This window comes from Pleurodeles waltl, chromosome 1_1 (assembly GCF_031143425.1).
Source record: "Pleurodeles waltl isolate 20211129_DDA chromosome 1_1, aPleWal1.hap1.20221129, whole genome shotgun sequence".
Taxonomy (NCBI): Eukaryota; Metazoa; Chordata; class Amphibia; order Caudata; family Salamandridae; genus Pleurodeles; species Pleurodeles waltl.
The window spans coordinates 59,896,927-60,021,608 of record NC_090436.1 but is presented as its reverse complement, the minus strand read 5'-3'; the positions used below and the strand labels follow the sequence as shown (position 1 = coordinate 60,021,608).

The following is a 124,682-nucleotide window of genomic DNA, read 5'->3' as shown; positions in this document are numbered from 1 at the left end:
AGTCACTGCAATATATACTATACCACAACAAAAAAGACCTGAAAATGACAATAAAAGCGTGAGTCCTATCAGCCATCCTTTACTGAACCTAGAATTTAATATTTTCAAGACAGATGCCATCAAACAACCAACTATAATGTAACTTTCTACTTCATATCACAGTTCCTGTAGCAGGCGTTGCCTTTCCAGACTAAATCACCGAGTCATTGCAAAACGGGAGCACAATACCCCTTTGCCTGTCACTCAATAACGGTATCCATCCACATGACCAAGGATCATCTTGAGTTGAGGATCTTCCCTTCCTAAAAATGTTGCATTAGTATCTATGCTTGTTTGCCTACCTAGCTGTACTGTTTGTTCCTCAACATCAGTTGGGACATAGAAGTCCCTTGTATGGTGACAGATGAGTACCCCAGCTGCAACGATATCTGCATCTCTCGTGCTCATTTTTGTTGTCATGGATGAACATGGATCATGTGTGTGCGCTATGACTTCGGCAGTGCTTATTTTCTAAATAAAAACGTGCCAGTGCCCAAAGCTCTCCTCTGAAACTCGCGGCTGCTGCAATTAAATGTGCGAGGCCAGAACACGGAAGCAGCGTAATCCTGAAGCCATCTCGGGCCTCTTTAATTCACTTACAGCTGCTCCCTGCCCCTTCAGCTCATTCTTGCAGCTTTTTCGTTTATCTCTTCCTCCGTCTTTCCCATGTGTCCTTTGCTTGCAGGAAATGCTTGAGGCAGAAGAATAAGTGCTGGTGCCCTGCACTGTAAACCACCGGCTCAAATTAAGCACTGGACTTAGGCCTGTCTCACGAACTGCGGTTTTGTTGGACTGGGAGAGGCACCCAAAGCGCTCCCCTCTTAGTGGTGAAAGGCTTCTCCTTTTCCAGGAGGTAAGGAGCACGAGCTCGGTGGTGGTGGCAGCAGTAGAAGTGACCAGGACCTTTTTACCTGTGTCACTGGGGTGAGGCCTCCTGTCTCACTCATGTAAAGCTTCGTTACTGTGTGCTTAACTCACCCTCGGCCTACATCAAGTTAGAATGTAGTGCTGTGCAGAGCCTGTGTGTTATATGCATGTGTGCCTGTGAATGATACAATACATAGAAGACGCTGTGCTGTGAGTTATATACATTTGCCTGGTGAATGGTACAATACCTGGAAGATTCTGGGCTCCATTCCGGGGAGACCCAGGGCTGACAGGAGGAGCAGGAAGACAGAGAGGAATCAGCCAGTCAGATCTGTGGCTCACTGCATTCCTGAGTGCTGGGTGAGACTCACTCTGGAGGAAGGAGAGCCAGGCGTTCCATTACACTTCAAAGGATGCTCTTTGATTCAGGGAGAGGTCACTCGAAAGTGGCATGGGTACATCTCAGAAGGTAGACGGGGCTGATATTAGAATTATAGAGTAGGGCTGAGGCCCTGGGGTAACCTTACTTTTTGATATGCATATCAGTGTGCCTGATATCCAGGTATGCCCCTATGGTCACTCCCATGGCCAGATTTGGAGTTGCTCCTACTGAAACAGACTGCTTTCTGGAGGAACGAAAGGGTAGAGGATGGGCACTTCAAAAGGAAGTAGACCCCCAACACAAACTTCAAAGACTCATACCCTAAATAGCAATTTGGCATGTGGAAATGTATAAGAAGGGGAGATTTTGAGGCCCTCAAAATAGACAACTGTCAAGCAGTCATTTGGGCTGTGCAAGGTAGAGAAGCTGTCAGAGACTTCTGCCTGTGACCAGGGCTGGAGGCTAAGGCCTGCCAGTCTCTCAGCTGGGTGAGGGTACATCACCCAAGCAAAATCCAAGACCATCTGCCCCTGGAGCTCCAGCACCTGCCTTCTTGCCAAGACCAGTGTGCCCTGTCTGGAATAAGAGATTGCTTGGTGTAGCAAGGTCCAGTGGGGGAATCTCTGTTGAGAGGTGTGAGGAGCCAATCAGGCCAGCGCTCGTCAGTGCTATGTGAGTTGGCGGCCCCTTATGCCAGAGGAAGCTGCCATGAAGTTAACCATGCTGAACAGGACGTCAGCGGTGCTTGTGTTTTCAGTGAGTTTAGGCCCAATTGGGTTGTTACCGAGGCCACTCAAGCTTCTGCCGTAGAGACTGGAGTCCAGCCGGAGAAGCATCAGTAACTGTGTCAGTGTCAGGGTGATGCAGCCTCTGGGCCAGCAGTGTCGTGGAGCTTGTTAAGCACTGGAGGGAGGTCAGGAAGCTTGTTAAAGAAGGAGGAAGAGACCAAACACCCATATGCCAGAGGGAGCCGCCATGAAGTTAGCTATGCGATAGGGCGGTTGTCCTGTGCGGTGGAGAGTCAGCAACCCTGTATGCCAGAAGGGGTCGCCCTGAAGAAGACCTGCTAATCAGGCCATTGATGGAGTGAATAGCAGGAGTGGTGATCCTGCATGACACGGGGGGCACCAGAAAGAACAAGGATCGTAGCCTGGTTGATACTGTCATTGAAAGGAGAGGCCGCCATGGCAACCCATGCACGCCTGAGCCCTGACTGAGGAGCAGAACCAGAAGCTGTGCAATCGCCACCTGTGAGGATGATCAAAGGTGACTTACCATTGCATCGAAGGAGTGCCGAAGACACCCAACCGCAGCCCCTGCAGAGGTACATGTGTTTCTTATGAAGGCAGCCGCTCCATCCTCCTCGCCCGCTAGTGAGACGCTCTCGGAGACTCTGATCATGCAATTCCTGCTAGTGTGAACAAGACTGATTGAAGGGCCAGAATGCTCATGGGGAACTTGTTCGACAGATTGCGCTGCAGCACTGGAAAACCTTTGACTTTTCTGAGACTCGGAGTGCTAGTGGGGCCTAACCTGAATGTGATCTATTATGAAAGGAGAGTAACCAGCACAACTAATTAGAGGGAGGTGTGACTCAGGGACCTGTCTGTTAAGCACTACAGCCCTGACCTCAGGGAGGCTGTATGTATTGTTTTTCATGCTGCATTTAACTTTGTGTTCATATATAAACACTACTTTTGTCATAAAATACATTATTTGACTTGACAATCATTTATTGCTGCTATTGAAGGTACTTTGAATTGCAAGCTTGTGTTCACCCCCGTGTATCTACCTCCCCCACGAGAAGCCTGCGACTCTTCAAACCACGCCACCAGTGAGAGTCATTTATTAAAGGGCTATTTGGCCCAGTTGCTCAGGACCCATAATAGGTCAGGCCCCAGGACATCAAGAATACAAGGCGTCAACCACCACAGTTGGGCTGAGTAGCTCCTGTTTGCCCCATGGCCCTCTGAAAGTTGTGCTGACGACGTCCATCACCTTACACCAGAGAACCCCCCCCAAATATTTTGTGACCTATGAGCAATTTTCATGTGTAAGTGCAGATGGTAAGAAACATCTAAACTGCAACAGAACATATCACCTCTGATGTGCTATAAAATAATTGAAATATTAATCTATACGGTAACGCATATTACATGTAAATATTGCACTTACTATTTAATGGCAGATTGTACATTTAAAGCATAATATTGTCTAGTGATAGTGACCAAAACTATATTGGAACTAAAGACCAATTTACCCAAAATATGGATTCTTCTCAATAAATATTTGGAAAGTATTGTCGAATTCTGAATTTTAAAAACATTGTGCCAAGAAATCTGATACTAGAATGATTTACAAAGATACAAAATGTTTGGCAAAGACTGAATCTTGTACCCACATAACCTAAGGTCCTTCCTTCCACTTATTGTTGCACCCCATTTGCCTCTCAAACTAGCCAGAGTAAGATGCAAAACCAGTACTCTAATACATTTATGTTGGAAAGCTTTGGACATTGCTGTGTACTAATGATGCAGTTACTCTCGATAGCTATTAAATGCTGATTAGAACCTCCCCTCTCACTGAACCGAAAGTACCAGTAGGAAGCAGTCCTTTGCACCTGCCTCCCATTAATTTTTTTTTCTTCTTTTTGGACTTCCAACATCAGAACACCACCAAGTTTGTTTCTGCCAAATGAACCTAAAAATAGTTTTTGCTATTTGACTTCTCACAGCAGTTTTAGAGCTCTACGGTCCCACACTTAGCAGGTTATCGCGCGATGAATGAGGCGCACATCATTTGAGAGACCTCAGCAACCGTGGACGGTATCCAAGCAGAGTGGAGAATCCTAGAGATGGGGAACCTGAGAGGCGTAAGGGATGTTGCTCCAGGCCGACTGGCTGACCGCCTTGCTAAATCAGCCTGAGAGGTGGCTTAAATCCCCGCGGTTCAAGTCACAGAAGCCATTATGTACGTGGGACCCCGCAGTTGCATGCGCGTACTTTTCCCCTAAGCTGCCAACCCACACATTTCCTCTGTTGTTTGAGCCTGGCTGTCTTTACCTCCTACATAGACTTCCATTTCTTCCTCCTCTCTTCCCGTACACTCCTCCCTTCCCCATTTTATCCCCTGCTTTCCGTCCTTCCACTGATTCACCCAAGCCCCCCATCCCTCACCAAGATAGGGACCCCCCCTAGGGTCTTCTACTCTCTTTCTGTCCTTTCTCAACCACCCACTTTGTTGCCCCCTGGAATCCCCCCTGCACTCTACAGGTATCATTCTGATCTGTGGGACACTCCTGCCCCCCCTCCCGTCCCATGATGGTGTACATGCTCATTCCTTCTTGAGGGGAGGATGGAGTTTGTCTGGCCTAATAGCAGACGTCAGAGGTTTGTTGGTCAACTGTTGGACTCAATAATAGGATTACATTGATGAGAAGGATTAAGACCTGATTCTATTCGAGCCAGTCTTGATGGATAATGGTATTCATATTGTTCTGTGGTTTGAAACCTAAACGAAACAGAACAAAGTAATAACACACATTTAGAGGTCAGAATCCAGATGACTTTCTTACACACACTATACTAAAGGGTTCAATTTGTTTCTGGAAACAAAATACTTAGGGAATCTTGTTTCCTTAAATGTTTCCAAATGAACAGAATTCCATCCAAAGAAGTTGAATCCAACCTGGTGGATGCCCTTTGTGTCTCTCGCATAGGTCACTTGGTTGAACACAGCCCAGTTTAGTACCCATTTAATTCAAAGTTCTCAAAATTATTTTAAAAGGGGAATACATGTTGTTTGGTCAGCAACTACTCATGTTCTTTCGCTTTACCCAACTTTAGTGGCCCCTCTCGCAGAACGGAATGGTCAAAAATGTCTATTGGCAGTGCCACCTACTGGGTCATCCAGCTTCCCTTGTGCCAACAGCGAAATGGACTTTAGTTTTATGGTCTACACAGGAGTTGAAAACGGCAGCATTAGCAACCAAGGAGCTGGTTCAAACCGCTTTAAAATAACCAGCGGTAGCGTAGGGGACCCAGCCCGACACAGGCTGGGACGAGCATGGCTCCTCACAGCTGAAGCTAGATAGCTTCTCTGCAGCCCTATAACTGAAGCAGTACATTGATTTAAGTCTTTATGGAATGCTCAGTTGAGATGCCCTCCATGCAGTTTCATCTCTCAGCTTGGATTGCTGAGGAACATCTTTTCATTTTGCCTTTGTTTCAGCAGAATCTTGCTGCAGTTTATTAACAGGCCAAAGAAGTAATTTCCCAAAGAAGGCCTGTTTTGGGACTAGGCTTGTGCAGGCAAAGAGGAAACATGGTTCCTTCAAGACAGTAAGCCACATGAGCAAGCGAAGGAGGGGTCCCTACTTAGTTTCACCAAACATGGAATCAAATTACAAAAAAAAGGGACAGATGAATGAACCCTGTTCCTCCTCTAATTTTGAAGTTAAGTTTTCTTCCTTTAGATGAGACATGACCTGGAAGGTTGGGTTGGACTGTTCCTACAGTAGCATGCCCAAGGACTGGAAAGTGACACAGCGTAATTACTAGAGGCATAGATTCATTCAAGTATTCCATTCTCACTCTTTGGATTTTAGGAGTGAGATGCCCAGGTGACATGGGTATGCCAAGGCATGAGGAGTCTCCTGCTCACTGTGCTAGAGGTCTCAAGATTTGCCTCACTCATGAGGCCTAGAAAGGCTGAGACCAGTTTGTGACGCGTATATTCCTGGTCAGAGGGGACATGCCATGGCAGTTTTAATTGACCTGTTCCTACAAGAGCAAGACCAAAGTTGACTTGCATTAGGTTGGGGTGCCAGAGTGGGCCACAAAAAACAATAGTTTAAGATGTGTCCCGGAGTAATTACCGGTGGATGAGGTTAATTTCAAGCATTTCACCCATCTTTGTTTTTGGTTTTCTAATTTTGGGGGTACCCAAATCGTCACATCCACCATGGACAAAGGGATGGCTTGCACCCACCATATTGTGCTGCACAAACATATTCCAAACTAGAATAGGCAGGGAACGAAAAAAGCCAGGACGCAGGCTCCTTTGTGGGAAAGGCAGCGAAGCACATTGAGGAGTCTTCTGGGGAAAACACAGAGCACCTGAGAAAATGATGGACACAAGAGAGTGACGCAGCTTTGGATAGCCATGCATATGGACGTCTATCACAATGTACACAGTTGACAGTGTTATTGATGTCACCGACCTGGACCAAATGGGAGCCCAAAAAATAGCACTGACTTGGCTGAGATTCTTGCTAGTTGAGGGAATCCCATTGCGCAATTACTCCGCTTGTGACTAAGGTCACACTTTTAGTGGGTTGGTCAACTTTACTTTGTTTGTAGACAGGCAATGTCTTGATGATGCTACTGGCGACTGCACCTCCACCCCCTCGAAGCTTAGAGCCAGCCTTCGTGTCTTCAGTGCTTTGATGTGTTCAAAGTGGCTGCATTTAAAGTCTAAAAAAAAGTCTAGGTCCTGCTCGTTGGTGGGACTACAGATCTTTGAGCACCCACTGGCGCCCCTGCAAGACTTGGGATTTTTGTCATTTATCCTCCATGTTGAGTTACTCCTGGGTGCCGAAATCAATGCCACTTTTTTTCAAGCTAATGTTTTGCCTAAGGTACTGCTTTCCATTGCCTCGTTGAAGAAATCAACATCATTCTGTGCATAGGCCATTGCTATAGATCAGTGGTTCCCAACCTATGGTCCGGGTACCCCTGGCGGTCCGCGAAGCATCCTCAGGGGGCCGCGACTGCTTCTAAAATTAAATAATATTAGCAGATTAGGTCCCCAGCTTTTAGTAATGGCTCAGTGACGGGGACACCACCGATACCAATAATGATTCAGCGGGGGTCCCCAGGTTCCAATAATGATAAAGTGGGGGTCCACAGAAGTCAAACGGTTGGGAACCGCTGCTATAGATAGTCCAAAACATAGACACAGAATTTATTTTGGAAGCATCCCTTCAACATTTGCTGCACATTCAGAAATGAACCATTCAAATAGCCTCAGAAGTTCATGGTCGGACTGAAACACCTTCACTGGTTGCCACTGCAGAACCAAACACATTTCGAGGTATTATGCATCTCTCTTTGCAGAAGCTGTACGTACCACACATTTCTAAACTAAAGAGTTTCAATTCCACCTTCTATCCTTCAGTAATTGTGCCATTGTCTTAATTGAGGTGGTGCTAATATTCAAGAAAACAAGTACGCAACAAAACACGTTTTCCTGTACCTGCTGTCGGCTTGAGGTATTCTCTGTCTATAGACATTCATCTAACTTTGGTCAATTTGAGCTTAAGAAAAAGTCTCAAAACATTCATTATCCAAATTCTCTTCTTCTTTTCTCTGTCACTTCAGTTGCCCATAGTAAGATTCCCACAGCTTCTACGGTTGAGAAGTCCGTGTGGAATATCCTCGTAATAAACATATTAGATAAAACAAAAACAAAGGGAACAGTATATTTCTCATAATACATGGCCTATATACTTGAAATAGAAGGTTTACAGCACAGAGGAATAGACATTTCTGAGCTCTTGAGACTTACTGGCAATAAAAAAAAGGCTCTCTTTTTTTGGCAAATGTTTATCTGCGTGGTGGCTCACTAACTTGCCCACCTGCTATACACATGCTTATTCTGCCTGGAATCTTGACTTTTTGATAGATGATAAACTCAACTTCATTAAAGCTAGGAAAGTCTACATTTTATTACAAGACCAGAGGCTCCTGTTATACTCCTTTAAAGCATGGATACAACAAAATTTGTGCACTAGAAACAGGGTTAAAATAAAGGGTTAGAGACCATGGCTCATCTAGTAGAATGAGATCCAAAATAACTGGTTTCAATTCCAGCAAGGTTCATGACGAGCCAAAGAAGAAAATGAAGCAAGCTTATGTGGTTCCCTACAAGAAATCTGAAGTTGTATTAAAGGAGACAGCTCTAAATCCCTAGTCTTATCAATATGCATCTTCAAACAGCTACCCATGCAAAGTTAAGGTTGGAGAGGAATATTTGAGTATTGTACTGACATAAAGTTTGTATTGGTCCCTTTATTCACATTGAAACATACTCCAATGGTTGATATAGAACTGAAGAAACATCTAAGGCTTTAACGTCAGAAAGGCGTTTAAAGACATCAAACACTGCAAAACAGTACGCTTAGCAAACATTTATATGATAAAGTTATTATCCAGCCAAAAAATAAATGCAGTTAAAACCAAATTAACATTCCACAGCATATTGTATTTAGGTTTTGGATGATTAGAAAATCGTCCTCGCTCAAAAGACAACAAGCAAGGGGATGGTCTCCCAACACTCTTTCTTCCCCTCGGATATGGTCTGCAGAGGGGACTGATCTATAGGTATTAAGGGTTTTGTATGTTTTTCTTGGGAGGTTAAAAAATCAATAATTACAACTACTGTCAGGTACCAGATATCACATACTGGTAAAGCTGAATTATATTCTTTTAGTGGTAACTGGGCCCAGGATTGGCATACGTGATCAGAAGCTTCTACAGAAATACCATCGGGTTCTCAAGATGGAATTCAAATCCTCCATGTGACCAACATTAGGGACTAACTGTGAATCATTTTGTGATATTGACCCTGAGGGCTGAGCAGACTATGGGAAAGCAACAAAACCATTACCGGCCAAGCGATGAACAGTGCCAAGACAGAAGGGAACTAAGGTAGAGGTTGCCAGAAGGGAGTCAGAAGGACAAAATGTGGCTTTCTAATGGTGAACCTGAGCCAGGAGATGAGCAATCATAGTGAAAGGAGAACATGCATAACCCATGTGTATTGACCAGTTCTGAAGAAGAACTGGGGGTGTGTCTATAGCTTGAAAAGTTAGTCTCTAGCTACAAAACAAAGGGAGTTAGGTGGTCAAGTGTGATGCAACTAGATCTATTGAGAAAGGGCCCCATTTGGAACAAAGATTTTTGAAGGTGATGGAATGCAGCCTCCAGTCACTGGAATCCCAGATGTCTGGAACCCTAATCGCCAATCGTGTTCTGTTTGCTTGGTAGGGATTCATCTTGAACCAAATGTTTTCTTTGAAGACAGCTCTCCTAGCCAATTCTGCCAAAAATATGGATGTTTTTCATCCTAAATGACTGATATATCTGGCTGCCGTCAAATTGTACATACAAAAGAAGATAGAACAACTTATCTCGTCTTTTGCGAAGCTCTGGTTCGCAAAGGAGTATGCAAGAATCTCTAAGCAATTTATGTGCATATCTGACTCCCATTCTGATTATCTATCAGCAGCCGAGAACAGGCCATACCTTGCTCCCTAACCTGCGAGACGTGCATTGGATCTAAGGCGAAGGCTAGATCTGGGGAGGAAGGAAAAATTGCCTTTCCGTTCCTAGCACCTTGATGGTCTAGTCATCATCGATCAAATGAGATTCTTGATCTAAATTTATAGCATGTGAATAAGAGAGACCTTCCTGAAGATAGTGAATTGTCAGACTCTGAAGGGCCCGATAACGAAAAGGACTTGAACAAATATCTAATATGAAGATGCCAACAGACTTACCAGATGAGCAATCACTGTGAGGGAAAAGGAAGATATGTTCAGAAGCTCAAGCATTTCTTCCTCTAATACATCCACCTAGGTATGGTGAAAATGCAAAAATGACTTGTATGAATCTATAAAAAAAAAAAATCAAAATTCTGTTTGCTTTGAGGGTATTACTGAAGATTGTTCATGATTAATCAAGAAGCACACGTTCTGTAATAAACTGATCCACATCCCTAGACAATGTACGTTTCTGTCCTGAGCTAAAAGAAGAAAATCATCTAGATGGATAATCAACATTATTCCCTGAGACATTAAGTGAGAAACCACATGCCTCAAGAACTTTGTAAACACCATGGGGCTGAAAAACCTAAACTCTGAACGGTAGTCATATGAAACAGAAAAACATCTTTCCCATTGAAACTGCAGACATTTCCTAAAATATTTATGGACAGAAATGGGAAGATATGCTTCACGGCGAACCAGTCCTCTGAAAGGGAATCCCTCAGATGAATAATTGTCTCCATCTTGAAAGGATTGTAGACAACAAACCTGTTGAACTATTTCAAGTTTATCACTGGATGAAAGGTTTTGTTTTTCTTCTGTACAGGAAATATTGTGCTTAAGAAGCCGTAAGTCTTGAAAGGGGTTTATTCTTTTTTACCCGAGGGATTCCATCGCTTGTGATGCCAACGTCTTTTGATCCTCCGAAAAATGTAGAGGAAGAGCAATATTGACTGAAAAGGCTCTTTTTAGGGTTTGCTGGAATATCCATGAATGGTTTGCCAAAGCCAGGGGTGTGCTGTAATGTCCACAAAGCGCAAGGGAAATGCACTAGACAACCTCCTACAGGAAATAGACCAGAACTGAAAAGGTTTAGCTGCGGCTTGGCCTCCTCTGTTAGGATGACTTTGATTCCTGAAACCTCAGCCTCGTTGTGGAATCTTTATATTGGTAGCTCTCTACTCAGGAGTAACAGCCGACAAAGCATCCCCTGCCTTTGTTAGCCCTGCCAAAAACACCAGGTCCAAATGATTTTCACAGCAAAAACTGCACCTCAACAATAAAGTTGAAAGTGGACACATATTTGCTCATTTCCTTGATAAAGGAGTCCCGAACAAAAGACATTAGCCTGCGGTCCATCTTCTTTAGCAGCTAAGTTTCCTAATTTCAGATCTATATTTAATAAAATGCCTTTCCTTGTTTCTCAAGTCATAGCCACACTGGCATTTCCAAAAAGTCAAACTACCCAGTTCAAGAAAGCGGTTGGATCAATCGGTTTACCCTTCATCTTTACCTCTTCTGCTAAATCCATAATCCCTTTGAGAGGACCAGCTAGATTCAACAAACTGTTTTAGCAATATGTCCAAGCTCAGTCCACACCCTTCACTGGGTCTTTTCCAAACACAGTGAAGAAAAGCAACACATTTGGATCAGTAGAGAGAGTCAATGTAATGTTATTTTGTAAAGATCGACAATCTTATCAAAGTCTATTACAGGTAATTTTATCAAGCCTCTGTCATAATCTAGCAGAAATTATCTGATGGGACCCACTCTGTAGAATTAGGGTGTAATATGAAGGAAGGGTCAAACATAAGTTCACGCATTAAGTCTAAAACTGTAATATATTCTTTTTTTTGTGAAGACCCACACATTTGTTAAGAGATGGAGAAGTTTTCTACCTCTTCTCTCAAGGCCTACACCAGATGGGAGGGAGCTGTGGCCTAATAGCCAGAGCTGCCGACCTTGGAAATGAGGAACCAAGTTTGTGTCCCGGCACTGACTGAACATCCTGGGCAAATCACTTAATCTCCCCATGCCTAGAAACAAAACTCTTGAGCTGTGTTTGTGCTATATAACACAGCAAAAATACAAATAAATGCGATCATCTGATTCCCGATCAATCTCTTTACCATCAATGGCATAGCGCTCCACGTCAACATCTGTAAGGTTTGATTGAACAGCCAAATTAGAATCCTCTTGAACTTGTGGGACTGCATTGTTTTGGACTAGTACCTCTAAATTCACAGAAATATCTGACAAAGACCTAGTTGCATCATGCTGAACTGGGATTTTAATAAAAGTGTTTAGATCATCCCAAAACACTTACTCCTCATCCTGTTCCAAAAACAGGACCTCTACTAGACACAATGTCACAATTTAAAACTACTAGTGTAGAGAAAAAACAGAATACCAAAGGCTGCACATAGAGACACTGGAGACAGGCTGAAGGACTGAAAGTTTGCTCCTAAATCATTATTTTAATTTATTTTCAATTATAATTGCAGTTGCAACTTAAAAACTTTGGGAAAAACTGTTACTGACAGCACTCTTGAACATTGCTTGGCTGAGCGATCTCAAGAAAACATGGCCACTGAAGGTGGGAAGTTTAGAGGTGAGTAGATTATCTCATGCAAGAAACAACCCTCAAGCGGAGTCTCAAACCTGACACTTAGGCATCACAATAGGAGTAGAACCAGTGACCATGGCCCCTCAGAGCTCTTCCAAATCAGCACAGAAATCGAGTGGTTTAACAGGCAAGACTTTACATGCATACCTAGATAAGAATCAGAAGGAGTAACGTCCCTGAATCACAAAAGGAAACAAACATTTATTTAAACACCCAAGGAAGCATAAACAATTGCTATAATAAAATATATGAACTCTAATCAAAGAATTTAAAAGATACTTATCTTGACTGCAAGTCGCAAGAAAAGAGTGCTTCTTATTTGCAGTCAAGAATCATCATTGATGTCATTGGTTACTGATCTTTATGACTTCATTTATAGTTTTGTGTTAAAGGTTCATCGGCTAAGTAGTTTTGTCTTGGATGGTGAGAAATTAAAGCAATAAGAGAATGCACAATAGGAGCTTCTGGTCTTCCTCTCACAAATCTGTGGTCCAGGTATTTTTAGTTTCTCTCCTGGATTATACTAATTCTTTGTATTTGGGTGATCCACAAAATCTTGTTTATTGTATCCAAATTGTTCAAAATGCAGACGTAAACGTAACCTCTCACATCACACCTGTTTCCGCACGTTTCAAAGAGCTCTACTGGCTCCCAATACAGAGACATATCTTATTGAAAACCATTTGCTAAACCTATAACCTATTATTTGCTGAGAATGAAGTTCGCTATTTACCATCCTCCCTTTCTGCTCAAGTCTTCTGCCTCCAAGAAAATGATTCTTCCTAAGATCAAATGCAGCAGAAAGGGAGGTTGTCTTTTCTCATTTTTTAGAAGTGACGAATTGCAATATTCTCCCTGTAGACATGGTCCTGGCTACTACACTATACTCCTTTCACTAAAGACCATAAAAACGTGGCTAGTCCACATGTATTCCTTTTCAGTCTGTGCTGTAGCACCAAGAAATCATTGGTATCAGTGCACTGAGTAAAAGGTATCATAGGGCAATTAGATGTACATGTACATAAAGTAGGTGTAGTGATCTGCACACAAGTAAAGAGATTTGTTCCCCATAATCCGCTACAGAATGGAGTAGTTGTGGTTGCTCTTTGGCCCCCCCTGACCCACTAGGGCTCAGGTGTGACTCCCATCGAGCACTGGTGATTTGAGGGGGGGATTGGGAATCAACTTCAACTGTGATTTGTGTGTTGCTTTGTAGGAGGCTGGCCTGGCTTATAGTGGTTACCTGATGGTACTTACACCTTGTGCCAGGTCCAGTTATCCCTTATTAGTAGATTAGTAGTGTTCTAGCAGCTTAGGCTGATAGGGGTAGCTATAGCGGAGCAGCTTAGCTTGAACTAGGAGACATGCAAAGCTCCTACTATACCACTTATATAGCACTATATCATAAGAAACACAATACTCAGAGTTACTAAAAATAAAGGTACTTTATTTTAGTGACCATGTGTCAGAAATATCTCAGAGGATATTCTCCCTTAGGAGGCAAGTAAAATACACAAAATATACACACAAACCAAAATCAGGTAAGTAAACAGTTAGAAAAGTAGTGCAAACACTGTAGAATACAATAGGATGCAATAGGCCTAGGGGCAACACAAACCATACACTCTAAAAGTGGAATGCGAATCACGAATGGACCCCAGGCCTAGTGTAGTGTGTCGCTGGGAGTGTAAGAAAACACTAAGGGTGTCCAAGATACCCCACCCCAAGACCCTGAAAAGTAGAAGTAAAGTTACCCTACTTCCCCAGAAACACACTAAAGTCGTGATAGGAGATTCTGCAAAGACAACTGACTACAAAGCACTGAAGAAGGATTCCTGGACACGAGGACCTGTAAAGGAAGGGGACCAAGTCCAAGAGTTATGCAAGTGTCCAGGGGGGCAGGAGCCCACTAAACCCCGGATGAAGGTGCAAAAGGGCTGCCTCCGGGTGGAAGAATCTGAAGATTCTGCAACAACGGAAGATGCCAGGAACTTCTCCTTTGAACAGACAATGTCCCACGGCATGCTGGAGGATGCAGAGTTGTTTCCACGCAGAAAGACCACAAACAAGCCTTGCTAGCTGCAAGAGTCGCGGCTGAAGAAAATGGGTGCTGCCCGGGCCCAGGAAGGACCAGGAGGTTGCCCATTGGAGGAGGAGACAGAGGGGGCGCTCAGCAGTACAGAGAGCCCACGCAGAAGCAGGCAGCACCCGCAGAAGTACTTGAACAGGCATTCAAGAAATCTGAGCACACCGGTCGTCTCAACACTACAAAAGAGGGTCCCACGAAGCCGGTTGAGCAATGCAGGACAGAGTGCTGGGGACCTGGGCTGTGCTGTGCACGAAGGATTCCTTGCAAAAATGCATAAAGCCATATCAGCTGCAGTTCACGCAGTACACAGGATTACTGTCTGGCGCGGGGAGGCAAGGACTTACCTCCACCAAATTTGGATAGAAGGACCTCTGGACTGTCGGGGTCACCTGGATCCAGCTCCTGTGTTCCAGGGACCACACTCGTCAAGATGAGAGGGGACCCAGAGGACCGGTGATGCAGAAGTTTGGTGCCTGCGTTAGCAGGGGGAAGATTATGTCGACCCACAAGAGATTTCTTCTTGGCTTCCAGTGCAGGGTGAAGGCAGACAGCTCTCAGAGCATGCACCACCAGGAAACAGTCGAGAAAGCTGGCAGGATTAGGCGCTACAATGTTGCTGGTAGTCTTCTTGCTACTTTGTTGCGGTTTTGCAGGCGTCCTGGAGCAGTCAGCGGTTGATCCTTGGCAGAAGTCAAAGAGAGAGATGCAGAGGAACTCTGGTGAGCTCTTGCATTCGTTCTCTGAAGAGAAACCCACAGGAGAGACCCTAAATAGCCCTCAGAGGAGGATTGGCCACCTAACCAGGTAAACATCTATCAGGAGGGGTCTCTGACATCACATGCTGGCACTGGCCACTCAGAGGCCTCCACTGTGCCCTCACACCTCTGCATTCAAGATGGCAGAGGTCTGGGACACACTGGAGGAGCTCTGGGCGCTACCACTAGGGTGGTGATGGACAGGGGGGTGGTCACTCCCCTTTCCTTTGTCCAGTTTCGCGCCAGAGCAGGGGCTGGGGAATCCCTGAACCGGTGTAGACTGGCTTATGCAAGGAGGGCACCATCTGTGTCCTTCAAAGCATTTCCAGAGGCTGGGGGAGGGTACTCCTCCCCAGCCCTTAACACCTATTTCCAAAGGGAGAGGGTGTAACACCCTCTCTCAGAAGAAATCCTGTGTTCTGCCTTCCTGGGACTGGGCTACCCAGACCCCAGGAGGGCAGAAGCCTGTCTGTGGGTTGGCAGCAGCGGTAGCTGCAGTGAAAACCCCGGAGAGCTAGTTTGGCAGTACCCGGGGTCCATGCTGGAGCCCCGGGGATGCATGGAATTGGCACCCCAATACCAGATTTGACATGGGGGACAATTCCCTGATCTTAGACATGTTACATGGCCATATTCGGAGTTACCATTGTGAAGCTACATACAGGTATTGATCTATATGTAGTGCACGCGTGTAATGGTGTCCCCGCACTCACAAAGTCAAGGGAAATTGCCCTAAACAATGTGGGGGCTCCTTGGCTAGTGCCAGGGTGCCCTCACACTTAGTAACTTTACACCTAACCTTCACTAAGTAACGGTTAGACATATACGTGACTTATAAGTTACTTAAGTGCAGTGTAAAATGGCTGTGAAATAACGTGGACATTATTTCACTCAGGCTGCAGTGGCAGTCCTGTGTAAGAAGTGTCTGAGCTCCCTATGGGTGGCAAAAGAAATGCTGCAGCCCACAGGGATCTCCTGGAACCCCAAATACCCTGGGTACCTAGGTACCATATACTAGGGAATTATAAGGGTGTTCCAGTGTGCCAATCAGAATTGGTAAAAATGGTCACTAGCCTGCAGTGACAATTTTAAAAGCAGTGAGAGCAGAAGGACTGAGATTCCGGTTAGCAGCGTCTCAGTGACACAGCTAGGCACCACACAGGGAACACATTTAGGCCACAAACTATGAGCACTGGGGTCCTGACTAGCAGGATCCCAGTGACACAGACAAAAACAAACTGACACACAAGTAAAAATGGGGGTAACATGCCAGGCAAGATGGTACTTTCCTACATGCTTACAGACGAATACGCAGGTTAATGTATAAAAACATCATAAAAGTGTAATTTGTAAGTGCTACATTGTTGTGTAGCCATTCTTTGTTGTAAGCTTCATGCACGTTATTTTAGCATACTAGGCCCGCTGCTGCATGCTTTCACCTAGATAGGTTTTATTCAGCTTTGTTTATTATTGTTATAATAGTCACTTTTACAGTCTTGTTTTATTTTCTTCTATCTGACTGTTTTTGCCTAGGCCAGCACTCTGTTCTCAAACAAGACATTCTTGCTCACTCTGTGCTTCTTCCAAGGTTATAGAATGATAGGTTGCCGGTGAACGTGGTATGAGTTTAGTCTCTGACATTCATAGAAAACACACATCCTTACGTAGGGACAGTTTCTTAAAACATCAGCTGTTTTATTATAAAAACACTTCCCTGTCCTTTACACGTTAGAGGGAGATTCCAGCCAGAGAACCACGACTGCATGCAGATTGCTGAATGCTTCACTACAGATGCTAAAGAAGAATTCAGGCCTTTGCTCCGGTATGGGGGATGATGTCTTCCCAGGGGAATCTGAAGGGCAGAACTAGATCTTAACACGCTGTGCTCTATTATAGTCTAGGTAGGAATTAGTCTATTGACTCTAGTGACAATATGGTAGTGTTATTTTTATGCTTTACTCTCTTCGTCACAATTTTAATCTTGTTATGTTGTGTCGTCCTGGTTATTGCAGCTCATGATTTACTAAATAAGATGCAGTTGCTTCATTCAAATCTTATTGAAATATATACTGCCTCTGTTTGTCATTATGTACAGGAGACTAATGTAACTGAGAGAAACGGATGTGACCTGAGTGACCACGGCTTCCCTGAGAAACCATTTATGTCATGCGCCTGGCTGCCCAATCACCCCTGCCCTTGGGTAGAGATGAGGCACTGCTGGTGAGCCAGAGCAAAACCCAGATTAGAGCGACAGGTGCCACCTGTAGCGGGTCAGACTCAGTCTCCCACACCGCGGATGATTCTACTGCTCGAAACCCAGTAGTCTCATTAGAGCAATGAGAGCCTACGTGACAACATAACTATTGCTTCTTTCTTTGTAAGTGAGATGTGGTACGATCTATTACGTATTTAGAATGGCCATGTTGGAGTGCTGAGCCATGATGTGGCAAACAATGGTGTTTCAGGATGTTAGGTGCAGACTATGACATGGTTAACCTTTCAGCTGTTTTAACATTGTCCTGTCACTGTGATGAAACATCCAGCTTTGCAGCTCAGGTGAAGTGTGATGCCACAACTTGGTCTTGTACATGCTTACCTTAACCTGGGGCCCTAGTTGGAGCCATAGTGCAGAGTGTGGGTCTTTATGTTGCCCTGTTGCAAGGCAGTATTACAACAGGCTATGATTATCTTGCGTACTGCTTCTAAGCAGTGCAACAGCCCCTCCATCTGAATGGTCAAGGCAACTGAAGAGATATTCACCAGAATGTCATGTTCCAGATGGACATGCAGTGGCAGTGTGAGTTAGCTTTGCTTAACTAGCATGTCAAATTAATACCCAACAATCAAATGATGTGGAATCTTCAACTGGTGGAAGAGGAAGTTATGTGTTGAACCATGAAAGGCAGTGTGCACGGGTGAAACAGCCTGCACATTGATGGACTGCCAGTGGTGTTAGTTGTGATATTGATGTATCAAGGTGGCTGAAGCACCACACCTGTGCAGCCCATGACTTTCAAGACCCTTGGGGAAATCGGCAGCAGCATAGAAATGATGAGTCATTTGCTGCCTGCCCTGCAGTGACTGTTGGATGGTTATTTACTGCTGTACTCATCTAGTGCCTACTGCAGACACTGGGACTGGCTGACTTGTAAGATGGCAGCCGTGGTCCTAGTCACAAGTGGTAAGAAGTGGAGTGCAGAAAATACAGTGACTTGGGCAATGATGGCTTGTGAGTGGGATGTATGGTCTGTTATTCCCTTTAAGTTTTTTCCATTTGCAGTGCTAATATTATTCTTTAAGGCTATTGATCTGTGTGTGAGTCCATTTCTGTTCCTCTCTGTGGCCTAGTGTGCTGTGTTACTTCAAGGTTGGGTTGGAGTACATTACAGCTTGCTTTTATTACAAGATGGCGACTCATATCATGAAGTCTCTTTTCATACTGTTAATTTTCACAGCTATTTAAAAAACTAAATATCCCACACTCCTGTTCTTCTAAACAGGAAATGCAAAATAAAACAGCGATTAAATTCAGACTATCAGTAGGGCAGCCTCCATGAAAATCATCTCTTTTGTTGATGCTCTCCTACTGTTCAAAATCCCTGTGTGATTTGTTTGCTGTTTGAAAGCGACACAGCCGCGTGTGTCGTGGTATTGTTTAGCAACACAGCGGCCGTCCAGCTTTCTGTGTCGACTGCAATTTGTGTTGGGGAGTGGCGTAACGTTACAGATACATTGTTGCCAGCGAGATGTACAGGAAAGGCAGTGTGATCCTGCAGGCTTTTGTTTATTTGTTGTTTAAGCACTGTATCATTTCTTGGGGTTTGAGCCATTTGTGGCCTACAGGTTGAGCCTTAACTTGAACCCTAGAGACTGGGGGTTTAAATCCTGTCAGTTAGAGTTTTGTGTCTAAATTGCCATAAGCAACACATTATTTGGAATATTGGTGCCTGGTCTAAAAGGTTAAAACATTTAAACAGTTTTCTTAAATGGGGGTGTGTAGGTTTTATGTTTTGGGAGCAACACATAGATATATTTAAAAAAATAACGATGTTTAGATATCTTGTAGCATTTAAATCAATGAAACTGTGCTGATTCATTTTCAACTAAAGACAAGAGAATTTGATCCTCACATAGTTGTGGACACTAATAATTAACCCATTTGTGGGGTTCAATTCAACAAAAAGTATAACAAAAATTAGTAACCAAGGGGATGTAGAGCACCATAGAGGCTGATGAATCATAGGAGAACATTTTTAAAAGGAGCCTCTGAGAGTTCTTAATTCAATTGCTAAAGGAGTGTCAACCTCCTTTAGGGTATGGTGTCAGATACGAGCAATTCTGCAGTATCCGTTATATCTAGTTGTTTAACTCCACCTGCAAAAACATTGTCTAAAACCAACTACATGGTCATGCAACATAACATGCAGGACCTGGGAAATGGTAGTGGTTTAATGGTTATAAATTCCTTATGGTACGATTCTTAAATTAATCCGGGGGAGGTCAGATTGAAAGACCTTTTTGAAGTCGCAAATGATTTGGGTATGGATGGCTTATGATGATATGCAGTAGGATGATGTGGTTAATGTGGCTACAAAAGTGAAGGTAGATAAGCCATAAGAGGTCATTCTGAATGCAGAGAGTAACCCAATGCTCGACCCTGGGTTGATTCAACATCCTAACTCTGGTGTGGTTTCCACCAGCTTTTTAAAACTAATTACATTAAGCCCAGGATAAGATCCCCTATGGATAGGGCAATGATGTCCAAAATGTGGGAACAATGCCCTAGGCCAACACTTTCTGGGACAGCAGCAGTAACACCAGTGCTCAAAAATCTATAATCTGTTTGAGCAGGTGTGGGCGAAGGGTGAAGACCTCAGGAATGGAATGGGCAAGGCCTGTTCCTGTCATGATAAAATGCTGGATAGCTGGGGGCCTCAACTAAAATTATCTGTCCCGCCAAGCAAGAAAAAAGCTCAGGGAAAACACTGGACCCTGTCCAGATTTATAAATGGGCCCTTAAGGGCCATTTGTTTTTTGGGGAATATGCCAGTGTGAGGCTATTGTTTGAGAAAAGGAAAGGCCTTCTTATGAGGATTGACCCTGAGTTAGGGACTTCAGCAAGATCAGAGATTGGCTTATCTACTCAGGATTTCCTGTTTGGGGACTTTTTTATAAAGGAGATTATGAAGTATGTGCAGGCTTTTCCTTTCTTCGGCAGTGCACATTCTGCATTAATGAGAGTATTCAGTGAGGTTTCCCAGAGGGCTGGCAGATACAAGGGTTATTTTGCTGGCCTATCGGACTTGTTCAGACCCTAATTCTACAACTTTCAGTTTAGTTTCCCCAGGCCTATGCTCTTCCTGAAAAGAAGGAGGGCGGGGATTTCAGATATATTTTTATGCTGTTCCCTTTCAATACAGACTTCCTGTTCCAATGGAGTTTTCCCAGGACGGAATGGAATTGAGTTATATAGAAGTTCAGAGGCTGCTGTTAATAGGGTCAATAGAAAGGTGTAACAGGCATACCTTACGGCTTAGTACGCAATGTATTTTTGTGGCAAAATAAGAAGAAAAAGTTCATGCCTGCGATAACCTAGAAGGATTTAAGTCAGTTTGATCTTTACAAATATTTCAAAACGGAAACAATAATTTATCTGAGGGATATGCTTCTCCCAGGGGATTGGATGTATTTGAAGGGTGCATATTTGACAGTGCTTGTTTTTGCAAGGCACAGGAAATATCTCAAGTTCAGGTGGCAGGGTCAAGTGTGCAGCTTCAAGTCCTTATCTTTTGGTCTTGTAACCTGCCTTGTGGTGATTCACCAAACTACTAAAGCCTGTGGCAGCAATTCTCAGGCCCCGGAGCTTGAGAATAGTGCTTTATCAGGACAATGTGATTTTCGGGTGTTAAAAAGACGTTCTAGTAAAACAGGTTCAAGAAGCAGTAGTCTTAATTTAGCAACCGGGCTTCATAGTGAATATAGAGAAATCATACCTTGTTCCATCAAAAAAGACAGATTTCTTCAGGGGTTAAGAGATACATTGATTCAGCCCTACACTTCCCTCAGACATCACACAAAAGTGGTAGGTCTCCTATCCTCTTCAATCCAGGCCTCTCCATTACAGAGCACTGCAATTGTTGAAAATAAAAACATTTGCAGAGAGGTCTCCCTTATCCTCTCTATGCTTCTTTTGGCTAGGGAAGCAAAATGTGAAATATTATAGTGGTTAAGCCATACAGAGGCTTGGAATTAGACTTAAGACGTAAATCTCTGGTAATGGGGTACTAGATGTGGCACCGACTGGACAGGAGGAAGTTGGTCCATGAAGAAGTTGTTAATGTTTTTAGAATTTCTTGCAGCCTCCTTTGCAATCCAAAGTTTGTCAAAAGACAAAATAAAATTTGCAGTATGCCCCCCCCCCTTCCCATGGACAATCTGACTGCAGTAAGGTAAATCAGAAAACTGGGGAGAGGGGAGAACACAGATATTCGGTGAGTTAGCTAAGACTCTGAGAGTTTTGTTCTCAACAAGGAATTTCTTTAAATGCAAAGTATCTCCCAGGGCACTCCAACGTAGCAGCCAATTGGTCTTTATGAAAACAGAGAGTGGAGCTTAGATGTGCACAGTTTCAGCGAACTGCATAATCTCTGGAGGCAGACAATACAGAACTCTTTGTGTCCCGATTAACAACGCAGTTGGAAAAACTTTTTCAACTGGAGACCAGATCTAGATGTCACGTCCCATTCCTCCTGTGCCATCTGCCAAACACTTCTGAGTCCCTTCAGGCACCTGCAAGCCCCCTCCTCCAAGCCCTTGAAAGTTGTATGCCTCTACCCATCTAGATTGACACCATCCCTTAGCCTCCCCTTTACTGGTCTATAGTAACCCCAATGGCCCTGGGTTAATTGGACATTTTCAGTCCCTTTAGCAGTTTTTGCAAATAGCCTTCTTCCTGTCCCTTTCTTGCTTTTCTTACCATATTGTTCAAGATCTCGCTACTCTCCTGAGCTCGGAAGCTATCTTGGATTGGGCACATCCTATAGATACTGCACCCATTCTGCCAGACTCTGCCTGGCTTTCAGAAATATCCTGAGAATCTCTGTGTTTCCCACATCAAGCCTATGTTTTACCTTTCCTTTGCTGCTCCTGTCCTCAGCGTTGGCACTCTCCCAGCTCTGCAGCGACAATTGGCTCCAGCCCATGCAATATACTGCACCCTCTTCACCATTCCTGGGACAGTTTCTTTCTTCGGTGGCAGTGTCTACCTCCCTGACTGGCAGCTCCCCTGCAGTCTCTGGCTCCTGCGGAACTGCCAGAGTCTTGGTTTCCACTCCCGTAAAGAAACAAAGAATACAACTGATTTGGCTCCGAACTTTGAACACACATTAGAAAGGTCAGTGCATTGAATCCTCCGATTCCAATGGGGAATCCTTGAAATGATTAGACTTCCATTTTGACTTTTTCCATTGCAAGTTGCCTCTAGCCTGAGTCATTCTTGTCCAGACCTTGTGAGCTTCAGACTTGTAAATACCAGCCTAATTCAAGGAAACAGACAAGTTCAACACAATCCAGAATTGTTGCTTTTATCATGAGTCCAAAATATTTATTCCAACCTAGAAAGTGAGAGATGAACGAGTTACTTACCTTCGGTAACGACTTTTCTGGTGGATACATTAGCTACCTGTGGATTCCTCACCTCATGAATACTCCCATGGCGCCAGCATTCGACGGAAATCTTCTTACTAGTCTCTGCACGTCGACGAGGACGTCACTGTCTCGCACGCGACGCCGTCTGACGTCATACAGGCAATAAGAGGTCCTCGACGACGTGCGGACGTCAGTACCAATCATTTTTTACGTGCATGAGAACAACCAGGCAATGCAATGAAAGAACAAAGCAACATCCATTATATTGTAAAAATACACCACATTGTATGAATAACTGTAAATCTTTTTTATGTACATATATATATATATATATATATAAAACTCTTTCTTTTAAAAATATATACACACACCAAGTATATACATAAAGATATATACACATATACCCATATATATATAAATATATTATATATATACATCTATTGCACCCTCAAAGATCAAGAGGAGCGCACTCAAGGATTACTTGGCAAGACCATAAAGGCAACGGGGAGGCGGGTGGGACCGTGAGGAATCCACAGGTAGCTAATGTATCCACCAGAAAAGTCGTTACCGAAGGTAAGTAACTCGTTCTTCTGATGGATACAACTACCTGTGGATTCCTCACCTCATGAATAGAGTCCCAAAGCAGTACCACGCCCGGCGGTGGGTGCCTAAATGGTCAAACCAAGAAATCCTGCAGCACTGACCGTGCAAAATGGCCGTCCCTTCTAACCTCAGAATCTAAACAGTAATGTTTTGCAAAAGTGTGAAGGGACGACCAAGTTGCGGCCTTGCAGATGTCGACCACAGGAACACCTCTGGCTAAGGCCGAAGTGGCCGACTTAGCTCTGGTGGAATGAGCTCTAATGCCCTCAGGAGGATCCTTCTTTGCCAAAGAGTAACATATTTTAATGCAAAGAACAACCCACCTGGATAGTGTTCTCTTGTGGACTGCCTTTCCTCTCCTCTTGCCCACGTATCCAATAAACAGCTGATCCTCCAGCCTGAAATCCTTTGTTCTATCGATAAAGAAGCTCAACGCTCTCTTTGGATCCAGACGGTGCAGTCTTTCTTCCTCTTTGGAAGGATGAGGCGGAGGATAGAACGTGGACAAAGTAATTGCCTGAGCCAAATGGAAGGGTGAAACAACCTTCGGGAGGAAAGCAGCCTTGGTCCTCAACACCACCTTATCCCCATAAAAAGTTGTATAAGGGGGTTTTACTGATAAGGCCTGCAACTCACTCACTCTCCTTGCTGATGTTATAGCTATCAGGAAGACTGTTTTTAAAAACAAATACCTCAAGGGGCAAGAATGCATAGGTTCAAAAGGGGACCCCATAAGGAAAGTCAGGACTAAGGACAAATCCCATTGCGGCATAACGAATGGCTTTGGAGGATATTGATTTAGAAGACCTTTCAAGAATCTGATAACAATAGGGGATTTAAATAAAGATGGTTGGTCTGGAAGACATATGAAGGCTGACAAGGCCGATAAATAACCTTTAATGGTAGCCACTGCACAACCTTTCTGCGCCAGAGATAGAGCAAAAGACAAAACGTCCGATAGATGAGCTTGTAAAGGATCAATCTGCCTCTCTCCACACCACGCAACAAATTTAGACCACCTATTAGCGTAGATAGATTTAGTGGAGTGTCGCCTGGCCGCTAATATAACATCCACTACCTCAGGCGGGAGAGAGAAGGAACTCAATCTCCAGGCATGTAGGTGCAGACTCTGGAGGTTGGGGTGTAGAACCTGCCCCTGCGACTGCGAGAGGAGGTCTGCCCTGAAAGGGAGACGGAGCGGCGGGCACGTTGAGAGTTGGAGAAGGTCGGAGTACCACACCCTCCTTGGCCAATCCGGAGCTATTACGATTACTAGAGCCCGGTCTTGGCGAATCTTCCTCAATACTCGAGGAATCAAGGGTATGGGAGGAAACGCGTAAAGCAACTGGCCGCACCAGGTCATTTGAAACGCGTCCCCCAACGCTTCCTGCATCGGATACTGAAGGCTGCAGAACAACGGACAATGCGCGTTCTCGAGTGGCGAACAGATCTACCCGAGGAAACCCCCACTTCTGGAAGATTAAACGGACTTGATCTGGATGGAGACGCCACTCGTGGTCTGCCGAGAAGTGGCGACTGAGACTGTCCGCACGCACGTTCAAGACTCCGGCCAGATGGTTTGCTATCAAGCAAATCCGATGGTCCTTTGCCCAGGACCATAGTCGAAGAGCTTCTCTGCAGAGAAGGTACGACCCCACTCCTCCCTGCTTGTTTATGTACCACATCGTGGTAGTATTGTCCGTTAGGACCTGTACCGACTGACCACGAAGGGAAGGGAGGAAGGCCTTGAGAGCCAGACGTACAGCCCGTAACTCTAACAGATTGATGTGAAAAATCTGTTCCTCTGGAGACCAAAGACCTTTGATCTCCAGATCCCCCAGATGAGCTCCCCACCCTAGAGTGGAAGCATCCGTTATGACTGTGGCCACTGGTGGCGACTGCTGGAACGGTTTTCCTTGTGAAAGATTGTTGCTTGCAATCCACCACTTCAAATCCACAGCAGCATCTCTGGAGATCTTGACAGTACCCTCTAGATCCCCTCTGTGTTGAGACCACTGCCTTCGGAGGCACCACTGAAGAGCCCTCATGTGCCAGCGAGCATGCGTGACCAACAGAATGCAGGAGGCAAAAAGACCGAGCAGACGAAGGACCTTGAGGACTGGAACTACCGCTCCATTTCGAAACATTGGAACCAAATCCTGAATATCTTGAATCCGCTGAGGCGGAGGAAAGGCCCGACCCAATGTCGTATCCAGTACTGCCCCTATGAACAGGAGGCGCTGAGAGGGCTCCAGGTGAGATTTGGGCTCGTTCACCGAAAAGCCCAGGTCGAACAACAACTGGGTTGTTGACTGCAGATGACGCAACACAAGCTCCGGGGACTTGGCTTTGATCAACCAATCGTCCAAGTAAGGGAATACTGCTATCCCCTTCCTTCTGAGCTCTGCCGCAACCACCGACATCACCTTCGTGAAGACTCGAGGTGCTGAAGTAAGACCAAACGGAACGACCGCAAACTGGTAGTGTTGCGATTCCACCACAAACCGGAGATACTTCCTGTGTGACTTGAGTATCGGGATATGAAAGTAAGCATCCTGCAAGTCGACAGACACCATCCAGTCTTCCATGTTCAACGCCAAAAGCACCTGTGCTAGGGTCAGCATCTTGAACTTTTCCTGCTTGAGGAACCAATTCAAGATCCTCAGGTCCAGAATTGGTCTCAAACGACCATCCTTCTTGGGAATCAGGAAATACCTTGAGTAAACTCCTTGACCCCTTTCCTGCTCCGGGACCAACTCCACCGCGCCCTTTAAAAGGAGGACTTCTACCTCCTGTTCTAGCAACAGGAGGTGTTCTTGTGAACAATACGAAGGGCGGGGCGGGATGAGGGGCGGAAACTCCCGAAAGGGAAGGGTGTAGCCTTTTCCCACAACACTGAGAACCCAAGTGTCCGACGTAACAGTCTCCCATTTGGTGAGAAAATGCTGTAATCTTCCCCCTACAGGAGAGGAGTGAGTGGGAAATGGTGGAAGCCTAAGGCTGCTTCCCCTGCTGCACCCCGCCAGAGGATGAGGAAGAGGCAGAGTGCTGCTGAGAGGCTCCCCTGGTGCGGACCCTACCCCTCCCCCTAAAAGATCTATAGGGATGGGAAGAGGCAGGTTGCTGATATCTTCCCCGAAAGGAAGAGGAGGAAGAGCCACGCCCAAATCCACGAAACCTCCTGAAGAATCTGGAAGAGGCCGTGGAAGAAGGAGCTTGGAGTCCCAACGACTTAGCCGTGGCCCTGCTCTCCTTAAAACGTTCCAAGGCCGAATCAGCCTTAGCCCCAAACAGTTTGTCCCCATCAAACGGGAGATCCAACAATGTGGACTGTACATCTGCCGAAAAGCCCGAGTTACGTAGCCAGGCCTGTCTCCTTTCCACCACAGTTGTGCCCATTGCTCTGGCTACCGAGTCGGTGGTATCCAGTCCCGTCTGGATAATTTGGGTCGCAGCAGCCTGGGCATCAGAAACAAGATCCAAAAGACCCTGGGGAAGCTCTGTAAACGAAGAGGAGATGTCATCCATCAGAGCATGAATATACCTCCCAGGATACAGGTCGCATTAGTGGCTTTTAACGCCAGACTGCAGGACGAAAAAATCTTCTTCGACTGCGCCTCTAGCTTTTTTGAGTCTCTGTCCCCAGGCACCGTCGGGAAAGAACCAGGCGCTGATTTGGACGAACAGGAGGCCTGCACAACCAAGCTCTCCGGCGTAGGGTGCCTAGATAGGAAACCAGGATCAGTTGGAGTCGTCCGATACCTCCTGGCCACGGCTCTGTGAACTGCTGGGGAAGATGCCGGCTTCTTCCACACCTCTAAAACCGGATCCAGCAGAGCGTCATTAAAAGGTAATAGAGGCTCCGCCGCGGCTGAGGCCGGATGCAACACCTCTGTCAAAAGGTTTTGTTTCGCCTCCACCACCGGCAAAGGCAGGTCCAAAAAACTAGCTGCCTTCCGTACCACTGTATGAAAGGAAGCAGCTTCCTCGGTATATTCCCCCGGGGACGAAAGGTCCCACTCAGGGGAAGTGTCCAGCCCACTGGCCGACTCCAGTCCACGCAGCCCATCACCCGAGTCCTCTAGCTCTCCTTCCTCTAGGGCTCGTTGGTACTCCTGCTCCTCTAGTACCAGGAGAGCACGCCTCCTTGAATGCAGTCGTTGCTCAATCCGCGGAGTCGACAACACCTCCGCCGAAGTCGGAGATCGGCGCCGATCTTCCGAAGCCACCGACGCCGCATCCGGCGCCACAGGTAACTTCGGCGCCGACTGAAGAGCAGATGAAAGGATGGACCCACCGGAGTCACAGGCCGAAATCTCGACGTCGACGGGATGGAAATCCCTGGGGCCAATCCCTCCGAAGCCATCGGAGCGGCCACCGGCGCCGACACTGGCGCCGAGCCCACGTTCCCAAACGGGAGAAAGGGCATAAAGGGTGCCGGCCGAAGAGGCGCAGGATCACCCAAAGAAAAGGCCAAAGGCCCAGCCGGAGCACCCCCTGGAGCCATCTGTTGGAAGATGGCATACATCGCATTCAAGAATGCGGAACTATCGGCTCCAGGGGTGGGAAAAGCCGGATACTGGGGTGCCTGACTCGGAGGCGACCCCGACGCCGGCCTCGGCGTCTGCGCCGGAGAAAACACCTGAGGCTCCAATACCTCAATCACCGACGCCTGTCCAGGCGAAGTTGGAGACGTCGGAGAGAGCAACGGCGTCGAAGGATGCGGCGTCACCGTGGGGCTGACCTCCCATGTCCTCCGGCGCCGATCCGGAGACCTGGAACGAGCCTCCCTTGAATGACGCCGAGATTCTCTACGGCGCCGGGAGTCTCGATGACGCCGATGTCTTGGAGAAGACTTTTTCTTGTGATGCTTCTCCTTTGACTTGGCCATAAACAGCTTCGCCTCGCGTTCTTTAATGGCCTTCGGATTCATGTGCTGACACGAATCACAAGTCGAGACGTCGTGGTCGGAGCTCAAACACCAAAGGCAATCGGAATGAGGATCCGTCACCGACATCTTGCCTCCACACTCACGACAAGGCTTAAATCCAGACTTTCTCTGCGACATTATTTCCACAGAGAAAGAGTACGCAGCAAGATATACACTGTAACCGCAAGAGTAACAGTTGCTCCCTCGAAGATAACCGTTTCGAATGCACGGAAAAAAGGGAACTGACGTCCGCACGTCGTCGAGGACCTCTTATTGCCTGTATGACGTCAGACGGCGTCGCGTGCGAGACAGTGACGTCCTCGTCGACGTGCAGAGACTAGTAAGAAGATTTCCGTCGAATGCTGGCGCCATGGGAGTATTCATGAGGTGAGGAATCCACAGGTAGTTGTATCCATCAGAAAAGGCATTGCACTGGTGTCATTTCTCATCCCTAGTAGGGCATCAAGGGATACATAAGACAAGGGAACTTTGTGCCTGATGGTTCTGGTGGAATACCCTGTCCCGAGATGTGCAGGCCTTTGTACAAGCATGCTCCACATGCGCACAATATAAAACCCAACATACGCCCCCTACCGGCCGAACGCTACCCTTACCCATACCACCTGTGACTTGGGAGTAGATTAGCAGGAATTTTGTCATCGATCTCCCTCCCACCAAGGGTTACACAACTATAATGGTAGTGGTTGACCAATTCTCAAAGATGGCCCATTTCATTCCACTGTGAAAACTTCTGAATTCAAAAGAGTTTGTGGAAATCTTCACCAAAAATATAATTCAGCTCCATGGGTTACCCTCCACTACTGTTTCAGACCTAGGACCCCAGTTTGTAACAAGATTCTGGCAAGCTGTCTGCACGGCTATCCATATTAATCACCGTTTGTCATTGGCCTACAATCCACAGATCAATGGACAACCGGAGAGAACCAACCACACAATGGAGCAATATCTGCGCTGTCATTGTCAATAATCACTAGTAAATGGGTTATGGCCCTCTACTAACAGCCTGCCCATAATAACTATGTGCATTCAGTCACAGCCATGACAACTTTTCTCTGCATCTATGGATGCCATCCAAGTAGTATCCCCGACTTGCTATCTCCCAAGACTTATCCCATCCCAGCTGTCGAGGAACACCATCATGTCATGCAACAAATATGGACAAAGGCACAGATGCATCTCCTAATTGCCAAAGAGCGAATGCAAGTTCAGGCTGATCTCCACAGACGTCCAGCACCTAAACTAGGTCTAGGCGAGTTGATTAATCCACACATCAACCATATTAAGCATTCAAGCAATAGGAGAGTCTGGTACATAGATGTACTACTGTACTTTGTGAGATACCATCTAGGATTCTGTTAAGTAATATTACAGAAGTACTATTGTGTGTGGTTGTACATTGCTTTGTGAAGTAGGTTTCTAATGCCTCTATCCACAGGTATGGATGAATGCTTCCCTCAATCTTGTGCAGCTTACTTTTTAGTACTTATAGTTCTGCAAAACTTTCTACAGGGCTCAGAAGAGGTACTTATCCGTAACTACATTGACTTGTTCTTTCATTATTGCATGTTACTTGAATGGGCCCTGTATGTACTTCACATAAAATAATTTTGCAACGGTAGACATTCCAGTATTTCGAGCCAACTTTTCAACAGCCAATCACCAGATGGGCAATTTGCCCTTTCTTCGGTGTTTCATCTCGTTCCACCAAGAAATTACAGTTTCTTTTGCCACTTAAGACTCGGAAAATGGTGATCCATGCGTTAATAATATCTAAATTAGACTATGCCATAGTCTACCTGGCCACCTGATTAAGCAGCTACAAGGTGTCGAGAATGCAGCTGCATGTTTGATTTTAAAGATCCATTGATGTAGTGAGATTTCAGCCTACTTGATTAACCATTATTGGCTAACAATTAAGGAGAGGATTCTGTTTAAATCGTTGTATTGGTTCACCAAGCCTTTTATGGCTTTGGTCCAAGGTACTTATCCAGTAGTGTTTTGCACTACGGTCCCTCGGGTGCTCTTCGCTCTGCTGAGGCAGGGTTGGCATACATCCTGAAAATCAAGCGTATGAAGATGGAAGGCTCTTCCTTTTCCTTCCTAGAAGCCCAAGTTTGGAACCATCTTGCACTACAGCTCCGCAAGACTGGCAATGAACTTCAGTTCCAAAAGCTTCTGAAAAACTGGCTTTTTGTAGCAGCTTACTGAATGGGGGTCTAACTGGTGTCCATTTCTTAGCGCTGGGACACTCCCAGGACTAGCCATGCGCTTTAGAAATAGCTTCACTCATTCTGAATGAAAACGTAGGCTCTCTGTCCCAGCACACTTGTCGCTTTAACAATGCAAGCATCCACTTTGATTGACTTGAGGGTGTCATCAACTGGTTTGCCTAGTACATTGTTGTAACTGAGCTCATCATCCAAACCCTTTGTTGGGTTAATCTAGAAATGTAAGGAAATCGCGTATTTATTTGCTGTGGGGGGCAGATGGCGTCCAGTGCTCCAGCCTTGGCACCAAGGAGCTGGTTTTTAATTTGGCCTCGGGCACTTTGGAAAATCGTGCAACTCTGGGCAAATACCTTACTATCCCTGTACCTTACAAATGCCAATTGTAAATATGTTAAACATAATGTAAAAGTGTAACTAAGATATGTTAATCCTCACATTCATGTAACAATCTTATCTTCCCCAACAACCCCATAATGAATAGTACTCGGCTACTACACAGCTTGGTTTGTCCTAAACTAACACCCCACAAATGAGCAGCTTATGAAAGTGAGTTGAGAAGCTGGAGGAGTTTCCACTCAATAAAAGTAAAGATTTATGACAGTGCTATGTACATTCCACTTCAAACGTAGCAAAAGAATATAGTCTAATGTATTCAATGAGCCCTAGTGTGGGACAAAGGAGTTGATTTTGTTTATTTACTTTATTGTCTTTAGTGGAGTGTGCTGCTTCTGTGAACTGTCTCTTTTCATACAGTGATGAAAACAAGTTATAGAAACCGAGAAATTAACGAAAATGATCCCCGCTTTAAAATATCCCAGAGGGCTTGTTCCTTCTCATCTTTCTAAAGTCCTGAATAAAACTGCCTCTTCCTTCAGGCAGCAAGCTTATAAGGCAGATATGCAAACACTGCACTGAAGTAACTGAAACATAAAAAGAAACACTCCTGATAAACTGACAAAAATATGTTTAATCAAGCTTAAATTTGAAAACTAGGTAGTCTTACAAATGGGCAGTGTAGGAGCCCTTGACAGAACAAGACTTACAGATGTGTGGAACGATGGAGCACTGACACAAAAGATGAACAATAGGGAGGTTTGGCAGAGACTTGGTAGAAGATACAATGAAGCAAGAGTAGGAAAATGTAAGGATAGAGATCTCAGATAAGAGAGGGCTACTAATGTCAAAATACCCAATCAATAGTAGAAAGAAGATCTTGGGAGGGACGTCAGGTAAAAGGCCGAAAGATGCAGTGGGCAAAGAGTGAAGCCAGTCAGAGTAGCATTAGATATCAGTCCACATTAGTAGTAAGAGATGTGAGAAAGAGGAAAACAGACATGGGTAGAATGCTAAGGAAGGTGGCCAGACAGAGAAGGTACAGACAAGAATGAGATATCAGTAAGTGAATGTAGTTAGCTGGGGAGACAAGATTATAGAATTGCGGCCAGGCGAGGAAGAAAGTGGATGGGGAAGAAATAAATCCAGGCAGCAGAGGAAGATACTTGGACGGATAAGGAACAGAGCTAGACTAGGGATGGAAAATCTGGACTGGGTAAAGTGAGGTCTGGCAGCTGATAAGGAGAGACTGAGGAGGGAAGAGTGACGCTATGAAGGAGAGGGATTGACTGACTGGATAGAGAAGACTTGGAGGAGGGGATGGAGATGGGAGGAAAGGAAGGAAGAGACCTGGAGGTGGATAGTGTGGACAGAGCAATGCCAGACAGGGTAAAGTGAGATCTGAATGAAAATGAATTGAGGCATGGCAGTGGAGGGAGGCACGTAGGTCGGGGATGGAGTCTGTTCAGGTAGGCAGCGGGGAGGAGTGAGGCAAGAGATGTACGAGAGAGATCGGAATAAGGAAGAGAAAGCGAGTGGATAGTAGGATGCAACACAGGTGGGGGGATCCCAGGAACTGCAGGAATGAACATCATTAAGATAGAAGAGGGTTGTGAGACATGAGAGGGGAAGGAGTACACAGAGGCCAGGAAGAGGACAAGATCAACAAAACAATACATTGAGAGACCCAGCAATGGAAAGTAGTAAGGGAATATGCTTGGCAGGAGCGGGGTCGTCTAGAGGTAAAGAACTAAGCCAACAAAAACTGAGATGGAGGAAACACTGTGGCTGGAGGAAGAAACTGATAAGAATAACTAATGGAAGACTTCAGACAGTGGAAATAAAGAGACCACCAAAGATGGACAACGGAGAGAGGTGAATTAGGTCAGAAAGAGTGATGAAACTGTATGGGTTAAAGAGATGCCTAATAAAGGTGAAATGGACACACATGGTGAGTCAAGGGAGGATGCCAAGGTGGGAAGGGAGAGAAATGAATGTAGTGGGGCTGAGAAGCAATGGGCCTGAGAGGGAAACATAGATATGGTTATAGCTATAATAAATGGGAACATAAATGTAAAATGTAAAACAATGTAAGTGATGGGTAAAAAAACAAATCCTAAAGTCACATTTGTCTCATGCATAGAAAATTCTGTGCGGCCCACTAATAACTATTGTGGGATTCTGTTCCGAGACCTGTTCTCTCAACTGGATCCACATCTCACATGTAGATGGCTTGTTTCAGGTAAACAGCAAGCAGCATACACTTTTGTTTTAACATTAGTAACAGCAAACCTTATTTACGAACCTAAGACAGACAGTTTTTTCAAATGCATAGTACCTCATTCCAAATCCACAGGTGAAGGGGGGGGGGGGGGGAAGGGGTCCAATCAGTCTGTTACCAAAGATCTTTAAAGTGAGTGACTTCAGGACTTGACATATCGTTGGTCAGCTACTTACTTCTGTGCCTTTGTTTCGAATTCAAAGACGGAGGCAATAGGGAGTGCATGTGCTCTTCTTCACAAGGGATAAATGTTTCAATTCCAAATTTCCAAAAGCTAGAAAAGCACAATGTGCTAAGTTCTGCGCAGTGTGGAGAGGACAAAATGTAAGCTAAAAGCCCTGATCTTTAAAAGGAAAACTCTAAAAACACTGCAATTGGGTGATGGTAATGTGTAGCTTTTGTAACCATCTTCCGAATGCCTTCTTTCCCGCTGATCACCCACAGTGGAGCAGAGAAATATTGAACAGCAGATCCTGTTATGTTGATAAACCGTAGAGCGGTTGGATTTCACTCTCAAAAATATAAATTATCCCGATACTAAATACAACACTGATTACAATAATAATGTTGGTACAATCTCTCCCATCGGTTCGCTTTAGCCTTTCACCATCTTCCCAAGAGAGCACAATCAAGAACACAAGTAGTGATCAATTGACTCTGAAGGTTCCCAACTAGTGCATCAAGAGGTATCATGTCTTGCCACATGGCCAAGTGGTCACATGACAATTTGTCTTCTCTGGGACGGTCACTGGCACAGAGGGAGCACTGCACTGAAGGCCCGGCCTTGCCATTCTCGTTGCAGACAAGCAATGGCTCTGTTGATGCAGTCCGCTCCAGCGCCATCTCCTTCAGGTTGCCAGTTTTGTGGAGTTCATGATGCTATCTGGATCTTGAAAGAATGAGCTTTTGGAACCAGGAACTGACAGCACAGTCGACGTGCATCACCAGTGCAATTCCGATAAGAAGGGAAACACTGCTCACCACAAATCCCAGAGCCTCGAAAAGGAATCTGCAATCACCAACAAAAAGACAGTGAGTGCTTACATCTAGAACATCACAGCAAAAAACATCTTTCAAGGGTTCTTCAGAAATATTCCATAAGGCATCCTTCCAGTCACCAGGAGGATCCACCACTGTATTTATGCACCTGTTTAGGAAGAGGCACTTGGTCAGTAGTCAAAATTCTTCCTGGGATTTCCAGCCCACAGTGGAATTAATGTATCCCATAAAAAAAGTGTACGTGATCAGTGGTCACCCACCTTGGGTCACTAACATGCTAAAGGGGAGAGAGAGAGTTGGTAGCCTACTACCATTGCAATGGCAAGCTTTCACGGTGCTAATTACAATAACAATGTTAATGATCTGCTGCAGTAAAACCACTATTATCTTTGATGGATACTACGTCAGAGATTTATTTTTTAGGCAGGACATCTGCTACATACAGACAACGAAAATTGTCAGCTAAGTTGCTAAGGCACAAATGGAGAATCTGCCATTTCTCCAGCATTGGATCTTTCATATTGACAACAAAGTGCGGTGACACTGGACATTGCGGATCAATTACAAGAAAAAACAGCAGCAGCCGTTGGAAAGACCCTGTAAGTCAAGTACGTTACGGCATTGGAACACTGCAGCAGTGTTCACCAATTCAGTGGTTTAATCTACAACAGTTCTATTATAGGACATCATCAACAGTATTGTCCAGGGGTGCACACATTCCATTTACCCCATACTTTATTCCATTTATTTGGGCACCCCCTTCCTGCATACACCACGCTCTCAGTCAGCTTGAACCAGTCCATGTCTTTTTATTCAGTCCTCTAAACTCGGGCTCAATTTGGATCTCCACATACAGGCTATATTTCGTTTGGCCACCATCAGTCCCAAGGTGAACCAGAGGTGGTCTATCAGATTAAGGTCTGTCTCCACCCATATATCAAGAAGGCCTCACTTGGCCGAAAAATCCAGATCACTTCCCACCACTTCATTCAGGCAGTTCAGCACTCCCCTCCAGTAACTCTGAAGCACAGAGTAGCTCCATAGCATATGGAAGAACAAGCCTTCCTGACCACATGCCCTATATTCTTGGTCTTGGAGGGGGCCAACTGGTACTCTTCCCGTAGCTGTGTGAAAGAAAGCACATCACTGTGGCTCCACAAATTGCCCACCATGGAAAGACCTATGAAGCCCCATTTGTTAAACTCTTTGTGAGTGGCCAGGATGCTTAACTGCGCTGTATCTCAAAGGGGGTGGCCATTGTTATCTTGTTCCTCCACCCCATGTCGTGCTATGCGATCAGCCAGAGAGCCACAGTATGGGCGGTGGGGTTAAGTGTTGGCGTGGCCTTGGTATCTCCATATATAGCTCTAAGATGCCCACTGGGCCTCATATTGTCTGTGTCCAGCCTGTATGCTGTTTACCCCTCTGGGAGATGGACCAAGTGGTTAATCACCATCAGTTACGTCGCCCTATAGTACTTTTTTTTATATTGAGAAGGGATATACCACCCTCAAACCAACTGCGGGTCAATTTTCTCAAAGCAATCCGCAGGGATCCCTGTCCCAGAGAAGGGTGCGGACCTCACGGTCTGTGGTATAGAAATAAGTGGCCGGGACTGAATATGGTGTGTTATGGAGCGCAAATAAAAATCAGGGCAGGGCCATCATCTTGAAGAGGGCTGCCCTTCCCAAAAGAGACAGAGACAGGGCCAGGGCCCTCCAGTGTCAGACACCCACTTTCAACTTGTCCAATGGTAGCTCTAGATTACCAGTGTAAAAAACCCTCGGATCAGACGTGACAAAAATCCCCAAGTATCTGAAAGCCCCTGTTACAATTTGGGCCTCGTAGCCAGTTGGCAAAACTAGAGTCTCGCTGCTAAACACAAATATTAATGACTTATGCCAATTTCTAGTGTAGCACAAATATTTTTGATATAGTGCAAACGTGCATGAGTCTCTGAAAGGAGTTGGTGGGATCCGCAACATACAGGAGATTATCGTGCCCTTAGAGGGATGCTCTGTCTTCCCACTCTGCGGTCCATCTCAGCCTTCTAATTAGGGCGTCAGATCTCACCAGGCCGCCAGAGGTTCCAGCATCAGGGCAAAGATTAGGGGGGAAGAGGACAGCCCTGCCTCATGCCTTGTCACAGCGAAAACAGGACGGACATGCCCCCATTTACTGTCACTTGGGCAAGTGGATCAGAGTAAACGAGTCAGATCCAGGACAAGAAGCGGGGGCCAAATCCAAGTTTTTCCAGCACTGCGTAAATAAAGGGCCATTCCACCATGTCTAAAGCTGTACACGCGTCCAGGGACAGTATGACTGCATCCTCCATGATCGGCCTAAGACACCATGCAAACGATACAGGTTCAGTGCTGTGTTTCTGCTTGGCATGAAGCAGGACTGACCTGGATGGACCAGAGGTTTAAGTCTCTGTCGTCTCGCGAAGAACCTTACGGATACTAAGTACTTCAAGGTACCATGAGTTCAGTACCACCCTTCGATTACCGCCACCTTCTGGTAGTCCATAGGCTGCCCAGACTGGGGAGTGATTCGAGATACCTCTGGCTAGGTGTGAGACCTTTTTACAACACGAGAGCTGGTAAGCCAAGTTGATTAGGAGTATGTAGTCAATGCATGAAAAACTCCCATGTGCCCCTGAGTGGAATGTGTATTGTCGTGCGGTCGAGTTAAAGGCCAGCCACGTGTCAACTAGCCCATGTGCCCGTTAAATTCCACCAACGTCTTGCGTTGCAGTGTCGACTGGCGAGAGGGCCAGCAGTCTGTCGCCTTGGCATGGATGGCATTGAGATCTCCTCCCAAGAGGAACCCACCCCCAGACAGGGTGGGAGGGAGGTATGTAAAGTGATGCAATGTTAAGTGTGGAGCCCTGCCACTGTCCTGTCACTGCCACAAACCTCCTATGTGGGTTAGGCCATGTCTTTTGTATAGTCAGCGGAAGGGTTATGCGCACTAGGATGCCAACTCCCCTTGACCCTGCACGGTCCATCATCCTGTAGCCCCCACTGTGTAATGCGTGGTAGGTATTACCCTGCAAATGAGTCTCCTGGGGTAGAACTATGTCAGGAAGATGCCTCCTAAGGTACTGCAGCACTACACCCCATTTCATTTTGAGCCTCAGTCCGTTGACATTGCAAGAAAGGATCTTAAATGTCAGTGACGTCACTCTATCCAAAAGGTGCCAACGGCACTAGAGGGCAATTTTCCTCCCGCTGTACATATGGACTCAGCTCTGCCGGGAGGTTCCAAGGAACACACCTGGTTGTGGCTACTACAATAGGCAGCAATGGCACATAGGAACATACATAGGGTCTAGCTCATCACTGCAGATAAGGAAGGATGTCACCAAAGTAGGAGTAAAACAACATAGCAAGAAAGAACATCAATAGTAAAATAAAAATTCCTTATTCTGAGCCAGTGGGACACTCCATCTGCCAACTGTCACCATGACCGATAGGGAAAATGAAAATCTCTATTCAAATCCTGTTCTACCTGTGGTCAGAAGAACATTTATTCTGATGACCCACATAAATACATGAGCAATGTATTTATTGCCTTTATCCAGTGCACAAGCCTTCCTTTACAAATCCTAAAGGACAAAGAAAGGAAGTTGGCCCTCTATGAACTGGAAAAGAGAAAATACCTTCTTTCTATAAGGGATGTCCCCGCCTCTGGGGATGAATATGTGAAGAGAGCTTTTCTAAGCAGTTCCACAAAGGTGGTGCAAAAAAGAAAAGCTAGACTTCCATCCAAAAGTGCCTGCAGCCACCTCCACACATAAAATGACTGCAGCGTTCTCTGAAAAAACACTCCAGACATGATGGACAACAGCCTGTGCACAAATCTGCCTGAGAAGCCCCCCAAACATCCTGACGGAATTGAAGTTCCGACTGGTGACTTCATCATCGCCCATGTAGAGGCACAATACACCATCTTCAACAACACATATAGAACAGGAGTCAACGCCGTCCAAGAAATGACTGTTGCGGAAGACCAGATGCTCACAGACACTGATATTGACAACAACAAGACCCGAGCAATCAATAGTGACTCCTTTGACGTCGAGACAACCATTGACGACCAGACCTTTGTCGATGACTACATCACCTTTGACGAAGAGACCACAGTTGACGATGAACACCAAGAACATCCTTGCTACTGACGATGACACCATTGGCTACAGTTTTCTTCATTCAAGTAATTTTTTTACCTATTCAAGTGACAGCAAGCCTTCCCACGCAAATTCTCAAATCTGAGTTGGGGAGTAAATGCAGCGACCAGGGTGTAGAGGTGACTGATTATAGTCTTAACAGTTAGATTTCCGCTAAGCTGATGGCGAGGCCATGGAGTATGAGGACACGCATGAGGATTATGACTAACAGCCAAAGACTTTTATAACTGATCATCTTCATCAACCCTATAGCGCTCTTTGTGGTTATGCAGAACCTGTGGCATTTCTTGACAACATTGCAACAGAGGATTAAAAGCTTGCAAAGACCAATACATCAGCAGACTGTCGAGCAGCCACCTCCAACAAAACCTCTGCCACCAGCACCCCCTTTGCCTCTGGCAGACCAAATACACCAACGTTGCCTCACCAACTCCAAAGGATATAGGAGACGAGGACTCTTCGGATTCAATGTACATGAATATGGAGGAGGGCGAATGACTAAATGATGAAGCTGTGGCAGAGTGGGATTATTACATCATGTCTAAGAAAGGTGACAAGTCGCCCATCCAACCAAATTCACCTCTGAATGACAGAGCACATTTCCATGCACTAATGGACATAGCAGCTAAAAAAACACTTTCCCAATAACTTTGTGGAGCAACAGTGCTCCCTATATGAATTTAACCACATAAAGTGATTAAGTCCAGGCTTATACAAGATTTTGTTTGGTCCGATGATTTAAAGTTGATGAGAATAACAGTATCAACAATGGTGCCGTTTTGGAGAAAAAAGACCAGAGCACCAGACACAACATTGGCCTGCCTTAAAGCATCCAAAGCCAGACTCTATCATAACGTCTGCAGATGAGCGCAATCAGATAACCAAATCACGCCTTCCACTGCATCCCCCGACAGACGGAAAGTGCATTAATAATTTGGCCCATAGAGTTGATTCCATGACAGCTACATTAATCAATGCCTCAAACTCCTTTATCAATTCTTAGCACTTATGATCGCCAGATGTGGCATGACATCTCGTTACTTATTGAACTCATAGCTAAGGATAAGACAGACATGGCTAGATGTAAGGAAATGCCTCCTTGGCATGGTTGCCCCCTGAAGTTTTGCCTTTGCTGATGCTATGTTTTGAATTTAAAGTGTGCTGAGGCCTGCTAACCAGGCCCCAGCACCAGTGTTCTTTCCCTAACCTGTACTTTTGTATCCACAATTGGCACACCCTGGCACCCAGATAAGTCCCTTGTAACTGGTACCCCTGGTACCAAGGGCCCGGATGCCAGGGAAGGTCTCTAAGGGCTGCAGCATGTCTTATGCCACCCTGGAGACCCCTCACTCAGCACAGACACACTGCTTACCAGCTTGTGTGTGCTAGTGAGAACAAAATGAGTAAGTCGACATGGCACTCCCCTCAGGGTGCCATGCCAGCCTCTTACTGCCTATGCAAGTATAGGTAGGAATGTAGGAAGTTGGCTCTGTATGTGCTATTTCAAAGTAAGGAATAGCATGCACAGAGTCCAAGGGTTCCCCTTAGAGGTAAAATAGTGGTAAAAAGAGATAATACTAATGCTCTATTTTGTGGTAGTGTGGTCGAGCAGTAGGCTTATCCAAGGAGTAGTGTTAAGCATTTGTTGTACATACACATAGACAATAAATGAGGTACACACACTCAGAGACAAATCCAGCCAATAGGTTTTGTTATAGAAAAATATCTTTTCTTAGTTTATTTTAAGAACCACAGGTTCAAATTTAACATGAAATATCTTGTTTGGAAGGTATTGCAGGTAAGTACATTAGGAACTTTGAATCATTTCAATTGCATGTATACTTTTCAAGTTATTCACAAATAGCTATTTTAAAAGTGGACACAGTGCAATTTTCACAGTTCCTGGGGGAGGTAAGTTTTTGTTAGTTTTACCAGGTAAGTAAGACACTTACAGGGTTCAGTTCTTGGTCCAAGGTAGCCCACCGTTGGGGGTTCAGAGCAACCCCAAAGTTACCACACCAGCAGCTCAGGGCCGGTCAGGTGCAGAGTTCAAAGTGGTGCCCAAAACGCATAGGCTTCAATGGAGAGAAGGGGGTGCCCCGGTTCCAGTCTGCCAGCAGGTAAGTACCCGCATCTTCGGGGGGCAGACCAGGGGGGTTTTGTAGGGCACCGGGGGACACACAAGCCCACACAGAAATTTCACCCTCAGCGGTGCGGGGGCGGCCGGGTGCAGTGTTAGAACAAGTGTCGGGTTCGCAATGGAAGTCAATGAGAGATCAAGGGATCTCTTCAGCGCTGCAGGCAGGCAAGGGGGGGCTTCCTCGGGGAAACCTCCACTTGGGCAAGGGAGAGGGACTCCTGGGGGTCACTTCTGCAGTGAAAGTCCGGTCCTTCAGGTCCTGGGGGCTGCGGGTGCAGGGTCTTTTCCAGGCGTCGGGACTTAGGTTTCAGAGAGTCACGGTCAGGGGAAGCCTCGGGATTCCCTCTGCAGGCGGCGCTGTGGGGGCTCAGGGGGGACAGGTTTTGGTACTCACAGTCGTAGAGTAGTCCGGGGGTCCTCCCTGAGGTGTTGGTTCTCCACCAGCCGAGTCGGGGTCGCCGGGTGCAATGTTGCAAGTCTCACGCTTCTTGCGGGGAGATTGCAGGGTTCTTTAAAGCTGCTCCTTTGGATAAAGTTGCAGTCTTTTTGGAGCAGGTCCGCTGTCCTCGGGAGTTTCTGGTCGTCGTCGAAGCAGGGCAGTCCTCAGAGGATGCAGAGGTCGCTGGTCCCTTTGGAAGGCGTCGCTGGAGCAGAGTTCTTTGGAAGGCAGGAGACAGGCCGGTGAGTTTCTGGAGCCAAGGCAGTTGTTGTCTTCTGGTCTTCCTCTGCAGGGGTTTTCAGCTAGGCAGTCTTTCTTGTTGTTGCAGGAATCTAAATTCTTAGGTTCAGGGAAGCCCTTAAATACTAAATTTAAGGGCGTGTTTAGGTCTGGGGGGTTAGTAGCCAATGGCTACTAGCCCTGAGGGTGAGTACACCCTCTTTGTGCCTCCTCCCAAGGGGAGGGGGTCACATCCCTAATCCTATTGGGGGAATCCTCCATCTGCAAGATGGAGGATTTCTAAAAGTTAGAGTCACCTCAGCTCAGGACACCTTAGGGGCTGTCCTGACTGGCCAGTGACTCCTCCTTGTTGCTTTCTTTGTTCCCTCCAGCCTTGCCGCCAAAAGTGGGGGCCGTGGCCGGAGGGGGCGGGCAACTCCACTAAGCTGGAGTGCCCTGCTGGGCTGTGACAAAGGGGTGAGCCTTTGAGGCTCACCGCCAGGTGTTACAGCTCCTGCCTGGGGGAGGTGTTAGCATCTCCACCCAGTGCAGGCTTTGTTACTGGCCTCAGAGTGACAAAGGCACTCTCCCCATGGGGCCAGCAACATGTCTCTAGTGTGGCAGGCTGCTGGAACTAGTCAGCCTACACAGACAGTCGGTTAAGTTTCAGGGGGCACCTCTAAGGTGCCCTCTGGGGTGTATTTTGCAATAAAATGTACACTGGCATCAGTGTGCATTTATTGTGCTGAGAAGTTTGATACCAAACTTCCCAGTTTTCAGTGTAGCCATTATGGTGCTGTGGAGTTCGTGTTTGACAGACTCCCAGACCATATACTCTTATGGCTACCCTGCACTTACAATGTCTAAGGTTTTGCTTAGACACTGTAGGGGTACCATGCTCATGCACTGGTACCCTCACCTATGGTATAGTGCACCCTGCCTTAGGGCTGTAAGGCCTGCTAGAGGGGTGACTGACCTATACTTGCATAGGCAGTGAGAGGCTGGCATGGCACCCTGAGGGGAGTGTCATGTCGACTTACTCGTTTTGTTCTCACTAGCACACACAAGCTGGCAAGCAGTGTCTGTGCTGAGTGAGAGGTCTCCAGGGTGGCATAAGACATGCTGCAGCCCTTAGAGACCTTCCTTGGCATCAGGGCCCTTGGTACTAGAAGTACCAGTTACAAGGGACTTATCTGGATGCCAGGGTCTGCCAATTGTGGATACAAAAGTACAGGTTAGGGAAAGAACACTGGTGCTGGGGCCTGGTTAGCAGGCCTCAGCACACTTTCAATTGTAAACATAGCATCAGCAAAGGCAAAAAGTCAGGGGGCAACCATGCCAAGGAGGCATTTCCTTACACAACCCCCCCCCCCCCAAACGAAAGAGGATGAGACTAACCTTTCCCAAGAGAGTCTTCATTTTCTAAGTGGAAGAACCTGGAAAGGCCATCTGCATTGGCATGGGCAGTCCCAGGTCTGTGTTCCACTATAAAGTCCATTCCCTGTAGGGAGATGGACCACCTCAACAGTTTTGGATTTTCACCTTTCATTTGCATCAGCCATTTGAGAGGTCTGTGGTCAGTTTGAACTAGGAAGTGAGTCCCAAAGAGGTATGGTCGCAGCTTCTTCAGGGACCAAACCACAGCATAGGCCTCCCTCTCAATGGCACTCCAACGCTGCTCCCTGGGGAGTAACCTCCTGCTAATGAAAGCAACAGGCTGGTCAAGGCCATCATCATTTGTTTGGGACAAAACTGCCCCTATCCCATGTTCAGAGGCATCTGTCTGCACAATGAACTGCTTAGAATAATCTGGAGCTTTTAGAACTGGTGCTGAGCACATTGCTTGTTTCAGGGTGTCAAAGGCCTGTTGGCATTCTACAGTCCAGTTCACTTTCTTGGGCATTTTCTTGGAGGTGAGTTCAGTGAGGGCTGTCACAATGGACCCATATCCCTTCACAAACCTCCTGTAATACCCAGTCAAGCCAAGGAATGCCCTGACTTGAGTCTGGGTTTTTGGAGCTACCCAGTCCAGAATAGTCTGGATCTTGGGTTGGAGTGGCTGAACTTGGCCTCCACCTACAAGGTCTCCCAAGTAAACCACAGTTCCCTGCCCTATCTGGCATTTGGATGCCTTGATAGAGAGGCCTGCAGATTGCAGAGCCTTCAAAACCTTCTTCAGGTGGACCAGGTGATCCTGCCAGGTGGAGCTAAAGACAGCAATATCATCAAGATAAGCTGTGCTAAAGGACTCCAAACCAGCAAAGACTTGATTCACCAACCTTTGGAAGGTGGCAGGGGCATTCTTTAAACCAAAGGGCATAACAGTAAACTGATAATGCCCATCAGGTGTGGAGAATGCTGTTTTCTCTTTTGCTCCAGGTGCCATTTTTATTTGCCAGTACCCTGCTGTCAAGTCAAAGGTACTTAAGAATTTGGCAGCACCTAATTTGTCTATGAGCTCATCAGCTCTAGGAATTGGATGGGCGTCTGTCTTGGTGACAGAGTTGAGCCCTCTGTAGTCCACACAAAACCTCATCTCTTTCTTTCCATCTTTGGTGTGAGGTTTGGGGACTAAGACCACTGGGCTAGCCCAGGGGCTGTCAGAGCGCTCAATTACTCCCAATTCCAGCATCTTGTGGACTTCCACCTTGATGCTTTCCTTAACATGGTCAGACTGTCTAAAAATTTTGTTTTTGACAGGCATGCTGTCTCCTGTGTCCACATCATGGGTACACAGGTGTGTCTGACCAGGGGTTAGGGAGAAGAGTTCAGGAAACTGTTGTAGGACTCTCCTACAATCAGCTTGCTGTTGGCCAGAGAGGGTGTCTGAGTAGATCACTCCATCTACTGAGCCATCTTTTGGGTCTGATGACAGAAGATCAGGGAGAGGTTCACTCTCTGCCTCCTGATCCTCATCTGTTACCATCAACAGATTTACATCAGCCCTGTCTTGGAAGAGCTTAAGGCGGTTCACATGGATCACCCTCTTGGGGCTCCTGCTTGTGCCCAGGTCCACCAGGTAGGTGACCTGACTCTTCCTTTCTAGCACTGGGTAAGGGCCACTCCATTTGTCCTGAAGTGCCCTGGGAGCCACAGGCTCCAGAACCCAGACTTTCTGCCCTGGTTGGAACTCAACCATTGCAGCCTTTTGGTCATACCAAAACTTCTGGAGCTGTTGGCTGGCCTCAAGGTTTTTGCTTGCCTTTTCCATGTACTCTGCCATCCTAGAGCGAAGGCCAAGTACATAGTCCACTATGTCCTGTTTAGGCTCATGAAGAGGTCTCTCCCAGCCTTCTTTAACAAGAGCAAGTGGTCCCCTTACAGGGTGACCAAACAGAAGTTCAAAGGGTGAGAATCCTACTCCCTTCTGTGGCACCTCTCTGTAAGCGAAAAGCAGACATGGCAAGAGGACATCCCATCTCCTTTTGAGCTTTTCTGGGAGCCCCATGATCATGCCTTTTAATGTCTTGTTGAATCTCTCAACTAAGCCATTAGTTTGTGGATGGTATGGTGTAGTGAATTTGTAAGTCACTCCACACTCATTCCACATGTGTTTTAGGTATGCTGACATGAAGTTGGTACCTCTGTCAGACACCACCTCCTTAGGGAAACCCACTCTGGTAAAGATACCAATGAGGGCCTTGGCTACTGCAGGGGCAGTAGTCGACCTAAGGGGAATAGCTTCAGGATACCTAGTAGCATGATCCACTACTACTAGGATATACATATTTCCTGAGGCTGTGGGAGGTTCTAGTGGACCAACTATGTCCACACCCACTCTTTCAAAGGGGACCCCCACCACTGGAAGTGGAATGAGGGGGGCCTTTGGATGCCCACCTGTCTTACCACTGGCTTGACAGGTGGGGCAGGAGAGGCAAAACTCCTTAACCTTGTGGGACATATTGGGCCAGTAGAAGTGGTTGACTAACCTCTCCCACGTCTTGGTTTGTCCCAAATGCCCAGCAAGGGGAATATCATGGGCTAAGGTCAGAATAAACTCTCTGAACGACTGAGGCACTACCACTCTCCTAGTGGCACCAGGTTTGGGGTCTCTGGCCTCAGTGTACAGGAGTCCATCTTCCCAATAGACCCTATGTGTTCCATTTTTCTTGCCCTTGGACTCTTCAGCAGCTTGCTGCCTAAGGCCTTCAAGAGAGGGACAGGTTTCTTGTCCCTTACACAGCTCCTCCCTTGAGGGTCCCCCTGGGCCTAAGAGCTCAACCTGATAAGGTTCAAGCTCCAAAGGCTCAGTTTCCTCAGAGGGCAGAACTTCTTCCTGAGAAGAGAGGTTCTCTTTTTCTGACTGTGTTGCAGTTGGTTTCCCAACTGACTTTCCTTTTCTCTTGGTAGGCTGGGCCTTTCTTCCAGACTCCAGCTCTACTTTTTCACCCTGTGCCTTGCATTGTGCTCTTGTTTTTACACACACCAGTTCAGGGATACCCAGCATGGCTGCATGGGTTTTTAGTTCTACCTCAGCCCATGCTGAGGACTCCAGGTCATTTCCAAGCAGACAGTCTACTGGGATGTTTGAGGAGACCACCACCTGTTTCAGGCCATTGACCCCTCCCCATTCTAAAGTTACCATTGCCATGGGATGTGCTTTAGTCTGATTGTCAGCGTTGGTGACTGTATAGGTTTTTCCAGTCAGGTATTGGCCAGGGGAAACCAGTTTCTCTGTCACCATGGTGACACTGGCACCTGTATCCCTCAGGCCCTCTACACTTGTCCCATTAATAAAGAGCTGCTGCCTGTATTTTTGCATGTTAGGCGGCCAGGCAGCTAGTGTGGCTAAATCCACCCCACCCTCAGAGACTAGAGTAGCTTCAGTGTGGACCCTGATTTGCTCTGGGCACACTGTTGATCCCACTTGGAGACTAGCCATTCCAGTGTTACCTGGATTGGAGTTTGGAGTGGAACCTTTCTTGGGACAGGCCTTGTCTCCAGTTTGGTGTCCAGGCTGATTACAGCTACGACACCAGGCCTTTTTGGGATCAAAGTTTTTACCCTTGTACCCAGGATTGTTTTGTGAAGAGGCTCTGGGCCCACCCTCCTGTGCAGGTTTTTGGGGGCCTGTAGAAGACTCTTTACTATTTTTATTTTTGGCTGTCTCACCACCCTTCCCCTGGGGAGGTTTTGTGACCCCTTTCTTTTGGTCACCCCCTGTGGAAGTTTTGGACACCCTAGTCTTGACCCAATGGTCCGCCTTCTTTCCCAATTCTTGGGGAGAAATTGGTCCTAGGTCTACCAGATGCTGATGCAGTTTATCATTGAAACAATTACTTAACAGGTGTTCTTTCACAAATAAATTGTACAGCCCATCATAATTACTTACACCACTGCCTTGAATCCAACCATCTAGTGTTTGTACTGAGTAGTCTACAAAGTCAACCCAGGTCTGGCTCGAGGATTTTTGAGCCCCCCTGAATCTAATCCTATACTCCTCAGTGGAGAATCCAAAGCCCTCAATCAGGGTACCCTTCATGAGGTCATAAGATTCTGCATCTTTTCCAGAGAGTGTGAGGAGTCTATCCCTACACTTTCCTGTGAACATTTCCCAAAGGAGAGCACCCCAGTGAGATCTGTTCACTTTTCTGGTTACACAAGCCCTCTCAAAAGCTGTGAACCATTTGGTGATGTCATTTAGTTACAATCCCTTTAGGGATTTTCAACATGTCAGGAGAATCTCTGACCCTATTTATGTTGCTGCCACCATTGATGGGTCCTAGGCCCATCTCTTGCCTTTCCCTTTCTATGGCTAGGATCTGTCTTTCCAAAGCCAATCTTTTGGCCATCCTGGCTAGCTGGATGTCCTCTTCACTGGAGTTATCCTCAGTGATTTCAGAGTTGTTGGCCCCTCCTGTGAGGGGACCAGCATCTCTGACTATTATTTGTGGAGTCAGGGCTTGAGAGGCCCTGTTCTCCCTAAATAGGACTGGTAGGGGGGAATTTTCCTCCAAGTCACTATCTTCATCCTCTGTGTTGCCATCCTCAGAGGGGTTGGCCTTTTCAAACTCTGCCAACAGCTCCTGGAGCTGTAGTTTGGAAGGTCTGGGGCCCATTACTATTTTCTTTATTTTACAGAGTGACCTTAGCTCCCTCATCTTAAGATGGAGGTAAGGTGTGGTGTCGAGTTCCACCACATTCATCTCTGCACTAGACATTATGCTTCTAAAAATTGGAATACTTTTTAAGAAACTAAAACTGGTTCTAGAATCTAATTCAAACTTTTAACAAACTTTTAAACTCTAAAAGAAATGCTAACAGGGACTAACACAAGGCCCTAGCAGGACTTTTAAGAATTTAGAAAACTTTTCAAATTGCAAAAATCAATTTCTAATGACAATTTTGGAATTTGTCGTGTGATCAGGTATTGGCTGAGTAGTCCAGCAAATGCAAAGTCTTGTACCCCACCGCTGATCCACCAATGTAGGAAGTTGGCTCTGTATGTGCTATTTCAAAGTAAGGAATAGCATGCACAGAGTCCAAGGGTTCCCCTTAGAGGTAAAATAGTGGTAAAAAGAGATAATACTAATGCTCTATTTTGTGGTAGTGTGGTCGAGCAGTAGGCTTATCCAAGGAGTAGTGTTAAGCATTTGTTGTACATACACATAGACAATAAATGAGGTACACACACTCAGAGACAAATCCAACCAATAGGTTTTGTTATAGAAAAATATCTTTTCTTAGTTTATTTTAAGAACCACAGGTTCAAATTTAACATGTAATATCTTGTTTGAAAGGTATTGCAGGTAAGTACATTAGGAACTTTGAATCATTTCAATTGCATGTATACTTTTCAAGTTATTCACAAATAGCTATTTTAAAAGTGGACACAGTGCAATTTTCACAGTTCCTGGGGGAGGTAAGTTTTTGTTAGTTTTACCAGGTAAGTAAGACACTTACAGGGTTCAGTTCTTGGTCCAAGGTAGCCCACCGTTGGGGGTTCAGAGCAACCCCAAAGTTACCACACCAGCAGCTCAGGGCCGGTCAGGTGCAGAGTTCAAAGTGGTGCCCAAAACGCATAGGCTTCAATGGAGAGAAGGGGGTGCCCCGGTTCCAGTCTGCCAGCAGGTAAGTACCCGCGTCTTCGGGGGGCAGGCCAGGGGGGTTTTGTAGGGCACCGGGGGGGACACAAGCCCACACAGAAATTTCACCCTCAGCGGCGCGGGGGCGGCCGGGTGCAGTGTTAGAACAAGTGTCGGGTTCGCAATGGAAGTCAATGAGAGATCAAGGGATCTCTTCAGCGCTGCAGGCAGGCAAGGGGGGGCTTCCTCGGGGAAACCTCCACTTGGGCAAGGGAGAGGGACTCCTGGGGGTCACTTCTGCAGTGAAAGTCCGGTCCTTCAGGTCCTGGGGGCTGCGGGTGCAGGGTCTTTTCCAGGCGTCGGGACTTAGGTTTCAGAGAGTCGCGGTCAGGGGAAGCCTCGGGATTCCCTCTGCAGGCGGGGCTGTGGGGGCTCAGGGGGGACAGGTTTTGGTACTCACAGTCGTAGAGTAGTCCGGGGGTCCTCCCTGAGGTGTTGGTTCTCCACCAGCCGAGTCGGGGTCGCCGGGTGCAGTGTTGCAAGTCTCACGCTTCTTGCGGGGAGATTGCAGGGTTCTTTAAAGCTGCTCCTTTGGATAAAGTTGCAGTCTTTTTGGAGCAGGTCCGCTGTCCTCGGGAGTTTCTGGTCGTCGTCGAAGCAGGGCAGTCCTCAGAGGATGCAGAGGTCGCTGGTCCCTTTGGAAGGCGTCGCTGGAGCAGAGTTCTTTGGAAGGCAGGAGACAGGCCGGTGAGTTTCTGGAGCCAAGGCAGTTGTTGTCTTCTGGTCTTCCTCTGCAGGGGTTTTCAGCTAGGCAGTCCTTCTTGTTGTTGTTGCAGGAATCTAAATTCTTAGGTTCAGGGAAGCCCTTAAATACTAAATTTAAGGGCGTGTTTAGGTCTGGGGGGTTAGTAGCCAATGGCTACTAGCCCTGAGGGTGAGTACACCCTCTTTGTGCCTCCTCCCAAGGGGAGGGGGTCACATCCCTAATCCTATTGGGGGAATCCTCCATCTGCAAGATGGAGGATTTCTAAAAGTTAGAGTCACCTCAGCTCAGGACACCTTAGGGGCTGTCCTGACTGGCCAGTGACTCCTCCTTGTTGCTTTCTTTGTTCCCTCCAGCCTTGCCGCCAAAAGTGGGGGCCGTGGCCGGAGGGGGCGGGCAACTCCACTAAGCTGGAGTGCCCTGCTGGGCTGTGACAAAGGGGTGAGCCTTTGAGGCTCACCGCCAGGTGTTACAGCTCCTGCCTGGGGGAGGTGTTAGCATCTCCACCCAGTGCAGGCTTTGTTACTGGCCTCAGAGTGACAAAGGCACTCTCCCCATGGGGCCAGCAACATGTCTCTAGTGTGGCAGGCTGCTGGAACTAGTCAGCCTACACAGACAGTCGGTTAAGTTTCAGGGGGCACCTCTAAGACAATGTCTAAGGTTTGGCTTAGACACTGTAGGGGCACAGTGCTCATGCACTGGTGCCCTCACCTATGGTATAGTGCACCCTGCCTTAGGGCTGTAAGGCCTGCTAGAGGGGTGACTTACCTATACTTGCATAGGCAGTAAGAGGCTGGCATGGCACCCTGAGGGGAGTGCCATGTCGACTGTAAGGAAATGCATCCTTGGCATGGTTGCCCCCTGACTTTTTGCCTTTGCTGATGCTATGTTTACAATTGAAAGTGTGCTGAGGCCTGCTAACCAGGCCCCAGCACCAGTGTTCTTTCCCTAACCTGTACTTTTGTATCCACAATTGGCAGACCCTGGCATCCAGATAAGTCCCTTGTAACTGGTACTTCTAGTACCAAGGGCCCTGATGCCAAGGAAGGTCTCTAAGGGCTGCAGCATGTCTTATGCCACCCTGGAGACCTCTCACTCAGCACAGACACTGCTTGCCAGCTTGTGTGTGCTAGTGAGAACAAAACGAGTAAGTCGACATGACACTCCCCTCAGGGTGCCATGCCAGCCTCTCACTGCCTATGCAAGTATAGGTCAGTCACCCCTCTAGCAGGCCTTACAGCCCTAAGGCAGGGTGCACTATACCATAGGTGAGGGTACCAGTGCATGAGCATGGTACCCCTACAGTGTCTAAGCAAAACCTTAGACATTGTAAGTGCAGGGTAGCCATAAGAGTATATGGTCTGGGAGTCTGTCAAACACGAACTCCACAGCACCATAATGGCTACACTGAAAACTGGGAAGTTTGGTATCAAACTTCTCAGCACAATAAATGCACACTGATGCCAGTGTACATTTTATTGTAAAACACACCCCAGAGGGCACCTTAGAGGTGCCCCCTGAAACTGTATCCAACTATCTGTGTAGGCTGACTGGTTCCAGCAGCCTGCCACACTAGAGACATGTTGCTGGCCCCATGGGGAGAGTGCCTTTGTCACTCTGAGGCCAGTAACAAAGCCTGCACTGGGTGGAGATGCTAACACCTCCCCCAGGCAGGAGCTGTAACACCTGGCGGTGAGCCTCAAAGGCTCACCCCTTTGTTCCAGCAACGCAGGACACTCCAGCTAGTGGAGTTGCCCGCCCCCTCCGGCCACGGCCCCCACTTTTGGCGGCAAGGCCGGAGGAAATAATGAGAACAACAAGGAGGAGTCACTGGCCAGTCAGGACAGCCCCTAAGGTGTCCTGAGCTGAAGTGACTAACTTTTAGAAATCCTCCATCTTGCAGATGGAGGATTCCCCCATCTTGCAGATGGAGGATTCCCCCAATAGGGATAGGATTGTGACCCCCTCCCCTTGGGAGGAGGCACAAAGAGGGTGTACCCACCCTCAGGGCTAGTAGCCATTGGCTACTAACCCCCCAGACCTAAACACGCCCTTAAATTTAGTATTTAAGGGCTCCCCTGAACCTAAGAAATTAGATTCCTGCAACTACAAGAAGAGGACTGCTGAGCTGAAAAACCCCTGCAGAAGAAGAAAAGAAGACACCAACTGCTTTGGCCCCAGTCCTACCGGCCTGTCTCCTGCCTTCCAAAGAAACCTGCTCCAGCGACGCTTTCCAAAGGACCAGCGACCTCTGAATCCTCAGAGGACTGCCCTGCCTCAAGAAAGACAAGAAACTCCCGAGGACAGCGGCCCTGCTCCAAAAAGACTGCAACTTTGTTTCAAAGGAGCAGATTCAAAGACCCCTGCAACTCCCCGCAAGAAGCGTGAGACTTGCAACACTGCACCCGGCGACCCCGGCTCGACTGGTGGAGAACCAACACCTCAGGGAGGACCCTCCGGCGACTCCAAGACCGTGAGTAACCAAAGTTGTCCCCCCTGAGCCCCCACAGCGACGCCTGCAGAGGGAATCCGAGACTGCCTGACTCTAATTTCCCGACGGCTGGAAAAGACCCTGCACCCGCAGCCCCCAGCACCTGAAGGATCGGAACTCCAGTGTAGGAGTGACCCCCAGGAGGCCCTCTCCCTTGCCCAGGTGGTGGCTACCCCGAGGACCCCCCCCTTGCCTGCCTGCATCTCATAGGAAACTATTGAAAACCCGACGCGTGTTTACACACTGCACCCGGCTGCCCCCCGCGCTGCTGAGGGTGTACTTTTTGTGCTGACTCATGTCCACCCCGGTACCCTACAAAACCCCCCTGGTCTGCCCTCCGAAGACGCGGGTACTTACCTTCTGGCAGACTGGAACCGGGGCACCCCCTTACCTCCATTGAAGCCTATGTGTTTTGGGCACCTCTTTGACCTTTGCACCTGACTGGCCCTGAGCTGCTGGTGTGATAACTTTGGGGTTGCTCTGAACCCCCAACGGTGGGCTACCATGGACCCAAATCTCAAACCTGTAGGTGATTTACTTACCTGCTAAAACTAACATTACTTTACCTCCCCCAGGAACTGTGAAAATTGCAGTGTCCACTTTTAAAACAGCTAAATGTGTTTTATGTGAAAAGTATATATGGTACTGTAATTATTCAAAGTTCCTAAAGTACTTACCTGCAATACCTTTCAAATGAGATATTACATGTAGAATTTGAACCTGTGGTTCTTAAAATAAACTAAGAAAAGATATTTTTCTATAACAAAACCTATTGGCTGGATTTGTCTCTGAGTGTGTGTTCCTCATTTATTGCCTGTGTGTATGTACAACAAATGCTTAACACTACTCCTTTGATAAGCCTACTGCTCGACCACACTACCACAAAATAGAGCATTAGTATTATCTCTTTTTGCCACTATCTTACCTCTAAGGGGAACCCTTAGACTCTGTGCATGCTATTCCTTACTTTGAAATAGCACATACAGAGCCAACTTCCTACACTAGAACTCTCTTCAAAGAGGGAGCAAAGTCGTCATTGGCAATCACTATTGTGGCAACAGATGTTTTCAACACCGATTTCTGCCAATTGGCAGAAGCGGAAGGATTAAGAAGGCAAGGCATGCTGCATTCAACAGCCTTCCACCCTAGTACCACTACAATTTCATGTGGTACTCGTTCTGAAAAACAAGATGTGAAAAATAGACTGTTGATCAATGTGAATGAGAGTGGTTTCAAAAGTGGAGTGATATACATATTCTTACTAAGGGGAATTCCTTGATTTTACTGTTTGAACTGTACCCTGTCCCCTTGGTGTGTGGGGTCCCTCTCGGTTTAGGCCCTAATTGCCTTATTTGTTTCTGACATTACATCAACGTAAAACCCAAATAGGTGCTCAATTGGTGGACCTAGGAAATGCTGCTAAACCTCTGATCAGAATCCCGAGGTCCGAAGTCAAGTGTGATAATGGAGGAGGATGCTTGTGTTGATCTGTCTGTAGGCCATGTCTGCATCATCCAAGGTTCATCTAGCATTTGAGGTGATCCTTCCCTCCTGCACAATCTCTTTTTCACACTTCTTGTGCATCTGAGGGAGAGGTTGTAAGAGTTCAAGGTCTTCCAAATGGTGCCAACAGGGCAACAAAACTGGCAATTCTCCACTGAGGTACCACATCCAGCACTACTTGCTTTCCTGCGATGTCAATAATTTTACTTTCTTTGCCGGGGGTGGCAGGTCCTCTGTGCCTTGCATGAGAGCACTTTTCAGGGCTATGAGGCCCACTAGGGAGTCTGAGGCCATGTAGCCTCAACTGAACAAGGAGTTTTGAGGCGGAGGTTTACATTTTTCTCCACTCATGGAGTAAAGATCCTTGAGGTTCTCCCCCAAGCACTTGAGCATGGTATTTACTACATAGTTCACCCACCTTCTGTCTCATCAGTATGATATACTGTTTTGTAATGGAAGGTGTTGGCCAACAAATAGGCGCTTTTCTCGTCAAATCTCAGTAGACAGAAGTTACAGACCTGGTGCTGGTCCAACCAGGGAAACCTGCTATTGCAAGTGGGGCTAAATCTATTTTTAAGCAGAGTATTTTTTATACCCTCCCCCCAAATTAATCATTCTCATACAACCTCATTCCAGGCTCTTAAGCACGATCCCCAAGCAGGTAGTGATGAAGAGTAATGCTGGAAAGTTTTCCTCTATGCGCAGCTGTAACGGAGCACTTTAAACATGGCCAAACCAGATGGCAGGGAAAAAAACAATGTGAGGTGGAGTCTGTGTCTTGGGCGTTTTGAGTTTCAGGGATGGTATCACAAATCAACTCAAAAAGCTATCTGCAAGGAAAAACAACTTGTAACATTCCGAGCCCACTGCTAGAGGCCACCCTGACAGCAGAAGTGTGCACAGCATGGGATCTAAGGCAGCACATTCTGTAAACATGCATATTCGGTACCTGTAAGTTAATAGTTAAGAAGAATGAAGAGAAGGGATTGTTGGGTCAGTGGACTAAAAGTATCCACTGCAAGAATCTGAGTTTGACCTCATGGTCACAGGTTCAAATTCTTTTGGGTCCACTCTGCCTTTCATTCTAGCGAGATTGATAAAATGAGTACCATTGACATGGGTAACTATAAACATCTGTTATTTCAACGACAATAACTTTTCAGGGTGAATGCTGTGCTTTACAAATACATTCTATATAATGACTAGGAGGCACATGTCTAGCTATTTCAGGAATATAACTTAAGTCTGAGATCTTTTGAGTGCTCAAAAGATGAAGAATCCCTAACTAGTCGAGTGTTTTTGGTCCCCATTTGTGTGGTCAATAGTGGAGAAAGAAAAGTAATGTTATTTTTGTGAGGACGTGTGATTCTTTCACTACTCTTACATAGGATCACAGGAATTATGTGGCAGGGGAGGGCCACATTATTCGACAGGACTGACTATATTATGCAGCAAGAAACAACAAATGTTGAAGTTTAATGTGGCACATTTTGTGATAGCATTACTTTATTATTTTGGCATTTTTACACATGCCAGAACACTCTCTGAGCAAAGCTTTTGCGTATTTAGTACGACTTTAAAACTCACATACATCAAGAAACAACAGAAAGGGGACCAATCAATGTTTGCCAAGAGACTTGCACTTTGCAGCAAAAGGTATTTGCTGCGTTTTGAGAAACTTTTGATCCGTTTCAGCTTGAATTTTTTTTGTTAAAATTTGTAGATTAAGCAGTAGCTGAAGGATTATTGGGAAAATCGATAATTATGTGAAAAATGATGCAGCTGCAAAAACGGTATCATTCCAGTGGCCCTGCTCTTTAGAGACATGATGAATGGGAGGGAAATTAGACACCAAAGCCAAATCAAAAAAAGGTCAAAAATAGGTTAAAAAAAAAGTAGCTTACTAAAAGTCACCAATGTGCTCAGGTTGTAGTATGACCTAAATTATAATGCTTCTCTTTAAATCTTTAAACGTGAGGGAAGCCATTTAAAAAACAATGCTATTACATAAAATGATTTACTACAACCAATGTTATCAAAGGAATAAAACACTATTTAAAGAGATGTTATTTCCTCTGCAGATTATTTATTTTTCAAAATAATTGCACGAAAGACCCAACAAGCAACTGCAAGGTAGTCCTCTCTTAAAAGCATAAGGGCCCGCAGCCAATAGGGAATTCAATGATCACACTAGGTGTAGTCTTGTTGGCTACACTGAGGCATGCACTTATGCAAATCAAAAACCAGTGAGATATATTTTATGTGTTAAAGTATCACATTTTGAAAAAAACAAGAGGTGAAAAAAACTGCCTGCCCATATATTATTCTGATCTGTAAGTATAATAACTGAGAACTCTGTTAGAATCCAATAATTGAATTTCATTTGATCAAATGTTTGCCTCAATAATATGGTCCTACAAATACAAGCACACGTTTATACAAACTGGGCATATAAAACAGAAGTGAAACTACAAGAATAAACGTCTACAACTAATACTTTAAAGCCTTATGTTATCTACACTCCATCGTACAAAAGTAAAATCTATGGGGCAGTTCAGAACTCATTGACAAAGGTAAACGAAGTAACTCATATTAAAGGATTCAGAACCAAAACATAGTCTGGCAAGACCAGATCGAAAAAAAGGGTATGGTCAGTTTCCATCAGAAATCAATATACCCCCCCCCCCCACATATATACTGGGCACTGCAACAGGACAAGAAATAGCATTCCCTCTTCCCTGTAACCATAAAACAGTCTGATTAGTCATTTAATTGACAACAACAGGCTGAAGGCTTCTACAAATATGTAAGCCTCTGGAGTTAAGCGTATTCATATAGTGCTCATAATTACTTTAGAGCATGCAATATTTGCATACTTTATACAGAAAAAATGTAGACTGACTCCATTGCTTGGGAGTATATATTTCACCCTCTGTACGCAATCTACACAACAATGAGTGGTTCCAACAGACACAAGGGACAGCGATGGGTTCAAAATTTGCCCCATCATATGTCTGTTTGTTCATGGGCTGGTATGAGAAAATACATGCCTGGGGCAAACATGCCTCGCCCTGGACTGGTTTTATGGTCTTTTGGGGGAGATACATTGATGATATTATCATTCTATGGAATGGGACTATTGATCAACTGATTATGTATCATGCCTTCCTTAACAATAACCCTTATAACGTGCAACTCAGTTTACATTAAAGTAGAGATTCTATTGATTTTTTGGATATCAGACTTTTTATAGAACAGAACAACATACAGAGTGTCCTGTATAGGAAATCCACAGCATGTAACAGTCTTCTTCACGCTACTAGTGCCCACCCTGCTTCAGTTATTCAAAATATTCCATTTGGGGAAATGGTACGTGTCAGACGTAACTGTAGCATGAATGACAGATTTTGTACTCAGATTCAACTTAACAAACAAATATTCACCAACAGGGGCTACAAGGCTAAGATCTCATCACAGGCTGCTCAACGTATTATGAATACCCCCAGAAAAGATACCTTGACTGTCAAAGTACATGGAGACAAAAAGAACCAAAAAGACTTTGTCCTTTGTGACTCACTACACGGCCCACAGGCAGGATATTTTCAGAATATTAAAACTTCATTGGCCTTTACTGACTGAAGTCCCGGGCCTCAAAGGACTTATATCGAATAAACCCAAGATCACTTATCGTAGAGGATTAACTCTAAGAGATTACCTATGTCCTAGTTACATTTCTGCTCCTAGTCCCACCACATGGCTTTCCACGGGGATTTTACACATGCCATGATTGCAAATTTTTTATTTTTGGTTGTGATAAAACTAAAGATTTTTGTTACAATAACACGAGAACATTCACCATCAATCATAACATTAATTGTAAAACTAAATTTGTTGTTTATGTTTTGGGATGTGTATGTAATAAAATCTATGTGGGCAGCACGAAACGCTCTCTGAAACTTAGAATACAGAAACATTTACGAGCTATTAGAAAACATGACCTTGACTATCCATTAGCAACACACATAGTATTGGTTCATCCTAACGATTCACTGATTTGGTTTCATGGTATTGACCATGTTCCCATTCATCCTAGAGGGGAAACAGGGAAATGACAGTACGCCAAAAGAAGGCAGCCTGGATCTACCGCCTTCGAGCGGTGGAACTGGGCCATAATACTGATCATGAATTTCACTACTTTCTATAGTGCAACAATATGGCTTGTAATGTGAGTTTTTCCAGACTATGATCACAAATGTGCAGTTGGGGGTGGCATTTACCTTGTTATCCGATTGCACTACTACTAATTTCTACTATTTTGGCTCATGTGGTACTATGCTTCATTGACTGTGGTCTTTTAAATATTTACCTTTAATATGTATATATTGTTTTGCTCAAATTTTGTGTGATTATGTTTTCTTTCTCCATATGACCAGACTGTACTATGTTTTGATCAATATTACATTTTGATTCGCCAATTTCTTTAATGTTTACTTTTTTCACCAAGTTCTGTGCTTGCCAAACATTTTGGAATTTCGGGCATATCACCCCTTCTGGGCTTACTTGCTCTTCTTGTGTCCACTCTCTCACTTTTCTCTGTAATCACCCACATCTGTTTGGCATACTCACTTCTCATGGTGGTATTCAGTCAGTCTTGCTTATATCATCTTATTTCGGATGTTTGTTTCCACTAGTTTCCTTTCTCTTTGTGACATTTTCTTGCAACCTAATAAGGAAACATTTTTTCTATATCTTTTTTTTCAATACATTCCTTGGCTTAAACTACAATTAATATGTTCCTTGTGCTCTAATACACATTTCTCGTTTAAATACTTCTGCGTTTTCTCAGCACCGCAATTGGTGTTTTAATTAACTTCGGTGGTTGAGTTTTGGAATTTCACACCAGCCCCAAGATGGCTGCTGTTATAGTCTTTCTTTTATTTTTGTTAATCTCTTTTACCTGGACTTCCGGGTTCCGGGTGTTATTTCTATGGCACCTGGAATGGGGGCGTCCTTCCGGTTTCACCTGTCGGGACCAGCATTATAATCTTGCCGGCTTCATGTTAACTTCAACGGTCGCTCTGACCGTATTATCCTAAACCATGGACGGGATTCTTATGGGCCACCGTTCTATTTGGTAAGAAAGTTCTTGCCCCGTTTTTACTTTATTTTAGTTATTACGTGGATTTGCGCTTCTTAGGTTGGAGCGTGCATTAGGAACGTCAAATTGATTTATTTAGCCCGCCTTATGATTACTTGCTGACGCTTCACCATTAACACGGTGTCGGGCTTTTTACTTATTTCTCCCATACTATTGACACTGGATATTGGATTTTGTATTAATTTATCCTCGATTACTTTTTTCTTTACGGTCATGTTATGGTTAGACTGGGACTTTGGTTGTTTCCTGCCGCTTACCTTATGTGTTTTATTTTTATCGCCTATACTAGTTACGCATATACAATTTTTGTCTTTTCTCTATCTATATTGACCATTGGGCACCCGAGGAGCCCCCCCCACCTTTTTGAACTTATATGGTGCGTTTTTCACCTTTATAAGGATATCTCTTCCTTTTGAAGTTTGGCCTTTTTATTCCTTTTGACTTATGCTTTACTTTTCTTCTTTATTTTCTGTTAGGTACCATTTGTATTGCTATACTTTTTGATAATTACGACTGACTGGACACCACTTTGGTATGCTTATTTCTATGTTTACCATCTTTCATACCTTTCACCTTGACGCCTTTTTGAGGTTTACATGCACCAGATATATACTAATAACTTGCACCTTCTTGTTCTTAGATTCAATATAAATATAAATAAAAGCATGAATAATAATAAAAATAAATATAAAAATATTCCACTTGGTGGCTTCTTACACATCCCTTTAAAGTTTTTTGCATGATATGGGTCACGTTATTCTTGATGCTTGCACACTTGGATACACTTACGACCTTTATGCACTTACTTTCGGGTGTACCGCGTTCTTTATTGTGTTGGTACGTAGTATTTCCTTTATTTACTTTCGCAATCTGAACCTCATATGTTTCTTTGTAATTGCGTTGTTGGAATTGATTGCATACTGTATACATTTGTCTAATGTTATATTACAGCCCTGAAGAAGTCCCTTAAGTGGGCGAAACGCGTTGGCTGTTCATTCATAGCACCATTTGCTTTGCTTACGGAACTGTACAAATACAAGCTGTTTATTCATTGTTCAAATTCGCCTTATCTACGGAACTGTGTGAACATAACACACTGGACTTGCAAGGAATCATTAAAAGAAGTATCGCTCATCTGCACTGCTGGAGCACTGGACTCTTTATACAACATGTGTGCTTGCGTGGCGGTGCACCGCCTTTTGAGTTTCTCTTAGTGGGGCTAGTTCAGCCCTTGAGGCTCTATATGCAGCTTGAGCTGTGGTGAAGTTGCACGCCCATGGAGATTTAATATCAGTATCGGTGTTTACTTGGTCTTGTGAATCATTAGGCACTCACTGGGATGGTGCGTTGTCTATGAGCTTGCTGCAACAGTTTTTTCTGTTAGCTCTCTGTACGCAATCTGTTTAGTCTACCATGGAGATCATCCTGCAATAGTATGTGGTTCAACTTCTCTGTAGATGTATCTGACAACCCATGTAGTGTACAGCGTCGTTCATAAACAGTTGAGTCTATAAAAGACAGGCTGCACAATACATCAACCATGTCAAGTTGATAGACTGCATCTGAAAGATCACCATACTCTTAAAAACAAAATACATAGTGCCATGCTCTCACAGCCCAACAGGATAGTCATTATGTTAAACAAAACATATTTTAGCTTCTTCAGCTTCAACCACTGAATGCTCAGTGTCTAAAGAAGGCTCAGAATGTACCCTGTCATTTCAGGGTTACACGTTCCCCTAGTTTCTGGGCTGAAAGGAAAAATTGACAAAATGTTAGCAGTGTGGAATTGGTAAAGAGCTTTAAGGCCAAGATGGTCCACTCCTCTATTTAATGACCCAAAAGCATTTCTAAAAGTGACAGATGTTTTAACCGGAGAGAAAGTCCTGTATTTGAGAACAGTGTGTCCTTCAATACAAGTTGAGCAACGTCTCCTATGCCTGCGCAAACAAACAAAACTGGAATTTCCTCCCACTTCTGTCAAAAACCTTATCAACATTGTTGCACCATAATGTTCAATACTGATATTGAGGTTTGTTGCAGCATAGCATGTGACAACACCAGATGCAAACTGTATCTCTGGGTGGAAATCCAAGACGGTACAATAAAAGGTGCTGATGGTGGTAGCTGGAGTAAAATGGTCTATAATGTATGTTCTATGGGTAAGATAGTATTTTACACCCATGTTCAAATTAATAAACCTCAATTAACGTCCAAATCACCAAACTTGTCTAGAGTTTTCTTCAATAAAAAAAAACAAAATCTGCAGCACAGTCAATGAAGCAGGTACACAAGCACTGCTTCGGTTCCAGGTAGGTTTTTTAATTAAATGTAAGGTGTTTGATTTCTGTAGAAAATCCAAGGTCACAACATCTGCAACTGAGTTATCAAAGTAGTTAAAGGAACCGCACAAACAACTTTCAAAACCATAGCACTTACTTTGGTGCAAAAACTTTCCAGACCATGAGGTGTCTCCTCAGAATCATGGCAGCGCAGACGCAGGCGAGAAGCTAGAAGAGAGATGAAGAAAACAATCTCAGATGCAAGTGTGTCAAGGTCACTGTCATCCGTTGTCAGGCTTTTGTCAGTGCTTACTTCACTGAAAGATGGGGCTCATTTCCCCCCGAATCAACCCTATTTAGTCTGCAGATTGTTTCCCATTCTCGCTTAATTAGTGTCTGCTCCCTCCACCTTCGTTTATGCCTTAAAAATCAAATCTGTACTCACTTTTTATACAGTTACACAATTGCTAATGTTCTAAACAAGTTATGCCAAATCTGCTCCTGTGGTTTTGTTTGCCCTGTCCAGAGTGGCACAGCTTATTTTTTAAAATATCTAACTTTTACAACTAGTGGTACTCGGGTGTAGTGACGACAAAATTCATCAGCGGTCCACTGGCATTGAGAATAGTGCTAAGGCGCTGAAAACCATGAAATACAATGAAGTGTGGGCAGGAGCCCACATGTACATACTGATTTATAGCACACAACTGTGAAACATCATGGCTACAGCCACTAATGGAGGTTAGTATGGTATGCTCAAGAGGATGAAAATCACAAGAAACGTATTATAAACTCTCAGAATTCGTAACTGTCCATGTTGCTTTCTTTTATACATCCCTAAGTACCAATTTATCAGCCGAGGCCACTTTACAGCAGCAAACCAACAGCTGAGCTAGGGACCCAGGTTTGTCGCTTCTGAATGTCCAGCACTAGGTCTTTGGCAGGCTGTGGGCATGCAGGGTCTCGAAACCGAATAGCGGTGCCCTCGTTCTTTCTGAAGAAGGTTAAACGTGGGAGGGGTCCAACTAAATCCAGCTGTAAATAGTATGCCTGCTTGCACAAAGTCATGTTAAATGCCCTTTTGAAAGCTGACGGGTTGGGCAGGGCCCTTTAGTCAGCAGCCAAGGCGTACCAGTGGTGTGCACCCTGGACTCCGATAAACTTACATTCACCTTTCTTTATCTTCAATTTGGAGTCACTGACATGAGGCTTTGGCATGGTACACAGTGTGCAGCAGGGATGCTTAGTGCATAATGATCCGGTGGTTGGTACTTTTCATGACTGTTGTGCAGGCTGAACAATGAATGGCACTTTATCAGGACCATACAGTAGAAACAACCTCCTACCATGGAACACCCACACACTCAATGTAACACCATTTGAGAATGATATATATGTATTAAGTGTTTGAAATTCAACAGCCTTAATATCTTGCTAATCCATACATCAAGCAATTATCATTTTAACAGTTGTTCTTACCAAATGTCCACTCTGTAATTAATGATGTGTTGGTATGAATTCATTAACTGTTCTCACAAGCACATAGGGCCAGATGTAGCAAAGGGTTTTACCCATTCTGTGTCTATGGGAAAATGTGTTCGTACATATGGCCCTTAGTATCAAGACAGTCACTCCCAACAGAATAAATGGCCTATTGGACATCGGACAGAGGTAGGATTGCTTTGTGGCTTGCTTAGAACTGTCATGGTGTTTCATACCATGGCTCAAGAGATCAAGGGATGGGCCTGGAAATTGTCTCCAAATCTGCAGTGCACAGTGGTCTAGATGTTTCTTCTGTGTCAGTGGGTAGTACGTCCAATCACGACTGCCGAACTCCTGCAATCACGAGTGCTATGGGATCATACATGTCACCTTTAACCTATAATATTTATGTGGTCCCCATGCAGAACTGCCACACCAGTATGTACACAATTTTAACTAAAGACCCTGTAAGGTGGCCCTTTGAGTTGAACATCTACTGTCAAAACCTACGTGGGACTTTCAGAGCACATCTTGAATCCCGACAAAGACAGCTCAGTCTTTCACTGTTCTGAGGCTGTTACATTGTGTACCATGGGCAACAGCAACTTTTATGTGCAGCACTTAGAAATGTTAAGACAAACTGTGGTATAAAGCATATATGAAAAAAGCTATAATTAAATGTTATGAGTATTTCACTGGCATTTCTCTTGGGATGGAGCTGTGGGGGCCTCGCTACTTCATAGACCTTAACACAGCTAATAAGAATGGCCTTTTGATTTCCTCCCTTGTGATGCTCAAGTCCTTCTAGGATACCTCTTTGGATTCAAATATGAAACGGAGGTAAGCCGCATGAGCCAAGCATAGCACTTATCTTTCAGATTTCCCACTCCCAACTGCAAACCGCAGCTAGAACAAAAACCTATGAGGTCAACAGTTCGGACGGCTTAACTTGCTTACCATTAAAAAGTCCGCTGCAGATAGGAATATTTAAAAACTGCATGGATTGTACACAATGTGATTTTTTTTTTTTTACCAGAGCACTCTGTGTGCGATTTTGGCCATAATGTAATCCCCTTCAATACAATTTGAAAATGGTGTAAACTTAATATTGTGGCCAATAATTAAGGAACAAAATGTTAAATAATAGTTCTGAATTCCCAAGTGGCATAGTCCCTCATTTTGCTTTAATCCAGGGAAAAATATAAAATACATTATTCAGTATGTCCTGGTAAGACAATGAGAATATTTAGTTTCCAAAGTTAAATATGATGATTCTTTAATAGAGATACACATTCAGTGTATATTTTATTGGAAAGGATTTTCACCACAAAATGTTGCTGTATATTAAAAGTAGTCATAGCCATCTGAAAATGTTGCCCACAAAAAAAAAGTAGTGTACCTCAATTTGACACTATTTATGTACTCATTTTAAAGGTCAAAAAGCAGACGTTAAGAGTACGATAAACACAAACACAGCTACAGGATGAAAGAAAATTAGTGAATTACAGTATACATGAGAGGAACCAGAAACAACAGAGCAAACGTGGAGGGAATTAAAACGGACCAGGGTGAGGGGCAATGCAGAGTAGCAGAGCAAGATGATGAAATAAAGGAAAACTGTAGGTGACAAAGAGAATGGGAGAGAAAGGAAAAATGGAAAGCAAAGAATGAGAAGGTACAGAGGGGAGAGTAAGCTAACTTCACCTGAGACAGGATTTCAAGACAGATGTATCATGGATGACGCATGGCACATCACCAACCAGACATAACAAGAGTGCTGTGGCTCTAGAAACAAGTGCAGGTAAGGCCTGCTTTTAGATTAGTTCCAGGAAATGTGGTTAGAATGCTGGGGGAGAAAATCCTAGCCTATCTAGTATTCTGCTGTTTTCCAACAGCTGGTGAATTATGCTTTAGATTCTAAACATACCAACTCACACATCTGCTTCTCTTGCACTTTCATTTAATAAGGAATACCTGGGGAAGAATTTAAGCTAATCTCTGAATACCAATGCTTTGTGTTAGGATTCACATAATAACACAGGTTGGATCACTTCTATTTACTAAGCCAAAATGTAAATCTTTATACAGTTCAAAACGATTTTTCCAAGAGTCCCCTTAGTTGCTCAGCTGTAAGCATTTTTGGAGAAAAAAAACAACTCAACTTCAGAGATTATGAGTTCTCATGCAAGCAATGTGAACAAAGAAGGAATGGGGGCTTACAGTTTGCATTTATGGTTAAATCACACCCCCATTACCTGCATCCCAAGGACGAAGAGGTACTTCATGCCCAACTGCAGAAGGGCAGCTGAGAACTTCTCTGGGGATTCCCTCAGCCTCATCTCCATCAAGGGAGCCTCCTGGTCTTCCTCTGCCTTTCCAGAGTGCATCCCTTTCTTCAGCCGCTGCTTCTGTGGCCTAGAGGCCTCACCCAGAAAGGGCCAGAACAGCAGCAGAGGGCAGCCGACTACCTCGAGGGCAAAAATGGACAAAGTTACTATGAGGACAGCAGAGGCCAATGTAACACACAAGCACCCAGACAAAGTGAGAACAAGAATGCTCAGCAACTAAATGCAACTCCATCTACAAAGCCATAGATAAATAAGAAAAAATTGCACAAATGCGGGCGTTTTGTATTTGTCAGTTTGTTATCACGTACTGTAATACTAGAATTAGAATATTGTATTATATCCTTTTCTCTTGCATATTCAACACACCCAGTTTGCACCTGTTACAATGGGTTTGTACAGAGCAGAATCAGAGAGCAACACAAGATTAAGTACAGGAAAAAGAGGGGCAGGTGTTCATAAGGAAAGAGCATATGGCTGGCATTTGAGAGCCAGCTTTTAATCTTTCTTAGATGAACAATGGGAGATATCAGGTTTGAAGTGTTAAGGTGCCAATGGAGGTTCAGGTGGTAGCAATTTATGTCTCAACTTGGACCATTGCTTCAGTGTGAAGGTTACTACCTTCACACAATACTACTGTATCTAAACTCTTGGTGTCATGAAAAAGGATGCACTATTTTTCATGTTGGAAATGGATGGGCATGCCTGTACCAGTAGGTGGCATTAAAGAATCCTCTGTGTTGATGTACGATAAAATTATTCCCATATGATACCAGAACACTTTTGAAACACTGAATAACTCAAACTGAGGGTTTGTCAACTTAGCACCAAGAATCTCCAGGGGATGTTCACTCTACAGGTAAAGGCCATAGACTTATAACTATGTAGACCTGCTGGAAAAGGTGGTGGCTGGTTTAGACTTCGCTGTTAACATGTACAGAGTGATAACAACCAACTCTAGTCAGTGGTGTTATATGAGGACAATGGTCACTGTCTACGTGCCTGCCTTGGTTCAGAAAAGGACTGGATGGTTCGTCAGCTTTTGAAGCTAAATCTTTCAAAATTGCATTTGCTTCTGACACACAATTCCCCATGTTCAAATATGGCTAAGCACTCTTTCTGTACCGGATACTACATCAAAACTAGAGCTTACGCAAAGTCTCTAAATTTTATTTCCAACCAACAACTGATTCACACCACACTCAAAAAGATCTCAAAATCATGTTACTACCGATTGTATTAGCTGAGAAAAATCAAATCCTTCCTACCCCCCTCTGAGTTAGGAATGTAGATATCCTGTTTCATTGTCTGTATTCTGCTTCAATGGGCTTCGAAATGTTGCTTTTTAAACTAGCCTTATATCCTTTTCACTACTGTCTACTGACTGATCCAGTCTCCAGTTTTGTTAGATGTGGGCTTCAGAACAGTCTACCAAAATTAGGCCTCTCCCTGGCCTCCTGTTCGTCAGGAAATTTATTAAATTCATAGTAATATATTGTCACTCAAGTAGAGAAACAGCATGAGTCTTCTCTCTTACTCTCAATTAAACCTAAAATCCACTCAGTCCTTAACATGTATTTTAAGCATAAGAAGAAATTACATTCTTAGAGTTTGTGTTTACTCAGATACCAAAAATATCCGATGAGCACTTTACAACCTTCAATGTTGTAGGCAAAATAATATTCTGACTTACCTGCAAAGAGGATGTGTGAGGAGAAAGTATTGGCCCCGACAAGGAGCGCCGGTATCAGGTTGCTGCTGTGGCCCTCATAAAACCCCACAAAGGCAGCATTCCAATGGATTGCTGGGAAAATTGGCTGGTGGCCTGTGGAGTAAAAGAACTGTGTGGCTGCAAATATCCAGGCGGTGACTGTATACCATGGAACTGAGAAGAGCTCTGCAGGAAAGAAACAAAACAGACAGGCAAACATTATCATTGACAAATGAGTTAAAGGCATTCTAAGCCTGAAATAGAAAAGGTGAAACAGCTACGTACAGCCTACATAACTGAAATAGCAGTCAAGGGAAAACAAAAGAAAGCAGACAGGCTTTATAGGGGATAGTTGGAAGACTAAAAACAAAAGAAGGGATAAGAAATCAAAGTGCACATGTTAAACCTGGCATCCTTGGCGTGGTCTCCACTGTCTTTTTTGCTTTTGCTTCCCATGTTCTGACTGTGTGCTGGACTCTGTTTTTACTGTTTTTGGTACTCTGGCCACTTTACCACTGCTGGCCAGTGCTAAGGTGCAAGTGCTCCCTCTGTAAATTGTATGTGTGATTGGCTTTTCCAGGATTGACATATTTGATTTACTTGTAAGTCCCTAGTAAGTGCACAAGAGGTGCGTAGGGCCTGTAAATCAAATGCTACTAGTGGGCCTGTAGCACTGATTGTACCACCCACGAGTAGCCCTGTAAACATGGCTCAGAGCTGCCACTGCAGTGTCTGTGTGTGCAGTTTTTATACATGTAAGGCACCCCTAAGGTAGGCCCTAGGTAGCCCCATGGTCAGGGTACAGTGTATGTTAAAGGTGGGACATGTAGTGATGTGTTTTACATGTCCTAACAGTGAAATACTGCCAAATTCAGTTTTCACTGTTGCAAGGCTTATCTTTCTCATAGGTTAACATGGGGGCTGCCTTTAAGTATACTTAAAGTGCAGTTTCCCTTTGAGAGCAGATGGAGATCTGGAGTTTGAGATCTCTGAACTCACAATTTAAAAATACATTTTTAGTGAAGGTGTTTTTTAGATTGTTAGTTTGAAAATTCCACTTTTAGAAAGTAGGCATTTTCTTGCTGAAACTATTCTGTGACTCTTCCGTTTGTGTTTTCTCTGTCTGGGTCAGACTGACAGTTGGACTGTTTGTGCATCCCCTCTTGACAGTAACACAAAGAGAGCTGGGGTGTAGCCTGCATATCCTGATGAGCCATCTGAGCTAGAGTGCAGGGAGGAGTGGTCACTTACACCTGAATGGGCTGTGCCTGCCCTCACACAATGCAGTCTCCAACCCCCTGGTGTGTGGCTGGGGCCAGGCCTGGGCAAGGCAGGATCTTGTGAACAAAAGAGACTTTTCTTTGAAGTTGGGCAACTTCAAAGGCAGAAAGGGGTATAAGAAGAAGACCCAAAACCCCAGAATTTTAGATCACTTCTGGAACCAAGAGGAACCTCTGCGAAGGAGAAGAGCTGATGAGAAGTGCTGCACCTGCCTATGACTGCTTTCATGGACTATCCTGTAGTTGCTGCTTCTGCCTCTAAACGGGGACAAAGACTGGACTCTGTGGTGTATTCCTTCTTGAGAAGAATCTCCAAGGGCTTGGATTGAGGTTGCCTCCTGTTTTGAAGTCTCAGCGCCATCAAAGACTTCCTCTGCCAGCACCTGGACTCTGCTGAGACTCCTGCCCTGCCAAGTGGTGCCCTATCCAGTCCCTGGGTCCTTGAAAGGTGAAGCTGGTAGGAAATCCACACACGGGAAGGCGTGCAGGAAATCTTTTGAGGCACCACCTGCAACGCGGCTAAAAAATGACGAGCCACCCGCTTTGCGGCTGAAATCGACCAGATTTCTCACATATAGGCGCTGAGCGTCAAAGTCATCGTGAACCTGTGTGGATCTGAGCTGCCCTGTCTGGAAATCGATGCATCGCTCTCTTGCGGGAGAAAAAACGATGTGTGGCCTACCCGACCGAAAAAGAAATGAAGCACGTCCTCGCTTGCAAATAAGGAATCGACGCATCACTGACTTTGTTGACGCACGCTCGCCCCACTTTATTTTTGACGCAAACCAGGTACTTTGTGTAACAACAACGTTTCAATTGTTTTCTATGGAGTAAGACTCTTTATTTAAAAAATTCATAACTTGACTCGTGGATGTTAGATTTTTGTCGTTTGGGTCCTGTTTGTTTTAGATAAATATCACCTATTTTTCTAAACTGGTGTGGTGTCCATTTTGTAGTGTTTTTACTGTACTACTGTGTGTTGGTACAAATACTTTACAGATTGCCTTTAAGATAAGCCTGACTTCTTGTGCCAAGCTACCAAGGGGGTGAGCAGGGGTTATCTTAGGAGTGTACCTCCCTTACCCTGACTAGAGTGAGTTCCTGCTTGGACAGAGTGCAAACTGACTGCCAACTAGAGACCCCATTTTTAACAGTAGGTTTGTGAACAAATGTGAGTAAAGATGCCAAAACAAGTCTGCTGGCTTGTCAAGGCATAATAAAAGCAGTGGCATATGTCGGTCCAACTGCAGCTCCCTGTTTTTCCACATGATTCTCCCAAACAGAACACTTGAAATCTAAGGTTATACTGAAAATCTCAGTGTTTACTTAAATGACTGTGGATTAATATTAGCAGTTTGGCAACTGAGTAAAAAGAAATGCACAAGACGCATCTCAAACTATTAAATACATGCCCTTGGCTAAAGCAGATTAAACACACATTGAGGTGAGAAGCAGTTTAAAATAGTCCACCAATGTGACAATCACTATAGCTAACAATATTATTCTTACTTATGTCAGTCCCCCATTTACAATACTACATAATGGCCAAGACATCGGGTTAGAATGGGCATAAATATGGCCTCCTATGGTTAGTAAAATGAGACATCTTCAAAAGTCCAATATTGTTATAATGAATAAACTGGTCCCCTTGCCTTGACATTGCCCAATAAACCACATTTAGTACTGATAAATGCATTAGCCTCTGGCACTCACCGGATCCTTCAGTCGATGTGGAGAGATTTGCAGTAGAGCTGTGAATCTGAAGAAGGGTGAAGGCTTCCAGAAGCAGGAGGAGGAATGAAAAGCACATTCTTTCACTGTGCAGGATGAGAAAGAAGAATCCTAGAAGAGTCAGCACCACAACTAGGACTGCTGAAAAGACACTCCCCAGCCCGTAGGCCACCACTGTTTCCTTGTCCCCTCGCCCATCCAAGTGGCTTTTTAATGTTTCCTGCATTCTCCTGTATATCTGTGGAATGACATGCTGTAGTTCAGCTTCAGAACTGGGCAATCCTTGGTAGCCAGTCACAATTTTACCCTCCGAGGCTCTGCGGTCCTTCATGTAGACCATCAAAGGGTTCCAGATTATGATGAAAAGGCCCAGTGTGATCAAAATGAAGACAGCACGTGGGCACACCACAAGGGCAATTTGGATAATCTCCTGCAGCTTGGCAAGACTGTCTTCTGTGCCAGAGTTAATAGCCCAGTAACAGGCAATCCAGATTATTAGCAGAGGGAAACCCAAACGCACAAAGAAAACAAGAGGGTTAGAGCTGTTCAGGTTCCCATAGTGCCTAAGCCATCGTTTCACCAGGTATATCATGATAACCAGGCATCCCACACATAATCCATAGGACATGTTTTTCATCTGGGAATTCTGCACATCGGATAGTGGAGTCAAAAAAGGAGTAGGCTCACAGTTTAGGACCTCATCACGGCAATTATAAAAGAGGCGTGAAAGATAGACAAAAGCCAGAAAAGAGGCTACAAGGCCTAATAAGGGCATGCTTTCTTTCCGGTATCCAACTATGGAGGTCTGCTTGTTCGTATCTGGTGGGAAGCAGTTAGGTATTAAGGGTGGGACTATCAGGTTCCCATCCCAATGAAGCTTAGCAACAACAAAGATCACCAGGGACCGCAAAAGGAATGGCACTACCCATCCCTCTGCCACCACAAAACTGTCTGAAAACATGGCACCACATCGTAGAAAAAGAAAGCTCAGAGGACCAGTCCACCTCAAGAAAGACCAAAACCTCTGCTTGATACAACGGCCAGGTGGGGGCAGCCTCACAGTAGCAGAGGGCATCTTCTGGGACCTCAAATTCCAAAAGTAGTACAGGAATGCTAACTGTGAAACCACTGCTACCCAGGAACACACTGGAAGAAGGTCCAGATGACCTGAAGCTGCCCATTGTCCTGAGATCAGCAGCAGGGCTGTTGCCAGTCCCCAAAGCAGCGGATAGAAAACCAGCCGTCTGTAGCTATATTCCATTTGTGTGAGCATCTCGGACACAATGTAACAAAGAAAACAAGAAGCTGCTAGAAGTGCACTTCCAGCAACCATGTGGGAGGGTTGGAAACGTGCCCAGGACTCCATACACACTCCCCTGGCACCCAGCAGGTAACTCTGAAAGTTCTGGATCAGCAGCTGCAGATTGGCCTCATACTCTGTGGAATTTTTTAGCTTCTCCTTTGTCTCAGAAACCAGATGTACATATTGTTTCTTGGCAGAAGCAAACATCTCCCTCAACTGTTTCAGTTTCTCAGAAGATAGATCCTCTGCTGCTTGGGAATAAGAGTCCAAGAAACGATCTACCTGTAAAATGAGACGAACACGCCGTTAACTTCAGTTACATATTGCTAACTGAGAGCACAGAAAAACAGACTCAAACATAAAAACAAGAGGCATAAAAGTTTACTACCTGTGTATATTTAGTAGACATTAATCACTTTGGAAACTCTTACATTTCCTATTTAGGGTAGCACCAAACAATATATTTAGGAGTCTGTCGAATAGATGGTGAACTATTCCAGGAGTGTGATATTCACGCATCACTGCTGGGTATGCTGTAATGCATTTATTTTCAAAAGTAAAGCCATTTAATTGGTGAGGAAGGGGGATTTTGCTTTTGAAGAGAGGGGACGTTTTGCTTTTGAAGTAGGATATGGAAAGAAAATGTGAAGCGGGTTAACTTGCAAATCTGACAGAACCAACACCTTTTGTTACATGTATTTTCTGACATACAAGGTAGTATAAGCTTAAGATTCTATTGGGGTAGGGTGAAGATAACTAATGTTCAACCAGCATTCAAGCAAACAAGATGCACAAAACAGCCTGCTAGCATACTTGTTTCTGTAAGATATTCCAGGATGGTGTTTTTAGGAAACATGGGCAGTTGCCCACTCTAGAAAGGACAGTTTCACCAGTGTTTGGCCACTTCGAAGTTGCTCTGCCACAACAGCTCTATGAAGAAGCAACTAAGTTAGAGGGTCACAGTGACTCTGCTGAAGGAACACAGGTAGAACCGCACTGCATTAAAAGGCATTCACCCAGCTCAACCTCAATTATCACCCATCCTCACCCAGCATGGAAAACAATTCCAGTGTGCTTAGCTGAGGCAGATGGGTAGATCAGTCGGGATATGGTGGGAAGCTTAACAAGACAATCAAGCAAGCAGGATGCCCTGCAAGTGAAGGGTCTTGTACAGGAAATGTGTTCCTTCCCAAAGATGACTTCCCAAAGCAGTGTAGGACAAAGCATGCTCCCAATCCTGGATACACAGATGGGGGTCAGAAAGGCAGCAGCAGCTCAGACAGGGGCTATGCTCTGACAGGAGCTGTGAATGAGGTTTAAGATAGGACCAATGGCTACCACCTAAAAAAAAAAAAAAAACATTATGCTATCATAATTTTCTTTATTTGGAAATCCGTGATCATGGCAGCACAAAGGGGAATTCAAAAGTACCATTTAGGAAAGACAAGTGATGGCACTGCAACCACCATGCAATGAGAGTAGAAAAGTCATTAGGAGAAGAAGCTGAAGTTCCAACTCTTGGTCTATATCTCTCCCCAGACTGCGAACCGGGAAACTTCCAAGTAAGTTAACCTGGAGTAGCGCCTTTCCTTAAGGTCAGTTGGCAGTCGGGTTATTGGGTCTTACCCTGCATGGGTTAAGTCTTTTACTAAAAATAGGCAATAATAATAGACTTAGAATGCAGCATAACACAACAGATAACAGTTATTAACCTCAATGTCCAGTAGGTGCATTTCTTTTAGAAAGAAAATGACTTAATGTAAGGTTGTTAAATAAAGTACACATAATAATGTCATACACAAAGAAAACCAGAATGTCCTATTACCTTCTGGGCTATGTATCCAACACCAAATGATTTATTCCTCCAATGATGTAGAATTTAATATAACATCAAGCTCTCTGGCTGATGTTATGCTAATTGGCTATGCTCAGGTCATTTCAATCTGTTGAGGATCATTTGGAAATTATTGATAGTGTACAGGCTTTACTGTGATTTAGTGACAAGTGGTACCCAAGGATGCCACTTAATTAACTCTCTCATCCCTAAAAAATACTCAAGGGGACTTAGAGTAAATGTGGGGACAACAACAATTCAAAATTGACCAACACCTAAAAAACACCAAACAATCATGAAGGCACCCAGCTGAAAGCAAGTCTTAAGGTGCCCTGGGTGGATCCCAGAATACAGTTTAATTGGAATTTACGTTGTGGGACAGTTGGCATGTTAATGAGCCAGTTCTCACTAACGCCCTTTTGGATGCCTTCTGTCAGTTTAATAAACAACAAGGTAATGGATGAATGGATGGAATTCTTGAATACATCTCAACCACTGGCAATGCTAAGGGGTGCATGCCACATTAAACGGAGACCTGCCCTATGCAAGTCAGTACTGACGGGAACTGTCCATCCGAAACTTCCAGTTATAGTTGCAGAGACACATGCAGGTCAGGGGCATAGCCCTAGCAGTCATGGGGACCACCTACTGGTAGCTGGTCCCAGATGAGGGTCAGCGGTGACCGCACCATTGACAAGCAATATTTTGGAACCATAACAGCTAGAAAGAGAATTCCAACAGTTCGGTTTTCAAAAGAATCTACACTAGCCCATAAAATAGTGACATTGTGGGATAAAGACTGGCTCTCTCCTGGTCCCTCTGGATTACCAGAGAAGGTAGGGACAGGAACGCTTAAGTCCTGGATAGGGCTGTGACAAAGCTGGGTCACCCTCCTTGACAAATGAAGACAATGGAGCACCCCCATTGCAGATCCTTTTCCAAGTAGCTTGGCTAGGGGCACCTCAAGCATCTGGGGCAGTCTCTGCTTAATGAGCTGTCCCTATGCAGGTCCTTCCAATGGGCTGGGATTTTTGCTGTCTTCTGGTGCTTCAGGTTATTTCTCTCTGTAGGTCAAGACTAGATACTCAGGCAAGCGATTAGGTCTTCCTCGTCTCCACAGGTCACGCAATAAGGTGATTCAAGAGGCTCTTGGGCTTTGATCCAGTCTGGAGGGAGAATGGAAACGACAAAGAGGTTACACTCCTGCCTGGCTTTTGCAGCTGCCTCTCCTTGGCTGATGCATAACCAAAGGTATTAGTAACTATACTCTTCTGGTGACCAAAGGGGCATTCCTGCAGCTGCCAGGAGACTGCAGTTTTCAAAGTTCAAAAGGCTCATCCAATCCTGAAAGTGCATCTTCCTGCTGCCTTTGTCTACAACGTGTGTGCTTCCTGCCCTGGTATCTATAGTGACCAATTTGGACTGACTTGGCTGAGCATGTGTATTCCTTCTCTGGAACCTCGTGTCAGGGTATATGGCAACAAAACAGGAAATGAAGGCAGGGTGGCTTTCAATCAAGCAAAAGAAGCCTGAATCAAAGCAAAGGATTCACCACCAAGCACGTACACAAGTTTCAGGGAGGATGGGATGTCAGCTAAACACAATGGAGACTACCATCTTGTACAGCACACACATTACACACGTTACAGGCCTCCTTCATTCGTGTACCAGACAGATTTAAGCAAAGGACCCTGCTGTGGTGCCCTGAACAAACCTTTAACATGAGGAAACTGGTAGGCAGTACCCCCACGTGGATGTAGGTAAAATGGACAACTATAAATAAAACGATCACCATCTGCTGCGCCTGCTGGCACAGCATTGGTAAATTGGGCCTTAGCCACCCTAACACAAAAAGAGTACACTTTGGCTGACATTACAAGTCAACAAATATATACATTAAAGGAAGTAGCTGTAGCGGGCTCACAGGAACGCATATCTCACTGGGGGAATCATACAAGAGCAGGGCAGCCAGCTCAACTATAGCCCTTCCAGAGGACAATTGTCCCAGGTTTGAAGAAAAAGTCTAGCTGAGTTTCCGGGAAGCTTAAAGGAAGTATTTGCAATAGCATGAATAAGGGATATATCACCATCATTCTGTTGTATTTTCTTCTATTCGTAAAACAGCTGCTCTACATCCACTGCTTTTGTTTTGCTCTTGTAGAAAGAACAGGAAGTCTTTGAGGTATGACTGCAAAAGGAGTTAGACCATCCGCCTGATAAGAGAGTTCACCTTAATACAGACTTTGATGCCCAAGTAAGAACACCATGTGACAGATCAATGCTTTGAGGCTCAGAGGATTTCACTCTATGGGTTCAGCTTCAGAGGCTGCAGTCTCTTTTTAGCCTGAAAAACCGGGAGATCAATCTCTTGATTTAGGGCCTGATTTAGAGTTTGGCAGATAGGGTTCCTCCATTACAAACGTGAGGGATATCCCATCCACTGTAGTATGATCCCATTATATCCCATGGGAATCACAATATGGTGGACGGGATATCCGTCGTGTTTGTGACTGAGTAATCCGTCTGCCAAAGTCTAAATCAGGTCCTTAAATTAAGTTGTCTTCGGTTACATACGGAAAATGATATAAGGCTCTTTTGACATAAAGGCTTTCGTCAAAGTTAGGAACTGCTTCCTTATGCAAGGCCAATATTAGATTCAAATATACTACAGGAGCAGGATCAGAAACAGGAGAATAAAAAAACAAAAAGGCCAAACTGGAAACAGAGGTGTATTTAAGTAGGTTGCAATGACTTACTAGAATATAATTTGAAACCCGTGAAGGCTAATTGTGAAATGGATGACACAATGCCTTTTAATAGTGCCTTCAATGGATTTATACACCTCTTCAAGATCAAGAGCTAAAATGTCAATCGCTAGTTTTTATACTGTCTGCTGCTTAAGTCTTTCATACCTGCACACAATTGGTATGCTCCCTAATGATAAACCCATCTGCACGTAGGCTAAGCCTCCTAGTAACAGACTACCAGTTTCAGCAATAAAAGGAGAGATAAAGCCTTTCCCACTTAACCTCTCCCCTTCTCCTTTTAAGCTAGAAGTTCCAGCTCCTGTTGAAATAAAAAGTTGTATTAACCATAGCTGATAAGGCCAATCAGGATTAGACTGGAGTAGGACTTTTCAAAAGAACCCAACAATTTTCAGAAATGGGAGCAACACAAAGACATTTTCCAAACAGGTCAGGCTTGCAAGCCCCGATGATATGCAAACTCTGGGCATTGAGATTTGGAACTTGTGGCAATTAAGTCTATTTGAACAAAGCTCCAAGTCTTGAGGCTGTTCACCAACTCATCATGACTGAACTCCCACTCATGTTTAGCAAGATGCAGGCTATCTCCACATTCCTCTACCCCGCAAAATAAGACACTGCCCTAAAATGTTTTTGTTCAGCCACCAGTCCTCAACTTGAAATCGCTAGACTGAAAAGAGAATGGGGGCAGGGTGACTTCTTCCTTATTCAGGTAAAACACTCCACCATGTTGTCTGTGAGGACCTGAAAAACACGCTCAAAGGTTTACCTATGACTGTTAGAAACTGGGTCTCTAGGTGGCAGCGGTATGCACCCTGGCCAAGTAGGGACCACAATCCTAGTCAGGTCAAGGCAAATAAACAACCTAGATTACCGTGTGCTCACCCTCTGGTAGCTTGGCACAGAGCAGGCAGGCTTAATTTAGGAGGCAATGTGTAATGTATTTGTGCAACACTCATACAGCAGTGACAGTGAAAACTCCACAAAATAGTGTAGGTTTATCTGAAGAGATCAAGACCAAAACGACAAAATTCCAATCAGTACATCGAGAGATATTCACTTATAGAGTACAGAGTATATCAAAGCAGAGCTTTACATGGGGTTCATTTTAGAGCCTTTAAGGTACTGTGCAGAATATGTTAAGTTCACGGAGAGGAAATGTCAGGACCGGTCAGGTCCAAGTTGAGTTGGGAATCGCACCGCCGCAGCCTGACACAGAAGGAATTACCTGGTGAGTGACAAGGCCACAGAGGAGAGCGGAATTGGGCTGGCCCGCCACTCGCAGAGCTGACGAGAAGCAGGTGCGCACAGTGCATTACTGTTGCCTAGGTAACCGGGCAGGGTGCCTCTGACAGCAGCGCTCGGAGAGAGCAGAAAAGGCGCACTCATCATATCGGTGTGGTCCTCAGGGCCAGGCCTTTGTTGAGGGTAGGGCGCTGCAATGCGTCACGCTCCCAAGCAGGATGTTCCCCTTCTCCTGAAGAGGGACGAACAGGGCAGGCTTGCGCCGCACTCCGACTATGGCCAATCACGCAGAGAGGCACTCCCAGGTAGATAGTGGGTCTTTGATGAACCGTGCGGCACAATTCCAATTACGCTGCTCATGGAGCTTGTGATGATCGGTGCAGCAGGGTCAAATTAGCTGCTCACGAGGTTTTTGATGTCCCAGAAACCTCGGGGAAGAACAGGTGGCAAGATCACAAAATAAAATGATGGTCAGAGTGTTGAAACTTTTCAGACTCCCACCCAAAGTCACATATCTAGGTTTAATCAATCGTTATTTTGCTCACCATGTCACCTCAGGCTCTGAAACTGGTCCCAGGATGCTTGTTTCCGGTCTAGGAAGGACCTAGCCTGGCAGTTTGGGTTGGGCTGTTCCCATATGGAACAGGGTGAAGGCTGATTTGCATATGGCTGGGTCCAAACTGGGGTGGCATGGTGAGCAAAAGGACAATGGATTAAACATAGATCTGTGACTGGGGGTGAGTGTTTAAAAAGTTTCAGCACTTTAGCAACACAAAATGATGATGGACAAAGTCACCCTCAGTGGGAAGGGTATGCCCAGACGCGGGTCCCATGCTCACTGTGCAACTGGATTCATGCTAGCCAAGGTGATGAAGGGTGATCAGAGGTGTGGAATTTATTAAAATATCTACTTGTCCAGGGGACAGGTTGCTTCTTGTAAGGAAATGCCTCCTTGGCATGGTTGCCCCCTGACTTTTTGCCTTTGCTGATGCTATGTTTACAATTGAAAGTGTGCTGAGGCCTGCTAACCAGGCCCCAGCACCAGTGTTCTTTCCCTAACCTGTACTTTTGTATCCACAATTGGCAGACCCTGGCATCCAGATAAGTCCCTTGTAACTGGTACTTCTAGTACCAAGGGCCCTGATGCCAAGGAAGGTCTCTAAGGGCTGCAGCATGTCTTATGCCACCCTGGAGACCTCTCACTCAGCACAGACACTCTGCTTGCCAGCTTGTGTGTGCTAGTGAGGACAAAACGAGTAAGTCGACATGGCACTCCCCTCAGGGTGCCATGCCAGCCTCTCACTGCCTATGCAGTATAGGTAAGACACCCCTCTAGCAGGCCTTACAGCCCTAAGGCAGGGTGCACTATACCATAGGTGAGGGTACCAGTGCATGAGCATGGTACCCCTACAGTGTCTAAACAAAACCTTAGACATTGTAAGTGCAGGGTAGCCATAAGAGTATATGGTCTGGGAGTCCGTCAAACACGAACTCCACAGCACCATAATGGCTACACTGAAAACTGGGAAGTTTGGTATCAAACTTCTCAGCACAATAAATGCACACTGATGCCAGTGTACATTTTATTGTAAAATACACCCCAGAGGGCACCTTAGAGGTGCCCCCTGAAACTTAACCAACTATCTGTGTAGGCTGACTAGTTTTAGCAGCCTGCCACAAACCGAGACATGTTGCTGGCCCCATGGGGAGAGTGCCTTTGTCACTCTGAGGCCAGTAACAAAGCCTGCACTGGGTGGAGATGCTAACACCTCCCCCAGGCAGGAATTGTCACACCTGGCGGTGAGCCTCAAAGGCTCACCTCCTTTGTGCCAACCCAGCAGGACACTCCAGCTAGTGGAGTTGCCCGCCCCCTCCGGCCAGGCCCCACTTTTGGCGGCAAGGCCGGAGAAAATAATGAGAAAAACAAGGAGGAGTCACTGGCCAGTCAGGACAGCCCCTAAGGTGTCCTGAGCTGAAGTGACTCTAACTTTTAGAAATCCTCCATCTTGCAGATGGAGGATTCCCCCAATAGGGTTAGGATTGTGACCCCCTCCCCTTGGGAGGAGGCACAAAGAGGGTGTACCCACCCTCAGGGCTAGTAGCCATTGGCTACTAACCCCCCAGACCTAAACACGCCCTTAAATTTAGTATTTAAGGGCTACCCTGAACCCTAGAAAATTAGATTCCTGCAACTACAAGAAGAAGGACTGCCCAGCTGAAAACCCCTGCAGCGGAAGACCAGAAGACGACAACTGCCTTGGCTCCAGAAACTCACCGGCCTGTCTCCTGCCTTCCAAAGATCCTGCTCCAGCGACGCCTTCCAAAGGGACCAGCGACCTCGACATCCTCTGAGGACTGCCCCTGCTTCGAAAAGACAAGAAACTCCCGAGGACAGCGGACCTGCTCCAAGAAAAGCTGCAACTTTGTTTCCAGCAGCTTTAAAGAACCCTGCAAGCTCCCCGCAAGAAGCGTGAGACTTGCAACACTGCACCCGGCGACCCCGACTCGGCTGGTGGCGATCCAACACCTCAGGAGGGACCCCAGGACTACTCTAAGACTGTGAGTACAAAAACCTGTCCCCCCTGAGCCCCCACAGCGCCGCCTGCAGAGGGAATCCCGAGGCTTCCCCTGACCGCGACTCTTTGAATCCTAAGTCCCGACACCTGGGAGAGACCCTGCACCCGCAGCCCCCAGGACCTGAAGGACCGGACTTTCACTGGAGGAGTGACCCCCAGGAGTCCCTCTCCCTTGATCAAGTGGAGGTTTCCCCGAGGAACCCCCCCCTTGCCTGCCTGCAGCGCTGAAGAGATCCCGAGATCTCTCATAGACTAACATTGCGAACCCGACGCTTGTTTCTACACTGCACCCGGCCGCCCCGCGCCGCTGAGGGTGAAATTTCTGTGTGGGCTTGTGTCCCCCCGGTGCCCTACAAAACCCCCCTGGTCTGCCCTCCGAAGACGCGGGTACTTACCTGCAAGCAGACCGGAACCGGGGCACCCCCTTCTCTCCATTCTAGCCTATGTGTTTTGGGCACCACTTTGAACTCTGCACCTGACCGGCCCTGAGCTGCTGGTGTGGTGACTTTGGGGTTGCTCTGAACCCCCAACGGTGGGCTACCTTGGACCAAGAACTAAGCCCTGTAAGTGTCTTACTTACCTGGTTAACCTAACAAATACTTACCTCCCCTAGGAACTGTGAAAATTGCACTAAGTGTCCACTTTTAAAACAGCTATTTGTGAATAACTTGAAAAGTATACATGCAATTTTGATGATTTGAAGTTCCTAAAGTACTTACCTGCAATACCTTTCGAATGAGATATTACATGTAGAATTTGAACCTGTGGTTCTTAAAATAAACTAAGAAAAGATATTTTTCTATACAAAAACCTATTGGCTGGATTTGTCTCTGAGTGTGTGTACCTCATTTATTGTCTATGTGTATGTACAACAAATGCTTAACACTACTCCTTGGATAAGCCTACTGCTCGACCACACTACCACAAAATAGAGCATTAGTATTATCTCTTTTTGCCACTATCTTACCTCTAAGGGGAACCCTTGGACTCTGTGCATGCTATTCCTTACTTTGAAATAGCACATACAGAGCCAACTTCCTACATTGGTGGATCAGCGGTGGGGTACAAGACTTTGCATTTGCTGGACTACTCAGCCAATACCTGATCACACGACAAATTCCAAAATTGTCATTAGAAATTGATTTTTGCAATTTGAAATTTTTCTAAATTCTTAAAAGTCCTGCTAGGGCCTTGTGTGTTAAGTCCCTGTTTAGCATTGTCTTTTTAGAGTTTAAAAATTTGTTAAAAGTTTGAATTAGATTCTAGAAACAGTTTTAGATTCTTAAAAAAGTATTCCAACTCTTAGCAGAATAATGTCTGATACAGAGATGCAGGTGGTGGAACTCGACACCACACCTTACCTCCATCTTAAGATGAGGGAGCTAAGGTCTCTCTGTAATATCAAAAAAATAACCATTGGCTCCAGACCTACCAAAATTCAGCTCCAGGAGCTGTTGGCAGAGTTTGAAAAAGCCAACCCCTCTGATGATGACCTCACAGAGGAAGAAATTAGTGACTTGGAGGCCAATGTCCCTCCTCCAGTCCTAAATAGGGAGAACAGGACCCCTCAAGTCCTGTCTCCAACTGTGTTAGTCAGAAATAGTGAGTCCCTCACAGGAGGGTCCCACATTTCTGAAATCACTGAGGATGCTCTCAGTGAAGATGACCTCCTGTTAGCCAGGATGGCCAAAAGATTGGCTTTAGAGAGACAGCTCCTAGCCATAGAAAGGGAACGACAAGAGATGGGCCTAGGACCCATCAATGGTGGCAGCAATATAAATAGGGTCAGAGATTCTCCTGACATGTTAAAAATCCCCAAAGGGATTGTGACAAAATTTGAAGATGGTGATGACATCACCAAGTGGTTCACAGCTTTTGAGAGGGCTTGTGTAACCAGAAAAGTGAACAGATCTCACTGGGGTGCTCTCCTTTGGGAAATGTTCACTGGAAAGTGTAGGGATAGACTCCTCACACTCTCTGGAAAAGATGCAGAATCTTATGACCTCATGAAGGGTACCCTGATTGAGGGCTTTGGATTCTCCACTGAGGAGTACAGGATTAGGTTCAGGGGGGCTCAAAAATCCTCGAGCCAGACCTGGGTTGACTTTGTTGACTACTCAGTGAAAACACTAGATGGTTGGATTCAAGGCAGTGGTGTAAGTAATTATGATGGGCTGTACAATTTATTTGTGAAAGAACACCTGTTAAGTAATTGTTTCAATGATAAACTGCATCAGCATCTGGTAGACCTAGGACCAATTTCTCCCCAAGAATTGGGAAAGAAGGCGGACCATTGGGTCAAGACAAGGGTGTCCAAGACTTCAACAGGGGGTGACCAAAAGAAAGGGGTCACAAAGACTCCCCAGGGGAAGGGTGATGAGACAGCCAAAACTAAAAATAGTAAAGAGTCTTCTACAGGCCCCCAAAAACCTGCACAGGAGGGTGGGCCCAGAGCCTCTTCACAAAACAATGGGTACAAGGGTAAAAACTTTGATCCCAAAAAGGCCTGGTGTCATAGCTGTAAACAGCATGGACACCAAACTGGAGACAAGGCCTGTCCCAAGAAAGGTTCCACTCCAAACTCCCATCCAGGTAACACTGGTATGGCTAGTCTCCAAGTGGGATCAACAGTGTGCCCAGAGCAAATCAGGGTCCACACTGAAGCTACTCTAGTTTCTGAGGGTGGGGTGGATTTAGCCACACTAGCTGTCTGGCCGCCTAACATGCAAAAATACAGACAGCAACTCTTAATTAATGGGACTAGAATAGAGGGCCTGAGGGATACAGGTGCCAGTGTCACCATGGTGACAGAGAAACTGGTTTCCCCTGGCCAATACCTGACTGGAAAAACTTACACAGTCACCAACGCTGACAATCAGAGAAAAGTACATCCCATGGCAATGGTTACTTTAGAATGGGGAGGGGTCAATGGCCTGAAACAGGTGGTGGTCTCCTCAAATATCCCAGTGGACTGTCTGCTTGGAAATGACCTGGAGTCCTCAGCATGGGCTGAGGTAGAACTAAAAACCCATGCAGCAATGCTGGGTATCCCTGAACTGGTGTGTGTGAAAACAAGAGCACAGTGCAAGGCACAGGGTGAACAAGTAGAGCTGGAGTCTGGAAGAATGGCCCAGCCTACCAAGAGAACAGGAAAGTCAGTTGGGAAACCAACTGCAACACAGCAAAAGAAAGGGAACCTCTCTTCTCAGGAAGAAGTTCTGCCCTCTGAGGGAACTGAGCCTTTGGAGCTTGAACCTTATCAGGTTGAGCTCTTAGGCCCAGGGGGACCCTCAAGGGAGGAGCTGTGTAAGGGACAAGAAACCTGTCCCTCTCTTGAAGGCCTTAGGCAGCAAGCTGCTGAAGAGTCCAAAGGCAAGAAAAATGGAACGCATAGGGTCTATTGGGAAGATGGACTCCTGTACACTGAGGCCAGAGACCCCAAACCTGGTGCCACTAGGAGAGTGGTAGTGCCTCAGCTGTTCAGGAAGTTCATCCTAACATTGGCCCATGACATTCCCCTTGCTGGACATTTGGGACAAACCAAGACGTGGGAGAGGTTAGTCAACCACTTCTACTGGCCCAATATGTCCAACATGGTTAAGGAGTTTTGCCTCTCCTGCCCCACCTGTCAAGCCAGTGGTAAGACAGGTGGGCATCCAAAGGCCCCCCTCATTCCACTTCCAGTGGTGGGGGTTCCCTTTGAAAGAGTGGGTGTGGACATAGTTGGTCCACTGGAACCTCCCACAGCCTCAGGAAATATGTATATCCTGGTAGTAGTGGATCATGCTACCAGGTATCCTGAAGCTATTCCCCTTAGGTCGACTACTGCCCCTGCAGTAGCCAAGGCCCTCATTGGTATCTTTACCAGAGTGGGTTTCCCTAAGGAGGTGGTGTCTGACAGAGGTACCAACTTCATGTCAGCATACCTAAAGCACATGTGGAATGAGTGTGGGGTGACTTATAAATTCACTACACCATACCATCCACAAACTAATGGCTTAGTTGAGAGATTCAACAAGACATTAAAGGGCATGATCATGGGGCTCCCAGAAAAACTCAAAAGGAGATGGGATGTCCTCTTGCCATGCCTGCTTTTCGCTTACAGAGAGGTGCCACAGAAGGGAGTAGGATTCTCACCCTTTGAACTTCTGTTTGGTCATCCTGTAAGGGGACCACTTGCCCTTGTTAAAGAAGGCTGGGAGAGACCTCTCCATGAGCCTAAACAGGACATAGTGGACTATGTACTTGGCCTTCGCTCTAGAATGGCAGAGTACATGGAAAAGGCAACCAAAAACCTTGAGGCCAGCCAACAGCTCCAGAAGTTTTGGTATGACCAAAAGGCTGCACTGGTTGAGTTCCAACCAGGGCAGAAAGTCTGGGTTCTGGAGCCTGTGGCTCCCAGGGCACTCCAGGACAAATGGAGTGGCCCTTACCCAGTACTAGAAAGGAAGAGTCAGGTCACCTACTTGGTGGACCTGGGCACAAGCAGGAGCCCCAAGAGGGTGATCCATGTGAACCGCCTTAAGCTCTTCCATGACAGGGCTGATGTGAATCTGTTGATGGTAACAGATGAGGATCAGGAGGCAGAGAGTGAACCTCTCCCTGATCTCCTGTCATCAGACCCAAAAGATGGCACAGTAGATGGAGTGATCTACTCAGACACCCTCTCTGGCCAACAGCAAGCTGATTGTAGGAGAGTCCTACAACAGTTTCCTGAACTCTTCTCCTTAACCCCTGGTCAGACACACCTGTGTACCCATGATGTGGACACAGGAGACAGCATGCCTGTCAAGAACAAAATCTTTAGACAATCTGACCATGTTAAAGAAAGCATCAAGGTGGAAGTCCACAAGATGCTGGAATTAGGAGTAATTGAGCGCTCTGACAGCCCCTGGGCTAGCCCAGTGGTCTTAGTCCCCAAACCTCACACCAAAGATGGAAAGAAAGAGATGAGGTTTTGTGTGGACTACAGAGGGCTCAATTCTGTCACCAAGACAGATGCTCATCCAATTCCAAGAGCTGATGAGCTCATAGACAAATTAGGTGCTGCCAAATTCTTAAGTACCTTTGACTTGACAGCAGGGTACTGGCAAATAAAAATGGCACCTGGAGCAAAAGAGAAAACAGCATTCTCCACACCTGATGGGCATTATCAGTTTACTGTTATGCCCTTTGGTTTAAAGAATGCCCCTGCCACCTTCCAAAGGTTGGTGAATCAAGTCCTTGCTGGCTTGGAGTCCTTTAGCACAGCTTATCTTGATGATATTGCTGTCTTTAGCTCCACCTGGCAGGATCACCTGGTCCACCTGAAGAAGGTTTTGAAGGCTCTGCAATCTGCAGGCCTCTCTATCAAGGCATCCAAATGCCAGATAGGGCAGGGAACTGTGGTTTACTTGGGACACCTTGTAGGTGGAGGCCAAGTTCAGCCACTCCAACCCAAGATCCAGACTATTCTGGACTGGGTAGCTCCAAAAACCCAGACTCAAGTCAGGGCATTCCTTGGCTTGACTGGGTATTACAGGAGGTTTGTGAAGGGATATGGATCCATTGTGACAGCCCTCACTGAACTCACCTCCAAGAAAATGCCCAAGAAAGTGAACTGGACTGTGGAATGCCAACAGGCCTTTGACACCCTGAAACAGGCAATGTGCTCAGCACCAGTTCTCAAAGCTCCAGATTATTCTAAGCAGTTCATTGTGCAAACTGATGCCTCTGAACATGGGATAGGGGCAGTTTTGTCCCAAACAAATGATGATGGCCTTGACCAGCCTGTTGCTTTCATTAGCAGGAGGTTACTCCCCAGGGAGCAGCGTTGGAGTGCCATTGAGAGGGAGGCCTTTGCTGTGGTTTGGTCCCTGAAGAAGCTGAGACCATACCTCTTTGGGACTCACTTCCTAGTTCAAACTGACCACAGACCTCTCAAATGGCTGATGCAAATGAAAGGTGAAAATCCTAAACTGTTGAGGTGGTCCATCTCCCTACAGGGAATGGACTTTATAGTGGAACACAGACCTGGGACTGCCCATGCCAATGCAGATGGCCTTTCCAGGTTCTTCCACTTAGAAAATGAAGACTCTCTTGGGAAAGGTTAGTCTCATCCTCTTTCGTTTGGGGGGGGGGTTGTGTAAGGAAATGCTTCCTTGGCATGGTTGCCCCCTGACTTTTTGCCTTTGCTGATGCTATGTTTACAATTGAAAGTGTGCTGAGGCCTGCTAACCAGGCCCCAGCACCAGTGTTCTTTCCCTAACCTGTACTTTTGTATCCACAATTGGCAGACCCTGGCATCCAGATAAGTCCCTTGTAACTGGTATTTCTAGTACCAAGGGCCCTGATGCCAAGGAAGGTCTCTAAGGGCTGCAGCATGTCTTATGCCACCCTGGAGACCTCTCACTCAGCACAGACACTCTGCTTGCCAGCTTGTGTGTGCTAGTGAGGACAAAACGAGTAAGTCGACATGTCACTCCCCTCAGGGTGCCATGCCAGCCTCTCACTGCCTATGCAGTATAGGTAAGACACCCCTCTAGCAGGCCTTACAGCCCTAAGGCAGGGTGCACTATACCATAGGTGAGGGTACCAGTGCATGAGCATGGTACCCCTACAGTGTCTAAACAAAACCTTAGACATTGTAAGTGCAGGGTAGCCATAAGAGTATATGGTCTGGGAGTCCGTCAAACACGAACTCCACAGCACCATAATGGCTACACTGAAAACTGGGAAGTTTGGTATCAAACTTCTCAGCACAATAAATGCACACTGATGCCAGTGTACATTTTATTGTAAAATACACCCCAGAGGGCACCTTAGAGGTGCCCCCTGAAACTTAACCAACTATCTGTGTAGGCTGACTAGTTTTAGCAGCCTGCCACAAACCGAGACATGTTGCTGGCCCCATGGGGAGAGTGCCTTTGTCACTCTGAGGCCAGTAACAAAGCCTGCACTGGGTGGAGATGCTAACACCTCCCCCAGGCAGGAATTGTCACACCTGGCGGTGAGCCTCAAAGGCTCACCTCCTTTGTGCCAACCCAGCAGGACACTCCAGCTAGTGGAGTTGCCCGCCCCCTCCGGCCAGGCCCCACTTTTGGCGGCAAGGCCGGAGAAAATAATGAGAAAAACAAGGAGGAGTCACTGGCCAGTCAGGACAGCCCCTAAGGTGTCCTGAGCTGAAGTGACTAACTTTTAGAAATCCTCCATCTTGCAGATGGAGGATTCCCCCAATAGGGTTAGGATTGTGACCCCCTCCCCTTGGGAGGAGGCACAAAGAGGGTGTACCCACCCTCAGGGCTAGTAGCCATTGGCTACTAACCCCCCAGACCTAAACACGCCCTTAAATTTAGTATTTAAGGGCTACCCTGAACCCTAGAAAATTAGATTCCTGCAACTACAAGAAGAAGGACTGCCCAGCTGAAAACCCCTGCAGCGGAAGACCAGAAGACGACAACTGCCTTGGCTCCAGAAACTCACCGGCCTGTCTCCTGCCTTCCAAAGATCCTGCTCCAGCGACGCCTTCCAAAGGGACCAGCGACCTCGACATCCTCTGAGGACTGCCCCTGCTTCGAAAAGACAAGAAACTCCCGAGGACAGCGGACCTGCTCCAAGAAAAGCTGCAACTTTGTTTCCAGCAGCTTTAAAGAACCCTGCAAGCTCCCCGCAAGAAGCGTGAGACTTGCAACACTGCACCCGGCGACCCCGACTCGGCTGGTGGCGATCCAACACCTCAGGAGGGACCCCAGGACTACTCTAAGACTGAGTACAAAAACCTGTCCCCCCTGAGCCCCCACAGCGCCGCCTGCAGAGGGAATCCCGAGGCTTCCCCTGACCGCGACTCTTTGAATCCTAAGTCCCGACACCTGGGAGAGACCCTGCACCCGCAGCCCCCAGGACCTGAAGGACCGGACTTTCACTGGAGGAGTGACCCCCAGGAGTCCCTCTCCCTTGATCAAGTGGAGGTTTCCCCGAGGAACCCCCCCCCTTGCCTGCCTGCAGCGCTGAAGAGATCCCGAGATCTCTCATAGACTAACATTGCGAACCCGACGCTTGTTTCTACACTGCACCCGGCCGCCCCCGCGCCGCTGAGGGTGAAATTTCTGTGTGGGCTTGTGTCCCCCCCGGTGCCCTACAAAACCCCCCTGGTCTGCCCTCCGAAGACGCGGGTACTTACCTGCAAGCAGACCGGAACCGGGGCACCCCCTTCTCTCCATTCTAGCCTATGTGTTTTGGGCACCACTTTGAACTCTGCACCTGACCGGCCCTGAGCTGCTGGTGTGGTGACTTTGGGGTTGCTCTGAACCCCCAACGGTGGGCTACCTTGGACCAAGAACTAAGCCCTGTAAGTGTCTTACTTACCTGGTTAACCTAACAAATACTTACCTCCCCTAGGAACTGTGAAAATTGCACTAAGTGTCCACTTTTAAAACAGCTATTTGTGAATAACTTGAAAAGTATACATGCAATTTTGATGATTTGAAGTTCCTAAAGTACTTACCTGCAATACCTTTCGAATGAGATATTACATGTAGAATTTGAACCTGTGGTTCTTAAAATAAACTAAGAAAAGATATTTTTCTATACAAAAACCTATTGGCTGGATTTGTCTCTGAGTGTGTGTACCTCATTTATTGTCTATGTGTATGTACAACAAATGCTTAACACTACTCCTTGGATAAGCCTACTGCTCGACCACACTACCACAAAATAGAGCATTAGTATTATCTCTTTTTGCCACTATCTTACCTCTAAGGGGAACCCCTGGACTTTGTGCATGCTATTCCTTACTTTGAAATAGCACATACAGAGCCAACTTCCTACACTTCTCAAATCTACTTGTCCTGTAAAAAGATCTACTTGTCCCTTTGGTGCCATGTAGTGTGGCGACAAATTATGGCAGCAATTAATAGCCTCTCTGATTATGCCAGGGCTACTACCATAGTAGGGCTTGAATACTTGGAGTTTCAATCCCTACTGTAGCAATTTCCTTGTTTTGCCACCTTTCTGCAGATCTGCATACTGGGGCTGGAGGAAGCAGTAAGCAATAGTTCCAGGGCTGGAATGCCTTTGAGTCTGCAAACCTACTAACCTGCATGTTTTAAAGATTTTTACCAGCTTCTCTGTAATATTTTCCCATAATAAGAAAGGTTGGACATTTACTCCTGACAATGGCAGAATTAGAACTTCTTCCAGGGTTGGGAAGAAAGTGGCTGGAGGGAAAATGAACTTGCAAATGCTCAATAGATTTTCACATGAGCAAATCTACACATCGTATTTACCCACGCTAAAATACAGTTCACAAATATTTTATAGGGGTACGACATATACCATGGGTGCACTTTTGTGACTTTCTTTAAGAATTTGGGGCCACAAGTAGGTAGGTTCAGATTTGTTACCTGCAAATTGCGAGTCGCAAATCCGAATGTAGGATGGTGTCCTTGACACCATCTGTGATTCGCAAGGGCTTCGCAAATGCCCACATCATGAATAATCATGAGGTGGGTCGCAATTTGCGACCCCCTCACGAATGGTGGCCTGCTGGAGACAGCAGACCACCATGTCTGTGACTGCTTTTCAATAAAGCAGTTTTTTTTGTAATGCAGCCCGTTTTCCTTAAAGGAAAACGAGATGCATAACAAAAACGAAAAATGAAACGTTTTCGTTTCATTTTTTCAGAGCAGGCAGTGGTCCACAGGACCACTGCTTGCTCTGATAAAATGTTTACAGTGACATTCACAATGGGAAAGGGGTCCCATGGGGATCCCTTCCCTTTTGCGAAAGTGTTAGCACCCATTTGAAATGGGTGCAAATGCGATTGGTTTGCGCCCGGGTTCGCAAAACAATCCTACATTGCACTGCGAGTTGCAATTAGGAAGGGAACACCCCTTACTAATTGCGAGTCGCAAACCCGTTTTGTGATTCGGTAACCAGGTTACTGAATCGCAAAACTGGGTTTGTGCATCGCAATGTGCTTTTTGCACGTCGCAAACAGCGAAAGTCGCTGTTTGCGACATGCAAAAAGCTACCTACATGTGGGTCTTGATCCCTAATTAGGTCTGTTGTTAACAAAGATATTTTGTTTTTATTAAACTTCTATTTCTCTCTCTTTTGGCTGGCCTTACTGTGAGTGAACGCATTCTGCTCTTCCACAAGGAGCATATTGCCACACAAAGTAGTTTTGTTCAGTGTCAGGAACTACAGTGGCAATCAGTGACGTAACGAAACTGGAGGGTGCCCCTTTGCAAAGAACATGGAGGAGCCCCCTCTCCAGACTCACTCAGGGCAGGTGCTGTGCTGACGGGGCCCCCTGGAGGGCGGCTGCGGGGCCTTTGTTATGCCGCTGGTGGCAACGTGTGCTTTAAGAGTTCAAAAACTTTTTTGGGGGGGTTTTGCCAATGTTTGTTACAATGTTGATGGCCTGGTAGCTCCCACAACAATAAAGTGTTACAAAAGCCATGTCAAAACAAGACACGCATTGATGAAACTAAAAGACTTATAAAAATATGTCAGATCAGTTGGCTTTGTCAGTGTTTGTTTATTTTCATGCTTCCCATAATCGTGTTGAAAATGGTTACACTGATTTTCCATTAGAAATATTTTTGGGAAATACTAGCATGCATCAACACATTTTACTAAATGACACTTCATTTGCATATAATCAGAGAGCATTCTGGGAGCATTATACTTAGCCTCTTAGCCTAAACTTTTCAAACATGTGTGTGCATGTTTTTTTGTTTTGTACTGGAACAACGTCAGTAGTGAAGTGTGACCTTAAAACATTTATTTACAGCACGCACCCTAATAATGAAGGCTTTCAAATAATGAACCATAAATACAAGTTCGAACAGCATCATCTTTTGGAAACACATTACCTCAACTGCAGAGAGTTCAACTCTCTATAAACAGGCAGCCAAAGGGTTTGTGCTGCAGGGGGTTGGGCCTACTTGTCCCAAGGACAAAGTAAACATAAAAACTTGTTGCCCTTGACCCCAAACAAGATGTCCCGGGCGTCGGGCGATAGGAATTCCACATCCCTGGTGATACCTGTTTCCGGTCCAGGCAGGACCTCGCCTGGCAGTTTGGGCTGGATGGTTCCCATGGGGAACGAGGTCAAGACTGATATGCATATGGCTGGGTCTAAACTGGGGTGGCATGGTGAGCGACACACAGCAGTCTCTACTCTAGCATAGTTTCCTTGAGTCCAGAAGTGTACTGATTTTAGGTGGGTCAGAGACCTAGTACTTACCCTCCACATCAAAGGCACTTTTTAGTATGACTTCAAAGGGTTTCTCTAAAGTGCACAGGTCCGCCTTTCATCCCGGCCCCTGATCAGTGGGAGGCAATCAGCTACTTTGTGTGGGCTCTGGTCACTACCCTTTGAAGTGTGTGAGCCCTTCCCAACCTCCACCCCACGAAGACCCATCAGTATGCAGATGAATGCAGATGCAGTTGAGTATCCTGTGTTGTGGGTGTCCAAAGGGAATGCACAAGGGTAGCTGACACCTAGCCCAGGTCAGACGTGTAATGGAGACAGGTTGTAGGCACCCAGGGCAGTGAGAGCAAAGAAATGTCCACTTTTTGAAAGTGGCATTTCTAAAATAGTAATAATAAATCCGACTTTACCAGTAAAGAGAATTTATCATTACCATTCTAGCGATACTAAATATGATGCAGTTACTCCTTTCTGATCAGGAATTACAACTTTAAAGTATTTTAAGGAATTCCCAATGCTGGTCTATGAGAGGGGCAGGCCTCACAGTTATGGAAAAGACTGTGGCAGTTTTTCATTACCAGGACATTTAAAACTAAAGAGTACATGTCCTGCCTTCTACTTACATAGCACTGTGCACTATGGGTTCCCTAGAGCCTACTTTAGGGGTGGATTATATGCAAGAAAATAGAAGTTTTGGGCTTGGCAAGAGGTTTTCAATGCCAAGTTGAGGTGGCAGTGAGACTGCACATACAGGCCCTGCAGTGGCAGGTCTCAGGCAAGCTTGCAGGGCTACAACCGGTGCTGCAGGCCCACTAGTAGTATTTAATTTACAGGCCCTGGGTATATGGTATACACTTTACAAGGGACGTACATGTAAATTAAATATGCCAATTGTGGATACACCAATGTTACCATAATTCAGTGGAGAAGCACATGCACTTTAGCACTTTTTAGCAGTGGTAAAGTGCTCAGAGTCCTAAGGCTAACAAAACGTTACAGCAACAAAACAGGAGGTAAAGGCAAAATGTCTGGGGTAAGACCACCCTAAGAATGCAAAGTCTAACAATGACACACACTACATTGTTAGTATGCCAAACTCTTTCCTTGAGAATCCAGAAGCCCCCAGGTCAAACGTTCTCACAGTGGACTGCGGAACCACCTCTGCATGTAAACTGGAATCTTCTTGGACTCTGCATGTAACGACTAAGTCCAATTCTCAGCAAGCCGGATGCTGCAGAATATGCACCCAAATCTGTATCAAAAGAACAACATAAAACCAGGTGGCCATCAAAATCAAGTGCCTCTGCAATCACCATCCCCAAGTCACTTATCGTTTGGGAAAAATGCTGCTCCACTCTTTTTGAAGAAATTATCCTCTCACTGGGTAGGGATGCTACAAAAACAAAGGAGTCCATCACTGCTCCTATTAACTGAAGTTTATAAGTAAAGATAATATATTAGCGTTGGGTGATGGAATAACCATGACTAAAGAAAATATTGCAATCCAGTTGTGGGTACTCTTTCCAAGCAGTGAGACATTACCAACCAATTGTCTAAGTATGACAAGCATGAACAAAAACTGCCACAGTGTGAAAGCCTAGTCTGAATGACAAATTTAGAAAGCTGACATTTTATTGTAAACAGAGAAACTGACAATGTGGTAGTTAGATGGGATGTTGAAGTAAGTATCTTGGAAATTCGAAGATATCATTCAGCCCTCAATACTGCTTTGGCTGACACAGATCCACCAGGAGCAAACTGATACAGCCTAAAAAGATCTAAACCGTTGCCTCATATTTACTAGAGTAAAGCCTAAGGGCCTTTTTTTTTTTTTTTTATCTTTGGAGCACACCAACGCCCCCCTACAATTAATTACTCCTGCTATGGAGATTACTTCTAAAATACTTAAAGATATGGTGACTAGACCGAACAAAGGTTTAGAGCATAATGCTCCTACCCCAGTGTTGATTTGGAGGATCCATAGACATAGAATTATTACAGCCCACTGAGGAAAGAAGAAAGGTAGACTCAATCTAGCTGGGGAGATGAATAGGAATGTTGTGCGCCCACAAGTCAGAGTTGTAGGAACCATATTGTTAGGCTACAGGGGAGAGAGGTTGCAGATTTGCTGGAAGCAGTAACACGAGGCTTGAGTACTCTGGCTTCTGTGAGAATCCCTGGTTCTCTTGGTAGCAATCCATTAAACAAATATAGAACTGAAATTTCTGTCCAAGATAAAAAAGTTTGAACCCTTTTAATTATACAATTATCACAAGAAGAAAATCTGATACTAGGATCAAAAGTTCTAAATATAAAGAAAACAAAAGATGCAACACAGAAAAGCACTGAAAGATGGTGTTCAAAGTTATCCTAAAGGTAATGAAAAAAATGTAAACCATGAAAAACTCATCTTCCAAACTAACAGTTAACTTACTCCTGCTGGGATTCAAACCTGTGACTACAGAATGAATGCAGTCTTAGAATATGCTCAGCTCCCTTGTCGGTTACATGGATAGTAATAAAGTAAAGAAAGGTATCAGATGTGGGAGAAAGAAAAGACAGCGATGCTTCGCAGGTGTGGGAAGAACAGGCATGAAAAAAGAGGAATGGGAGAGGTAAGGCTGTGGTGGGAGATCCGTGGACAGGGAAAAAGTAAGACATGCTTGACTTGCACAGGCTGACACCTATGGGGAAACATTTAAGAATGTATGATTTTAAGTAACAAAAGCTGAAACAAATAAGTGTGGCAAATTAAATCAATACCTGCTGTGCATTAATGTGATAAGCCAATGCCTGTGAGTAGGATGGAGAAAGGTTGACGTCATCATAGCTCCAAGAGAACATGTCTGCCATCACAGCACCAATGTTACTGTAGGGGATGGGGACTCCTAGCAGCAGTGCCAGTGTGGGAACTAGGTTAACTTGAGGAACAGCTTCTGGCTCCTGGAGGAAAGGAATAAGAGTTAAGATGTCACTTGAAATTGCACTATGAAATCACCTATCAATATTTACCACATGTACTGACCACAGTCAACCTCTGAAAACTTTCTGGTGCAGTTCTGGGTCCCCCACCCTTCTCCAATTCAATGGCAATAAACAACTAGCATGGAAGGTCTCAGCACAGGGTTGCTGTTTCAGCCTTCACTCAGTGTGCATCTGACTTACCTTTGTCTCCAGAAACCCTCCTGTCGTATCCACACAGGTGCTCTCATTGTCTGTGCCTAATTTATGGGGGCCTTGACGATTACCAAACTTTTCTTTAAAACAATGATTCAGAGAAGTTTTAACAGTGCTTGCAATTTCTCATCAGCCTACACCCTTTTACATTTTCACAAATCTTGGAATTATTCATGTCATATCTTCTTTAAAATCTGATGTAATTTCTGCTGGGACATCACTGGCCAAGGCCAGCATCATTGATCGTTCGTTATGGGGTTTTTATGAAAAGGTACGTATACTACAGGTTATTATAGCTAGCCTGGTGGCTACTCTCTCACGATAAACCAAAGGTAGTCACCCTTAATGTGAAGGGTCTTCACAATCCAACAAAAAGGCGAGCCATCATATCATACTTGAAACAGACAGGAGCTGACTTGTGCCTTCTGCAGGAGACACACCTGGTCTCAGGTGATTGGCATAGACTCAGATCACGTGCCTTACCGCAACAATTGTTATCTTCCACCGCAAACAAGACGGCGGGAGTTGCCATCTTAGTCTCTCACTCCGTTCGAGGGAAAGTGGGGCTAAACTAACAGTTGTCAAGGGGAGGCTCCTAGCATACCATGTGACGGGAGGGGGGGGGGCGAACTTTTATTTTGGGCTCACTCTACGCCCCCAATGATGGTTAAGAATGATTTCTCCTCCAAACAGTGGCGGCCATTATGCCCTTTCAGGGCAGGATGGTGCTGATTGGGGGTTGTGGGAAGGGGGAAGGGCCTTAACTTGGTATTCCAATCGGCACACTTCTATGGCGGCACTAGCGCCTCATCACAAGAGGAGCACAATGGTTGCAGGAGATGGGACTGTGAGGTCTCTGGAGAGAATGCCACCCCTTGACTCGAGACTATACATTTCACTCCCATGCCCACAAGACTGACGCCCTCCTTCATCATTTCCTAGGGACAAAACAGCTTCAGATCCTCAACACCGAGAGAGTAGAGCCGCATTCAGTCTTCAACCATGACATTGTGTCCCTGGACCTTGCCCTTCGGCCTAACAACGCGCCCTTCGGCCTAACAACGCACCCTCCCCTGGAGATTGAGAGAAACCCTCCTTCAGAGTCTGATGTGGTCAAACAGGTCACACAGACGACCACTGATTACCTGATCACTAATGATACAGCTGACACCTGTCTCTCTTTTGTGAAAGGCTTTGAAAGCAGTCATTCAGGGGGAGTTCCCCATGATTTCTGCAGCGAATAATAAAATTCTGCATGAAAAATGGGAAAATTTCCGTCAGCAGGTAAAGGAGCTTGAGTACATACACAAACGCACAGGCGCCCCCTGGGTCTGGCGGCAACTAGAAATCGCAGGAACGCAGCTGGTGGGGTCAGACCTAGACAAAGCCAAGTACTCGCTACTTCGACTCAAACACTCCTTATACAATCGGGGGGGGGGGGGGGGGGGGGGGGGTGTCAGATGTGGGCATCCCCTGGCCAATCGACTTTGAGCACAAAGGCAGGCAGTGTGGTTAGACTCCTTGCTAGCACAGGATGGCTCAGGTATTGTGCGGGATGGCCCCGTTGCCTCCACCTTTCAAGGCTTTTACGAGAAATTATACTCTGAACAAACCCTCCCGAAAGATGGCTCTGACCTCTACGTTAAGGATGTGCGCACCCTGCCCCTGACAGTAGACCACGCGCCCACACTAGATCAGCCGATTTTGACAGACTAAGTTGTCTCCGCCATTGCACGCCATAAACCACTCAAATCGCCGGGACTGGATGGTTTCCTGGCCCTGGTTTATAAGACGGTCTGCACCACACTCGCTACGATATTGACCCAACTCTTCAAATCGATAACCAGCCCTGCAGCAGTGCCCCAATCAAGATGGAAGCGCCCATAGTTGCCATCCCCAAAACGGGGGAAGGACAAAAGCAGTGCGGGACCTAACAACCGATCTCTCTCCTCAATATGGGTACTAAGTTAATCACCAGTATTCTGGCAGCTAGATTAGATCTCCTCATGCAGAGTTTAATTGCCCCAGACCAGGCGAGTTTTATACCACATTGCCCGTGTAGTGATAACACCACACAAATTTTGCACCTGATTGATTAGGCCACAGACTCCAAGAGGGAAATAGTGCTTCTGGCCTTTGGCCCGTACACTGTCCATACTTAGAGGCGACGCTTGCTCACTTTGACGCGGTGCTGCCCTTGGATCCTTAGTAACTAAGGAAAGCCCAGAGAGACCGTAAAAGTCAATGGTCCGGTCTCAGATCCATTCCTCATCAGTAGTGGGACATGGCGGAGGTGCCCACTGTCGCCCTTGCTGTTCGCCATTCGCTCAACGAGCGCAAGACAACCCGAACATTACTGGAGTCATCTTTGGCAGGGAGGAACAAGATCAGCCTCAATGCTGACGATGTCATTGTGGCACTGGACAATCCAGCTGAGGCTCTTCTGGCCTTTTTGGATGAAACAAAGGTCTTTGGCATAGCTGTAGGGTTTCAGATAAACATTTAATAAACAAAATAAAACATTTTTAAAAACATTAAAAAAAATATATATATTTAAAAAAAAACACAAAAAAAATAATCGCAGGCCCTCAACCTCTTGGTCCTTCCGAGATGGAAATCCTGCTTGTCCAACAATACCGTAGACATCCACCTCTATCCCATATTTTTTAGTCCTTCTGGCTCCAACGTTGAGGGGCACAGCAGCCTTTAACTATCAAACTCACCTTAGACAAATCGAGAAAGATGTGGCCCAATGGAAATTGTACAGCTTATCCTGGGGCTTGGCCAAGTGACGGCATTAAAGATGACTGCCCTCCCGAAGAATGTCTTCCTCTTTCAGACACTCCCGATCAAACCTCCCACTGGTATAACCCAGTCCCTGCAGGGAGAGCTGCACCGCTTTGTATGGGTGCAGGGGAGACCCAGTAGGAGCCGTAATCAGAGCTACAGGCCTGGGAATCCCAAATCTCTTACAATATTACCAAGCGGCCCACCAGCGCTACTTGGTAGAGTGATCTAGGGAGGAATCCGAGAAATATTTACTATTTATGGACCAATCGGTCGCGAGAGCCCACTACTGGAAGGTCCCATTGCTGACTTGCTCACAGAGTGCTTGGGGTCTCTACTCCTCACTGGTCACAAAACGCACCCTGAGGGTATGGGACGGAGTGGCAATGCATAAAGGTCTATCCACATTCCCCTCTCCGCTGACACCAATCATAGGCAATCCTGAACCAAACTGCCTCCCAACAGTGGCAATGCATCAGATGCAGATCTAGCGGCCACTTTTTCAATGAGGAGGGCCCTCTCTTCTTTGAACAACTGTGCGCAGATTACGGAATCCCAGAATCAGGGAGGTTGAACTACATACAGGCCCGACACCAGATATCTTATCAAACTATACGCACTGGGCACAACGCCCCCTTACCCCATGTGAGAAGGGACAGACTACAAAAACCTCTGATAAATGCCTTGTCACAGAACTGTATAGTATCCTCCCACATTCTTCCCTGTCGATTAATACCCCAGGACAGAAACTCTGGGAACTCAAACTGAGTAGGCAGCTGATGCCCAAAGAATGGGCAGGGGTGCACTACAGAGCTCGACACAGCGCGCAACCCAGCCAGCATCAGACTGCCACTAAAATATTCACATACTGGTATCACATAGGCACGCCTTGTAAGAGCAATCCTGCATGTAACACAGAGTGTTGGAGAAATTGAGGGTCCCTCGGGACGCTGCTCCACCAGTTGTGGGAATGCCCTAAACTTGCTCAGTATTGGGACGCGATCCTGAATAGCATAGATGCGCACATAGACACGCAGCTACCTCCGTTTTCTACTTACACCATCTTGGGGCTCCCCAACACGCTTACCTTCCTGCTTAAATCCCGGGGAGAGTGTCATATTGGTCTTGCATTGGGAGCAACCCAGCAGAATATTCTTACACACTGGGGCACAGACAAACTTCCGACACACCTCAGCCGTCTTTGGCATGTGCTGGGGATGGAGAAGCTAATCCTAGTCCTAACGGCCCAGGGCGACTACCATGGAGAACTCTGGCGACCATACATAGCTCTCCTGTCCAAGAATTTCGGGCACTGACATGCCCCAAATACTTACCCCTGTTACGCCTGACTGACACAGATAAACCTACATTGAAAGGGAGGGACACGCAGGAGAACCCCCTAAATGACACTAGGTGCCTTATCTTATCACGACAATCTGCAGCAAGTACTCCAGAGAGAAGCAGTTGATGGCTGAAATTTTGTTGCAATGTGCTTCTTAATTCCTCTCACGAGCACTGCAGGGCTCTCAGTTGTTGGCTTGTTTTCTGCTGTCATGCAACAATAAAAACAGATTTGAACCATAAAATGTAAGGAGTTCCTCTTGGTGAACCTGTTAGACTTGCGGCTAAGCACGGGCGGAGGGAACATAAAATCCACCAGCATCCAGTATGCACAGTGTATGCATAGAAAGGTCTCACTTTCATGCAGAAGACACTCACTTGTACATAGAACCCATAATGAGGTTGTGTATGTTTGCTCTGGTAAAAAGTGCCTAATTGTGAGCAGTTGTCCATGTGTTCCCAGAAAAGATATAACACAAACACAATCGTAGTTCTAGGATTCCACACAGTGCTCAGTCAAACCTGTTGTGCACTGGCTTTTGCAAAAGTGCCAAGTCCAGTTCAGCATTCTCCCTCAAACAGTGATTGGGATTCCCACTTGGCCCATATTCAAAGGTGTTGGGTTGAAAGCACTAGGAGTGGAAGATAATGTATACACCCAGGCCATACCTAGAATACCATTCAGAGTAGATATTCATAAATCACTTGTATTCTACACCGAACTTGCCAGTAAGGAATAATCAATATCTACTGAAATTGTAGCTTGTATATGGGAGCTCAAGTACCCTGAGATTGGCTCAAAGATGGACAATTACTTGTGATAACCCAAGCACTTGGGCTCCAGATCAAACTCTGCTCCCCAGCACTCCCTCTAAGTACCTGCCCTTGAGCCTCCACCAGTTCTGCCTGTGGCACATACAATTACCTTGCGGAGCGGAGATCCAAAAAGTGGCGTTTTACTATATACAAAGAGGGCAGCATTCACTTCCTTCTCACTGTCTCCTCCATGGTCTCCCGTATCTGTCATGCCGTGGTCACCCACAACTAGCAGGATGGTGTCTTTGTCCAGGTGTTCAATGAGAGTCCTGTCGGAAGGAAACACACCATTTAAATATTCTACAGAACACCAAGTGTTGCTAAATACTGCACACAAAGTGCTTAAACATTGTGATACCCCTACACTGCAGTAACTTCCTGTTGGGCAAATCATCCTCATACATACTCCATGAAATCAAGACACAGGCTTGATCCTTATTCTAAACATGCTCTTAATTTCTGAGAGAAGCCAGTGAGCTGGAGTGTGAGCTTAGGTGTGTCCAATACACTGCTGCAGTCTGCCCGCTCCCCCATACAAGGAAGCGGTTCTCTTATCATGCATCTCTTTCCAGCTGTGAAACCAAAGCATTGACTGAATAACATGACAAAAGGGGTTTGGCTGGCCTACAGCTTCTGTGCAGATGGCTGGCTGGACGCCGTCCTTTTTCCCACTGCTTTCACTTATCTTTGCTAAAAGAGTATTAACTTGCCAGAAAGTGTACATCAAATGTCTTGGTTCAATCCGAGATGTAAAAGGGTATCTAGACCACCATATGCTTCTGCATAAAAAAGAAGAGCATTGTGGAAGTTTATTATTCAAATTTCCACTCACTTACGCCAGCCATGTTGTTCTCTGGTTACCTGTTTTCCTGCAAGTGTTGTGTTGGCAAAGAGGTATTTTTTTGCATGGCATGCGTCAGTGAGCTATGTTCTCTTCCAGGGGATCCTCAGCAATAGTCATAAACATTGAATATTCCCGCCCTCGTGCGGGGACCCCGGAGCATACATAAAATACACACATGTATAAGTATGAAATATACACAAAAATATAAAGTATTTTTAGTAGACAATTTTCATACCAAACTCATGAAAAAAACCCTAATAGAAGTGCAGGAAAATATATACACTATGCAAACAGATTTCTCAGAGACGCCTGCCCCACTTGAGCATCTGCTCTGGCATTTGAGTCCAAACAGTAATGCCTAGTAAATGTATGTACAGACTTCCATGTAGCAGCCTTACAGATTTCAGAGATTGGAACATTATTAAGGACGGCAGCAGTAGCCGCTTTTCCTCTTGTCGAATGAGCCTTAGGCCTAGCCAATAACTGTTTGTTACCCAATTGATATGCAGTAACAATACATGAAACTATCCATCTAGAAATGGTTCGTTTTGAGGCTGCATCCCCTGTTCTCATATGACCGTAATTTTCAAATAGGTGGTGAGATCGTCTAATCAATGTTGTCTTATCCAAGTAAAATTTTAGCACTCTTTTCAAATCCAGAGAGTGCAAAGCTTTCTCCGCCGGAGTATCCGGATTGGGGAAAAAGTTGGTAGTGAAATAGTCTGATTAATGTGAAAATCCGACACCACCTTCAGTAAGAATGATGGATGAGTTCTTAGAACCACTCTATTTTCATGGAAAACCGTGTACGGTTCCTTGGAGGACAAAGCCTGAATTTCACTGACCCTCCTCGCTGAAGTAATGGCTACGAGAAAAGCTGTCTTCCACGTAAGGTGTTGTAAAGAAGCTTTGTGGATAGGCTCGAAAGGAGGGCCCATGAGTCTAGATAATACTATGTTCAGTTCCCATGGAGGTGAGGGTTTTCGAATGGGTGGAAAAACCTTCTTCAAACCTTCTAAGAAATCCTTGACTACTGGCCTTGTAAAAAAGGATTCCTGAGAAGGTAACTTACGATAGGCTGTAATGGCAGACAAATGTACCTTAATAGATGACACTTGCAGACCCGATTTCGCCAGATGGAGCAGGTAAGACAATATGACCTCCTCCTGAGCCAGAATAGGATTCTGCCCTGCTGACGACACCATATGTAGAATCTCTTCCACTTGAACGCGTAAGAGCGCTGCGTAGAAGGCCGTTTGGACCCCTCTAAGATGTTCATGCATTCCTGCGAGAGCCCTAGATGCCCATGCTGCAGGAATTCAGGAGCCATGCCGTCAAGCTCAGAGAAGGAAGGTTGGGGTGAAGAATCCTGCCTCCCAGCCTGCAAAGGAGATCCGGTCTGCACAGCAGCCTCTTGTGCGGTTGTTCTGATAGGTTGAGGAGATCCATGTACCAGAACTGACGAGGCCATTGCGGGGCTATGAGAATCATTCTGGTGCTGGATCTGTAGAGTTTGTTTATCACAGCTGGTATGAGGGGAATCGGTGGAAAGGCGTAGAGAAATATCCCTGACCAGTCGATCAACAGGGCATTCCCTCGAGACCCCGGACGGTACAACCTGGACGCGAAGTTTGGGCATTTCTTGTTTACCTCCTCTGCGATGAGATCTAACTGAGGCCAACCCCATTGAACGAAGATGTCTTCGACGACCTCGTCGTGAAGAACCCAATCGTGGGCGTCCTCGAGGGTTCTGCTTAGGAAGTCGCCTCCACGTTTTGCTGCCCTGGGAGGTGAATTGCTATAAGAGACATTCCCCTCGCTATGAGCGAATGCCAAATGGCTTGAGATTCCAGAGACAGGGATCTCGTCCCTCCTTGCTTGTTCAGATAATACAGTGTCGTCGTATTGTCTGTTTGTACCAGGAGAGATTTTCCCCTTAATCGATGGAGCAAAAGACTTGAGAGCCAGATGAACTGCTCTGAGCTCCAGCAGGTTGATATGGTACGCTCTTTCTTTGTTGGACCACAAGCCCTGAGCTTGAAGGGAACCCAGATGAGCTCCCCAGCCCTGAAGCGACGCATCAGTTACCAGAGTGTCGGAGGGGATCGGCTGATGAAAAGGAACTCCTACTGACAGGAGAAGTCTGTGCATCCACCATCGTAATGAGTGTCGCGCTCCTATCGGAAGAAGCATTCTGTCCTCCAAGTGGCTTGTGTGTTGATTCCAGTTCTCCAGAGCCTCTTGAAGAGGCCTCATATGCAATCTGGCGTTCAGGACAATGAAAATGCAAGAGGCCATGGAGCCCAACAGAGATGTCACCTGACAGGCCGTAGGTGCGGGGGAACTCAGAAGGTCTTGACACTTCCTCCTTATTGATACCAGTCGTTCCTCCGAAGGATACACTCTTTCAAGCTCTGTATTCAGTATTGCTCCCAGGTAGTGGAGGGTTTGTGTTAGGATGAGGGTGGACTTTTGGTAGTGGACTTGTAGACCTAGAGATCGGAAAACACTGAGCACAATGTCCAGATGGTTTTTCGCCTGCTCCGGAGAGGAGGCTTTCAGCAGCCAGTCGTCTAGGTATGGATAAATGACGATTTTCTGCTTCCTTAAATGCGCCGCTACCGTTGCCACACATTTGGAGAATGCGCGAGGGGCAGATTTTAGGCCGAAAGGAAGCACCTTGAACTGATAGTGTTGGGAGGCTATCAGAAATCGTAGGAATTTCCGATGTTTGGGAATGATCGGGATATGAAAATACGCATCTTGCAGATCTATGGAGCACATCCAGTCTCCTCAATGCAGTTGAGGGAAAATCTGGTGGAGAGCCATCATCCTGAACTTTTGCTTCTTTGTGTACTTGTTCAGCAGCCTCAAGTCTAGAATCGGTCTGAAAACTCCTTCCAGACCCTTCTTTGCTACTAGAAATGAGGGAGTACACCCCCTTTCCTCTGTGTGCGACTGGAACCTTTTCTATTGCTTTTTTCTGTAACAGAGCATGAACCTCTTTGGTAATAAGCTCATGTGAGCAGGACTGGATTTGGTTGGTGGCAAGTGAGGAGGAGGTAGCCGGAAAAGAATAGAGTACCCACTCTCTACTATGTTCAGCACCCATTTGTCTTTTGTTAAGCCACGCCACTCGTGAATGAACGCTGTAATACTTCCCCCAACCGGAGTGGTTTGGGGGTAGACTGCTGAGGTCTGCTTGACCCTCGGTCTCTTGTGGCTTTACGAGACTGGAAGAGTGGACGCCCGCCCTTGTTTCTGTTGTGGTCTCTGGGACCAATGAGGGCTTTGAACCCTCTGTTGGAACGGGGGCCTGTCGTAAGGCCTATACCTTCGCCTGAAGTCTTTCCTTCTCTCGAGGCCCACTGCCCTCATGGTGTCAACCTCCGCCTTCATACTCGCCATCTCCTCATCTGTATGGGTTCCAAATAGCGAGTTTCCGTTTAACGGAAGATTCAAGATACGCTGCTGCGCTTCCTGCTTCAATCCTGTGAGTCTTAGCCAGGAAGACCTTCTCGCACAAACCCCATGCGCGTAACCATGTGCTGCTAAGTCTGCACCATCTGCTGCCGCACTGATGACATGATTGGACACCAGACCTCCCTCCTGAAGGATCTCCTGAAAATCCTGTCTGTCCTCTCAAGGCAGCTTTTCTGCAAACCTGCTCAGTGAGACCCAGAGTGACCGATCGTATCTGCCTAGGAGTGCGGAGGCGCTGGAGACCTTCATCACTGACGCCGCCGTGCCACACATCTTCCTCCCCAGAGAGTCCAGGTGTCTACTCTCCTTGTCCGGTGGAACCGTCGAGGATGATGCCACTGAGTGTGTCTTCCGGGCTGAGGCCAATATGACGGAGTCTGGTGGTGGATCAGCCCTGAGGAACAAAGGATCTTGATCAGGTGCCTTGTATTTCTTTAAGATCCTAGCGGGAGCTGAACAGAGGTTTGCTGGTGTTAAAAAAGTCTCCATGGTTGGTTGTAGAAGACCAGGCACCAGCGGTAACAATTTCTTTGAAACTGCCCTGTGTTGCAGGGTTTCAAAGATTACGGACGAGGAGGTTGAAGACTCCGGGACCTCAATATTCAGCTTTTGTGCTCCCCTGAGAAGCACCTCGTTGAAAGCTGTGATGTCGTCCACCGGGGAAACTCTAGCTGGTGGAGAATCCGTTGGAGTCGGGGAGTATCCTCTTACTGAAGACCCCGACGATGTGGACCAAGGAGACCTTCTGTGACAGCGCGATCTTGATCTTCTCTGGGAGCGTGACCTGCTCCTAGATCTTGTTGCAGTGCGTCGAGGCCTAGTGGCAGACTGGCGAGACGCAGAACGAGCCCGTTCTGTACGCGCTGTTGGCGATGGTGTCCTCGGGAGAGAAGCCAATGGTGAGTACATTCGCGACTATTGAGATTCTGGAGAAGCAGCCGTTTTATTAAGACTCTCCAACCACCTTGGCGATGGGTTTACGGGCGAGATGTGCCCAGACAATGCGGCTCTCGACCGCCCAGACGATCCACTCCTTATGGGGACCACTGGACTTGTTGGAGTGTTCTTATCAGCCGGCGGTAGCTGACGCTCTTCTCCTTGCGAGATAGGCAACACCTGTGTCGACGTCGAAGGGAGTACCACGGACTGCTCTGGTCTCGACGTCGAGCGCCTCGACGGTGACCGGTGGTCCCTTGAATGCAACCTGCTCGACGTCATGTGCCTCGCCGTCGAGTGATGGGCCGCTGACGATGGATGTCTTTGCTCTCGCCGTTGAGGAGATCTCGACATCATCTTCCGTGCCGTCGAGGGATGCGAGGCCTTCGACGGCGAATGAGTACGGCGGTGCTGGCTCGACGTCGATTGGTGGGTTGCCGTCGACGGAGATCTGCCCTTATGATGGCTATGTACCTTCGACGCCAGTTGGGTCGCCGCTGACGGCGATCAGTGACGATGGGACGGTGGCAACGATGGCGTAGACGGGGAACAGACAGGCACCTTCTTACCAGCTGACGTCGATCTAGCCTGTCTCTCCTGAGAATGGCTTGTTGACTGCCTGGGAAGTGAAGAGGACGATGTCTTCTGCCTCTCATGAAGACCATGAAGCCTGATTTTCCCTCTGTCTTTCAGAGTCCTTTTTGACATGTTCTTGCAGTGTCTGCATGTGTCAGGGCAGTGACTCTGAGGCAGACACACAATACAGAGAGAGTGTGGATCAGACTGGGCCTTCTTCTTCCCACAGGAAGGGCACTTCACAAAAAGAGAAGGCATTTTCTAGTCAGGAAAAAATCCCTTGACTCAGACAAAGGTGAAAAACGTTGAGTGAAGGTAGAAAAAAATGCTGTTTTTAAATATTTTTCTGTGAAAAACTCGGAAAAATTGAGAGCTCAATGCTCCGCGATCCTCTCAGAAGAAGCCGGAAAAAAGAACTGACCTAACTGTGAACCAATTGTCACCTCTCCTACACCCCTGAGGCATGGTGGGATACTGGAGGTGCTCAGGGTCTTAAAAGGCACGGTGCCAGAATTTTATGGTTCTGCTGTGTTAACCTGCATGCAGCCTATTGGCTAATAATGCTCCATTGTTTTCAATGTAGTTTTTTCTCTTTTTTCACCGGTGTAGCTACTGCTTCTTTCCCTGGGCCCAGGTATGGGGCTTTGGAAAGTTTTTTCTTCTTGTAATTTTGAAAGGGAGTGTATAAAAAAAAAAAAAAAATCCATAGAAATAAAGCATTTTAGCCTGTTTATCAATATAGTCTGCATTGCTGTTGTACACATGTATACATGAGTTTGGTATGAAAATTGTCTACTAAAAATGCTTTATATTTTTTGTGTATATTTCATACTTATACATGTGTGTATTTTATGTATGCTCCGGGGTCCCCGTACGAGGGCGGGAATATTCAATGTTTATGACTGGATAAACCTGGAAGAGAACTAGGATTTACAGGTAACTTATCCTTATGTGCATTCCAAAGCATAATTGGCAAGTTTTAGAGGTTTTGTGCGCTTGAAACTTTTTAACTGTGGCTTTCTTCAGTAAATGACATTTTTTAATGATGATCCTAATATTCAAGCCCTGCTGCCTACAGCAAATTAGAGTTATTTGTTATGGATGTTAATCCTTCACAAGGAATACAACCATAACTGCCCGTTTACTGGGAACCAAGCACCACTCTGTAGCATTTTACTCTTTCAGGTAAGCAAGCAGATCAGTCCAAGGACTACTCATGGGACATGGAGTGAGATATTAACAGACCCTAGGGACACATCAAACACTCCATAAACCATTGCCCAGCCAGTGCTTGTAATTACAAACCTAAAAGTACTTTATTACACGCTCTACTAAATACTACACATGTATTCAAAAATATATACGAGTTGGCAGGTGGACTTATCTACTCTGACACCCGCTAGTAGTTGATACCCCAGTAAGATATGAACCCCAGAACCACAACACCCCCCACCCTCCTAATTAAGCTACACACAAGATTATGATGTATACTCATTAAAATCCAGGCCTACTAGCTTTCTCAGGGGATCACCCTAACAATAAAACCCAATACAAACAACCTTAAAACCTTCATGATGCTACTATATCGCAATGATTTTAATTAATAAAGCAATGAATCGTATTCACCTTTGCAGTTTTTATGTTTTTTTTTTTAACAAATGCTGATAAAGCAACCTTATGGCCCACAAGACAGGCCCCTGCACTGTTGGAGTCATGTAGCTAAAAGCCCGTCCTCCAGAAGTGCTTCACAGTGACATAAACCTATTCCTGGGTCATCAATTGGACCGTCCTCCACCAGAGACTTTGGGTGTCCACTTGAAAACAAACTAGGGTGTACATGTGGGGGCTGCTTCAATTTCAGCAGCACTGCAAAATAAATGGCAGAAAACACTGGTGGTGCCTCTGCCCTGTCTGTGGCACCGCTGAACGCATTATGCAAATTTTATGGGCCTCCCCAATGCCTTATGGGGCAAGCTCTCCATTAGTTATTTGGCCTGAAGCACTGTCTTTAGATATGCTGGGGCAGTGTTCTGTTTTGAAAAACTTTTTTTTTTTTTTACTATACGCGCTTTCTGTGATGCGGCGACGACTCCTACTGTACATATCGCGATTTGATAAATCATGATGTAACACCCACAATATGTTAGCACACTCGGACAACATCTCACCTGAGCATCTCATTCATCTGCGAGAGCTTCTTTGCAGTCTCTGGGTGATCAGGCCCATGCTTGTGGCCGCAGTGATCCACACCTAAGAAGTGAGCGATCAGAACATCCCACTCGTCACCATCCACTATAAATGAACATAAAGATATGCATCTCATCAGGCCTAAGAACATGTGAACATGATGCTTCCATCTCTTCCCAAGCCCATACTCCGTGTCAATGCAAAGCCAAGATGTTTTTTTTTTCTTTTTTTAATTGTATAATGCAGATAATAACAGTACACAATCAAGCAAAGACACGGTCTCGTCCACCTGGAATCTCGAGCACACATATGATACTGTGTGGAAGAGCTTACACAAAAGGCAAATCCCTCAAGACAGATCAGGATATTTTTCTTATGTGGTCCAACATAATTATATCACAAACATGTACACGAGGCAGCCAGCCACCCCAATCAGATCAGTAATCTCAATCTCTAAATCAGGGAGGTCTGCTATTCAAATAGAGCCAAATTATCTGTGTCAGCATTTGAGCCCATTATACCAGGTCCTCTGTGACTGGCATCATGGCGCGTCAACTTGATATGTTGTTCGTCTGCCAATGCCCATTCTTGAAGGCCTTTTTGCCATTTCCCAAACTGAGAAAGCTGTGGCACTGCCCACTGAATTGCTATGCTGCGCTTTGCCAACATCGTCCCCAGGACTAACATGCTTGATCTCATTTTGTGGCCTTTGTTGAGGGGAAAGATCCACAGCAAACACTTTCACTGATGCCTGCAGTACTGCCACGGTTACATGTGACACACAGCAATGCACCTGGCCCCAAAACGTCAGCACCCGGGGCAATTCCAAACGACATGCGTACAGGAGGCCCCCTCTTGTCTACAACTCACACGCACCGCCCATCTATCAGCGGTAATCCGGGCCAGTCTCCTGTGGGGCGAGATACGTTCGGTGTAAAAAGTGGAATTGGAGTAACTTGAAGTGGGCATTTGGGGTGCCCCTTCTACCTGCTCACAGGCTTTCACTCAGTCCCCCTCGGATAGGGGCTCTAGACGATCATTTATCTACCTCGGGTAAGCCCTGTCTGCACTGCCTCCTCTGTCAGTTACCAGTGCTGTGTATAAGTGTGTGATTAACCTGTGACAACCCCCAATTCTAAGATTTACTTCATGGCCGAATGATCCCACGGGGCCTCAGGGAAGGTCAGCCCAACACCCCTCACCACATGTGCGTGCATACTGCAAGAACTGCCCGGGCCCCACCCCCAACCATTACTGACATCAGGCCAAGGAGAGGAATCTGCCATTCAGATGCCGGTCTCCCACAGTGTCACAGTCACACCCGCACCCGCTCCAAGCCCTAAAGGACATTTCTCTCTGCATCACTTGGATGGTTGCAGCAAACAGAGTCGAATAATGAAAGCGAATAGGGATCTCCTCGGTACCCGCACCACCACTCAGTGCCAAACCTCACCCACATGCCATGATAAGTATATGTCCATTTACAGGGAGTGCAGAATTATTAGGCAAATGAGTATTTTGACCACATCATCCTCTTTATGCATGTTGTCTTACTCCAAGCTGTATAGGCTCGAAAGCCTACTACCAATTAAGCATATTAGGTGATGTGCATCTCTGTAATGAGAAGGGGTGTGGTCTAATGACATCAACACCCAATATCAGGTGTGCATAATTATTAGGCAACTTCCTTTCCTTTGGCAAAATGGGTCAAAAGAAGGACTTGACAGGCTCAGAAAAGTCAAAAATAGTGAGATATCTTGCAGAGGGATGCAGCACTCTTAAAATTGCAAAGCTTCTGAAGCGTGATCATCGAACAATCAAGCGTTTCATTCAAAATAGTCAACAGGGTCGCAAGAAGCGTGTGGAAAAACCAAGGCGCAAAATAACTGCCCATGAACTGAGAAAAGTCAAGCGTGCAGCTGCCACGATGCCACTTGCCACCAGTTTGGCCATATTTCAGAGCTGCAACATCACTGGAGTGCCCAAAAGCACAAGGTGTGCAATACTCAGAGACATGGCCAAGGTAAGAAAGGCTGAAAGACGACCACCACTGAACAAGACACACAAGCTGAAACGTCAAGACTGGGCCAAGAAATATCTGAAGACTGATTTTTCTAAGGTTTTATGGACTGATGAAATGAGAGTGAGTCTTGATGGGCCAGATGGATGGGCCCGTGGCTGGATTGGTAAAGGGCAGAGAGCTCCAGTCCGACTCAGACGCCAGCAAGGTGGAGGTGGAGTACTGGTTTGGGCTGGTATCATCAAAGATGAGCTTGTGGGGCCTTTTCGGGTTGAGGATGGAGTCAAGCTCAACTCCCAGTCCTACTGCCAGTTCCTGGAAGACACCTTCTTCAAGCAGTGGTACAGGAAGAAGTCTGCATCCTTCAAGAAAAACATGATTTTCATGCAGGACAATGCTCCATCACACGCGTCCATGTACTCCACAGCGTGGCTGGCAAGAAAGGGTATAAAAGAAGGAAATCTAATGACATGGCCTCCTTGTTCACCTGATCTGAACCCCATTGAGAACCTGTGGTCCATCATCAAATGTGAGATTTACAAGGAGGGAAAACAGTACACCTCTCTGAACAGTGTCTGGGAGGCTGTGGTTCCTGCTGCACGCAATGTTGATGGTGAACAGATCAAAACACTGACAGAATCCATGGATGGCAGGCTTTTGAGTGTCCTTGCAAAGAAAGGTGGCTATATTGGTCACTGATTTGTTTTTGTTTTGTTTTTGAATGTCAGAAATGTATATTTGTGAATGTTGAGATGTTATATTGGTTTCACTGGTAATAATAAATAATTGAAATGGGTATATATTTGTTTTTTGTTAAGTTGCCTAATAATTATGCACAGTAATAGTCACCTGCACACACAGATTTCCCCCTAACATAGCTAAAACTAAAAACAAACTAAAAACTACTTCCGAAAATATTCAGCTTTGATATTAATGAGTTTTTTGGGTTCATTGAGAACATGGTTGTTGTTCAATAATAAAATTAATCCTCAAAAATACAACTTGCCTAATAATTCTGCACTCCCTGTATGCTTATCCACACAGCCAGCTATGATCAAACCTTGGAAACCGCTCCTAAACCGGTTCCAAAAGGTCCACAACATTCCTCCTGGTTGAAACACTACTAAGCATTCTTCCATGTTCCTAAACTACCACATCATCTCTGACCAACCAGAAATTATCTGTGTTGGTGTCCTACTCCACACAGCGTTCTTACCAATGACTACAGCTTTCATGTGCCGGCTAATTTCTTACCTTTCCTCATCATCCCCATGCGTATGATTGCCAGATTACAGGGTTTGCCTGCAGACATGTCACCTGCTAGGTTCCCCTCTCAGTCATCCCTCCTGAAGTGACCAATAGCATTCTTGAACGATCAGTGACAAGGTAATGTTATTTAATCAGTGCTTTATAGCGAGTTAATCACTCATGAGGGTATCCAGGTACTTGCAGCAGGTGTGCGAGACCAGCTTAGGAGGGTTTACTTGAAGAGCCAGGTATTCAGCTTCTTGCAGAACTCAAGAAGAGAGGAGGGGGCTCTGATGTGTTGTGGGGGGTCGATCCAGGCTTTAGGGGCCAAGCATAAGGTGTGACCCCCTGCTCTGCGTTTCTGGATGAGTAGGATGTGTGCTAGGGTAGAGCGGAGGTGTCTGGAATGCTGGTGTAAATGAACACAGCTGTTCAGGTGGGCAGGGCCTGTGTTGTGGATTGCTTTGTAGATGTGGGTGAATGATGGATGAAGGCCATGAGCAGTTTTCACATTTACATTAAAGAAAATGTAAACTAATTTCCAAAACGCCTGTCGGGAGCTTAGGTGTCACTTGTAGATTAGCTCAGCCTGCAAGTCAAGGGCAGAACAAATGGCTTTGCATCCCGGTGTAACTGTTCGCCCATTCTAGTCCACTCTCACAGACTTACAAGCGGACTTTCCATTGAACGAACGGAAATCATACAGGAGCATTATTCTGAAGGACTGCCAGCGTGCATGTAGTCAGCACATCATCTTACTGTGACAGTTGCAATATCAATTACCCCTGACAAGAACCAGTGAACCTAGCAAGCATTTTACAATCTGACTACATTGGTCTTAGCTCTTGACATTCTTGAGCCATTAGGTTTTACTTAAACAATACATCATTGGAAAGGCACCACTGTAATGCCTTGTATGTTGCTATACTGCAAATTCTAATGATCCTAAAACCAGCCAACAATCATCACAAACATTAGTCGGAGCAGCCACCTCACTCTAATATTTAAAAGCCCTCCACTTGGTAGTGACAACTGCCCAGATTGCAATTAGTTATCAAATAGTTTATATAGGGCACCTGACAGATACAGTTAAAGGCCAGTGCTATCACACTGGCTTTGGTGCTCCTCAAACTACTCTGCTGATAAGAAACCAGGTCCACGAGTACCTCTGGAGGTCACCAGCATGCTATCCAACTACATGGAATGCATCATGTCAAAACTTTGGATCATTAAAAAAAAAAAAAAAAAAAAAAAAAAAAAAAAGATAAAAGCTAAACTGCTGATACATTTAAGTACAGACCTATTTTAAAATGTAAGTTTCTGTTGAAACTGCAGTATCACTTTTAGCACTGGCTTCAAGCTGTCCAAAGACATTGAAGCTCTGCAAACTCTCAAACCAAGTTACTATCTTCCATCAAATAAAATATCACTCACCTGTGGGGTACAGATGCTGCAGGATGCCATCGTCAACTGTATGCAGGTCCTTTACGTTGAAGGAAGGGAAGAAATAGGACTTGTAGAACTTCTTCGGGAAGAGGCCATCCCATGTGTCATCACCCATGAACACTACCTTCTTCCCTGTAAAGGAATCAATGCTATCATCCGAAGAGGAACGTGAGGTCTTAGTCTTGATACAAAGTCTCTCAAAGGATGTAACGATTTTTGTAAAATTCAAAAATCCCCAACCCCCAAAAAAAAGAAACAAAAAAAAAAAAAACTCTCCAATGTGCTGCAAACTGTATTCACTGATAAACGAACATCTTGCATCATTGGATAACAGAGATACATCTTGAAGTCAAAAGAAATGCAATCTGGAAGTAGTAGTGGACAAAGGGCCAGATGTAGCATTCTGTGACTATGGGAAAAAATCATCTAAATCAGCACGTTGAAGAGTTGGAGCAGCTGATAATGACTAGAGACTAGATGGGCTGCAGCTGGGTGGGTGATCACTGAGACAGTAGAGATCCTACAGGATTGCTCAAAAGACCTGTTACCTAACCTCAAGGGAAGAGTCAGAAAACAAAGAGTGGATGCTTCATTGCTATTCCGCTTTTGTGAAGCTCCTGACAACTCTGGTGAGGTCTCCCCAAACATCCTGCATTGAGAAATTCATCACGATTTATGTGGGTCAAGAAAGAAGTAATCTGTAGTATCCACAGCTAAAAGATTTCTGTTGGCATGTTTGAAAAAAGGGAGGAAAGACAATAAGCTTGAGTTCATGAGTGAGCATAGGAATGCCCAAATATCCTTAAAATAACAATCGCACTTGTGAGATGACACTTTCTAGCAGGAGAGAGACGGTAAGAACACCTGAAAGCTAGACCTCAGCAGCTGATTTCACATCACATGTGCATAACGCCTAGAGGATGCATCCACTGATTCCTGCAGGTGTGGACAGCCGTTTACAAAACTGCTCTAGGCTGTCCTTAAGATGCAACAACAAGTCTTGCATTGCATTGCTTCTCATCAATCATAGAATAGAGGAGTTTATTTTAGACCATACATGTCATGTGGGACTCCATACAAGACATCCATGATGGCACTAGTGCTCATCCAGGTTTTTTGGCTGCGGCAGTACTCTGCGTGGGCACACACTTCCAGTATCTGCTGAATTGTGTGTCCAGGCTGCCTAGGGGCTGGAGTTGAACATGTCTATGTGAGATGAGCCAATAACCACAAAAAGAACTGCCGGTCAACGTATCTGGAAAATTGCACAAAAATGTAGTTGAAGTAATGAGAAACCCTTTCGGTTGAAGGACGAAGGCCCTGCCCCAAACAATGGGTGGCATGCTTCATCATTAGGCCCCAAGGTGCAAGGTACCACCCTTCAACCTATAACGGGGCTTTAGGGCATGGAATGTAAATAGTGAACTGTGCCACTAGTCTGGTCTGAAAGGGTGAGAATGTGTGCAGAGGGGAAAGAATAAACTGGAAAGGAATAAAACTACCTACCAGGTGGAGAAATGCAGTTAAATTAATCCCATACAGGCAGTGTAAAAAAATAAGTGGGGGAGAATCGTGTTTCTGTCTTTATCAACCCTCAAAGGTGGTGTCAGTGGCATTCATCAGGAACCAAGTTGCCCTCTCCGCTTTTTCAAATAAGTATGAAATACAAGAAAAGAAGAAGAATGCTGCCCACAAATGTAAAGTTATGTAAGATGTCAGGCATCCACCTCAGTATTTCTAACTGTAGGCCTGCAACAGAGAATAATAGACTCCCCACATCATTCAGTTACAGGCAATAGATTCATAGATACGGAGCCCCATTAAACTCTAATTTGCCAGCCATTGGCCTACTTCTAAGAAACCTCTGGCGTGCTCATTTTCTTTGAAACAATACGTAAGATTTTGGTTTAAGAGCTAAGTCTGCTTGTCTGCAGGCAGATTATTGGGATAATAGCAGCCACTCTGCAGCCTCCCCGTGTGAGTGTAATATTGGTTTCACCACTTAAGAACCCTTACTTATAGAGAAATAAGTAGCCATTTGCTTTGGGCCAAGACTCCTTGTGTCATGACGCAAAAAGGAGACACTGGAGTCAAAAGGCGGAGTTCATCTATTCTGACTCAATGAGGGTGCCCTTTTCTGTAGTTTCATGTGAAACTGCTTGTGGACTCAAAGGGGCTGCTCAGGGTACTCAGAAGGGCACCTCTTTATGCTTGTCAGGTATCTGTTTGAAATAGGTCCATGTGCTAGACCCATTAATTCCACCCTGAAGCCAGGTGTACGCAGTGCTTGTGCCAACTGCTCCAAGGCCTCACATCTTATCAGATTCAGGCTATATTTTCCCAGAGCTCCTGTTAAATGTGTAACCATTGGATTTTAAAGCCTGCATCAGAGTTCCAGGTGTGTTCTATTGTATTGTAATGTATAGTGCTTTACTGCACTTTGTGAGGCCTGAAGAAAACTAGAACAATTGGAAATATTCAGAAGCCAGGCAATGCTTTCAAAAACCTAAATCTGAAAATGTTTTGCTTAAGCAAATCATCTCATTGTTGCTTGGGGTTCTACAGCTTCTGGAGGGAGTTGAAACTTTACAAAATATCCAATTCTCCCACTTCTACATTTTAGTCCACTCCTAATCTATGAATACATTTTACACTTAGCTTGATAATATCCTGAGTCCAAATGCAGGTTGTGTCACTGTAAGTATCTGTGCCTATTTAGTTTATTAAGAAACTCTACATATCTAGAAATGGACAGAGGGTTAGAGGTAAATTAATGAGACTAGAGAGAAAAGAAAGTTACAGATGGAAAGACAAAGCTAGAGATGTGAAGATTAGAGCAGCACACTGAAAAAATGAAGACGACTCACCATTTTGTACAAACTGATCGATCAGGTTGTCTTCTTGAATTGCATATGATGCAAAGTTATTTCCCACATCTATGAAGGTGGGCAGCGAGCCAGTGGTCATTCCTTTGATTCTCTGCATGGTTGTTGTGGGTGGATCTGCCCGGAATTGGTACAACTGGGCATGACGAGGTTGAGAGGTAGTGAGCTGGTGAATGATATTCAGCTTATTCTCATATGGTTTAGGATTGTCGTTCGCTGGGTCAAACTTTGCAAACTCAAACTTTAAGGCATCAATGATGACAATCACAGCCTTTTGGAAGCGGCGCTGCATCCAACAGTTGCTTGGTGAGGTCTGTGGGTCCTTCTGGATGGCTGCAGCAATAGCATCTGAGCACTTGCTTTGGTTATTCAGCTCAATTCTCATCAAGAGGAAGCCACTCATAAAGAGCCAGATGCCAGAATAAAACCAGAAGCAGGCCCAGGTCAGGAAAATCAATACAGGTGCCCGCCTCATTCTGAAAAACACGGAAACAGGGCAGTTAATTTTCACATAATACAGTGACTTTTTAACATTCCTCAGTACAGTTCTCCTTTGAAGGATTAACAAAAAAATATTCAACTGAACATTGAATAAAAAGAGGATTGGTATTCTGTGGCGTGAAACTCCTTTAAATATTTTGGGAGTACTTTTCTGCTGGAGAAAGTCCCAGTGTGACCTCTTTGTGCTACAGCAATATCCAAAACAGTGTGATGGGCCCCTGCTTCCAACATTTATACGTGGGAGGAGAGTTCTAGTATGAAAGGTGTTTGTCAAAGGCGTGTGTTAAAATACCTTGATCAGCCTGACCTTGGGCCGCAGGGACTTTATGTTCAAGGTCCCCCGGTTCTGCGAACAGGTGGCATTTGTGAAAGAGAAAAGGGCATATCATAAAATATACAGAGAAAAAAGATAGTACATCTTCACACAAAAAGAAAGGTAGTAACCAAAAGAAAGGGGGGAAATGGGTGAGAACGTGATGTCTAGGTGAATGTGGACTTCTTCACATGCTGGACATTTTCATTTCTAATTAATGTATGTTAGGTAGGCAATTATGTAGGACATGTCTCTTTCCTGCCCAAGTATTTTTTCAGTCAGGTTATTTACATCAACCCATATCCCCTCGCACCCACTTCAGCACTTATGCGTATGTTCTCTGAAAATGTAAGTCTCGTCCTGGGAAGAAAAATATTCAGAGACCAAGTCAGACAATGGATGTTGGGCATGCCCACTAAATACTTTAGCACCACAAACTACACTAGCTTTCCAGTTTCACCACTGCTCTGTCACGGACTTTCTCATTCTGTACTGTTTATGTCCTCCGGTTTTTCCTGTCACACAACTGCAAACCTTTTCTTTTCTTAACAAATATGGCCCTAGGGAGCTTTGCCTCTATTTATCGTATACTGCAAACTCTCACCACGTAATCCTTCATTTTTTTAAAACACCTTACCGCCTAAAGTAAGATCTAACATATTTATCTGCTGCTCATTCTAAGTTTCTATAACCTGTTCTAAAAGTAAGCATTTAATACTTTGACCAGTGACATGTAGGAAACTTTTGATTTTTTGCAGAGGAGGAGGTGAAGGCTGTGGGAGAAAATGAAGGGTGTATTCTTGTGCAGTCACTAGACAAGCCCAACAGTAATACGAGTAGCTCTACATCGTCCAGTAAAACAACAGGGCTCTGAATTTTATACAGTTACCAAAAATCATCTCCCTAGTCAAGTTCTGAGGAAAACTGGCCACATTATAGATTCTAATATAGATCAGGCTAAGAAAAATCATTGAAATGTTACTAAATTTGCATGTCTAGAAACTTGAATAATCTACTCGACCTAACTGAAATGTATTTGACCCATTACCGGGACTCAAGTTGTGTGATCCTAGGCAAATTTTATTTTACATAGTCACCTTTTTCTTCATTCTCACAAGTGCACCTAAAAATATGTGAGTTCAGCATTTCTCCCTCATTATAACTATGGCAGTAAAAGCTGCCTGCCGCTGCGGCGACGGCCGCCAAAAGACCGTTGCCGTGGCTACAGGGTGTCTGCCATATTGTAACCACAGCTGGATTTCCACCACAAGAAGGGCGGAAATCCGGCTGTGGCCATGCCGGCAAGGTGGCGCTGCTACCACTAGCAGCGCCACACCAGTAGACCGTTGCCAGATGTATTATGGCCAATAATACGGCGTGGCGGTGTTCTGCTGGCGGGCGCTGCTGGCGGTAGCAGCGCCCCGTCCCCTGTCGGAGGACCCTCTGGATCCAGGTAAGCTGGGTCTACGACAGAGGGGGTGGGGTGTTGGGTGTGGGAATGTATATGTGTGCGTGAATGCGGGTGTGTGTTGAGTGTTGAATGCGTTTGTGCATGTACGGCTGTGTGAATGGGTGTATGTTGTGAAATGTGAATGTGTGTCAGCGTGTATGTTTGGAAGTGTGTGCGGATGTGTGTGTGATTGGATCTATGCATGCGTGTAAGCATGTGGGAAGGGGGTGTGTGTGTGTGTGAAGGGGGTGGTGTGAATGTAGGGGGGTGGGGTCACTGATATGGCCATGTTTTCTGTGGCGTTACGAACGTTCATAACTCACAATTGGGCGATGTGTTCAAGTTCAAACACACCAGCCTCAAATGTTTGCATCATTCTACGAGTATCCTATTTAAACTTTTATTGAATTATAAAAGCATTGGAGCCTCATAATACTCCTCTCAGTAAACAAACTTTAAACCTACACCACTACGCCAAACAATCCTGCACCTAAATGAGTGGGTTTGCCCCTGGCTTACTGTGCACATATTCACTTCCTCTGCAACAGTTCATACCATAATGACTGCAATGCAGTGGATAATGTCTTCTAATTAGCATCTGCATGTTTTACGCACTGGAGGTGGTGTTAAGCATCATTTAATATTCACATCCCTGGGCACTGCACGTTCGGTCAGCTAAACAACAAAGTAGGCTTAACTATAATCAAAGTCATTAAAGTTTGTTTTACGCTCAATTTATTTTTGGGGAATTTGAACATGTGACCTTCACATTTACTCTGGACCTCTAGAAAGAGGCATTTGAGTAGTATTGTCCTGTAACAGGGGAACGCACAGGAACATGGTAAGTGAAATAACCTAGAGCTGGTGAGTAGAAAGTGAGACAGATCTGGTAGGATTGAGAACACCAGGCGATTTCGTTGAAAAAGAACTAGCAAGGGGAAACACACATGGCGAGACGCACCTGGCATAAAGCAAACACCTGACAGCGCGAGAAACCTAAATATAGAGCGCCTAGCAAGTCAAAGAGACGACGAGTGAAGAACCTGATAAATGTGGCAGGGAGAGATTAACTGGCAGAGGTTGAGGAATATTCCTAGCAGAAATGGAGAGAGCTTATCGAATATCCCTAGCAGGGGAGAGAGAGCACCTCGGATGTTAAGAGAGGGAGATAGCTTTGGCAATGGAGAGACCACTTGGCGAAGAAAGACAGAGCTAAGCCTGAGGCACCGGCCATGGAGTGAAGAATAGAGACTGGTAGGTCTAGGTAGAGAGGACACTTGGTATGAAGAGATAGAACACCTGGAAAGCACTGGGGAAATCTGGAAAGGGAGAGAGTAAACTACTGTGTAAGGACAGACTTATCCCTTGAGAGGCAAACGACGCTTAGTAGAAAGAGAACGGCTGGAGTAGAAAGGCAGGGCTAAACCTGGGACACTTGTATATAAAAGGGAACAGCTAGCCGGAGCTGGTGAGGACGCCTGGCAGAGAGAAAAGATAGAGGCCTGGGGCCATTAGCAGAGAACACGGACCTGGTAAAAAGAGAAATTTATCCGGTCAGGGGAAGAGAACGTTTGGCAGAGATAATAGGAAAAGACGAAACTAAACCTGTGGTACCTGCCAAAGAGAGAGGACACACTTGAGGGGTTGGGGGACTAAAGCTGCCAGAAATGTGGAGAATGATTGAGGGTTGGGAAAGAATACCTGTAAGGGTGAGAGAGTAGACCCTAGGCGCCTCTCAGGGAGAACATAGAACTGGGAGAGAGATGGGGAGGCGGCCAAGCTTTGGGGACATAAACTAGCAGATCTCGGGCACTTGTCAGGGAGAGAGAATACCCGGAAGAAAAAGAATGAACACCAGGCACGGGGAGACGAACAGACCTTGGACAATTGTCAGGGAGAAAGAGAACACCAGGTACGGGGAGAGAGAGATTGATAGGTAAGAGACATATGTAAAGGAGGGAACATATAGAAAAGAGCGAAAGAAGTGGGGAGACAGAGAGAGCAGCCTGAAGAGAGAGGGGAATACCAGGCATGGAAAGACAAACAGGCCTTAGGCGTTTCTGGGACAGAGAACACCTGCAAGAGCGAGAGACAACACTGTGAAGAGAGAGGATCATGAAGCATGGTGAGATAGATAGAATGACCTTAGGTGTGGGTCAAGGAGAGAGAAAGAACACATAAAGAGAGAGTGAACACAGGCATAGAGACACCCTGACCACTTGTCAGGAAGAAAGAGAACGCCCAGCGCGGGGAGAGGGATGGATAGATAGGGGACACCTGTCATGGGCAGTGAACGCCTAGACTAAAGAAAGAGCACAGGCATGGGGAGATACATAGACAGACGCTGAGTATGTATCCGAAAGACAGACGACACCTGGAAGGGAGAAAGAGAACACTACGTATAGAGAGACCTTGTCAAAGGGAAGGGAACATCAGACAGGGAGAGGGAGATGCATAGATATGGGACACGTGTCAAGGGGAGCGGACATCTATAAGAGAGAGAGAACGCCTGCACTGGAATAACTAAACCCTCGGCACCAGTCGTGAAGAAGGAGCGCCTGACAAATAGACCTCAGGGGCACACATCAGGGAGAGAGGACTCCTGGCAGGTGCTCGGGAGAGCACCGAGCACAGACGGACAGATGGACTTGAGCACCTATCATGAAGAGCGAACACCTGGCTGCCAGACAGACAGACATCAAGCGCACATATCAGGTAGAGAGAACACCCGACAGACCTCAGGGGCACACATCAGGGAGAGAGGATGCCTGGGCGCCTGACAGACATCAGGTAGAGAGGACGCCTGACAGGTGCTCAGGGAGCGCACCCAGCACAGACAGAAAGATAGACCTGAGCACCTGTCATGAGGATAAAACACCTGTTACCCCCAAGTACCTGTCGCTGCATGGAGGTCAGGCTCCCAGGCTGGCGGAAGTAGATGCAGACATGGCAGGGGTCACATTCTGCAGACCCAGGAAGCTGAGAGGGGCGAACACACGCGCGCCACGGCTGCGCATGCGCGCGACAGGCTGTAGGGCGTTCTTAAAGGGGCCGCGGAGTATTGCCTCCTTATCACCAGCTAAAACGCGCAGCCATATATTAGAACATAGCAGCGTGCGGGATATACGTTATATACACGTACGGCGACGCACAGCCATATATTAGAACATAGCAGCGTGCGGGATATACGTTATATACACGTACGGCGACGCACAGCCCTTAAGGCAGCATATAATGACACTCCTCAGACAGGGGATCCCACCAGGCAGTGTCAGGCTCGCATTAGAGGAAATCCCCCTGGCAACGACGCACAGTGACGTTGCTCCGCGCCACGCCCCTCTAAAGCTTTGCTGTCGTGCCCGGTAGTTCAATTTGAGCAACAAAGATGAACTAGGACTACAACTCCCCGAGCATATTACGTTTTTCTTGGCGTCATATAGTTACCTTCAGGGTCGGTCTTTGTCAGACCGCGTCCTGACCTGAATGAAATGTGCCCCATTCCTTGCTTGCATTCCGTCCTAGGTGCAGCCTTCAACTTGCTATAAATGTACACAAACCGCAAGCCAGTACCTCCAGTCCCTTTACAAATACATGTTTTCTTTGCATCTTGGTACTTGTAGTCCTTCATTTATATTTAGGTCAAACACAACTGCAAGTACTAGAATGGACAGAGAAACTGTAGAACTACAAATTTTATATTTGGAAACATTATTTCACTAGAAAGAAGGAAGATGTTCAGATTTAGATATCAATAATCAGAAGTTAGGGTTCAAGTGCCTCAGAATGTGACTTTCACTGCTTGGCTGGCAAGCAGGTCTGTCCTAGGCCTTCTTCCACACTACTGCTAAATAAACAAGCACCAGCAAAGCCAATACGTCTCGCCTACATGGTTGACAGTAAACAAAATAAAAGAGGTATGACTTGGTAAACGCTTGCCGCGTCATAGTGTTTTTTTTTTAACTTTCAGGCATGTTGTGCAACTTGGCTAAAAAACATTATGTCCAACCTGAATGGAAGAGTGTGCGGAATTGAAAAGAAGGATGCAGCACTACTGGCAAACACGCTAACTTTACAACTGAGAACCAGGCTCTAGTTTCAGCATCACCTCAACATACTGTGATTCTGGGCAAATCACTTAATCTCACCTTCCTAAAACAAGCATTGACAAAGCCAATAGGTCTTGCCTATACAAGAGCTATTGGCCGTGACAATGTGTTTTTGCCATGTTGTACATCAGTGTGGCTGCTGTTCAGCGTGGCTAAAAGTTATTTGTGTGGAGTATTGTAGAGTGGAGTGGGGGAGGAGAGTGTTGTAGAGTAGAGTATAGTGTCTTAGAGTTGAGTAGAGGAGAGTAGATTTCAGTGGTTCAGTGGCAAAGTGTTGTGGCGTGGGGTAGAGTAGGTTTGAGTGGATTGAAGTATAGGGTGAATTGGCGTAGAGTGGGGAGGACTGGAGTAGGGAGGATTGAATGCATTGGGGTTGATTTGAGTGGGGTGGATAGAAATGGGCTGAGGTGGACTGGAGTGGGGTGGATTCAAATGGTGCAAGGTGGATTGGAGTGAAGTGGGGTGGACTGGAGTGGGGTTGACTGGATTGAATTGGGGTGGGGTGTACTGGAGCAGGGTGGATTGGATTGCCTTGGAGTGAGGTGGGGTGGATTGCACTAAGTTGGATGGAATGGAGTGAATAGGAGTGGGGTGGACTGGACTGAAGTGGGGTAGGGTGGACTGGAGTGGGGTGCATTGGATAGGGTTGGATTTAATTGGGATGGTTTGGATAGGACTTAGGTGGATTGCAGTGAATGGAGTTTTTGGAGTGTGGTGGATTGGATTGGAGTGTACTGAATTTGTGTAGGGAGGATTGTGGTGGATTGGACTTGAGTGGATGGACTGGTCTAGAGGGGGCTGGATTTGATTGGAGTGGGGTGGATTGAATTGAGTGGGGTGGATTTGATTGGTGTGGAGTGGACTGGATTGGGATGGGTTAGGTTAAAGTGGTTTGGAGTAGGGTGGATTAAGGTGGACTGTATTGGACTGGACTTGGGGGGGTTAAGGTGAATTGGATTGGAGTTGGAGTGGATTGGAGCGGGGTAGACTGAACTGGAGTGGTGTGGAAAGGATTGGGGTAGAGTGGGGGTGGGTTGGAGTACAGTGAAGTGGGGTGAATTGGAGTAGAGTGGGGTGAGGTGGATTGCAGTGAGGTGGTGTTGATTGGATTTGAGTGGAGTGGAATGAAATGGGGTGGGGTGGACTGCATGTGATGGACTGGAGTGGGGTGTAGTAGGGTGGAGTGGGGTGGGTTGGATTGGAGTGATATGGATTGGATTGGAGTGCAATGAGTTGGACTGACTGGGGTTAACCGGATTGGAGTGTAGTGACTGGAGTGGGGTAGAGAGAAATGGAGAAAGGTGGATTGGATTGACGGGTGGATTGAAGTGGGGTGGATTAGACTGGTGTAGAGTGCAGTGGGTTGGACTGGATTAGAGTGGGGTAGATTAAGGGTGTGGGGAGGATTGGAGTGGGATGGACTGGGGTGAGGCAGGAGGATTGGAGTGGGGTGAAATGGGTTATCTTGGATTAGGGTAGGTTGGACTGGAGTCGGGTGGGTTTGATTTGAATGGGGTGGATTGAAGTGGGTAAATTGGATTGGAATGTGGTTGTTTGGAGTAGGGTGGGTTGACTGTAGTGGGATGCGTTGGACTGGAGTGGGATGGATAGTGGTGGTTTGGAGTGGGGTAGATTGGATTGAATTGGAGTGGGGTAGATAGGATTGGGATGGACTGGGGTGGATTGAATGGGACTAGTGTGAGGTAAATTGTGGTGGGACAGAGTGGGGTGAATTGGGATACTGTGGGTGGATTTGATTGGGGTGAGGTGGACTGGATTAGAACAGGGTGGTCTGGAGTGAGGCAGACTGGAGAAAGGAAGATTGTTTTGGATTAGAGTGGGGCAGATTGCTTTCGATTGGAGTGGGGCAGATTAGATTGGTTCTGATTATTTTGGACTGATTTGGGGCAGACTGAAGTGGGGCAGGTTGTTTTGATTTGGAGTGGGGCAGATTGTTTTGGATTGGAGTGGGACAGATTGTTTTGGATTGATGTTGGGCAGATTGGAGTAGGGCAGGTTGTTTTGGATTGGAGTGGGACAGATTGTTTTGGAATGGAGTGGGGTAGACTGGAGTTGGACACATTGCTTTGGATTGGAGTGGGACAGATTGTTTTGGATTGATGTGGGGCAGATTGGAGTGGAGCAGATTGATCTGGATTGGAGTGGGACATATTGTTTTGGATTGGAGTGGGGTAGACTGGAGTTGGACACATTGCTTTGGATTGGAGTGGGACAGATTGTTTTGGATTGGAGTGGGGCAGATTGTTTTGGTTTGCAGTGTGGCAGACTGGAGTGGGGTAGATTGTTTTGCATTGGAGTGGGGCAGATTTCTTTGGATTAAGGTGAAGCAGATCTGTTTGAGGCAGATTGTTTTGTATTGTAGTGGGGCAGACTGGAGTGGGGCATATTATTATGGAATGGAGTTGGCTAGATTTTTAGATTGGAATGGGGCAGATAGTTTAGGATTGGAGTGGACAAGATTGGAGTGGGGCAGATTGTTTTGTATTGGAATGGGACAGATTGTTTTGGATTGGAGTGGGGCAGATTGTTTTAGACTGGAGTGGGGCAGACAGAAGTGGGGCAGTTTGTTTTGGATTGGAGTGGGGCAGATTGGAGTGGAGCAGATTGATCTGGATTGGAGTGGGACGTATTGTTTTGGACTGGAGTGGGGTAGACTGGAGTTGGACACATTGCTTTGGATTGGAGTGGGACAGATTGATTGGATTGGAGTGGGGCAGATTGTTTTGGTTTGCAGTGTGGCAGACTGGAGTGGGGTGGATTGTTTTGCATTGGAGTGGGGAAGATTTATTTGGATTGGAGTGAAGCAGATTTGATAGAGGCAGATTGTTTTGTATTGTGATGGGGCAGACTGGAGTGGGGCATATTATTATGGAATGGAGTTGGGTAGATTTTTAGATTGGAATGGGGCAGATAGTTTAGGATTGGAGTGGAGCAGATTGGAGTGGCGCAGATTGTTTTGCATTGGAATGGGACAGATTGTTTGGGATTGGAGTGGGGCAGACAGAAGTGGGGCAGATTGTTTTGTATTGGAGTGTGGCAGATTGGTTTAGATTGGAGTGGGGCAGATTGTTTTAGACTGGAGTGGGGCAGATTGGAGTGGAGCAGATTGATTTGGATTGGAGTGGGACATATTGTTTTGGATTAGAGTAGGGCAGATTGTTTTGGATTGGGGTGGGGCAGATTGTTGTGGATTGAATTGGGCCGGATTGTTTTGGATTGCTCTATTGTAGTGGGGCATATTGTTTTGGATCAAAGTGGAGCAGACTGGAGTGGGGTGGGTTGGGAGTATTGGAGTGTGGTGGATTGGAAAGGAGTAAGGTGAATTGGAATGGGACAGATCTTTTTGGATTGCTGTATTGGAGTGAGGCAGATTGTTTTGGACTGAGTGGGGCAGAGTGGAGTGGGGTGGGTTAGGAGGATTGGAGTGTGGTGGATTGAAGTGGACTGGGATGAGTGATTTATACTTGACTGGGGTGGATTGGATTGAAGTGGGGCGGATTGGATTGGAGTGAGGCGGATTGGATTGGAGTGGGGTGGATTGGGCATACTGCACGATTATGTGTTAAAGTATAATTTTGTAAATTACATATAAGAAAGAAACAAAGTTGCTATGCAATATTTAGAACAAGATAATAGTCATCTTTTGAGAACAGTGCCAACGAGCAAAAATAAAACAAAACATGAGTGCAAAGTGAGAAAAGCAGAATTGGCCCCCCAAAAAGTTAACTATAGAAAATACATTTTTGCAATTTTCTTTGTGCCGCTGGGCATGTTTTTGTCAGTGACGCACCTTGTGTTTGCAGGGCACTAGAAGTTAAAAAAGAACAAAATAGTACCTCAATCACGTTGAGAGCAGCGGACAGGCACTGATTAAGCTGAATCAATCAGTGCTTGATCCCTGCTCCACCGTCAGGAATGGAAATTATGTAATGCCAAACGTGACCAACTGGGAGGCTGTAAAAAAGAATGTTAGGCAAGCCAACAAACGATAATCAACAGGTAGGCTCCAAGACCTTTTCTAAACACAATAGTGTATCACGAGCAATGCGCATGCTACTGCAGGCTCAACTCTAAAAATGAATAATAACTTTTGTAATGGCTCATAAGCCCTGCATGGATGCTATGTAGTCATCACTATTAGGAGAAAATGGAAGATTATGATTTAAAATTAGAATCAGTTTTAGGGAAGATGCAATTCAGCATTACTGGCCCTTTACCAATTAAACAACTATGAGGCAACAAATTGAGATAGTCTGCGGCTAGAGATGGTGTTTTCCATGGTATCATCACCAAAAGGGGTTATGGAATTACGATCACATCAAGAAGATATTATGCTATGTCCAGTGCACAACAGAGTTGGGTTTCCAAATGTGAACACATGTTGGGATTGTTTTTGCTGCCTTACGTTTTGGATCTTAGCTGCTAAACAGCGTGAGGACCCATGTGTTTTTTTTAAATGACATTTGATATCACTCTTAGCCTCAAATGTAAAGGGTTTTGAAAAGAATTATACTTTTATTTGTCAGATTAGCACTTCTAACTTGGTCAGAAAATACCCTCTTGAGTACTTACTTACATACCTTTGTGAAAATTAATTAAGCTCTATTTGACATCTGGAAACACCCCTTTCAGAGAATGACCTTGAGGCTTTGTTGCTCACTCTGTAACTCAGAGATTTCAGGTGCCACATACATGGCTCAGGGAATATGATACCTTAATAGAAAGCCACATGCATAGG

The 124,682-nt window shown here is 45.7% G+C and overlaps 1 protein-coding gene across 3 annotated transcripts; it reads right to left on the bottom strand.

Moving 5' to 3' along the window:
• Positions 1-31,462: 31,462 nt before the first annotated feature.
• PIGO (phosphatidylinositol glycan anchor biosynthesis class O) lies at positions 31,463-119,103 on the bottom strand. 3 transcript variants are annotated; one of them, XM_069212534.1, is made up of 11 exons: positions 119,022-119,103; positions 113,536-114,029; positions 110,657-110,800; positions 105,936-106,059; positions 98,038-98,197; positions 92,571-92,750; positions 68,870-70,472; positions 65,859-66,062; positions 64,076-64,284; positions 60,496-60,566; positions 31,463-34,136 (listed from the first exon to the last, which is right to left on the bottom strand). In XM_069212534.1, the coding sequence occupies exons 2-11, from the start codon at positions 114,026-114,028 to the stop codon at positions 34,007-34,009; spliced, it is 3,318 nt and encodes a 1,105-aa protein (XP_069068635.1). In that variant the 5' UTR covers position 114,029; positions 119,022-119,103; the 3' UTR covers positions 31,463-34,006. The 3 variants fall into 3 exon arrangements, with proteins under 3 accessions (XP_069068635.1, XP_069068628.1, XP_069068642.1); XM_069212527.1 differs by lacking the exon at positions 119,022-119,103 and adding an exon at positions 118,713-118,930; XM_069212541.1 differs by lacking the exons at positions 31,463-34,136; positions 60,496-60,566; positions 119,022-119,103 and adding an exon at positions 118,713-118,933 and having other exon boundaries at positions 64,098-64,288.
• Between the last annotated feature and the right edge of the window lie 5,579 nt (positions 119,104-124,682).

What these genes read in the sequence shown, in the direction of transcription:
- PIGO (XM_069212534.1), bottom strand. Translation starts at nt 114,028, where the DNA reads ATGAGGCGGGCACCTGTATTGATTTTCCTGACCTGGGCCTGCTTCTGG. An exon ending in CGATCAGTTTGTACAAAATG is followed by an intron (nt 110,801 to 113,535) that starts GTGAGTCGTCTT and finishes ATTCCTTTACAG; the next exon opens with GGAAGAAGGTAGTGTTCATG. An exon ending in GCAGCATCTGTACCCCACAG is followed by an intron (nt 106,060 to 110,656) that starts GTGAGTGATATT and finishes GTTCATTTATAG; the next exon opens with TGGATGGTGACGAGTGGGAT.